A 121,896-nucleotide genomic window follows, 5' to 3' on the forward strand; every position below is an offset into this window, starting at 1 on the left:
GGGGCTGGCTTTGGGAAACGCATCTGGAGGTCATATGGAAGTGCACTGCAGTTGAGTGGATATGCAGGGTGGGAGGGGTACAGGGAGGAAGGAGCTAGACCTGCGCCTCAAAATCAGCCTCCAGGTTGTTGTCCTCAGAAGAGGGGATCTCAGGGGAGACCAGAGTCCTGGACACAAAACAAAAGGGTAATAAGGGAGGAAGCAAATGAAATTGCTTATCTCATTTATTTATTTTTCCTTTCCCATTTCCTCTTATGCTCCTTCAACCCAACTTCCCCCAGCCTCTGGTTTCCCGGCCACTATCTGGCCAACAACCTCCCACATTAGCATTCTCAGACCCTCTCTGCTCCTAGTAATCTCTTCTCCAGGCCCTGCTGAGGGCTGTATTTACCACCACACAGGATTTCCGTAGATGATAACAGTGGCAGGGCCTGGTCGCTCCAGAGCTATCCCTCCTCTCTCTGTGGGTGTCTATTTACAGAGAGGGAAGAAGCTTAATTTCTCCCAAGAATATGGTATCCCTTCAGTGTCTTCCCTACACCCAACAACTGAGCAAATCTCTTGGAACACAACGCTTCACTCTCTGTCCCTCCCTCCCCGAATGCTGTGGATCTTGATTTTAAATAAAATATATATTTTTAAAAAAAAATTTTTTTTGGTCAGTTTTGTCTTGGTCTTTATGTGTGGGTGACCCAAATGGAGATCCAAGACACATAAGATGCACTGAGGTGAATTGTTTGAGGTCTATTCACTCTGAGCATTATGGGGAAAGGGCCTCCTGGATGGATCTTGCCAATCCATGAGGGGATGCAGTACCTCTTGGTGGCCAATCTCCTGGAACATGTGCCCACCACAGAGTGGTGGCTATATCCTGGGGCTGTTGGCTTTTCACTCAAAAAATAAATAAATAAAAAATATAATATATATATATATCCTCACAGGGTTAGGTGTTCTTTGTTTAACTTCTTATTGATGAGTCACACAGATTCAGAAAAGTACACACTCTACCAGGTCAATATATTTTTCCAAAGCAGATGTGCTCAGGTCAATTGGCACTCAGCTTAATAACAGAATCTTTCCCACACTCAGAATCCCTTTCCTACACTCCAACCCAGTCACTTGCCATCCCTCCCCACCCAGAGTAAGGATCCTGATGCATCAGCTCTGCCTCATGGAGTTTAGTTTTAAGAAGCCGGGTTCCAGAAGTGCACAGAAAGACTGGTTTTCCTTAATCAACAGTGTCCTGGGTGGTAGGGTAGGGGGAGCCTCATGGAGCCTGATGTGGGTTCTACTTATTTTCAACAGTCAACATCACTCACTAACTCCTAAAACCACATGAACTTCGAGGGATTTTAGGAAAAGGATTATCTTAGTGAGAATCACAGCAGTGGGCAGAATGCCAAGCGTGGAGGAACACTGAAATGAGATAAACAAGACAAAGGCATTGTAAAGAGCTAGGAGCTACAAGAAGCCAGGGCCTCCAGGGATGGACTGCAAAGATGGCAGGAAGTGTAGACATATGTTAGTATCTTCCCCAAAGGGAGAGAAAACATTTCCAGTCTTTTCCAGCAGTCTTCATCCCAGCATGGGTCTTCACATTTCCCCCATTTCTGAAGACACTATTTTAAGCAAAACTACCCCTTCCACCTCTTAAATAAGCATTGCACAGAAGTATAATTTTTTTATTGTGGTAAAATAGGTATAACACCAAACTTACTATTAGTACATTAGCATTTTGTACATTCACAATATTATGTGACCAATACCACTATCTAAAACATTTCCATCACTCCAAAAAGAAACCTTGTGCCCATCACATAGTTGATTCCATTCTCAAAACCAGGATTGGAAGCAGGGGGAAGGCTTTAACTAAAGGTGTGTAGTACAGACCTGAGGGTCTCTTCTGTCCTTGTAAGGCAAATGCTAACATTTTCTTATAAAATACCCACATATGTAGCTTAATTTTTTCCTAGTAATCACATTAAAAAAGTAGAAATTAACTCTAATAATTAAAAAGATGAAGTTAATTCTAACAATTCATTTAATCTAATATATCCAAACTATGATCATTTCAATATGTAATTATTATAAAAAAGATGACAGAGATATCTTATACTCTTTCATTCATACGAAAACTTTGAAATCTTTTGTACATTTCATACATTCCCAGTGCCCAATGGACACATGTGCTAATGACCATGTGGCTCTGAACAGTTTGTAGAATGCTGTCAATGTGCTAAGTCATCTTTTTTAAAAGGTGGATTCCAAGGCTATAGTTCTGTTTTTGAACATAAATATATATAGTCTTAATTATAAAAGCAATATATTTGGAAAGTATAGCCACAAAAATTTTGCACAAACATCAATACAAGAAAAGCTATCACCTTTTGCTCTTGGTATGTCGTGCATCTTGGTAGTGTGTTTCCCACATTGTGTGCATCATTTAGTGGTTTTTCCTCCCACTTTGGGGTAAAAAACTGAAGTCCCACATGGCCACTCACCCAGAGACAAAGAGTAACTTTTCAAAGGGACATGATTGTGTGTCAGCACACAGGGCCATGTGGAGTGATCTCTGAGAACAGCTGCAGGGTTGTCCTGTGGCCTGGAAATCCTTCTGCCCCATCAGCAATTTTCTAGCAAAGCTGGAGGTTGCAGAGACCAACACAGACACTGGACTCACAGGGAACCAGGGGAGCAGCTCTGGCAGTTTTAGTGGCCATAGTTAGTCCTTTCTTTGTGACTAGTGGAACCAGAGCCTTGTGGAAAATAAATCCAGAATGGTCAAACATTTGCTTCTCTTTATGGTCACTCCACTGACACAGCTAGCACAGCTTCTCTTGGGCTACCTGGTGCTCAATAAGGCACCATGAAAACTCTCTCTCCCTCAGGGAATCTGTAAAAGGAGGGGAAATGTCCTTTTTCTTGAGGACTCAGATAGGAAGAGGAGAGAAGGAAAGGGATGAATTCACTATTCTTTCAAAATTCTCTCTAGCTTCCAGCTCTGTGTTAGCTCTCCATCAAAATACCTGAGATAGATCAGCTTGAAGAAAGGACAGGATTTTTTTGACTCCCTGTTTGGGAAGTTTCAGTCCATGGTCAGGTGACCTGTTGCTTTTGGGCCTGTGGCCAGGGAGCACATCGTGGTGGGAGTGTTGTTGGAGGAAGCTGTCCACTTCATGGTGGCCAGGAAACAGAGAGAGAGAGAGAGAGAGAGAGAGAGAGAGAGAAGGGCCAAGGTCCCCATATCCTCTTCAACAGCACTACCCCAATGACCCAACTTCCTTCCACTAGGATTACTTCGGAACATTCAAGATCCAAACAGTAGCAAGATGTTTACAACATTCTCTCTCACACACATGGAGCTCAAGTTTGAAAACATGATCCAGATAGCAAAGAGGTTGGTTAACTGGCTTGTGTCTAAGATCTCTTCTAACCCTACTAGTCCTGGGTGCTAGAATACCATTCTTCCCTCAGTAGACACACACACATACACACACACACAAAACACAGAATACACAGACACACACGGCCCAAGTCTCAGTTCTATTCTGCAGAAAGGCAGGCAAAGAATAAGAGCAGCTCTACTCAGCTTTGTGAACTCTATGGGAAAACACAGAGAGCTGAACAGAAGCACTTTTATTTAACATTCATGCTCAGAAAGAAAACCTAGCAGAAACCAGGCTTGGTATCCAGGAATGTAAAAACATTTTTTTTTTTTTTTTTTTTTAAGAAGCTTGATGCCACGGTGCCCCAAGTTGGGGAAAAAAATGTGCCATTATATATGTTTATAACAACATTTGATTTAATATTATACAGGTTTGCTTAGTCACAAACCAGAACAAATACTTTCAGATTTATTACATCCTTCTATTCAGAGACTTAAGTAATCATAGTTGATAATCCCGCCATTCCACAGCCCAAGGAAAAGCTTTATAATTCTTTGGGACCTAAGATTCCTGAGAGGCAGGTTATTTTCAAGAAGGATTAAAGGTTTTCATGCTCTTGATGAAGCTTGAAATTCATCTTTTCCAATTTGCATGAAAAGAGCTTCCTCTGAAGCTTAGGCTGGGAGGTGGAAAGAGGCCGGCAAGCAGGTGGCAGGCAGCCCCTCCCTGAGCTCTCAGGGAAGGTGGCAATTGTTCACCAATGTTCTTAAGCCTTACCTTGTCTTCTAAAAAAAAAAAAAGAAAAAGAAAAAGCAAGACCATGGAACTGTCTCCAATGCTTTCCAAATTGTCAGTGCTGTATTGTGAGCCACCTTCTTATTTATTGATTCATTAAAAGGCACTAAGAGATTTTTTTTAAATATTCTTACAAAATATACTTTCTCGTGCATTACCCCCCACAGATGTGCACACATACAGGCATTTATTACCCAGTTTGTATATAAATGTTAAGCCCCAAGCATTGCCCTGCTGGCTAGGTTAACCAGGGCTAGTTAAAGATGTCATAGCTAACTCCTGTGCAACTAACCAGGTTGTAGGAATGGTGCCTTCAGAGTTTGCCTGTCTTTCTGGATACAGATGGTGTTCAATGGCATCCAAAGGTGGGCACTGTGGTCCCCAGAGGTCTAGGGGAGGTGTGTTCGGACTGGTATGAGCTCATCACCTAAAATGGGCACATCCGTACTTGGCCATGATGGATTTTCAGAAAATGTGGCCCACTGTTCTCAGAAAGCCAGAATCTGTCACTCTGGTGTATTGTTTACACACCATTATGGAGAATGCCTACATTGATGTGGGGTGATTAGGCGGGGAGAGCGGGAACCTGGGATCTAGAAAATAGGGTAAGAGTTTAGAACAATTTGGGTCCTTATAAAAAGGAAAATTCAAAAAAAGATAATTGATAGGTCCCACTGCAGACCCACCAATTGGAGATATTTGGGAGCCAGATAAGGGAATATCTACTTTAAACAAGGTTCTCAGGTGATTCGAATTCAGTTAAAATTTATATCAGTCTGTAGTCCCTTTTATTACATTGAAAAAAAAAAACTTTTCAAAGTAAGATTGTGGGATCCAACCAGTTTCCAGTTGAAGATACCTCCACCCTTCAAACAAATTCATGCCAATTTGTTTTAGCAACTCATTGTCCAAAGACAAAATCTTTGAGCTCTAATTCTAGCTCCTTACCTATTGTACTCACAGATGTGAGTCATGCATTAGGAGAGGTGTGAGTATAATACTGAAGCAGCTACCAAAGACTGACCTCCCACCTCACTCACTGGACTGCCAGGAAGATCAAATGGCACATGGTGGGTGACAGGGCTCTGCAGACTTCAGGGTACTTTACAAATGCAAGGGATAATTAGAATGTAGTCATATTGGATTTTGCTTGGGGTTTTCAGTGGTGATGGTGGTGTTTTGGTTTTGAGATTGAAATATCTTCTTTATTATTAATAAAAAGCTAAGGTTTTATTAGGATATGATTGAGAAGTACAAAAACAATGAATTTTTAATACCAATTTCAGTATCAACTTTATCCACCAACCTTAGGCAACACTGGACAATGGCAGTCCTCTCCCAGTCAGGATGGGGTCTTTGCAGTCAAAATCACCACTTGGACCAAAGGGACCAGAATCCCAGCACCCTGAAGTCAAGCAGAGCCAAAGGAGAAAGGGGAATAGAAAGCACAGCTTAAATTTGCTGCTCCCACATTTACCAATCTGACCTCCCATGAAGAGGAGAATGTGAGGAGCCCAAGACTAAGTAATGTCCCTTCATTCAGATACATGAGGGATAATGTGATGATAATACTGAGGCAGCTCATAGGGAGGTTATCAGCTTTGCTCCAGAATTCCTCAATCTTTAATGCTGTGAATCCACTGTGCTTAGCCATTATGCCCACAGTGAGGCCAAAATGGTGGTGGCTCCTCAGAAAGGGTGTTCAGCTCCCACCCCAACAGCAGGTACTTCTCCGCTGTTGACCATCCTGGACAGACAGAGTGGGTTTGGGCCCCCTGTTTCTGAAATGAGTACCCTACAGTTCAATATATTCTTTAAGGCCTTTCTGTAGTTATGGCAGAAAACAGAGAACCTCTTCTGTTTTCCACCCCAAGTTACTTCCCACCACGTTGACCAAAGTAACCTACCAGAGGTTATCCAGTAAAATCAAAGGATATCACAAAGGCACTCCAGCAGCCCAGTGCCAAACAATAACACAAACCCCCCATCAACATCCATTACCAAGGGAGTCTGAGACCCCTCCTTACTAATTAAAATAAGTTCAGAAAAGTTAATACAAGAAATTAAAATCTGAAGTGAAACATCTCCACTCTCAATCCAGGTACAGTTTCAAAGACACTCAATTTCAATTTCTATTCTCTTTAATCTCAGCAAAATTTCTTAACAGCCTGGGTAAGGGAGGGGCTGGGGCTCTTTCTGTGGTAACCACGTAGGATGTCTTTCCTGGAATCGGCCTTAGGGTTCAGAGTAATTCAGCTCCAAGTCTCTCATGTGTTTCATTTTCTTCTCCTTTATTATTATTTTTAAAATTGTGGTAAGATACACTTAAAAATTTACCACCATAACCGTTTTCGAGTACACAGTTCATAATGTTAAGTACGTTCACATCATTGTGCAACCAATCTCTAGAACTCTTTTCATCTTGTAAAACTGAAACTCTGTCCCCATGAAACAATGACACCCCACTCCCTATTCCCCTAACCTCTGAAAACTACCCTTGTACTCTCTGTTTCCATGAGTTTGACTACCCTAATTATCCCACATAAGTGTGATGGTGAGCTATTTATCTTTGAGTGTCTGGTTTATTTTACTTAGCATAATCTTCAGTATTCATCCATGTGCCAGAATTCTCTTCTTTTTTAAAGCTGAATGATATTCCCTTGTGTGCAAAGGCCACACTTTGTTTAATCCTTCATCTGTCAATGGACATGGGTGGGTCTGTCTTCTCACCACTGTGAATAATGCTGCTATGAACACGGGACTCTGTGACTCACTTTTAATTTAAACTATCAAAAGTTTGAACAGCATAGGAGATCATCAAAGCACAATTTAGAGAATAATCTAATTCCCATTCCCAGAGAAGTAATTTAGGAAAAATCATGTTCCTAAAGACCAGTGTTATTCCCAAAAGCTATAACAGGTTCAGAATTGGAAGATCTCCCTTGGAGGACTCTTCTAAAGGCAAATGGTTTTAACTGGAGAGCTGATCATTTATAACCAAGTGACCTAATCCCTGGAGAAATTAATTAAGGCATCTTGTTTACCATGTGTGGAGAGATGAACTCACCGTTGTGAGCACTCTACTTTCTCAGAAACCAACACTTAAGACACGACTGCCTTAAATATATTTTGGCAGTTCAAAATAAAAACACAATTAAAAAGTTTTTCAAACAGGATTTATTTTCTGCCTAAGAAATTTAAAATTGTGGACACCACTAATAAAGACCATCACTTCTCAGTGTGGTGTAACAAAGAGGAAAATAAAATATCCACCCTGTCCTGCGGATGATCAGGCCTGAAACACTGCCTGCTGCCATGTGGCTCGCCAACTGGATCGACACAAAAGGTCAGACGCACATGCACAGAACACAGAAAAGGGACTCAATCCACAGGAAGCAAGATATTGGGGGTGGGAGGATAATATAATTAAAATTTTAAGGCACAGTGTCATTTAGAAAAATGTGGGTTGGGCTGCACACTGCTAAGCCTGGAAATCTGTTTTCTTTTCAAAACCCCGTGAGCATGATGAGAAGAATATAGCTTTAAGAACTAAGATTCACCCCATCAGGCATTAATGGTGTCCAGAAAACTATGTGAACAATCTACTCAACATCCTTGAGACGTTTATATCTGTCGAGCTCAAAACCCGAGAGAGGAACATTTTAATTTTCTCTTGTCTTTTGATAGCACATATACAAGATCTCTTAGCCCCCACAAAAAGCTCCAAATATCTTCTCTAGGACTTCAACTGCCTTAAAATATAGACTTGCATTTATCTTGGCCACATTAACGAGATCTGTTTGACCAATACATTTATATTTATGATGACTAAGGGCAGATTATGGTTGTTAAAACTTGTCCTTGGGACATGAAAACACTCCTCTGTCATTAATACATTTTGTAATATAAACTATGATGTCAGGTCAACGTAAAGGGTAAAAACGTTCCTAAAGTATGCACACATCATTTTTTAAAGCAATTGAGTCTGATGGAATAACAAAGGTCATCATAACAAACCATTACAGCCTTGGTCTTGGCAACTCTGGCCACAGAAGAACCTCCAAGAAACTATCATCATTCCTCCAATGTTATGGCATCCAGACGACAGGAATGGCTCGCAAATGAGTCATACGGGTTCAGATCCGCGGTAGCTATGTGAGCACTAGACGATCAATTATTCATGTGTTTACAAAGAGCTTTCCCAGTTGATGTTAACCAGAGCTGCTTGCAAAGAAGAGCTCTCCATCTGTCCTCAGCCATCCCAGGCCTCCGACTAATAAGCCGCTTTAATTGCTGGACGAGTCATCTGGAAGGTGCCCCTCCCCTAGCCCCCATAGACTCAATCTCTTTATTAGGTGTAAAAATATTAAGTGGAAATAATTATGACAATACTTTATTTGTAGTACTCTCAGGAAACCTGAAAGAGGGAGATCAATCGATGTGAGATTTGATGTAGATCGAACTGGACTTCATCTGGACTGGACTATGATAGACACAAGTCAGGAACTGGTGAAGAGCATAAAAGAATGAAGGGAAAGAACCAGGGGCTGTGAGTTTCATGAGGGAGATAGATAGGAGAACAGTCTAGAGTGTTCTGAGAAGGTAAGAGAGTGTGACTGAGGACCACCAAAAATGAATGCATTAAATTAGTCAGGAGCCGAACATGAGTGAACTTGATCCACCCATCAAATATGGCCTTGGGAGAAGGTGAATGGGAAGACACTTCTCAGCCGCTGTTGTTACTTAACATATACCTACAGGCTGTCCAGGAAGACAAATAATGTGATTAGGGCAGCTTCTGTCTCTGAACATGGCCACAGAGCATGAGAGCCACATTGGGCCCCCGTCAGCTGTGTTTTGAGGGACCGTAAGGTTATAGTCAAAGCTATGGCCTGGATTTCTTCCTCTGAAGAAAGTGCAGTCAGAGCAGACAATTCCAAGAACATTGTGGTACCAAGACAGATTCTTCCTCTTACTTAAAATTGTGTAATTTAAGATGCTATCACAACTTACTGGTCCAGGTCTGGGAAAAGTGGTAGGAACAAACAATGTTGGTTTTTGCTGATATGAGAGCACACTTTAAAGAGCATATATGTGAATGGTTCAAACCCAAGGACCCTTGAGGTAATTTTGCTTTGGAGAGTGAGAAGTAACTCTAGCTGAGAGGCATTACAACAGAAAAGTAAAGCTAGCAGGCAGCTCTCTGGTGCATGAAGCATCCAGGAGCATGCTCCTCACCGAGCATTGTTGTTAGGCCAGGACTGCTGAGAACCTGGGTTCCTCTCTCACCCTGTCAGCCATGCATGCTGGCTTGGAAAATGAGCCCAAGCAAAGGGAATGATTTTTCCTAAAGCCCACAATTGGAGAGCTGATCTAAAATACTTCCCATCCTTGTGCCCTGGTCAGGGAAGACAAGAGGGAGCATTCCAAAACTGCCCTCCTCCAACTCCTCCAATCTTCCCATGAAGGCACTGGGATTCCTGGCTCCTGGCTGGTGCTCCTTCTAGAGTCAGAGAAGCCTTTCTCAGAAGATAGTCAAAAAGAGATTCGAGGGTAGGGAAGAATTATACACAAACAGTCGTCTTTGTGCAGGTCTCTTTAGAGCCTTCAACAGGCTGTTCTGTCTTTAAGAGGAGTGAGTCATGCTGAACTTCCCAAACTTATTGGCCCATGGAATTATTTGTTAGGAACATCCCTCCAGGCAAATAGTCAGAATTCCACAGACCAACACAACTTTGGGAAATGCAGTGTTCAGCTGTGGTACTGACAACACTCTTATCAGAGCTGGAATCAAGGTCGAGAGCCAATCTGGTCACTTTCAACAGACTGTAGCACAGATGGCCTCTGACTTAACAATGTCTCCATTTATGATTTTTTTTGACTTGTTGATGATGACAAAATGATGGGCATTCAGTAGACACTGTTGAATTTTGATCTTATCCTGGGCTGGCAACACGTGGTCTGATCCTGCCTCCGCCCACAACTCCCAGTCCTCCATGACAACCAATGTCACAGTGCTCTGTGCTGCTAAGCCAGGATGTTCAGTAGGTGAGCTGTATTAAATGCACTTTTTACTTACAGTATTTTCTACTTACAGTGTGGTCTTATCTGGTTGTAACCCTCTCGTAAGTTGAAGAGCATCTCTGTATCTATTTTCTGCCATCTTGGATTACTTTAATTTGTCACACTCTTGACTTGAAATTCTGGGGGCACCTGCCTGAAGCAGCAGCCTGCCATCCCTGTTGATGGCAGCCTCACAGATGGTTTCCTAAAGTCACATTTGGCTAGTCTAGCTCACCTGACCACCCACACAGACTTTCACCAAATTGGCAGCCTTCCCACAAGCTCATCTTCTCACTCTGCCCAGTTATCAGTAGGAGAGGAGGGAAAGGGTGTTTCTCTGCCTGATTTCCATCAGGCACACCTTGCTTTTTCTTGTTTTTGGTTTGGGTTTTTTTTTGTTTGTTTGTTTTGTTTTGTTTTGCCTATCCTGTGCCTAAGTTGCTACTAGGGGGCTGGAGGTGCAGCTCAGCGGTAGAGCACTTGCCTAGCATGTGTGAGGCTCTGAATTCAGTCCCCAGCATAAAAAAAAAAAAAAAAAAAAAAAAAAAAAAACTACTTTGATCTCCTGGTTGCAAGTTTCTAACTTTTTCTAAGGAATGGCATGAAAGTGAGCCTCTAAAGCATCCCACCCAGTGTCTTTCCCACATGTTCTTTTTAAGATCTCCAGCTTGTGGGGCGGGGGTTGTGACTCTCTGCAGTGATTGCCCCATAAAGTTGCCTCACAGGATGCAAAGTCCATCCATCGAGGGTGGATATTTTGACCTGACCTCAAATGTCCATCACCTGCTATTGTAAGCTCTTTCTCAGGGTTTGTGATGGCCTACATTCCTGATCCTGTATTTTAAGTGGAATTGTGTGCAAATGTTCAGTATCCAAAATAAATGGGACATCAGTTTTGCCTTTGGCATTAACCAACTCATTAAATATAAAATAAACACAAGTAAATGGCTTTTAAATCTCACTGACAGAAAGCTTGGCAACTGCTCCGAGATCCTGGAGGTCATTGGAACCTCTCTCTTCAAACAGGCATTTTCCTCTTCTCTGGGGACTCCAAGGAGACTCTCACTAAGTGAGAGGAGAGAGTCTGGGTACCACCTTCATTTGAGGGTTGCCCTGCAATGCCAGCTACTCACCCAAGGCCCTGACCTGCCTAAAGTAGTTAGGCATGGAGAAGTGGATGTTAATCCTTCCAAGGTGGTAGAAATTCAAGTCTACTGCATTCAGCTGACCAAGCTTAGAAATACCTAGAAATACCACCGAACCAAGCTTAGGTTTCTGATTGGTCCCCTCACTCTCAGCTACTCTCAGAGAGCCAGTATCCACATAGCTTCCTAAATCCTGCGTACATTCTGCCATGAGATGTCAAGTCCCCTTCTCTTTGTCTCAGCCTACCTGTAGTTTCAGCATAAAAAGGATTTATTAGGGAAGGTGATGATACAGGTTATGTGGGAAATTGTTTTAATTCTCTACTTCAAGCCAAAGTGTGCAAAAAACAAATTGCAACATTTTGCCCATCAGAAAATACACATTCATAACTTCACCTAAGAGTTCAGCTAGACCTCGGTGATTACTGACCTTGTTTATAAAACCAAAGTAAAAAAAAAATGCATAGCTTTTGGTAAAAAGCATGTTTACTCAACAGCCCTTCCAAGATGGATGTTCACCTTGGGTGCAGATTTTGAGCAAGTTCATTCTGGAGGAGACCCAGCTCTGGCCAAGTATCAGAATCATTGGCTTTGCTGGTTCATGTCAGTCAGCTTTCAAAGTCTGACTTTGAGCCAGGAAGTTAGCAAGATCTGACTGAATCCAGTCAAAGTAGCTTCCATTCATTTACAGTTTATGGAACATTTCTCACGATTTAGTCAACTCCCTAATACAATCAAAGGACTCAATGACAATGACAGATATTCTCCATCAGATCTTAGAATTATATAATTCCATCAGTAGAAAAATTGGATTTTAAACAGAACACATAAATATGTTTTCTTTTTCTCCATTTGAAGGTTTTCAGTGATTTATTTCAAAACACACAATCATTTTTCTTTCTCTTCACTGACTTCAGAACTTTCTCACCCTGGATTTGAGGAGGAGAATCCAGTTAGGATTTGAGATACCAGAGATCTCGAGAACCCTCCGGCATGCTTCTGAGTGCTTTCAGGAAGTCAAATTCCTACAGCAGAGAACTAAGGGGTACTTGGAATCTACCCTATTTCCTTTACAAAGAAATATTTCTAGATAGAAAACTAAATGAAATTCACTATCTTTCCAACATGGCCCGAGCTCTTACTGAACACCACTAGGTGATACCATCTTGTTTTAGGGTCATTTATTTTTTCAATTACATTAAGAAGGGCATCATTACTTCCCTGGTCAAGGTCAAACCACATCTTAGATAGCATGAAGCCAGATGTCCTTCTTTCTGGTGACACTATTCACTTGTTTATGTTGGGAAAGATTTTGAATCATTAACGGGATGAATTTAATGTGTTGTTTAATGGCAAAACAATTTTTTTGTTCATGTTGCTTTTCACATGATTTAGACCACAGTTTGGTGGCTCTAGTGAATTAGTTTTCCACCCTGACATTTTTGCTATCCTGCAGCCAAAGTCACTGCACATGTTGAAGGACTCATCAAATCATCATAGACACTGTCTTAGAAGCAGTAGTTCCATATCCAAGAAGATCCATGGAAAACCATTGTCCTGTGTGCTTACTGCAGTAGGGCTCTTTACATCCTTCAAAACCTAGCCTGAGAAGAAAAGATCCGAGAAGGGCTCAAGAAGAAAAGTGAAGTTACATTTCAGGCCTTATTTGAGGAACTATTCAATTTCTACTGCATGCCCCATATATGGGGTGAACAAAACATTCCAGAACATTCTTCTGGCTCACCCACCCTTCCTCTTTCTCTTCTCTTTTCCTAAAGACTGAAGGTGAGATAATGGAGGTTAGCACCCTTGGTAGGTGAGTAAAGAAGAAGAAGGAACTATTCAATAATCAAGGTTAAACAGGGAATTTTCGGAATCCCATCATTTAAGTGACTTACTGAATCCTACTAAATTAACAAGACCATATTTCTTTGCTTTGTGCACTGGGTCCTGTAAGCATTAAGATATAAGTAAAAAAAAAAAAAAAAAAAAAAGAATAAAAAAGAAAGAAAGAAAATCTTAGAAATCACAGATCAGAGAAAATGCTGCTGAGGTGTCATTTCTGAAGCACGATATAAGTCAAGAGTTGTCATTTTTCAGGCCATTTCTTTTAAAGACATCAGATATTCCAAAACACATGATTCCCATTACTCTCCCAGCAGGTATACAGGATCTCCCACTTTGACTGTCCCTGCATTGTCCAGAGCAAAATACTGTCCAAAGAGGGGTGATTTTCCATACAGCTTTTGTTCCGAAGGGTCACACTGGCGGTAACTGCAATAAAAGAAAAATCATGATGAGTCACAGCCAAACAGAATCATGTGCCCAAGCAGCATGTACTTCTGGATTGAAGTATTCACCCACACAGACCGGCCACGTTGCATGGGGAACAGAGCACCATTCTCATCAGGTCTAACAGAACAGCGCCTCCTGGTGTTGGGCAGTGGGCAGCCAGCCCAGTGCACAATTGCAGGAGCAGTCTCCCCACAGCTCTCCTCTGCATTAATGTTTCCTTTTTCAGCATTAAGAGATTAAATATTCCATATGCCTAAACATACTATATCACCTTTCATTTCCCTTGGCTTCTTTCCTCCCGACTCAATGTCTATAACTTGAACTATGATCCTGACAGTTCCTTGAACTTGGAGCTCTGAAGTCATTCTTTCTCCTCCTTTCTATGACTGTAGTTGTCTAATCCTAGGGTTCTTCCTACACAACATCCGATCTTGCTTCCAGCAAACTCAGATTACACTAGAAGGGCAAACTTTTTTTTTTTTTTTTTTGATGCCAGGGATTGAACAAAGCAGGACTTAATCACTGAGACGCATCCCCAGCCATTTTTTAATTTTTATTTTGAGTTAGGGTCTCACTAAGTTGCTTAGGGCCTCACTAAGTTGCTGAGGCTGGCTTTGAACTTGCAAATCTCCTGCTTTAGATTCCCAAGCCATAGGGGGCAATAGCTTCTTGTCAACCTCTCTTTTTCATCCCCCAGCTTTAATCTATAGTTAGCACTACACTATATAACTGTCTTAATTTTACTCTGGTCTTATCACTCCTAGCCTCCAAAACTTTCAAGACTTCTCTGTGCCCAAAGAATAACATTCCAACTCTTTAGCCTGGTAGGCAGGACCCTCTACCTGGCACCAGGGAGTTTTTTCAAACCCAGTGCCCATTGCTCCTTATCTGCACTTAGTAGCAATCTGCTAGCAGATTCCTCAGTGCACTTTGACTTTGCTTTGTGTTTTACAACTCAGTGTCCCTCAGTGATTTCTATGGGATTTCCCTCCTTCACTTCTCCACACATTAGAATAGTACCTTTTCCTCCAGGCCCAACTTAAATGCCACATCTCATAGTCAGGAATCCCACAAAACCCCAAGACAAGAATAATTTCACCCTCCTGATTTCTCCGCCCCTTGAGCCCTCTTGATTCCAAGGCTCAAATGTCAGGGCACCAGTCTGTCTCTTCTGCAGAGTCTCTGGGGAGCAAGAATTATGTCCCACTCCCTGATCCTGCTCATACCCAATGCTGGGCTTCGTAAGTCACCCACAATTATTTGTTGAAATGATAAGTGTATTGGTGATCATCTCTATTAAAGACACTATAAACATCTTTGTCAGGCAAAAAACTCAAGCAGCCCAGGCAGAATGCACATGAGCAGATGTGTAGGAAAAAAATACATCCAGGCTTTCCCACATCCCTCTACCAGGAGGAAGATTTCCTTCACTTTCTTATTTACATCATTTTTATATTTAAAACATTATTATTGCAACCACAAACTTTATTCTGCCTTGCTTTAAAAAAGAATCTACTGCAACAATTTGGGGTATTTTCTTTTCTTTCTTTCTTTCTCCCCACCCCCACCCCCAAGCAGAAATGGCTAGTGAGAACCCAGAGTTAAAACTAGAAGCTCCTCTGGAGCTCCTCAGCTCCTCCCCCAGGCTGTAAACAACATGCCAGTGGGCACCATGTCTGTTTTGGAGTCCTGGCCCAGTGCCTGGTACATTGTAACCACTCAGAAAATTGTTGGCTGTACAAATGAATGAATGAATAAATAAATAAATGAATTATTACAGAGAGTTGCTGGTCCAAGCTGCCTTGCCTTGCCAAGAGTATTCCCTCACCCCATAACCTGCCATGGCCTAAGACCTGGAAACTCTAGGCATCTCTCCTGGCCTGCCTCTCTTTGGTCAGCAGACAACCCCAGGGACATTTTGGGATCTGTGCCTGTCTGAGAGTGGCATCTTTAGGATCAGGGCTGAGCAGTCACTTTTATGGCTTGGAAATTCTCATTTCCAATCTCTATAGTCTGTGATCCTGGGCTCTGATTATCAGCCTTCCGTGAGCCACACATTCTTTACATGTATGTGTGAAGCACTCCACACATATTATCTCTTTGCTTTCTCTTTGTGTACATAGAAATTTGTGTCCCTGTTTTATAAATGTGTCTCAGAGAAGTAACTGACTTGCCCAAGATCCCAGATCTAAGTGACAGGCTGGGGCCACAGCTCAGGTCTGACTGACACCACAGTGAGGACTCTAGCCACCCAGATATAATCCCTGGTCACCATATTCCTCCTGAGTACCCCCACAGGCCTGAGAAGAACTAAGGGGTCTAATAAGTTGTTCATCTACCAAAGGTTTAGCCACTCATGCGTTTCACCTGCCCCTCCCCATCAACCACACAGGCGCACACTCACTCTCTCTCCAGGAAACTGAGGAGTGGAAATCCAAAAATAGCCACTGATGCTCCCAGCCCAGTCCCTTAAACTGTGAAGGGTGGGATGAAGGGCAAGGGTGTACAAGTGAAGCTCTGTTCATCTAGTTGACAGGTGGCAATCCATTCTTCTATGTGGGAATAGAAACAGGAAGAGCTACAGGAATGGAAAGCTGGTTCTTGGCTGGTGCAGCCTGTCAGGACTTCCCCACACCTCAGTGGCAGGCATGGTGCTGGGCTGCTGCGTTGCTGACTCTCATCTCCTCCTGTACCAGCCTCAGCGGCTGCTGCTGAGGCTACCCCTGGATGTGGGGAGACTAACTGAGGTCACTAGCGACCCCTTGTGTGGATGATGAAGTACTGCAGTGGAAACATTGTTCAACAGACTTGAAAAAGGTCCTGTCTCATACATGGATCTTCTATGACTTTTATTTAAAAATAAATAAAGAAACACACACACACACACACACACACACACACACACACACACATGCTTTATCTTTCAATAAATGTAAAACATAAAATTACACTAATAAGCAGAAAGCCTAAGACATGTTATTTAAACAGATATCTTCAAGGCTAGATATATAGCTCAGTGGTGGAGCTCTTGCCTAGCATGTATGAGATGCTGGGTTCCAGCTCCAGCACTGAAAAAAAAGTCTTCATATTCACAGGGAGTAGTGTGAATGGAAACACCTTGTTACCTGTAAGAGCCAGTGAGAGCTGCTCATTGTTCACACACCTGGTTTCCTCATTACTAGTCAATGACCAGACTACAACCACAGGCAGGGTCTCTAATCATTGCTTAGTACCTTTCCTGGAGATCAGGAGGCCACAAGACACTCTGGGCACAGACCACTTCTGAGGACTCAAGACCTAACTATGACCAGTTCGAAATGAAGCAGTGTTATAAAGGCCCTTGGAGAGGTGCTGCATCAACACTGCCACCCAGAGGCTGGTGGTGGAACAGGATTAGGTTAAGTTTCATTTAAAGCAGCCTCCAAGATGTAGAGAAGTGTCTTCTGTGGTTTTTTTTTTTTTTTCTTTTCTCTCAGTAGGTATCAATTTTACAAATTAAGACTATCAGTGATCCTAGTATGCATAATCATTTTGCATGGTATTTTATTATCTATTTTAAAATTATATTCATTGCATTATTTCAGTTACCAGAATAAATATAAGTCCAATTGTTGCAAATAAACCAACTGAACCCTCAAGAACCTAATCAATTTGTCAATATCACAAATTAGCAGATGACAGAGGGACCTGGAAGTATCACCTTCTGCCTTTAGCTCAGCACAGCACAGCCCAACACTAATGGCTAGTGGCACACGTCACTACTGTCAGCAGACTCATGCATGCAGCAAAACTTTTTTGAGCACTTTTGCAGTAAATGTTCTATATTTTTTTTAATATTTTTTTTATTGGTTGTTCAAAACATTACAAAGCTCATGGCATATCATCTTCCATACATTTGATTCAAATGGGTTATCAGCTCCCATTTTTACCCCAAATACAAGTTGCAGAATCACATCGGTCCACTAGGAGCAAGATGTTGTAGAAGCAATAATGACAGGCTCTAGCTACTCCCTAAGTCCTGGGGATCAGTGTGTATATCACTCTCCCTTAAGAAAGAAAAGCATAAAATCCATTCTTATATTTTCCTGTGATCAGACAAGCTTCCCTGTGCCTCTAACCTATGTTCATTCAGCAATGCAAAGTATATTTCATTCTCTTGCCCTGCTTTGTCCAGCTGGGCTGACTGTGGGGATGAACATCAGTAGGTCAGGCCAGGCAGGAGACAGACAGCTCTCTCTGCTGAGCATTGGTAATCTAGCAGCACGCAGCACCCATCCCTGTGCAGCAGCAACACGCAGAGACCGAGGCCAACAGCAGTGTGGCCAAGAGGCTGCTGTGGACACCACTGTGTGTGCTTCCCTTCTCAAGATTTATGCGACGTGGCAGGGCCTTTTTCTTCCCAATTTATGACCACCTGTCCTGAGAAGGACATAAATTACTACAGCCATGGCAATTTAAATCTCAGTAAGAGATAGGAGAAGACACCTAGGCTGGCTGCACTGTCTCCTGGGGTATTAGAAGCAATTAGGGCTGGATTGCTGGACTGTATATAGAGCCTGCAAACGATCAGGGGGTGTATGGGCTCCTCGTGACCCCTGTCTTCCTGCTTTCACTCTGTGTTTAGGGTCAATTATTCTCCTTCTATAAACACAGCCTCCCTATAGAGGGAGGGGCACTAAAGATTCAGAGATGCAGCCCAAATACATGGAGTGCTTTGAGAAGGCCATTTCTGCAAACACATAAACTCTCTAAATCCAAAGGGAAAGGATGTCTGATGCCAAGCAACATGTTAGAGAGGGAGAGAGAACAAGATGTATAAAACAGGCTGACAACCAATTCCCCAAGTCCACTTGGCTGATTCACACACAGAATCATTCAGTTCCACCCTGTCTCCCTTATTTTATAAAGAACGGCCAGGGCCTGGCTGAAGGGGACGTGCTGCTGACAACCATAGCCTGCTCTCCTCACTCCCCTGCCAGGGCTCGTTCCATTGCCCTACCCTGTCTTTTTTCTCTCTGGAGCTCCTCTGTGGCCACAGGGAATAGGAAGACTCAATTCTGGTCTGTTCTGACACTGAGTGAGCACATTTCTAAGAATAGCTATAGTCCATCATCATGGCTTTCCAAAATCCTGCTCCTCCTCCCACAAATGTTTTATAATTGTCCCCTCATTATCCTCTGGAGATACATTCCAAGACCCCCAGTGGATTTCTGTAAATGTGCATAGTATTGAATCCCACATGCACTGTTTTTTTCTCATACATACATATCTAAGATAAAGTTAATTTACAAATTAGGCACAATAAGAGAATATCAACAATAATAGAACAATTAAAACAATATACCATAATAAGGGTTACTTAAACTTATGAATTCCTTATTTCTGGAATTTTCCACTTAATATTTTCATGCCACAGTTGACCACGGATAACTAAAACCATAGAAACAAAACTGCAGATAAGGGTGGACTACTTTATCAGAAGAATTCTCAAACAGGTAAACAAGTTGATGTTTACAATGAACACCATTTACTAACAGTGTGTATTTTACACTTAACATTTTATTATATTTCCTCTGTCACATGTTTATCCATCAATCCACTGGATTTTTTTTTTGTATTTCCAAATATGTTGCAAAAATCAATACACTTAACTTCTAAATAATTCATTTATTTACTTTTTTGTTTTGTTGGCAAAATGTACATGGAGTGAAATGTATCAATCTTAAATGTTACATAGTATTAACTTTTTGTGTAAAAGTTAATTAATGTTGCTTAAGTGTTGAAAAATATATAACATCAATCAACATGATGGTATTTGCCAACATGATGGTCTATATGCTCCTCTTTGAATGTTCCTGAAAACTCAAGGCCCATACACCCCCTGATCTTTTGCAGGCTCTATATACATAATTCTATCACTAAAAGAACACCCCATGTCATGTTGGTTTTACACCCTGTCCACCTTGTATCTACTCACATACATTGATATATTTTTGAAAAGTAAAATCAAATAAGCAAAAACAAAGAAGTAAATGCTATGTATGTATGCAATTAAAAGAACAAGGTAAAAGCAGCCATTTGGATGCCAAAGGTATAGATTAGTTATAAAGTGCTTGTACAACATGTTTAAGACCCTGGGTTTCATCCCTAGCACTGCAAATTAAAAAAAAAAAAAAAAACTCAAAATAAAATTTTTTTAAAAATCTATGTTATTCACCCAAGACTTCCTCTAGTCCCACAAACCCCCTTTCTCCTTATACTCCTTAACTTCCCTAAATCTACCTTGTTTGACTCACTCCTGACCTTACTCATTGTGCTAGGTAGCTTAGGCCCTTGCCTACCATCTCTCTACCTTGCTTCAGCCTGGCCCTCACACTAGAACACATCTCAAGGACACAGGTGCTGACCAGAGAAGGCAGGCCCAGCGCTTTATATTTAGGGGCAATACTCAAGCTGGAACAACAACATTCCAGCACAGAGCTTCAGCTTGCTCAGGGATGGATAAGATAGTAGCTTGTGGACAGTAGAATGGCAGAGAGCAATGGGTACTGATCAAGAAAACTAAATCATTGGCCCACAAGGGGCCAAGAGTTTGGTATAAGATGGAAGAAAGGGGAGGCAATAGACTCATCCCAGGACTCATTCCAGGTAATGAGTCTACAAATGCCAAGCATAAGCTCTCCTTCATTCCTCTCTCATGATGGATCTCACACACAATGGCTATGTCAATGGTATGCCTTCCTCAAGTCTTCCAGGCCTTCACCTAAAGCAGTCCCTTCCTTCCCCCAGCCTGCCATCTACAGGTGACACCTGGGGTCACTTGGCCCAAAGTCAAGAGTGTTGGGGCTGTAGAGAAACCTGACACCCTGCTCATGACTACATATAAAATGGAAAGGACCAACAAAAATGAGCATAATTAGTTCACTTTCAGAGTTTCAGCAATTTCCTGGTTCCCAGAGTTGGCAGATAACAGAATGGAAGTGTGTGGATCCTAAACTGTTATTGTTGTTGTTGTTGTTGCAGAAGTAGATTTAAAGACTTCATAGAAGAATAATTTTTCCATAATTCTATTACTAAAAGAATACCCCCACTGCCATGTTGGTTTTACCTCCTTTCCACCTTGTATCTACTCACGTACACTGTTATATTTTTGAAAAGTAATATCAAATAAGCAAAGACAAAGAAGTAAATGCTACATATGCAATTTTATAATTAGCTTTGCAAAATTAATGTTATCTTGGTCTTTGTATACAATTTAAAATTATTCTCTGTATTTGTGTCTTTCACTTAAAAATTTTTTCTTATGAAATACTAAAATAATCATTAAAGTAGAAAGGATAATGCAATGAACCCCCACATAATTCACCCGAATTTTATTTATCAAAATTTTGAGATTTTTTTCATATCTTCATATATCTTTTTTTTTTTTTTTTTTTGCTAAAATAAAGTAGAACAGATCCCAGACATCACTCTACTTCACTTCGTAAAGTACTTCATATACACTTCCACAGACTTTTCTAAATCATATTAACATTTGGATTGGAGGTGTTGCTCAGTGGTAGAGCACTTGCCTAGCATGCACAAGGCCCTGGGTTCCAACCCCAGCACCACAAACAAAGAAACAAACAAATATATTAACATTTCTTACATAAGCACTCTGCCTTTATGACACCTAACACACTGATGTTATCTAATAATTGGTCCATAATAAAGATTGCCAAAATGTTCAACTGAATCATGAATTTCTAAACAAAAAAAAATAAGATGATTCCTACCAGCATACATCCTGTAACCAAAGCACCAGCTTCCCATGTGCCAAGCCATCAGGACCCTGTAGCCTCAAGGTGTGGTGTTCTCACTGATTCCTCTTGTAAATATTTAGCAATAAATATCACTTCTGCCCCAGGCACCCAAACCCACGGATGAAACCCCATCTGCCTAGTTCTACCTCTTGAGCGTTTCCAGTGGCTCCTTCCTGCTCATGATGCCAGTGTCCGGGTCCACTGTGGTTAGCATGCACCTGGACACAGACACACACAGAATCACACAGGAGACAAAGCAAAACAGACCTTCACCTAAAGCAATCCCTCCCTATCCCCACAGGACAGGAAAGAGCCTTACCTGGAACAAGCCATCACCCTTTTCAGTTCCACATCCCCAATAAGAAGTTCATTCCAAGAATCCTAGGAGAAAAAGCACAATTTCTATAAGCCCTCACCCAGACAGACTGCGTGGAGACTTCCCGGTGTTGACCCCTAATAACAACACTTACATAAAAAAATGGCTGACTTATCTCAGTCCTGAGATAAGATAACTGCTACCCACGCATTTTTATGTTCCTTCTCCCTCTGCCTTTGATGTCAGTTCACTCACCTGAGAAGAAATGTTTCTCTCAACTCACTTGTAAAACTGACATGGAAACTCACCTCCTTCAGACTTCTCTGACCAATCTCACTTGACTCTTGGGGGTTGGGGGATGGAGATCTGTTGAGGGGGAACCACCGATTACTCTGAGTTGTACCAAATCCTTTATGCATGCTTAAGGCTGTGTGAATTAAGCCCCTTAAGTCACAGCATATATGTATCCCGTATTTCTCCTGAGTAGATAGGAAGATATCAAAGGCAGGACCGTATTTCTCATTGATCTCCACTGGCACATTCACACAGTGCTCCAGCTACTCCTGCCAGCGGAGACAGCTTCTCAGACACTGGCCTGTGAGCTGGGCAAGTGAAGTCCAGTTTTCAAGACAAATCAAGTCAATGGACTGAGATCTTCAAATCCATCAAGGATACAGGACATACATGGATGAAAAGTTAAAGATCAATAAGTACTCTTTTCAAAATTTCCAGGAAACTCAAGGAAAAGCATGACAAGGCAGTATGCTGTGTGTTGATTTCACTGTGCAGGCAACAATCGTTCTGGGGGTTCAGAGGAATACACTCCAGGCTGATCTGGCGAGGGAAAAGTTTTATGAACTAGGTGAAATGGGATCTGAGTTTTATTTTATTTTATTTTTTTGAACCCATCAGAACTACCCCTAGAGTTGGCCAGGGAGGCTAATGGTGGCTCTGGAGAAAATAGGAAATGCACAGGGGAAGGGTGTGATTACAAGGGATCCTCCTCTCCTCTCAACTCACCCCAGAGACACAGTTACTCCATTCAGTCTCTTGACATTGTCATACTGGAAATTCACTTTTCTCAGCTGACTCAGTAGAAGTTAGCTCTAGTTCCTCTGAGCCAGGATATTTCTGCTTTGAGTAGCACTTCTTTTTATTTGTCCACTTTGCCTTTTGGAAAGTACCTACAAACTCTAGAGTACTCAAGGCTCTGGCCAAACATCTTATAATAGAGATGTGGCCTCCTGGCAGATAGGGTCAGTGACTCTGCAGACATGGGAGCAGCAGGTAGGTACGGTACCACAGGCCTGGCTAGTGCATCCTGATGGGTACTGGTGTCTCCTGGGAGAGGGACTCAAAGAATCCCCCATAAAAAAGAGTTGGCCTTTGCCCTGAAGAACTGGATCTCCCTAGATCAGTCATATGTACATTCCTAGTCTTTTGTGCCTAAAGTAGGAAAGGTCTAAATTTTCTGGCTTAAAGGCGGGATTTGAAATGTATATGCCATTTATTTTATAGATTGTCTGATATTTCCTCATGATTAAATTTAGACCATGTGTTTTTGTTTGTTTGTTACTATTTTATTTTGTTGTTTTTTTCAATGCTGGGGATTGAACCCAGGGCTTTGTACGTGCTAGGAAGGTGCTTGATCTGAGTTCTAGAGGGAGGAAAGGTGAGGGGACTCCAGCCAGCGAGAGCAGTAGCAGAAAGAAGAACACTGAGGAGCCCAAGGGCATGGGATTATAGTCCTGACCTTCTTACCCTTGGAGAGAAGTGTTCGCCTCCTGAGGGCTGGGGACAAAGATATAAAACAGACTCCCTGGTGCTTTGTTGATGACCGGAGAGGCAGAGTTCGGAACACAGAATTTTATTTCTGATAGTGTGTATTATTCATAATATGTGTATTGTAGGCTTTTGTTTTTCTTTGCTTTAAATTATAAAATGGGTTTCTTAACTATGCTTTGAACAGACTAGAAAATGGCAGAGGCTACCAGCAGCCACGGCCTGTGATTATTTATCCACCAGGGGGCACTGTGGCCATAAAAACATCTTTTTTTTTTTTTTTTTTTTTTTAAGGAAAGAAATGAGGAGTGCTTTTAGAGACAATTATAAATTAGAGAAATATTTCCAGGGCACCCTCTACATGAAATAAAAAACATCAGGGATTGAGACACCAGAAAAATAAGGTAAAAATTCCACTGTAAGCAAATTATCTACTTACCCAATGTGAGGAAAAGAAGAAAATTAGTCTGTTGAACTCACACTATAGCCCATGAGAGTAAAACAGGTCACACTACTGGAAGTGACCAGTTCAAACAGGAAAGCCCCAGGATGGGAGAGGTGGAGACACAGCAGAGCATGGCCTGGGCCTGACCACTGGTGAGATTTTCACAGGGCAGGTAGCTTCACTGGACTAGGAGGTCAGGAGTTTCAAAGGGGACTGGGGCAAGAGTCTAGGTGACCAGAAGTCAGGAGAATACATATTAAGGTTCTAGATCCAGTGTGTATATTGGAGCTTTTTTATTGGAAATAAAGTCAGGAAAGCAAATTGTGGTGAAATGATCAAAGAACAATGGGAAGTCTGGACCTTTTGAGAAATGGGGAGCCACTGAAGGCTCTTGAGCAATGAAGGCTTTTGTGATGATTTGTCACAAACTATAGAGGGGAAGAGCTCATACTGGTGCTATCGGAGGCCTGGCTGTGGCAACAGGAGCTGAGGAGCAACAGTACAGAGGGAGCCTCCAAGGGCAACGCTTAAGCTCCAAATCTGAGTCAAAGAAAGAATGTGGCACCCTTGACAGAAATTACAAGGTCAAGAAGAAGAGCGTGGGTGGGTGCTGGGGATCTGGGAACGCATAAGCCGCCTGCTAAGTCAACAGAGCCCAACACTGCCGAGGAGCTGAGGGTTGGTCCTGCAGGGTGATAGTGTTCTTCATATCTAATGCAGACACCTACAGGCCAACTAGAGGTGGCACTGGAAGGGTTTTATGGCAATGCCATCAAGTTCAAGGGCAACAATCCCTCCAGCTCCCCATCTAGCAGCCATGCTATAAATACCCATCATCCCCAAGGGAGTGATAATTCTCAAAGGCCTCAGACATTGAATTCCTTCCTTTCGAATAGTGCTTCTGTCTCACCCACACTCATAGCTTCCATAAGAGTCTGCTCTTATTAGGTGCTCAATAAATCTAAATGCTGAATTATTGTATAGTCAACAAATAATGCACCTTTTGGAATAATCTAATACAATGCCAAAGACTCTCATATTTTGGAAAAAAAAAAAAAAGTTAAATCCAAGAAAAGAGACAAGGCAAAGCATTACCTCTGCATAGACACCACATCCTGAAATTACAATATTGGGCCTGAAGTTAGATGCTTTAACTTTCTTCTCCAGCCTGGAGTTGAGATCCTCCAGGGATGCCTCAGAGAGGACCAAGAAAGGGCTGGCATCTGAGTAGGCAACCTGAAAGGAAACAGGCATCCTTATAATGAGTGTCACAGAAGCATCTCAGAAGTTACTACTGTCTAGTGCCTGGAAACCCCTTTCCCTACACATGTACATACACACACTATCACACTAATGCACAATCTTTCCAAGTGTTTTTCTAGTTCTTTTCATAGAAAGTCACAGCAATGCAAAACCTCAACTAGCCTTGCAGAATTGCGTGGTGGCCTGAAGAAAACATGGAATCCTAGAACTGCCACTAAGCATATGCCATTAGGGACATCACTTCACCTTCCAAGCCTCCAATATTCCAGTGTTTATTAAGGTAGGCCATAAGGTTTGATGGCCTCGTTAAGTTTGACAAAATGTTCACTGATTGATTGCATAGATAACTGTGTTTCATACAACCTGAAAATTAATGTTAAATATATATATTTTTTAATGTTGAGAATAGGATGTGATGCTACCAACCCTACTTTCATAATGAATCCCTACAGCCTTATTCCCTTGAGGATCTGTCTAATCATTTCAAGTCTGCAGATCCTCATACCCACACCAACTTGCATGACTGTAACATGACATACGGTTGCAAACAAACTTTAAAATTTTGGACTCTGAGAAGTTACAGAATGAATGAAGAAGATACTGATGGAGAATGTTTTGAACCACTACTGGCATCAGATGCTTACACAAACAGGAAAGTAGATGCTCATGGGCAAAATGCAAGAGTCCTCCAAAGCAAGAAACAGAATACTGTTCTCACGGGAAGGGCTACCTTTCTGCCTTTTGCTTGGGATCTGAGCAGCCTAGATTCTGCCTGGTAAAATGACAGTGCTTAGTCCATCAAAGATGCCACTGGTGTCTCAAAGGCTGAGCAGCTGCTCTCTACCCACAGAGCAAGCTTTGCCTTTCACCTGGTCTGTGGGTCGGAATGGGTCCTCGATTTGGTGAGAATTTCTTGGTTGCATGCGGGGCTCGAAGTGCACCAGGCGGTAGGACTGTGTCTTCAGGAAGCTGGTTATCCATTGAGCTGCGGCATCCCCACAGTCCCTACCCTGGATCTCCAGGCCATGCACTCTGCACAGGGGACAGGGCAAAGGGCGGGCATAGATTTGAAGATTTGAGCACCCTGACACACTATGTCCAAGATATATCAGAAGAGCTGCAGTATCCCAGCTGCTGTATTGCTATGGTTCTTTCATTGTCAGAGAACCTCCTTTTAGCCCAGCCCTGCCTCACCATTGTGAAAGCCTAAATGAAAAAGAAAGCACATTGTAAACCTTGCTTTTCCTGATTGTAAAACTGACTGACGCATACTTGTATCTTCCTACCTGGATGGAATGCAAGGAAGATGAAATGAGGTAGTATTTAAAATGTACCCAGCTGAGCGCAGCGTATACACTGTAATCCCAGTGACTCAGGAAGCTGAGGCAAGGGGATTGCAAATTTGAGGCCAGCTTATGCAATTTAGCAAGACATTGTCTCAAATAAATAAATAAATAAATAAACAAGGCTGGGGACGTGATTCAGTGGTAGAGCATCCCTGGGTTTAATCCCCAGTACTACCAAAAAAAAAAAAAAAAGTATACTGAGTCCCCAGAAGAAAACTAGGGAATCAGTCTAAAGTAAATTTATAATAGCTGTAAAATCTGGTTCACCCAGCTGAAGAGCAACCAAAAATATTTATTGACATTCATGACTAATACTTGGCCAGTACATGAAAATAAAACTAGATGTAGTAACATATATGAAAAGTTATTGATAACATTAAAAATCAACTTGGATTTGTTGCCAGCAATAACTTTGAAGGATTTGAAGTATTTCCTTTCTAATGCATAGCTGTGTGCAGGACTGTGTGGAGCTATGAATTTCTCAGCTGCCAGAGGAAATAAATGCTATAGTATAGGCCAGGTTTCCCAAAGTGAGGCACCATTAATAACTATTGTAGGAGTTCAAGATAACTGTAGGTGCCACATGGGAAGATCCTCAAGTTAATGGTGAACTGCACAGAGAGAAAGCAATTCTCTTCAGCTTAGTGATGTCTGTAACTTTTAGTAACAATTGATAACCATCTCATTTAATGAAGAAAGAACAAACTGCAGAGTCTTCTATAAGCAATGGTTTCTAGCTAGATTTAGTAATATTTGCTTATTCCATATTAGCTGTAGTAACTTAATCTTTGCTTCCAGCCAGGTGCAGTGGCACATGCCTGTAATCCCAGTGGCTTGGGAGTCTAAGGCAGCAGGACTGCAAGTTCAAATACAGCCTCAGCAACTTAGTGAGACCCTAAGCAACTTAGCAAAACCCTGTTCTTAAATAAAATATAAAAAGAGCTGGTGATGTGGCTCAGTGGTTAAGGACCCCTAAGTTCAATTGTTGGTACCAAAAAAAAATTGCTTCTATATCTAAAAAATTATATAGGTAGCTATTTTCTTCCTTTTGAAATAAATATGTCTAATTTGTTTTTGTTTTGTTGTTGTTGTTGTTGGTTTTCTTTTGTTTCTGGGGAACTGGAGATTGAATCCAAGGGTACTCTACCACTGAATCACATCTCTTTTATTTTTATTTTTTATTTTGAGATAGGGTCTTGCTAAGCCTTGACATAGAAATTGCAATCTTCCTGCCCAGATGAATAATTTTTTAAAAAGATGAATCAATGTAAAGAGAACTATTAAGGAAATAAAGGTAGAGATATTTTGTTGTCTGGCCTAAATCATGATCATATTCTACAAATGCTTAAATTTTGGGAAAGCATAGTCAAGTAGGTTTAATTAGGTATCCTCTTTCCACAAATGACTTGCTCCAGGACCTTGGTGATATTTACTTATCCTGAGACTCAATTTCTTCATCTATAAAATGGGGATTAAAAAAAAAACTTAGTTGTGAAGATTAACGACAATCTAAAAGAAGTCCCAAAACAATTCTTAGGTTTGGAACATGTTCAGTAGATAGTAACATTTATTCTAGTACTCCCTCTCAGTTATTTTAAGTTATCTTATGTATTCTTTATTTATTTATTTCATGAAGTAAATATTTACTATTTATTTATTTATTTATTACTTATTTATTTCATGAAATAAATATTTAATCAAATAAAAGCATCTATTCTCTAATAATAATATAGAAATAAATTTCTATATTGTAAAACAAATTGAGTACAGTATCCTATGTTTTTATATAATTTTATATAATTGCTCTGTATATAAAGTGGGGAATGATTATTTACACTGCCTTGGATCACTACAACGAACAGTGAGATCAGCTGCATTTAGAGTTTGCATGAATTTTTTAAGACTTTTTAATGGAAGTGTGATATTCATATAGAGATAGGTACTGCTATTCCATGTGACTTGATGCCTTTTCACACACTCCTATTACACCTGTCCTTAGAGGGCTGAGTACACACTCAGGCCCTATGAAGAATGAGACTGTTTTATCAGCAAAGACCAGGAGTGTCTGCCTGACTCTTTTCTGGATCAAGATAAAGAATAAATATAATGAATAAAAGAAACATACCAAAACTCATTTATCCAAATGGTCATTACCTTTTTAAAGTAATCACCTTCGGAAGTAGCATAGTCATTCCAACCTAAAATTAATCATATCTACTTACTACTTCTTTTAAGTCTACTTCATTGTTTAAACTGAGCAATAATCTTACCTGGGTTGACGACCTTCTTATTCATAGGACTCAGCTCTGAACGACTTTTCTGCTTTTTCCATAAATTGAATTCACAGTAAGAGGGTGAAGATTTTCACTACTGAGTGTGTGTGTATGTATGTGGTTTAATGTCTAATATGTGAATTTTGGAAGCATCTCGAATAATAGCAGTTCTACCCAAATCTGTATATACAGACAGCCTTGAAGGTCACTTCCTTATTGGATGCCTCTTTGTTGGTGTCTGTGAAAAAAATGTCAGTCTCCTTCCCCAAAGTCAAACCTTACCAGACCTCCCCACTACTACCACCGAGGCTCCCTCTTGGTCCTGCCCTTCAGAAGCCAAACCCCGGGCTCTCCTCTGTTGCATTTATGGGATTTATGGGTGGGTAGAGGAGCAGGGAGCAGAAGATGCAGTTATAGTTTGGTTGTGAGGCATCCTGTGTTTATGCAGGAATGTTCAGAGGTAAAGTGATTGGACTGTGAGGGTTGTAACCTAATGGGTCCATTCTAGTTTGAATGACTAAGTGGTAACTGTAGACACATGTGGTGTAGCTAGAGGAGGTGGTCACTGGGGACATGCTCTGGATGGGCTCATCATCTTCCCTCTGGCCCCTTCCCCACTCCCTTTCTGCTTCCTGACCCCACCAACAAGAGATAAGCAGCTTTCCTCCACTGGACCCTTCCCTGTGATGTACTGCTTTACCTTGGGCCCAGAGCAAGGGAGTCAACCATCTATGGGCTGAAACCATGAGCCCCAAATGAACTTTTCCTCTTCTAAGTTGTTCTTGTGGAGTATTTTGGTCACAGCAGATGCAAAAGCTGATTAAAACAGCTGCTTAGACTCCTCAGGCAATTGTTATATTTTTACTGAGTTAGAGCATTTGCATCCATTTTGGGTCATTTTGTAAACACTTCACCTCATGACTTATTACATGGCAACTTCTATGTATAGGTCCCGAGTTCTGGTTCATAATCACTCAAAACTTGGGGAAAATTTGTTGTCTTCTTCCTGCTTATCACATTTATCCTCAGTTGTAAGCAGCCACAATTGTGCTATTAGATTCAGCGTTCCCATTCACACGTTCTCTCAGAGAATCCAAAAAGAGAGAGAAAAGTTCCAAATGTTCCTAAAATCTCTAGCCACCAAGAATATAGGCGTGCACCACCGTGCCCAGCCTCTAACTGCATTCTAATCGATATGTTTAGAAACATTGTAACTTTTTTTAAAAAAAGTTATTTGTTCTTTTTAGTTATACATGATATATCATACATACGTGGAGTATAATTTCTCATTCTTGTGGTTGTACATGATGTGGAGTTACACTGGTCGTGTATTCATATAAAAGGAAGACCCCAAGTTCAAAGACAGCCTCAGCAACTTAGCGAGGCCCTCCGTAACTTAGCAAGACACTGTCTCTAAATAAAATACAATAAAAAGGGCTGGGGATGTGGCTGGTTGAGCGCCCCTGGGTTCAATCCCCAATACCAAAAAAAAATGCAATTAGATATGCTGATAAATTAAAGCTTTAAAAAGTTGGTAAAACCTTTCTGCAAACCAACTGCAACATGTATCAAAAATCTGTAGGATCCATACTCTTATTCCAAACAAAACTACTGCTAGTAGTTTTTCCCTAAGTAAATAATAAAAGATTATTATTTACAAAGTCTTATGTCAAGGTATTCCTCACATTCTTCTTTATACCTGAAAAAAAGTGGTAAATCATTCAAATGTTTAAACATGGGGACATGTTAAAATGCATTAGCGAACACCCATAGAATAAAATAGTATGCCAACATGAAAAATGGCATCTTTTTGAAGATTTTTTAATGACATGAAAAAATACTCACTATGTCAACTTACGTATATAAGCAGAATTCAAGACTGGTTTTATAATATTATGTAAATATGATTGTAAAAGTAGTAGCCAAGGGGACCATAAAGAAAATATGCTAAAATATTAATTATGGTTATCTCACATCGTTTTTGTTCTCTTCCTCTTTTTTTTTTTTGGCATTTTCCAATTTGTCAACAACAGATATGTATTTTATAATCAGAAAAGCCATACAGTAAAAACATATTGCTATGTTTAAGACTAAGATATTATAGGAGCTATATCAGAATTGCATTTTATGAACTTTTCAGAGTCCTTAAGACATTTTTCAGCTCTGTTTTTTGATGTAGTATTACATCTTCTGATAGACTAGGGTCTACATTTAACATTCACATTACATTTGAATTTGAAATGCAGAAACTATAACAGGAATATAATTGAAGTAAACTTAATTTTCCCATATGGGATAAAAAACTCTAGATATGATATCTTAGAGACAAATCCAGTTTTCGCAGGATGATTGCTTCCCTCCAGCCCTTTGATGTTGAGAACAGAACATCTCTACAGAGCATGCTCCTGGACTGAATGTCCACACTGACTACTGGGAAATTAATGCCAGATCACTCTTCTGGTTGCAGCTGTTCCTTTCTATTTTAGAACTCCCTTTCATTAGAACTAAACATCATAGTTCTAATATGATAGTGTATTTTCGTGGTCTTTTGCAACTTCTTTCTGAACTCAGTTTTACGATATATCCAGATTTTCCAAACCATGTAAGGAGAGTCTTAAGACAATATATAGCTATATCTCAACCTCACTTTTTCCAGGACCCTCTCTCCACCTGCCACCACCCCATTCCTGTCCATCTTTTATTCTTCTCTTGGAGACACTTTAATACATGTTTGCTCCCACTGTTTCCTTCAGGGAACTTTCACATCTCTCAACCCAACACAAGCTTCTGATTCTGTCTCCAGCTTCTTCTGTTAGATTTACATGGTGCTGAGGACTTAGCCCTGCATATATTACATCAGCAATCAATGGTTAATTATAAATAACATTTTTTTAAACATTAAAATTATTTTTAAAAATGTTTAAAAATTAAACAAAAGAGGATTCCCTCTCTAGTTTACATTTTCCCAAAATAGCATGAATATTTATTTATTAAGGCAAAGGGCTAAGACCTGCCCTGCCCTTACCTGCACTTGCGCACAGCATTTGTGGTGGATATTTTGATGGGCAGCAGCAGATCCTTCATGCAGGCTGCACTCAGAGTCAGGGTCTCACGGTCACAGGTCAGGGAAATCAGGACCAAGCGAGGTTCCTGTCGAGCAGTAACCATGTTCCCATCTTCATTGATCACAAGCCAAAATCTGACATTTTCAAAATACAGGATATGTGTGGATCACCATGACAGGAAGCCAGTCTCTATAAGAGCTGCAATTATATGCAGTCATTGTTGATTTCCTCCCTGTAAACCTGGGATGTGTGAATTTGCATGTGTCTATCTGTCTGTAACCAACTCGGCAGCAAGCAAGACTGAGCCTATCAGCTAATTTTGAAGGGATGAATAATTACTCAAGCACCCAGTACAGTGTGCAGAACATTTTGAGCTCCTTGATGGCACAAAAATCAAAGATGCTAATTGTATTTTCATCTCAATTGTCATCTCAGTTGCTGATCACTTTCATTAAACATGCCCCAAGGAGATGATGGGAATCTATTTCTCTAGAAGATTGGAAGGGAACAAGAAAGTACTGTGCTGGCACCTAGTAGGAAATGGGCTTTCAGCAACAGAAAGACTGTTCCTAATATTGTTCACAGCGCATAGAGTTCAGCTGAGCACTTGCAATTTGCCTTGCCAATTCCACCCCCAATCTTTTTTTTAAACTTAATGTCAATATTCAGTGCTGTGAATTCTGCAATTTGCTAAAAGGTTTATTGTCAATCTGGTATATATTTTTCCTGGCTCAGTACTCCTGGTTTTTAAATACTTCCTGGAAAAAAGATAAATGGAGAAATACAGAGTACTATTTCCAGAAAAAGAACAGCACATTTGTGTAGGTTCACTCCTAAAGAAACAAAACCTATTGGTATTTTGGTCATTTCAACAGGCACTGATCAAGTGATTACAATTACAGAAGTAAGCTTGTGCTTTCACGGTCCCCAGACATGAGGAAAGAATAGCAAATATTTTAGATCATTGAAAATATTTCTTGTATCACCTCCAGCAGGCTATCATGGTTGAACTATTCAACTACACTAGAAAATATGGTCAGCATAAGCCCTTTCCCTTACTGCTTTTTAATCAGCCCTTCATTCTGCACAGTCTGAACCCTGCCCTGTCTCAAATCCTTGGGATAACACACGAGTATTCTCTCTAGTAATCCTTCCTGGTAGTAACAACAGTTTAATCATTCTAAAGTACAAGTCTGATCTTTGTATCCTCTCATCCAAAATCCCTCCATGGTTCCTACTTTCAGGATAAAATTCTAACTTCTAAGTAAAACATGCAAGTCCTTATAATCCAACTGCTTTCCTGCTGTTCTTACCTCCCCATGCATTTACAGACATTGGCATTTTTAAAATATGCTTTCAATAGCAGTGAAACACATATGGCATAAATACCCATCATACTCCTATGTACAGACCCAAAAGAACTGAAAACAAGGCGTCACACAGACATTTGCTCATAGATGTACATCATAGCAGTATTCCAATGTTATAAGGTATTAATAACTCCAGTCTCCATCAATAGGAAAAAAATTTTTAATGTGATTCTAACCATTTTGATCATCCTAATCATTTTGAAGTGCATTTAGTGGCATTAAGTACATTCACAATGTTGTGTGACCATTACAGCTCTTTCCAAAACTTTTTCATCATCCCAAACAGAAATTCTGTACCCACTAATGCAATAGTTCTCCATGCTTGCCCTCCCTCATTTTCCAGTAACCCCTAATTCCCTTTCTGCCTCTATGATTATTATAGATATTTCATATAGCTGGAATCATGCAACATTTGTGCTTTCATGTCATGCTTATCTGAATTAGCATTATGTTTTCAATATCTATCCATGTTATGGCGTGTAACAGAACACTCCTTGTCATGGCTTATTGATATTCTACTGGATGTATAAGCCACATACCATTTTTCCATCCATCCACCAACAGACACTTGGGTTGCTTCTACTTTTTAGCTATTGTGAATAATGCTACCATGGACATTCGACATTCAATGTTCTAGAGAATATTTGTCATGTTCTAGTCTCTATTTTCAGTTCCTTTGGGCAAATATCTCAGAGTATGCCAGTCTTACCCCAGCATGTCCTCTCAAGTCAAGAATTTTTTTTTTTTTTAATTTCCTCCCTGTAAAGTATTCCTCTCCCAACTTACTTGCATGGAAAGTTCCTAATCATTTTCCAATTTTCAGCTTAAGACATTCCTTACTCTGTGAAGTCCCTAGGGTGCACCCCCAACAGCTCCTTCCTGTGTGTTCCCGGATGTGGTGAAAAGGCTATCTTTTCTCCCTGACACTTGTCACAACCCCCACTGAGTTGGTTGTCATATAGGACTGTAAGCTTTTGTTGGTTTTTCTTGATCTCACTTTCTAGGAGTATATGATAGCAAACATAAAGAATTTACCATAGTGTCTGGTATAAATGCCAGCTCTGATTATCTTCTATTATAATATGAGCTTAAATGTTTTCTGAATTGATATGGTAGTAAAATTACAATGCCCTTTGACTCTGGGGTCTATAAAAACAAATTAATTATTGCCTGTATTCTAAATGATTGCCATTCTGAGTGGAGTAAGATGAAATCTTAGTAGTTTTGATTTGCAGTTCTCTAATTGCTAGAGATGTTAAACATTTTTTTCATATATTTTTTAAATTAATTGATTGTATTTTTTAAATACATGTATTTCTTCTTCTGTGAAATGTCTGTTCAGTTCCCTAGCCCATTTGTTGACTGAGTTATTTGGTTTTTTGGTGTTAACTTTTTTGAGTTCTTTATATATCCTAGAGATGCATGTGGTAAAGATTTTTTTCCCATTCCGTAGGCTCTCTCTTCATGATATTCATTGTTTCTCTTGCTGAGAAGAAGGTTTTTTAGTTCAAATTCACCCCTTTTATTGATTCTACTTCTTGCACTTTAGGGGTCTTGTTAAGGAAGTCAGATCCTAGGCCGATGGGGTGAAGATTTGGGCCTACTTTTTCTTCTAGTAAGTGCAGGGTCTCTGTTCTAGTGCCTAAGTTTTGATCCACTTTGAGTTGAGTTTAGTGCAGGATGAAGGATAGAGGTTTAATTTCATTTTGTAACACGTGTCTTTCCATTTTTTCCAGCACCATTTGTTGAATAGACTATCTTTTCTCCAGTGAATGTATTTGTGTAGGTTTGTCTCTATGTCTTCTATTCTGTACCTTTGGTCTATATGTCTGTTTCAGTGCCAATGCCATGCAGTTTCATATAGGCAACAATAAATGTTGGCAAGGATGTGGGGGGAAAAAGATACACTCATACATTGCTGGTTGGACTGCAAATTGGTGCAACCACTATGGAATGCATTATAGAGATTCCTCAGAAAACTCAGAATGGAACTACCATTTACAGAGCTAGCCCATTCTTCAGTTTATATACAACAGACTTAAAATCAGCACACTACAGTGACAGGGCCATGTCAGTGTTTATAGCAGCTCAATTCACAATAGCTAAACTATGGAACCAACCTAGGTGTCCTTCAACAGATGAATGGATTAAAAAATATGGTACATATATTTGATGTACTATTTCTCGGCTTTAAAGAAGAATGAAATTATGGCGTTTGCTGGTAAATGGACAGAATTGGAAAATATCATGCTAAGCGAAATAAGCCAATCTCCAAAACACGAAGGCCAAATGTTTTCTCTGATATGTAGATACTAATTCACAATGAGGTGGGGGGTGCTAGGGAAGAATAGGGTTACTTTAGATTAGGTAGAGGAAGTGAAGGGAGGAGAGAGGATATGTTGATAGAAAGGATAGTAGAATGAAACAAACACTATTACCTTATGTACATATTTGACTGCATGACCTATATGATTCTACAGCATGTACAATCAGAAAAATGAGAAACTATACCCCATTTATGTGGTACATATATTTATGATAGGTCAAAGTGCATAAATACATTCTACTGTCATGTATAACTAATTAAAACAAATTAAATTTTTTAAAAAATCTATTTCAAAAAATAAATAAATAAATTCTATAATTTTTCAGAGTCCACTGTACAAATCATGGAACATTTAAGATTCTGGGCCTTCTTCCTGAATCAAAGGGGCATAGGTTACAGCCCATGTCAGTCCTGTGTTACTTACTGAAGTTTTGAGGCTGATCTGGGAAGAAGTTTGAAGTGCAGCCTTCCAAAAGGGCCCAGAGTGGGATTGAGGCCAGACCCCAAAGAGGACAAAGCTGTTGGCTCAGAAGTTTTGAAACCTTCTTTGAACTCCAGCTGTCATCATGCAGAGAGGGGATTAATAAAGCCACTGTTAACAAAGCCCCAATGTGCTAATAAAAACAGGAAGGAGTCCTGCTTTGGCTGCTGTGTAACTACGAATCTTACTTTCTTTATCTACAAAAAAAAAAAAAAAAAAAAAAAAAAAAAAAAAATTTGAGAAAATCAGGAAAAATAAAATGCAGCAGCATTTTTTAGGCTGCCAGAAGGTATTCAATTGCTGCCATAATTATGTGCTTGGCCTTGCTGGGATCTTGGAGGACTGGGCTTTACAGCTACAAGTTCCCCACCACCACCACCATCAAATTTGAAGGTAGTTACTAAAATTTAAGAGACCTGAACCAATCCTTTGAAGATGCTAGATGGAGATTTAAAAATTTGCTCATAAAGGAGCACAAAAAGCAGGAAATCCGGAAAACGCAGAGGCTCAAGGTCCCAAACCCTCAGGGTCTGCTGTTGTGGGTGAGACTATTTATTTATTTATTTATTCATGCATTCATTCATTCATTCATTCATTCATTCATTCTCCCTCTTTTTCCTTGTCTCACTCCTCCCCCAGTTTCTTTGTAAGGGAAGAAGGACCTATCAGAGGCCTCTGCAGACCTTCCCAGGGGCGCTCAGTGTCCCAACCCGCGTCAGCCGCGCCGGGGCTCTGCTTACCTGTCCCGCAGGAGACCGCATCGCAGCCCCATGGCTGTGCATTCCGCCTCGCTCACCGACATCCCTTTGCAGGACTTGATCGGGTAGATCCACAGCTGCGCCACGGTGCCCACCTGCCGCAGCGGCCGGCGCTTCCTGGGCCGCACTCGGCGCCAGGCGACAGCCCCCAGGGCCACCATGGCCAGACCTAGGGCAGCGACGCTGAGCCAAGGTCGAGGCTGCGCCGGGAGGCCGAGGCGGGCCAGCGCCGAGGAACCGGCGGTACCCATGGCCCGAGATGCCCGGGGCGGCGGGAAAGCCTGCGTGGATGGACACTAGGCAGCGGTGGGGCCGGGGCGCGGCGGAAACCCCAGGCCACAGGGATCGTGCGGTCCTAGGCCCGGAGCCCAAAGGGCGTGCAGCTCCTGAGCCCTAACCCGCCAATCAGAGCTCCGCATCCTTCTTCTGGGAGCTGGTGTGGGAGGTGGTAGCTCAGCTTCCAGTTTTTGCCCTGCCTTCCCCATTTCCCACGGCCTATGGCTTCAAGGCAATAGGCCCCTCTCCCATGTTCCTGCCAGTGTCTAGTTAATTAACGTATTTGTGGCGTTGTTTGCTTGAACCAAAAAGAAAAAAACTGCGTGATTTTGAAATTAGAAATCAGGTAGCGAAGCCTCAGAACTGGAAGGGCCTTCGCTGGGACCCTGCAAGCCTGGGGCTCTGGCTGGGAAGGTTGGTATAAGACCTCCAGGCTTCTTCCACCCTGAGGACAGTGACCTCAGTCACTTGCCACTTACAAACGAGGTCATTATTTTAACCCATTTTGTCCCATCCTTCTTTATATGGAGCATCTACACAAACTTAAATTGAGCAATAAATAAACCACTTGTGGCAATTTTGAAATAATTATTATGTTTTTATAGGTCTAGTCTTTTGAAAATAAAAATAGGTGAATGATTACAATCCTTCTAGAGGGATTATAATAATTATATAAAAGGTATGCAAGGATATGTGATATACAAGCTCTTGATTATTATTTCCGACCTATTTTGATGCACCTGTGTCAATTTTGTTCAAAAAGAGTTGAAAACTTGGGACTTAAAGAGATAACCAACAAAGCCACCACTATCAGAGTGACTTAGGAGGCTGATTGTGTTACAGAAAAAAATTATTCCCACACTTATTAAATTTTTAAAGAAGACTATTCAAATTATTGGGTGTATAAGCTCAGTGGTAGAGCACTTGTGTAGCATGCATGAATGATGTCATAAGTTCCATCCCCAGCATGGGTGAAAAATAAGTATTCTTACAGGGGTATTACAATAGGAGATGGAGATTGAGCTCAATTCTTCATTACAGCAAAGATATCCGGGGACTTATAGGCAAGGGGCATAGGGGTCAGTAGATAGAAAATCACTACCAGGAGACATCAAGGGGAATGAGACTCTTGCTAAAGGAGTTCAAGGTGCAGTTTCCTGTCAGGGCAAGGTGAGAGTTGAGGAACTTGAGCCAATAACCAGAGTGGTGAGCTATCAAGGGTGGGGAATTCTATCTAAACTGACTTAGCAAGATTCTTACTAAGAACTTGGATTCCACAGGCCTGGGAGGGGTGGGGGATTGGGGAGTGGAACCAAGGTTGAGGCCTAGTCAAGAAAAGGACCTAAAGTGAAGTTTGGTCAGGTAAACCACCAGTCCCTCCGTCTAGAACTGTCCATGCAGAGGGAACATGTCTGGGATTAGAGAAGGGAGAATTCTCAAAGGGGAGCGGACCTTTTTCCTTTAGCAGGTAATTCATTTCAGGGCCCTTCAGTACTCAAGAAGGATCCTTCTAGAATGTTGGTCCTCATCATAGATGTACAGGCCCAAACAGATGCTATCCTCTCTTCCAATCCTGGATCACCCTCACCCTCACTCCTATGAAATCCAGAAATTGTGTTCAAAGTACAGAGGTCACTGTTTCTCCAGCTGTTGGGATGCATTAATGATCTAGACTCTTCCAGGGTTGGCTGGAGGGAGAAGAAGGTTGGGTAAATCTTTCCTCCGTGAAAGAAGTGTTGATTGATTGTGGTGTGCCACTGAGTATGTGGGTGAAGTGTGACTCAGCAGTATGGCACAGGACTTGAGTTCCGTATTCTTCACAGAAAGACAGCTCCGAGACACTGGCGCCTCTGTGTTTCTGTCTGTCTCCCTCCTTAATCTCTTTGGAAAGTTAAAAGGGAAAATATGGCTTTTTTATTTTAGTGGTTAGCATGACTTTCTCATTTTATCACTTCCCAAAATGTATCAGCGGATGGCTTGATTACTACTCTCACCTCACAGGGTGCCAGGGATGAAGGTTAACTTCAGTCCCAGAAACTTGTGAAAGAAAATGAAGAAAAAAAATGGAGAAGGAAGAAATACCTGCTCCTTATTATTTACCACTAGGAAGTGTCCTCATCTCAGACCAGCCATCTGTGTACCTGCAGTTCCTGACACCCACACCCACCAGTGACAGGAGGTAATGTCTGTGGAGTCAGAGTGTGTTCAGAAAGGGTCAAGGAAAATGAATGACAGTGACTGATGTTCTAAGATACAATCAGCAAAGCCCTGAAAGACTCAGAAACACCAAAGACAAAGTAGGACTGAGATTTACATTTATTAATCATAAAGAAATCAGAAGATTATAAGTGGGTTAATCATTTATATATTACTTCAGTGAGCATTTTTTGTTGCTTAGTCATCAAAACAGTTCATTTTTCTTTGTCATAAAAAATACACATATATTTTTAAAAAATGGGTTCATGCTTTCTTTCCGTTCCTTGTCTCAAAATTCCATTTTCTTCTAAATTCCATTTTCCTCTTTATCTTCCTGGGAATTCCATGGGGTGTATTGTCAGACATAAACAAATTATTTTTATAGAGCTTAACAGAGGCATAGTCAAATGTAAAAACAAGATCTAGAAAATAATTTCTATAATTTCTATACTCAAATATGACCCTGATTCCACAATGATAGGGTTAAAAAAAAAAAAAACACCAAATAGATGAGTGAAACATCAATAGGGCTCAAGACACAGCTCAAGAACAACTGTTAGGCATTTGTGAGCATGTTAACATGTAAAGGAGCATCAGGAAACAATTTTGTTGCTTGCATTTCTCCTAAAATGAAGAATGATAGGTAAAAAGTATATACATTTAAAATATTTTCTTGCAGTTTTTTTTTGTTGTTGTTGTTTGTTTATTTGTTTTTAACTGACTTTAAACTTTCTTTAAACTCATCAATATTAGAGTCAGGGATTAGAAAATATGACAGTTATAGTAACATTCAAAATAATTTTATAGATAATTTTGTTCATTTAAAATCCTTTCATTACCTAAATTTTATATACCATCGTATTCCCAAATGACTTCCAAATACTTTTTCTTGCATTAACTTTGAGCATACATAACTCTGAAAAGTCAAAAAATAGAGAGTCAATCAATTCCAGGAGAAGAATGGTTCCAGGCTGGGTGATAGGGATTTGCTGAGGTATTGTTGATGCTGTTGATAAAATCCTGATGGATGCCTCCTGGATGATAAAAGCTGGATAAATAACAAGAAATTCTGGTTATTTGGTTATTTAGTCTACTGATCATAAATAATCAAAGTTCCCACAAAACACTTATTGAGGTTTCAATGCAGGCAATATAAACTATGTTGTGCCCAAGTGCCAACATGGAATAAAGCAGCCTGTTCAGATTGAGTTCTATGTATATACACACTTTCTTTATCCATTCATTTATTGAAGGGCACCTAGGTTGGTTCCATAGCTTAGTTATTGTGAATTGAGCTGCTATAAACACTGATGTGGCTGCATTACTGTAGTAGGCTGATTTTAAGTCCTTTGAGTATAAATCAAGGAGTGGGATAAAATATACTCTACTGTCATATATATCTAAAAACAACAAATAAAAAAAATTTGAGTTCTGGCAAGGGCCCAGAGCAACAGGTCTTTCTTACATGATGCTATGGTTTGAGAGTGTTTGCTAAGGGTTCTCATGTTGGAGGTGTGATCCCCAATGTAGAAAAGGGATCTTTAAGAAGTAGGGCTTCTTAAAGGAAAGTGGTTGGGTCATTAAAGGGTGTGTCCTTGAAGAACCTTGAGGTAGTTCTTATGGAATCCCAGTTATCTCAAAAGTAAGTTGTTAATAAGCAAGTGAGATGGGCCCCTCCCTATTCTCTGGCTTCTTGTTTCACCAGGTGATCTCTCTCCACATGCTCCTGCCCTGATGTCATCCACATGCTGTGACACAGCCAAGGAGACCCTTATCAGAAGCCAAACTGCAGGGAATCACCCACTCTTGGACTTTTAGCCTTCCAAACTAAGATAAATAAACTTCTCTTTATTATAAAGTATCCAGGATATTTTGTTGTAGCAACAGAAAATGTACTAATCACACAACATGTGGGGAATGTAGAATGGAAACAACCCTGGAAAACAATTGGTAAGATGCTAAATAATATGCCTACACCCCACGGGCCAATAATTCTACTTTCAGGAATCCAACTTACAGAACAATCCTTTAATTTTTAAATGTTCTTATCCAGTATAATATTATTTATAATAAAAGGTGATATAATCCAAGTGTCAAATACTGAAAAATTGTTTTTAAAAAGTGTCAGTCGTTTATATAATTCAGTGTTATAAAACCATCAAAGATGAATTTGAATAGATTGGAGAGTTCCACACCAACCTATGCTTACAAATCATACACACACACATACACACACACACACACACACACATACACACACACATATATTGGCTACATTACAAAAACAAAAATTCCTACCATATTGAAGTTTATAAACAGTGATCAAAGGTGATTTCTTTTTTTTACTTTTCTGGCATTTTATAAATTTGCCATGGTGAACATATGCTGCCATTATAATAAAACACATAAAATTTAGTATATTTAAATTTGAAGTAGATAGACAACTCGAATCACATGCATTAACCCAGTGCATGTATTAACTGATTTTTTTTTTTTTTTTAAAGAAAGAGTGAGAGAGAGTGAGAAAGAGGGAGAGAATTTTAATATTTATTTTTTAGTATTTGGCGGACACAACATCTTTGTCTGTATGTGGTGCTGAGGATCGAACCCGGGCCGCACGCATGCCAAGCGAGCGCGCTACCACTTGAGCCACATCTCCAGCCCCTGATTTTTCTTTTTAAGGCTTTAGATGGTCTTTCAATTTATCCCATAAAGCTGGTTCTCCGGTATGTAGAAACTATGGTAGGCTTGTACTTAAAATAAATAAGCAACACTGTGTTATTTTTAAAACCCCCAAGCAAGGGCCATAACCAGCAAAGAAACCTCTCAGTATCTGTGGGGGTGGGCAGCAGGAAGACCTCCCCCAGACTTCTCCTCTTCTGTGAGGTACCCGAGGAAACAATGTTCAGAGCCAGGAAGCACAAGGGCACATTTGGAAATGCCCAGGATTTGTGTGAGGAGTGAAGGGAGCTTAGGGCCCCATGGCAAACAGTATCTGGGACACACTAAGGACCTATCTGGGCATTCTGCACCTCCCTCCTTGTCCACAACTTCCTCCCTCCTTCAATCACATGCCATCACCCCTGCCTGGCCTTCCACCTCTCCTCTCACCTCCCTCCACACCATCCCACCCATGGCTCTCAGGACCATCTGCCAAAAGCGTAGCTTTGATTATGTTTGGCTTTAAATATGTTCTACACCAACCTTTATTGCAAACTTTCTTTCAAGAACCTACCATATCTGGCTTCATCCCTCCTCTCCATCCTCATCTCCCTTAGTCCCTGCCCCAGTGTCCTCCTTGGTCCCCACCAAGGTAAGAACTTGTAGGAGCTTCCATCCTAATAGACCCCTAGAGCACTCTGTGTTCTTCTTTCCTCAGCACGTTCAGGCTGTATATCTCTATCCTTAAGCTTTCCTTCAACATCCCACCAGAAAGACTGTCTAACTCCTCTGAACCCAGAGAGAACCCTGTCTGTGCCTAAGTTACTGCTATTTCTTTATACATACAAATGTATGCCTCTGTGTCGGGTGAAGAGCGTGCCTCCTGCCTCTACTTCTGATAGCCTCTATGGCACTAGGTTAGTTGACTATCTGAGCCTTTGTTTCTTGCCTATTATTATTTCTAAGTCATAGAGACTCTATAAGGATGATAAAAGATGACACATTATCTTAGGATCTTTAATATAAAAGGCATTCTGGGAGCTGAGAAATTGGAGGTCACTTTAATTAACCTTAGATGATTCTTGCCTCCCCTCCATTGCAAGAGAGCATCGGATTGGGTCACTTGGAATACCCTTCACTGTTAAGGGGACTGGGTGAGTTTGTGACCAAGTGACCTGGAGGACCTCTAATTGTTAAGGTCTCACAGAGACCACTTGACTCAGGCTTTGATCCAGGTCCAGTCAATCATCACTGGAATAGCAGGACAATGGATCAGTTCCATTTATGTTAGATGGCTCAGATTTGGATTCACTCTTCCTGCAAATGGGGGACTTTAGAAATGGCAGGGACTTAGAAATTTCAATTTCCTTTCTAGTATTCACTGCATTTCATCAAACTCAAGATACACCAAATGTAAGATATACCATTATTTTATACATCATGAAGAATTTTTTTAAAAGGTATTCAGAATGCTATAAGAAGCTGTGTAATTTTAAAGATGTTAAAACAGACATCTTAGAGCTGATGAAATATGGTTAGAGATATGGTCACTTGAATACCTACTTATAATAGGTAGCCAATGAACAGTTTTTTTCCTTTTTGCCTACCTCGAGGGTAAAACCCATCTCACCTTCATACCCCTTACAGCACCTCAGACTGAAATATAATGCAATGATGACAAAAAAAAAAAATCATAGCTATTGTTTACTGAGCACTTTCTATATGCCTGCTATAATGCTGTAATTTTATATGGATTAATACTCAAAATAACTTTTATTGGTTGTTTTGGTAAGAACTAGCATCATTCTCACTGTGCAGAAAAGGGTACTGATACTTAGCTTAAATAACTCAACCAAGTAAGGAAAATGTTAGAACTACTTCAAGGCTGTCTAATGCTCAATCTAGGCCTGTCTGGACCACCTTTGCACATCATCAGTCAGACGGGTGGACATCATCACATCACTAGTAAAAAGTTCAGGCCAGAATAAGAAAGAAGGATGGTCAAGGTTTTTAGAGATAAAGATATTTTAAGAGGGTCATAGATTTTACAGAGAAGTTAACTCAAAACTTCAATGTGAGGTCTTCCAACTGACTTTCTTATTCCTATAATATGAGGGTCAGGCATACACCTCCAGGATTCAGGGTTTTTCTGGTCCAGTGAAATCAATGTGAGCACATTATTTTCTACCTCATGCTTCTGGATGCAGTCACCCTGAGGCACTGATTTTTTTTTTCAAACTCAAACTACATTTTAAAAAACATGTTTGATTTTAAAAAAAGCATTTGATTTAAATATTTTTCCCAAGTTGATTTTGAATAATTTACACACTTCCCCTTCACTTTTCTATCTAAGACAGAAAAAATAAACATATAACTCTGGAGAATGGCTCACTTTCACCTCCTTATTCCTTATGGATATTCCTTAATGAACTGGGAACATATACCTGTCTCTGCCAGGGTTCTCCATCTGCATTGTATAATTGAATGGGAAGGAAGAATGGAGAAAGCTAGGTGGAAATACATAATTACAGAGGGGAATAGAAATGAAGGGCATTTTCCAATTCCAAAGACCAGAATATAAAACATTCACTCAAAAATTAAAGCAGCACAATAAAAAAAAAAATTATATTAACACAAGAAAATCCAGCTTTGAGAACCTGAGTTCTTGAAGCAAAACTAACCTTTCACATGTCACCCCAGCAGATCCTTTACTGTACCATCTGATACACAGGGTCGCCAACTTTCAGGTTTCCAATTTTCTCCACTGAATAATAAATTCCAAAAAGTGGGGATGACTTGTATATTTTTTTCTCAGATGGATCACACAGACGGTAGCTGAAAGAAGCAGGCACAAAAAGGAAATAACAATCTAGGTGCTCTCCATAGAGCCCAAGGTTTCAGTCTGGTTATTTATACATCAATAGCAAGCCCTTTTTTAAAATGGTAGCAGAGAAATCTGTGGATAATTAGTCCAACTGTAATTAATCCTGGTTTTTCTAGAAGTAATAACCTGAAAGTATGAACAATTTTTTTCATGCCTTCAGTTTGAAGCTAAAAAGAAAAAAAACACTTGCACATGTAATCAGAATATAAATATTTTGCTTATATGAGTACTTTCAACTTTATAACTCCCTGAAAAAAATGCTCATGAAATCACAAAATGGAACTGCCCTGATCTCTAAACCTTCTGTTTAATGCACCTGAGCACTTTGCTTTCCACCCCCTCCAAGTTTACAAGCTACAGTTGGAGTTCGTTGGTGAACAAAAATTAAGGCACAGATGCAGTGGGCAGGCAGTCTGGCTTATGGTTGAAATTAATTTTTTTTCCCCAAAGGTCCATCTAAAGAAAAGAAAATTAACTTCACTGAATCTTAAACAGCAAAGGACAAAAACAAAACAGAAGAGTACATCCAAAGACTTCATCAAATAACCTTTTCTCAAATATCCATTGGAAACAAACAACAAAATAAAGTAGAAAAAAATAGAATACAACACTAAAAAATGTTAACTTTGTTTTTTTTTTTCTTTTTCTTTTTTTTTTTTTGTTTTGGTTTTGGGTTTTGTGTGTGTGTGTGTGTGTGTGTGTGTGTGTGTGTGTGTGTGCAGGGAATCAAACTCAGGGCCTTGTACATGCTTAGCCAAGTGCTCTACCACTGAACTAGACTCTCAGCTCTTGACTTAGGTCTAAAAACACATTCTACTGAGGACTAAATTAGTGAAACTTCTTTAAATAATAAAATAATAATAATAATCCTGACATTTAAAAAGCTCCTCTGGGCATCGTAGGGCGTGCCTACATCCCAGCAGCTCAGGAGGCTGAGGCAGGAAGATCATGAGTTCAAAGCCAGCCTCAGCAACAGCGAGGTATTAAGCAACTTAAAGTCTGTCTCTAAATAAAATACAAAATAAGGCTGGAGGTGTGGCTCGGTGGTCAAATGCCCCTGAGTTCAATCATGGTAACCACCCCCCACCCAAAAAAAGAATCTCCCAGGTATACAAACTGACAACCCATTCCATTCCATTTTTTCTAATATTTCATTATGCAATTCAAATTATTCTCATATATCTTGCTGTTGATTCTAATAAAGGAATTTGACTTGAAATAAACATAATTAAATAAGTACTTAGGCCTCCATTTGGAAGTGCAAATATAAATATTATTAAAAATTGATAAGAAGTTGGGCTTGGAATTGGGATACAATGGACAGATTCCCCATGAGCATGGTGAAGACTTCCAATTACCCTGTGGTGAACATGACGTGGCCGGACAGACTGTGACGTGTGGCAGAGGCCAGGTGCCATAATGCTGGTGGAATCGGCAAGCCCAGTCAGTGGTAATGCAGAAAATGAAACAGCCACTGATGGCCCCAATGGGCAGCCACCAGCAAGGCCAGCCAGGGACCAAGTTCCCCATATTCCATTGGTCAAGTGGAGTTGGCAAACTTGGGAAAATAATTTGGGACAGAAGTAAGCAGGGGCCAAGAGAATCCAGATGTGTTAGGAGCTGGCAGGAGCCATGAGAGCTTAGATGTGCTGGGATCTGGCAGGGGGCAAGAGACTTCAGGAAGTGCTAGGGCCTGTTACTGATGTCGGTGAACCAGAAACAAGCCCATACCTTGGATGTAAGGCACCTATACTGTCCAGTGCTTGTTACAATAATGGCTCTAGCCATGGACAACTGACTGTGCAGATGGCAGTCACTGTGGAGCCAGAAACCAGACTCTGTCTGGTTTGATACCAGTGCAGGACAAAGTAGCCAGTGAGCTGAGCTACACACTATCTGGATGATGATAGCAAATGAAGCATCCCCCATAGCAATATGTACCAAAAGCTGTGCTATATATTGGATGCAAGTTCTGTGGCAAGAACTCTTGGAGTTAAGCCACCAGGAACAGGTGACTATAGGGCATGTTACTGGCCATCCCCTGTGACTAGCCCAGGGACTCATGAAGCAGATGTTTTCACTAAGGCGTGGTGGTTAGATTGGCCCCTCCCACCAACCTGGCAGTACAGGTGTGAAAATGGTATGTCAAACAATGGGCCCTGGCTTTAATGTGGGATGCCCTGGTAGAGGCCTGCCAGGCCTGTGTGGTTCATGCTCAGAAATATCCACACCCCTGACACCTGGGAGCCACAGATGGTCAAGTAATGTGTGGATGTGTCCCCCTGACAGGATGGCAGGTTGACTACATTGGCCTTTGACTGAGGCTGAAGTGGCCCATGTTTGCCTTGATGGCAGTTGATACAGCTACAGGCTTGGTGTTTGCCTGGCCCAAAGGTCAAGCAAACTAGCGCACTGTGATTCACACCCTGACAGTGTTGACAGCCTGTACAGCTGGCCCATCACAATAGTGAGTGACCCAGGTACTCATTTCACAGGTCAGGATGTACAGTGATGGGACCTCAGTTACAGATTCAATGGAAGCTGCACGTCCCATATCACCCACAGGCTGCAGGCCTAATAGGGATAAAACAACCTGCTTAAGCAAGGACTTAGGACTGCAGTCAACACCCGCTCCATGGTAGGCACAGCACCTGTGGGCAACTGTGGGAGCTCTGAACAAGTGTGAATGGTCCCATGAGAGGCACCAGCTCCTGTGGAGGCTTTGCTGCACCACATAGCAGCACCAGCGCAGGTCCAAGTGACAACAAAGGATGTCGTACTTAAGCCTGTGTTTGAGCAGCCAGGGAATGTTCATTTGCCCACTCCCATTGGATTGAATCAGGGGAAAACTGTGGAGTGAACCTGGCCCTGGGCAATAAAGGACCCCACATTGGTTGGGTATCCCTGTTAGCCCCATGGGGAAAAGGTTTGGAGGGTGACCTCCTTGTAATACCATAGGTGACTAGTGAATCCCCTTCCCATTGACCCCCCCCAACCCCCCGCAGCCCATACATGTGACTTGGCCAGGTTCTGTGGCTGGGACACAGATTTTAAAAGGCATATTTATGGAGCTGGAGTTGTGGCTCAGTGATAGAGCGCTTGCCTAGCATGTGTGAGGCAGTGGGTTCGATCCTCATAAAAAAATAAATAAAATAAAATAAAATAAAAGTATATAAAAATAAATAAAATAAAAGTATAAAATTTTTTAAAATAAATAAATAATGTTTATTATTTTCCTCCAGCCAATTCTGAGTTCCCGAGTGCTAGTGTCAGGATCAAGCCATGAGTGTGGGAGCACCCAGGAGAGCTGCCACAGGCAGCCACCGTGCTTTCCAGGACTCGAAGCTGACAGGCATTCTCCCAGATGGACGTGATTTACCTGTACTTGTGCCTATAAGTACTTTGTCCTTTCATCTGTAGGTGTGTCCTTGACAACACCATTGTGGGCTGGACACACACCTACACCAGAGTAGCAAACACACCCGCCTGCTGAGTATGCACGGAAGTACCTGAGTTCTACTGCCAGACTACCCAGGTGGATCCAGACTATATCCCTGAACAAGTGGACGTGACTGGGAAAGTCTTTTGTTGCCACCTCAATATGGGATGGAACTGGAAGTGGTTTTTAGTAACCCCAGAGGCTGGGACTTGTTTTCTGATTCTATGTTTTTGTAGTTTGCATTGTTGTTATGGCCTATGGACGCAGGATCTGCCCTCCTCACTAAAGGATCATTGTGGAAGACCTCCAACACAGAGATTGTGTGGTGAGGAATCCCTATAGAGCGGGTTCAAGATGGCTATAGTTAGGCTTCCTCGCCAGGGCTTCTGGCAGGCTATGTTGTTAGTATGTAACCAAAGTCATGAACACCCTGATTCAGCATATGTACCAAAGGTCATAAACATGTGCTTGTGAGCATGCGCTCAGTTATGTAACCTGTTGGCAGTGTGCCATCTTTTTCTGGCCTGCACACATTAAAAAAAAAAAAAGGCCTATGGAAAGACTCAAGGTGCAAAATGGGGCTGCAGCTGGCAGCTGGGGGCTACTGCCACCTCTGAATAAAGAATGTCTACTACTTAAGCTGTGCATGGTGGCACAGACCTATATAATCCCAGCAAGTCAGGAGGCTGAGCCAGAAGCATGGCAAGTTAATCTTGGCAACTTAGCAAGGCCCTGTCTAAAAATAAAAAAAATAAAAAGGGCTGAGAATGTGGCTCAGTGGGCAAGCTCCCCTGGGTTCAACCCCAGTGATAAATAAATAAATTAATTAATTAATAAAAAGAATGTCTACTATCCCCCCATGCAGGAAAGAATCTGGGCACATGCTCAGAAACTCCCGAGTTGCTGTAATCTCAGCAACTCAGGAGGCTGAAGTAGGAGGATCACAAACTCAAGGCCAGCCTTAGTAATTTAGTCTGTGTCTCAAAATAAAAATTTTAAAAGGGCTGGGGATATAGCTCAGTGGCAGAACATCCCTGGGTTCAATCACCAGAACTACAAAAATAAAACAAAAAAAAAAATGATATGAGAGACATTTAAACTTCAGAATGGAATATTATATAACTAAAAACTTATCAAAAGCACCAAAGGTTAAATCATTTATAATAACTGATAGGCATGCAGAGTGGCAGGGGCTCTGGAATGAAAGGTCACATGCACCCCGTGGCTGACAGCACCCAACCCTCAGGTCCATATGGTATTTACTGGACTTGTTGTTCTACCTCTTCAGGGTTTCCAGCGGCTCCTTCCTGTCTATGATTCCAGTATCTGGGTCCACCGTGGTCAGAATGCACCTGTCACACAATAACCATGGGTTAGGTGACATTCAAGAACCAATGGGCACTGTGCACATATTATTCAATTATGCTTTGTGTATATATATTTACATGTACAGAAAAAATGCTGGTTGGAAATATTGAAAATTAAAGGTTATTGTTTTGAAATTAAAAAAAAAAAAAGAACCAATAGGCATTCCGTACCCCAAAGGTGAAATTTAGTGAGAATCCTTACCTGGGGCAAGCCAAGACCTTCTTCATTTCTACATCACCAATGAGGAGTTCATCCCAGCAATCCTAGAAGGAAAGAAAAGGTATATTTTAAGAGGAAGGCTTCTTGGATCTTGTTGTTCATTTTTTTTGGCTGGTACCAATTATGAATCAAGCAGAAGAAAACAGCACAAGAAGACATCAAGAACTGTCACATGTGGATGGGTCCAGGGTTCACTTCTTCCCCGAACTAGGGATTGAACCCAGGGCCTCATGCATGCTAGGCAAATGCTCTACCACTGAGCCATGACCCCAGCCTCAGGGGTCTACCTCTTGAGTCAGACTCAAAACCCTGATTCTGTCAGCACAGCAAGAACAGACTTCCTACAGAGTGGCAGTTTGCCATAACCATCAGAATTAACGAAAAGACTAATTTACTGGTATACAACGAGATCTACAGCTTGCAAGATAAGCCCACTCTTTCCTCATGGCTAAGCTATGATGGAAGGGAAGCTAAAACTGAGGTTCTCTGATGAGTGGGACATCACCCAAGGGGAGTCAGTCATGATTCACTATCCAACACTGCTACCTCCTGACCTCGGCACTGACATTCCACGGCCACTGGCTGTGCCTTGCTTGAACAGCCGGCACCACCAACATTTGCCTAGGGTCTTTAACTAATCTTCACACCTCCACGGGAGCTGCTATCATGATCCCTATTTTATCCCAAGAGACAGAAGCCTAGAGTGATTACAAAATTTTTCTTAGCGTCACACAAAGGGATGTAGGGCAGCTAAATCAGAAAATCTTTCTCATTATGAAAGCAGGACTTTTAACTACCCAGCTCCTAATTCCCCCACACATACTCATACACATGCACATACACACAGATACATACACACGAACATGCACACATATACACAAACACATACACAGAAACATATACACATATATAAACATGCATACAGGCACATATACAGAAACATATGAACAGCTATACATACACATATGAGAAAGATGGACTAATTATATGTACACATATAATTTTTTTATTTTCATACACAGACACTCATTTACATATAGTAGTCCTTTGGCATCCAGTGAAATTGCTTTCAGGACTCCCTTTGGATACCAAAATCTGCAATGCTTAAGTCCCTATAAAAAGGCCTAGTATTTTCTCATAATCTATGCACATCTTCCCATATACTTTAAATAATCTCTGGATTACGTATATAACCTAATATAATGTAAATGCTATGTAAATAGTTGTTTAGGAAATAATGACAAAAAAGGACTGTACACATTGCGATTTTTTCTGAATATCTTTGATCTGCAGTTGGCTAAATTTTCAGACATAGAGGGCTGACTGTGTACATACATACAACGAGATACATGAACCTATATATGGAGGTTATATGGACAATATTGTAGGGGAGGCAAAATTTACCTCTGTTCTTTTAGGGATTTTCAGCTCAGCCTGAGGATTAAGTTGACATAAAACAGATCAATAGAAGAAAGGCATACAAATTTATTTAATACAATTCACTTTATACAGGAGCCTTCATAATGAAATTAAGACCCAAAGACAGAGAGTTGAACACGTAAACTGAGTTGGACAAAGAGTAGTAAAATTATGAAAACATGACAGGTCAGAGGGTCTGGGCAAGGGCAGCCAATGGGGTAGAGAAGTGACTCGGAAGAGTTACTCCCCAAGGCTGGTTTGTACAGACTCCCCCAGTCTCAGCTTCCCCTCCCTATGATAAGAAGGATATTTTCTTCATATCCTCTTAGGGAATGCTTCTTTCTCATGGGAACTTCACCTCCTGCTTTTAAGGAACAGGACAAAGATCAGTGTGATCCCCCTGCACCTGCTGTTTTCAAGGACCTTTACTTCAAAATAATTAATATGCGAGAGCAACATGTTTTGGGGTGGCATGTTCTTAACTCCTTTAATAGCTTTTATGACATTACATCCATGTGGGAGGGGGCATGTAGAGCTATATAAAGACCAAGGCCTCTCTTGCTAACTGGGAAACCATCGGGGTTCTTCATATTTATAAGGCACCCATGCCATCTCTGCTGAGACCTATTGATTTAAAGTTTGAACATCACATGACAATCTGTTGTCCTGTTCTCCAGGTGTCAAGCAGGAGGCATGAGGGATGGGGCTCACGACAGGCTTCTTGACCAACACCACCATCTATAATAGCAAATAATGTTCTTGAAGCTGTTTCGTATCACCTGGCTTTTTTTTTCTTTCTATAAATTATGACTGCTTTTGTGGGACCAGGTGACAAGCAATCAAGCTATTTCTCTCCACTTTGATCAAACAGCATAAAATTCACTTTTTCTTTTTCCTGTTTCTTAATGTAAGTAGTCAGCTAAATCCAGCCAGTCAGGATCCAGACAGGGTCCCTGGGCTCAGCTGCCATTAGTAGTATCAACTCAGGTGAGTTTCTGAAGACCCTGAGTCTAAGGGATTTAATGAGAAATCAATCTAAGGAAATTAAATCTATCCCTGAGCATCTGCAGCTTTGCTCCCCCTCAGAGGGCATGAGAGAAGGCTGAAGCCTCCCCCTGCAGGAGGCAGAGTAGAGCATAGGGTAGGCGTTAACACCACTCCATTTCTCCCTGGGCTGCTGATGACCACATTCTGCCCTGGTCCTCTTTCAGAGGCAAACTCCCCCCTGACCCCTAATACACTGAAAGTTCTCTGATACCTACTTGTGTCTTCAAAACTCAGAAGTTTCTCACCTGATATGACCACAGCCACAGACTGAGGGAAATAGCTCTAAGGATGCCCTGGGTTCCCAGCCATACTTCAGGAAACTGTTTCTGGGTGGAAACGAGTTTCACCTTCCAAACAACCAGTTGGCAGATGAACTATGTAACCTTTGTAAAATTCAAGGACACAGCATGTACCGAATGGAATCTCCATATTCAAGTCAAGACTTTTACACTCAGGGTTGAAAACAGCAAACCTACTGGTGGACCGTGCTCTCTCCCATGGGGTATGACAGAGTGCTACAGCTCCAGTCCAGGGAAGGGAAGGGCTGGACGCCCTTCACCACACGGGGGCGCTGCGGCCACAGGAAAGGGAGCAACAGCACAACCAAGCAGGGCTGAAGGAATCCCATGCCCCCAAGCGCCTTACGTTCAGTCGCCTTTTCCAAGCGAGGACGAATTTAATATTCAAAGTCACATATCTGTGGATATTCTACCTCGTGACTATGCAAGTCTGTAAAGTGTAGTTAGATTTCCTAGCTCAACAAGAGATTCAGGTCATCTGCTCTTACGCTGTTACCAGGGTTGACTGCTTAGAACAACAGCACTTGGTCCGGATTCCTAAGAACTTTCTGTCTGCAGCACCCCCAGTAATCAGCCAGCTCTTATTACTTTCTGCAGTATTAATCACTAAAGTCATTCCTCCTAATCTGATCATTTTTTTCACATCTTGGTGTAAAACATTATCTACAGTGGAAAAAAAAAACTAATTACGTTTAAATGTAATTAATTCAGTTCTTAAAGGAAAATAAATTTTAAATGACTGAAAAAATATCTGAGCTTTACCTTTCTATTGTGTTCGATTAGACCACATAATTTACTAAGTTATACTATCCAGCAAGGTCCCAAGGTCATCTCCGAACATAAAAACGCTGGAGGAAGGCAGTGCGCCCCCTGCTGGTTAACAGCCTATCTGCAGTCTGACAAAATCCAGGCCTCTGGGAACATTTAGAGTCAAGAGAGAAAACCATGGAAATTTTTAAATGAAAGAAGAGAAACTTCCAGGTAAATGGAGAATCGTTACACATCAGGGCCTCAGCTTTGTGGAATTCATCCTGTGGAATTCATCCTTACAAAAGACATCTGAGAGAAGATGGAAAGACAGCACAAGCTAGAATGAGTGGCCTTCTTTGGCAATGGGCTATGAAAGGGATTATCCTTTAGAGTCCAGATCAGATAATCCATTCAAATCAGATGGACAGCCTTTGGGAGGCCATCTACTGCCACCATCTTGGCCCTCTCTTCCCTCCTAATCTCAGTCCCAGGTTTAGTGTGTCTTTTTTCCAGCTCCTGACTTTCTAACAGCTACTCAAAAGTTGCTCTATTGTATATGGGATGTGATAACACACGCCTATGATCTCAGTGGCTGGGGAGGCTAAGGACGGAAGATCACAAGTTCAAGACCAGCCTCAGCAACTTACAGAGACCCTATTTTAAAATAATAAATAAAAAGGCTAGGGATATAGCCCAGTTGATAGTGTGCTTGTCTCACATACACAAGACCCAGTACCACAAATAATAATAACAAATAAATAAAGGGCTAGGGATATGGCTCAATGGTAAAGTGCCCCTGGGTTCAATCCTCAGTACCAACAAAAACAAAAACTTCTCTACTGTATTGTGTATAAAATTGTTAGAAGCAATTTTAAACCATTGTGGCATAAATTGAGGGAATGAAGAAGCAAATAAACAAGCAAAACTTTTTGATTTGTTGAAATCCATAGCAATTTTCCTTATTTGTTATTGATGATCCCACATGATTACAGTAAGTTCAGAAAGTCACCAACTAGCGACTGGCTAAATACACATGGGATGTATAGACAACAATACGACTAGGACAATAAAAAGAAGGATGAAAACCTATATTAACACTGAATAATGTTAGATGTTGCTGAGTGAAAATAGTACAGTATACACATGCACACACTCACAGAGACATGTATTTCTTAACAGGGATACATTCTGAGAAAGTGTCATTAGGCAATATTGTCATTGTACAAACATCTAACACAGATGGAATGGCCTACTCCACCACTAGGCTGTATGGCCTCTTAATGGCAACAAGAGCAGTGCATCTTGTACACTTCTAGGGTCATTTAATTGTATCCAATGTAATCAAGATATGTGGTAAACAGGGATGTATGAGGCTGCTGCTACTGTAATACAGCATCTGGTTTTCCAGTAAACTTTTTAAATAAGTGAAAGGAAGACACTTAAAATAACAATAAAAATCACAGTACAATGCATAAACCAGAAGCACAGTCTTTTAATTGTACGTGCCATCTTTTTCTACAACTGTCAGCCTAGTAGATTTCTTTATACCAGCATCACCCAGAGCAGGTGAATAATGCCTTGCCCTACAACATTATGATGACTATACTGTCACTACGCAACAGGAACTTTTCAGCTCCTTTCTAATCTATGGGACCATGGTTGTACCTGCATAAGCCATCCATTGTTGACCAAATGTCAAATCTGTATAAAAAACTGTGTATCATTTATAGAAATATTTCTGCAAAGCTTCCGCCTAAGATTTTTAAGTTATTTGGCTTTTTAGGACAATTCTTAATTTTCTTCTTTTTTTATTTAAAAGAAGCACTATAATCCCAACCATGCATTAAAAAAAAAAAAAAAATCATCCTAGTCTAGCTAGTCTAGTCTCAGATTCCTCTGACACCAAATACACACTCTTTTCCAACACTTTCTGCAACTTTGTGACATCAATTGGGCATCCCCCAATTCAGTTCAATTCTAACACTAGCTACCAGAAGTGAGCACAGACCCCACAGGTTGAGGGGTCAATCCCACAAGAGTGTCCCCACTTCAGATGCCACTGTCAAGTCCAGGCTGCCCTTGCTTCTTACCAAATGCTTAGCTGTTCCCACATCCCCTCTTCAGGTTATTTTGTTTAATTTTTGTACTGAGGGTTTAACCCAGGGATGCTTTACCACTGAGCTATAGCTCCAGTTCTTTTTATTATTTTGAGACAGGGCCTCACTAAGTTGCTGAGGGGCTTGCTAAATCACTGAGGTTGGCCTCAAAAATATAATCCTCCTACTTCAGCCTCCCAAGTCACTGGGATTACAGGCGTGCACCACCATACCTGACCCCTCTAAAGGTCCGACACTTGGTCAGGATGACTCCCAGAATTCAGGAAAGCACTTTACTGTTATCAGCCTATTAATAAGGAATTTAACTCAGAAATAGCCAAATGGAAGAGCTGCATAGGGCAAGGGGTAGGGTCAAGTCCCTAGACCCTCTCAGGTGCACCACCTTCTCAGCACCTCTATTTTTGCCAGCTCAGAAGCTCTCTGAACCCCTTCTTTCAGTGGTTTTACAGAGGTTTCATTTTTTTGCACAGCAAGGCCATCAAAGGGCCAAAGTGACCACAGATGTCCTCGATCACTGGTTCTTGTGATTATGCCAGAAAGATTTCAGATATGTCGTTCAGGGTAGCAGGCATGAGTTTATTAAAAAGGATAGAAAAAAGGGACATTCTCAAGGGAGACAGTGGGTTATATCAGAGAAGAGAGGGACCATGCACCCCTCCTGCCCTCCAGTTTCATTGGGGTCCCAGGGAAGTTTCCAGAAAGTCCAGTCAGGTCCTTCTCTTGACTTCTGACTGATGGCAGGGTTGCATTAGGCTTCCAAATACCCAGTGTGCATGATCTTACCCCATAGAGGGTAAGATCATTATAATGACATGCTAAAGATCCAAGCAATGCTGGATCACTTTGGCCATGCAAATTGAACTTGTTATTGCAGATTTTATGGTTAGAGGGTTTTGCTTTTAATTATTCTGTCTCCCTGAGTTCTGGAATCTGGTCTGTTTTAAAGGTTACAAAAATCCTCCCCTTCAGGGTGTGTTCTTCTTATGGGCAAGGAGGAGCCTTTGGGGTCTGCATTTCTCTGGCAAGTAGCAGACTGTTCACTGAGGAATGTACCTTGCCCTGTTGACTTATGCCAGGCAGAACTACAGGTAAATTGCTTTAAAAACAAGCCAAAAAAAAAAAAAAAACACCGGGGCTGGGGCTATGGCTTAGTGGTAGCGCACTTGCGTGGCATGTGTGAGGCACTGGATTCAATTCTCAGCACCACATATAAATAAATAAAATAAAGGTCTATCAACAACTAAAAAAAATAAAAAGTAACAACAAAAAGCATGTGTGGGATCAGTATAGTGGGCCTTGTTTATAGAATTACCTCTTCACCTCATGTTCCCACCACTCGCATCTGTTATGAATCTCATAAACATGATCGATGACATCATCGGCCACTGATGACTGAACTCAACCTCTAGACCCTCTCCCTTTCATCAAGTTCAAAGCAGCACCTGAAAGTCCCATCCCTTTAATCATGGTTTGGCTTTTCAGGTGACCAACCCCATCCTAAAGCTATCTAGACACCTTCCACTCCCCTCAAGAGCTGCTTCCTTACCATAAACTCAGGTACGATTGGGAGGGGCTCATTGGGAATAACAAAAGATGTTCATCTCACTCCTCTCACTCAACAAATTCCAAGAATCAGGAGCTCTGTGCCAGCAACCAGATACAAAGACCAAATATATATTTCCCATTGTACCATATAGCTGAAATGACTCAAAGATTGTTTCTCCACTTCTAAGGCATACAAGCAAACGAGTGTTCTTTAATGTCCTAATCCAAAATTTGATCACTCTCCCTACAAAAAACCCACTGGCATTTTTTCCTGCACTTGGATCCAGTTCCTAGCAAATCTTCAGTATGCCCTACACAACATAGCGTACCCTGAGGGCTTCTTTCTTCTGAGCTCTGGGAAGAGTGATGTCTCATCTCAGATGTCATCAGTACTGCAATGCCTCAGTCCCCCTTGATGCAGAGACACTGGCAGACAGAAACACTGAGTTCATTTCTATAATCTTAATATCTATCTCAGAGCTCAGCACCCAGGAAGTTCTTTCTGCAAACATAAATGTTTCAGAACTTCGACATTGATAGTGTGAACTGGCAGGAAATGAGTTTTCTCAGCTGAAGTAAAACTAGCATATTACATGGCTAGATTCCCTTCAGTGACTGAATAAGGCAGGAGGCCACACACCAAGCTTTACCAACTTAACTGAGACATTACTTTCCAGTTATCAAATTATAATCTTTTAAAGATTATAGATTGGGGCTGGGGATGTGGCTCAAGCGGTAGTGCACTCGCCTGGCATGCGTGCAGCCCGGGTTCGATCCTCAGCACCACATACAAACAGATGTTGTGCCTGCCGAAAACTAAAAAATAAATATTAAAATTCTCTCTCTCTCCCTCTCTCTTTAAAAAAAAAAAAGATTATAGATTGCTGGCAATGGTATAATGAAGAGGCTCAGTTTGTGGGAAGGCAAACTGGTAGAAGATTTCTGGAAAGAAATCTGGTGATACACATGCAGAATCTTTAAAACGCTGATTTAGTATTTTTTAAGAATAAATTTAGAAATGGAGAAGAAGACTATTTTACAAAACATTAATTATGTAAGAGAAAATGGAATACTGTCTACAGGCTCAATAACAAGGGAATAGTTAAGTAAGTTATTGCAGAATCATATGATGCACTAATAGGAAGCTCTAAAGCCATTGCTAGTGACAAATTTGCAAAGCAGGATGTTTGCCATATACCATTAAGTGAAATGATGTGGGGTTGGGGATGAAGCTCTCTGGTGGAGTACTTGCCTAGAATGTGCAAGGTCCTGGTTTCAACCCCAGCACCACAATAAATAAATAAATAAATAAATAAATAAATAAATAAATAAATGGTGGAGTTTAAGATTCTCTACACGATATTACATCCATGACATTGGAAACACAACACAATGTGATAGTAAAATGTGATGGATTTTTTTTTTTTACTTTCATTAAACTTCACTTAATTTTTCAAATTACATACAGAAAATACAGAGGTTGTATTACTAGTTTCTTTTTGTTTCTTTTTTGTTTTTTTTGCAGTACTAGGGATAGAACCCAGGGCCTTGTGCATGCTAGGCAAGGGCTCTCCCATTGAATTTTACCCCCATCCAGGATGTGTTACTTTAAAAATTACTTTTATACTAAAAACAAAGACAAAACAAAACCAAAAATAACCCTAACTTTATCCAAAAAAGTTTCTTGAATTGAATCATTAAAAATCTTTCCAGAGCCCTGATTCCCTGAGGCTTTCTTGAGACCCCATGTGTGAACAGCACTGTGTAGAGAAGCAGTATATTTTATCCTTAAATTACAAGTATCCTCATGTTACACAATAGCAGGCATATGCACCTACAGAAACACAAGAGGCACATTTCTAATTTTGCACTTGACTTGCAATATCCTAATTTTATAATATTGCCCTGAAGTGCATAACAAATTGCCAGGAGAAGTTTGTTGTTTGGGATACTCGGACCTGAAAAATCTTGGGGAAAGGACAGGATAACAGACTAAGACTTTCTTTAAAGCTAGCTGACTTCTGTTCCTGGAACACCACCTGCTTTTAGGAACACCAGTAGCAGTAGGCTACACAAAGGAAGGAAGAGATCTTGAGACATGGCTGCTGATGTCTGATGTGTCTGCACTGATTTGGACACTTTGTGAAGCCGATGTGGTTGTACATGTACCACTCACATACCAAGGGAAGTTAAAGCCATGAGAATTATGGTGCCCAAATGGACAAAAGACATCCTAGTCCCCCCTTGGGGCTTGGGTCCTAATTGTCAGAGATGCTAAGGGACCCCACTCTGCAACAGCAGGGTCAGTGGGGGCCAGGGGACTACCAACCCAGTTCACAAACAGCAGCAACCTGGGATGCACTGGCTGCTCTTTCACACCTTTGGTCCAGGCCATGAGTCACAGCACACCAGAGGGCAGGGATGGAAAGATGTGGTGGTAAGGTTGCCACCAGATGACTCCTACCCACTTCTACTCTTCCATCTCTATGTCAACATCTGTATTTGATGGGCTTGTCTCTTGAGTAACATGGTAAAGCAAGTGACTATTCCTCAATTGTGATTTATGAACATGTGTTCATGTATGATACTGTTCAAAAGGAATACCCATGTACGATTGTCATCAAAGACTTAGGGTCTCCTCAATCAGAGATAACAACATTTAGAGATGGGTGAGCTATGATCTTCAAAAAGCAGATCCTTGCCTCTGATTCAGTTCAACAGGTCTCACATAAAATCCCTGTTCGCACAGGGTCAAGGGTAAACTAGAAAAGGTATTGTGAAAGAAATTCTGAGAAATGGTTCTTAAGCAATTTGAGGATTAAATGAGTTCATTTACAAAAAAGCTGGAACATAGCTCGGTCAGCCCTTGGGTATTTTCCGGTTCACTCAACTGCAGATCAAAAGTATCTGGGAAAAAGATTGTACCTGTACTGAACACAAATAGATTTTTTTGTCATTATTCCTGAAGCAATATAGTATAATAACTATTTGCAGAGCACATACATTGCATTAGGTATAGTAAGTAATCTATAAATGATTTAAAGTGTTCAGGAAGATGTACACACACATGCACATACTAACAGAGAGAAGAAAATGCCCAAGGAATTATACAATTCCAGGACTGCAAAGAACCTTTAAAATCTTTTGGAGGAACCTGCTAACTTTTAAGATCAAAAAGTATTGCTCAGGGAAGTTAAAAACAAACTCACCCAGGGAAGAACCACCCTGGTTTCAGGCACAAATGAAGCTCCTGCTGATTGCAGTCTTGTTCCAAGTGTGACTGAATCAAAGTCCCTTTACTCACCACTCAAAAAAGAGCCCCATGAATGGAGGACACTTTTTGGAACAAATGAAAAGATTTATTCAGTAAGTCAGCAAGTCTGGGGAGATGGTGGATCAGCTTGCAGAAAGATCATCTTAGCCCAGGTTAAACTCCTTGTATCTTTAGGAGGAAATGACTAAGGAAATCTTGTGGCTGGTAATCTGTTGATCTGAATCAGTCTTGAGTGGGGAGGGGAGAAGTGTAGAAGTTTTGGGTAAATCAACCTTGTGCTGCTAGTTTAAATGATTAGCCAGGGTTGCATGCTCAGGGTGGCATGGACTTTTTCTAGCAAATGACAACCATCAGTGTGGCTACGCCAAGAAAATTCAAGGAATGCAGTTTTCATGCTAGAATCACCTGGGGAGTTTTAAAAGCTCCTTCTGCCCAGGCTACACCTCAGACAGAAGTATCAGCCTTGCTTGAGGCTCCCAGGTCCAGTGCACAGCCAGCATGAGATCCGCTGGCCAGGGGCCTCTGTGCATCTCTTCTGACTTTATCTTTCACTCAGTATCCTGGCCACGAGCTTCCCAGGGGGTGCCTCCTTCACTCAGGGAGTGCAGTGGGAAACACTGAAGGAGGTGGAGGAGAGCCCCCAGAGACAGCCTCTTCTCTTCTTGATAGAAAAGGGGCTTGACATGCCTCAACTCCTTCTTTCCCAGCATCTAAGAGGCACTCTGGCAAATATTTCAAGTTACTGAGATGTAAACCAAAAAGAAAACATAGGAGATCTTCTAAAGTAAAGGAATTTTGTCAACAAATTCTTAAGGAATCCCTGATCCTTGTCCCCTTTTTTAATCATTTTGGCTTCTAACAGTATGGAGATTCCTCAGAAAACTAGGAATGGAACCACCATTTCACCCAGTTATTCCACTCCTTGGCATATACTCAAAAGACTTAAAATCAGCATAGTTTAGTGATACAGTCATATCAATGTTTACAGCAGCCCAATTCACAATAGCTAAATTATGGAACCAACCTAGGTACCCTTCAACAGATGAATGAATCAAAAAAATGTGGTATATATACATAATGGAATATTACTTAGCCATAAAGAAGAATGAAGATTATGGCATTTGCTGGTAAATGGATGGAACTGGAGACTATCATGCTAAGTAAAATTAGTCAGTCCCAAAAACCAAAGGCCAAATGTTCTCTCCAACATGCGGATGCTGACTCATAATAGATAGGATGGGGGGAGGGAGAAAGTGAGTTTTACCAGATTGGACAGGGCAGAGTCAGGGGAAGGGAAGGGGAATTGAAATGGGAAGGACAATAGAATGAATCAGACATGATTTTCCTATGTTAATATATGAATACGTAATGAGTATAAATCTACATCATGTACAACCCTAAAAATGGGAAGTTATACTCCATGTATATATGACATGTCAAAATACATTTTACTGTCATGTATAACTAAAAAAGAACAAATAAAAAAATTAAAAGAAAAAAAAAAGATATTGTGTTTTGGTGACCTCGGGAAAAACAAACAAACAAACAAAATGCTAACCTGCCTAATTAACTATGGAGCATCTTCCAATGTGACCTATAGTGAAAATTACATTTTACATTGTTTCCTAATCCTCTCTCTCATTCACACACAGCATATAACAAACAAAAGTTGTGCTAAACAGCTCCTAATCCTTCTACATATTGTTTACTCTAATACCTTCTAATACTTTTACTATATTCTATTCCTTTTTTTTTTTTTTAAATATTGGTTTGGACCCACTAAAGTGGTACTATAACCCAACAATGAGTTGTGATTCAATCTGGAAAGGGTATCAAGAAGAATTAAATGAAATAATGCATATAAAGGGTTTGGCCCAGTGACTGCTATCTTGTTCAATAATGTGAGCCACAGTGTTACGAAGGGTGCAATGGGGCTAGCCTGTAATCCCAGCAACTCCAGAGGCTGAGGCAGGAGGATCACAAGTTCAAGGTTGGCCTAAACAACTTAGTGAGACTGTCTCAAAATAAAAAGGACTGGGAATGTAGTTCAATGATAAAGTGCTCCTGAGTTTAATCCCTAGTACCAAAAAAACTCAAAAAGTATTTATATATATACATATTATATATTACATATAGTTATTATTATTATTATTAATACCTCAAATCCCTGAAGCCAGGTGGAAATAACTCTTCTTTTACCAGGAAAAAAGTGTCATCCAAGCAGCCAAATAAAACCTCAATTAGTCCCATCTCAGGTCATCAGGAACTAAAAAAATCTGGTTAATGATGATTTGCCAAAATTCTGTATCTCACCAGTTAGAAAGGATAGGGCTGGGAAGAGCCAATTCACACAGCCAGTGAGTGGTGGAGCTGGGATTCAAACCAAACCCGCCTGACTTCAAAAGCAGTTGTAGAACAGAAGCAGATTTTTCTCTAGAAGTTTCTTTTTAAAAAATATTTATTTATTTATTTACTTTTTGGTACTGGGGGTTGAACTCAGGGGCACTTAACCACTGAGCCACGTCCCCAGCCCTTTTTAATATTTTATTTAAAGACAAGGCCTTGCTGAGTTGCTTGGGGCCTCACTAAGTTGCTGATCTTCCTGCCTCAGCCTCCCAAATCTCTGGATTACAGGCGTTGGCCACAGTGCCTGGCTCTAGTTCTTTCCTGATGTGGAGCAAGGACTGACACAAACAAGGCATCCCATAGAAAATGTCAAGTCCAGCTCAGGAGGACAGTGAACAAAGTTCAAGAAACAGTGACCCCCACAATGGTCAACCACAGAGATAAGAAGTACTGGTCAATGTCTTTATTTCTAAACTTCATTGCTCTGCATTCCCAGAACTCAAACACACCACATTGGCCCAAGCCTTTTGAAATCTGCTGAATATTTTGAGTTACATGAAAAAAAAAAAAAGTACTTTGGGCCACATAGAGTAAATATTGCACAATACATTCTCCTATTGCTCTATATTTTTGCAATAATAATAATAAGAAGAAGAAGAATAAAATAACAATAGCCTGAATTTTTGCACCATGCTTAGGTTTGCTATTTTTTGTTATAAGTTGGTCTATTAAGTATTTATGTGCATTATCATTTTCCATTAATATTTAACAGAGTACCACTCATTGAAAAGGTTATAGTTTTGTAATGGCACCAAAAAGACAGGTTAATGCATCAGGCTCTTAACTACAGGACTTTCTAATTTAAGGCAGAATTAATCAGCAATACAAGCATCATTTCATACTAAGGAGTTTTTTTTTTCTTTCTTTAATGTGCATAGCCAGAGGACTTTCCAGAAAATTAAGAGCATCTGACCTTATTTACCATTTCTGTTAGCCAATCCCAATGCAGGAATAAAAGAAGTGAACTTGAGAGCACATTTTGTCATTTTTAAAAAAGACTCTACTCATTCAGATTGCCTGAGAACAGGATTAGGGTTTCATTAGCCTTAAGTTAAGTTTAAGGTACAGTACAACAAAAATTTTTCAGCCAGAGTGAGAGCGACTCTCTAATTTTCTTGACTCAAGATCTTAACCCAAAATTAATACCAAACCAATTTACCATTCAGTGGAGACAAATCAAGAAAAAGCATGCTCCCTAAAAGAATGTTTCTCAAAAAATATTGGACAAACTTAAAGAGCTCTAAGAAGGAACTTTTGCTTCATGAACTAATTTCTAATCCAATCTTTATGACTCCTTTCTTTATTTTCTTTCTTTCTTTCTTTCTTTCTTTTTTGGTACCAGGGATTGAACCCTGGGGTGCTTAACCACTGAGACATATCCCCAGTCCTTTTAAATCTTTTTAATCTTTTATTTAAAGACAGGGTCTCGCTGAGTTGCTTGGAGCATCATTAAGTTGCTAAGGCTGGCTTTGAACTTGTGATCCTCCTGCCTCAGCCTCCAGAGCCTCGGGGATTACAGGTGTGCGCCAGGCGCCCAGCTTCTATTCTTAGATACACTCCACTAGTCATTTTCCCAGAATTAAATGAGGCTTGATGTTCCTTTTGTTCTTAAAGCGACCCTCAGATTGTATTCAGCTCAGGTTTCATCTAACCTGGAATACTATTGGGAGAGAAAGAAAGAGAGCTGAATGGCCGAGTCCCTTGGGGCCTCTTCCCCTCCAACATCCTCCACAGCCTCCTCATTTCTTACCTTCACTATTCCTACATCTCCTCACTCAGTGCCTCTCCAGGTACCCTCAGCAGGAAATTCATCTGGCCTGGTACTGCCAATGAAGAATCACAGACCTAACCTGGATGCTGCTATAGGTTTCAGGTAAGGCCTGCTAAGATGCATTTTAGAAAAGAGACCATCTGGTGATTGACCATGGGTTGGCCTATCTGCCTCAGGCTTTCCTCCTTTCAATGCACTTGCCAGAGTAATTGCGCCTGGCACACTGTAGGCAATCAGCAGATATTTGTTGGAGGAATACCAGTCATAACTTCCTTGTTCAGAATCATTACCAGCTCCTCTATAGTCACAGTTTAAAATCCATGTTCCTTAGTGTGGTAGCCTCCAGTCCCCCACCCAGCCTCCTCCTGCTGCTTCTCTTTCCCTCCGGTACTCCAGTGATTCTGAGATACTCCATGGCACCTCTTTGATCACGGCCTCTCCTGCGTAGGCCTTCCAACTGGGCGCTTCCTTTACCCACAAAGACCTTCCAACTTCTCAGGCCTAAACCACAGAAGACCCAAATACACAGATGCATAGCACTGCTCCTGGTGGCTTGATCTGTCACCTCTGCACTCCCATACCTCCCTTCCTCAGGCAGATTTAAGTATTTTCCACTTCTAGGCATCCCTGGTTCATTGTAAGTGTGTACATTAAGACATTTCTCATGCTGGGCTGTCATTTCTCATGGCTGTGTCTATCATACTGGAACATCCTGAAGGGCAAGAGCCCCATCTTTTCATCTCTATATTCAGGGATCCTAGACACCATGCCTGGTCCATAATAGAGCATGAATTTGTTAAAATTTAACAATGTTGGGGTATAGTTCAGTGGTAGAGCACAAGCTTAGCACATACAAGGCCCTAGTTCAGTTCCAAACCAGCACTGCAAAATAAATAAATAACTAGAGAGCAAATGACAAAATCAATAAGCAGACAACTTCCGTATGCACTGATATTTTTAAATTATCAAATAATAGAATAATGAGCAAATATCCCTTGCACATACCTAAAGATTTGAACTAGGTTCTGTGAAAAGGTTTAACTAAAGGACAATATTTGCCAACAAATGAGAGGACATTGTATTCACACTAAAGGAAGTGCAGTCATCCACAGGAGCAAAGAATTGGGGTATTGGAGAGCTTTTCTTCTCAGAGTTAACAACTTGGGTCTCTACAATGGAATCACCGCCCCCACTCTGCAGAGTCTGATGCTGCAAGTCTTGGTTCTAATACCACTTACCTGTTGTACAAAGTTATATAACATTTCAGAGCCTCTGTTTCCTTATAAAAAGGGGATAATAATACAGACGCCCTGCACAGGGTCAACCTGAGGATCCAATAATTACATGAAGTGATTAATTCGTTCAGTTAATGATATCTGTCATTGTTACTTCCCATACTCAAAATGTCTAGTCTCCCCCTCCCATGCTTAATGTCTGACTGCTGATGTTTCCTAGGACCAAGCAACACCCAACTAGGTAGATGTCCTGTATGTCCTGTGCAGATTACAGGATCATGATTGGCTTCTGATGCAGTGTTCCTTTAAGGCCACAATGGGGTGTGCTTGAAGAGGGTGGAAATTTTGGCTGCCAGTTACATTATGAGAGCATGTGGGTGTTCTGGGAGAGAACTCAGACCACAGCAAACAGTGTCTCCAGGGGCACTGTTCAAAGGCAGATTCCCTCTATCCTTCACTTTGGGGCCCAGGACTCAAATCTTTGAGAGCATTTCTGGGTGGTGCCAGAAAGTAGGAAATGGCTGGTTTCTTTATCTTTATTTCCCTTTAGTTCTCCCTGAGCTGTGATTATATATTCCAGTTTCAAAATTGCTATGATTTGGAGTCTTCTATGCCCTGGAGCCAACGTATTAAAGGGTGAGCAGCGCCCCCTTGAGGCCAGGGAGCTGAGGGCAGTAGAAATAAGTGAGCAACTCCACAAAGTTGGTGAACTGGAAGGAAGGAAAGTCCCCCCCCCCCCCCCCCCGCCCCCGCCCCACCAGCCGTGGAGGACCTGAGTCAATGCCGATCCCTAAGCATATCCAAGCACAAGTTAGCAGGTCACTTACCTCCTCAAAAGCATCACAGCCTGTCACCACGATATTTGGCCTGAAGTATTCCATTTTCACTTTCTTCTCCAGTCTGGTATTCAAATCTTCCAGGGAGGCTTGTGAGAGGATCAGGACTGGGCTGCAGTCTGGATAAGCCACCTGTCCAAGAACACAACACAATCAGACCATGAAGTTGCTTAGACCGACCACAAAGCTAAGCCAAGTCCAGAATCAAAACCATTCAAGTGTAGAAAAGAGGAGTGGTATTCAGGAGGCAGAGGTGACTGTGGGCTTAGAAACTAGCCAGGTTCAGCCCTGAAACATGGTTCCTATCCACACACAGTGACAGGGCAGCAGCGTGGACTGGCTCCTGGCTAAAATTACTTTTCAGACTTCCTCTCCCATGTTTCTTACCCTTGTCCCCAGCAGCAGCCCTTCCCACTTCCTCATCAAACAGAGAAACATCTGCTGCCAATCAGCTACCCTCTAGTAAGAATTAGTTCAACAACACCCATTCACTCAAGATGCGTTTATTAAGCACCTATGGGGAGCAGGCACTCTTCTAGATGGGGAACAAAGCAGTGAACAAAGCAGATAAAATTCCCTACCCTCAAAGAACGTGTAGTTCCATGGCTACAGGGAGCAACTTCCCAGGGTACTTGCATCTTAATCACTGGTTCACTGGCCTTGGTCAAAGGCCTTGGTCTTTGGACCATGGCTGATACAGAGGTAGTTTTCCTTGGGAGGAAGTCCCTTCCCAGCCCTTGAAATAACCATGCTGAACAACGGGAAGCCTGCAGAAAGCCTGCTTCTGCTATTTCAGGAAACTTGGATTTAGTCCCAACCTTCTCACTTTTGCTTCTCTGGTTTTCTCCTAAGTCTCCATCTACCTGGAAGTCACCTCCGGCTCTGCCCCTAGCAACATCTCCCGTGTTCTGTCCTCTGTGCATGTTGACACAGCTCTCATTCCACTTTCCTCTCTATCCTTGGTATCTACCCAGGTTGTACCTTTAGGACCACCCTCCTGACCACTGCCATGGTGTTCTAACTGGGGCCACCAGAGAGATTCTTGTGGGCTAGGAAGAGAGCTAGAAAGAGAAGTGTGGTTGGTGGACATGAAGAGGATCTGTGAGCTCACCTGGTAATTCTGTACAAAAGGGAAAATTTTCTTTGATGCTCTTCCCTTCATGCTTGTTTCAAATTGAACCAACCTGTAGGATTCCGTTTTCAAGTAGTTGGTGAACCACTGAGCGACCTCATCACCACAGTCTCTGCCTTGAATGTCAAGGCCAAATAGCCTAGAAAGGTCACAAGAACACAGGATGATTTTCTTTAGTGTGTGTGTGTGTGTGTGTGTGTGTGGTGCTGGGGATTGAACCCAGGGCCTTGTACATGCGAGGCAAGCACTCTACCAACTGAGCTATATCCCCAGCCCCACAGGGTGACTTTTTTACGTGAATGCATGTACCATGCAGAGTAGTGATGGCTATCGAATGGACCTTAGGGCAAATCTAGGCAGCAGCAGAGCCCAGTGGGGGAGGGTGTAGAATGTGCTCTGGGAAGAGCTTCCCAAATCCTAATGTGTATACAAAACATCCCTGATCTCTTTTCCACCCAGGGTTTGTGCTTCCCTAGAGTGCTGCCTGTGCAATGAAGTGGAGATCCTTGAAGAAAAAAGTTGCTCACTGTCAGTGACAGAGTAAGTCTGCCAGGTCACCAACAGATCCATCACTCAACCCATTAAACATTGACCCACAAACTTTTAACCCTGAGTTGCAATGGCTTTTCTCCTCCATGAATTTATTTGGCTCAAAACATGTCATTTGTGGAAGTGTTTCCCCTGCCTGCACATAAACACTAAAAGCAAAAGCCTGGGCAGCAGGTGGGCTCATATCCCAGCTCCTGTCTTTGTGTGACAGTGATAGAAGTGTTAGTTTCCTAATTTGTAAAGCGGAATGGATGATATTACCCTCAAAAATTTGCTTAAGATAATTAAGTGAAATACTGTGTTCAGCAAACTAGTGCCTCAGACTTTTTGAAACATTGGGGAAATACAAGGGATGGATTTCAGCTCAGAAGTTCTGTTTGAAAATCATAAGATTAGGGCCCAGGGAATAACCTGAGTCTCTCCCCTGAGCCCTGGCACCTTTGCACAACACCCATTCCCACACACTTAAAAAGCTCGGTTTAGGGGCTGGAGGTGTAGCTCAGTAATAGAGCTTGGATTCCCCTCCTAAAGGAAGGAAGGGAGGGAGGGAGGGGAGAGGAAGAAAGGAAGAAAAGAGAGAGGGAGGGAAGGAGGAAGGAAGGAGAGCAGGCAGGAAGATATGCTCAGCTGGTTACCAAGGTGTCCACGACATATCATGACAAACATTTAAGTCTCCATAACTTCACATCAAAGGGCAAGACCAGGGAACTTGACAGTCCATCTGAGGTCCCCAGACCAAATGGAAGCCAAGGCCTAAGGTCTCTGGCCAGAGATGAAAATCCCCACCACCACCTCCTGCCAAAGGTACCTCAGTGTGGACTGCAGACCCAGAGGCTACACTCACCTTGGAAAGCTCCACATCTCTATCATCCAGCTCCAACATACAGTTGGTAAAGCCTCCAGTAACCCCTTGTCTGCCTGGCTGGGGGGCCTGACAATTCTAAATAAAGATGCATCCAACTTGAATGAAAGGAGACAAGCTCTGCACACGAGCACCTGTATCCTTTGTATTTGAATTAATAATGCTTTCTATTTTCTGTATTCTTGATGCTTTGACATGTGGGGGCCTTGCTGATGTTAAAGGGACTATCCCTCCCTGGGCCAGCCAATTAGTAGGCTAATTACCTATGTTATGGTCTGGATATGAGACACCCCCACCAAAAAGCTCACGTCAGTCCAAGCAGAAATGTCTAAAGGTAAAATGATTGGATGAGAGCTGTATCAATGGATTAATCCATTTGATGTCCTAATAATTTGAATGGACTACTAAGCAGGTGGGGTATGGCTGGAGGAAGTAGGTCACTAGGAAAGTATCTTTGGGAATCATGTCTTGCCCCCTGGCTGTGTGTGTGATATCTCTCTCTCTCTCTCTCTCTCTCTCTCTCTCTCTCTCTCTCTCTCTCCTGCCATGATCTAACAGCATGATGTTCTGCCTCACCTCAGGGTCCAAATCAATGGAATCAGTCAGGAATCGACCTAGACCTCTGAAACCATGAGCCCAAAATAAACTTTTCCTCCTCTAAGTTGTCCTTGTCAGGTATTTTGGCCACAACTACAAAAACATAGCCTGCAAATATGACTTTTATATGAATGCCAAACCTACCCAGGGCTTGTACCTCAACCACCACCACCTCCTGTATTGAGTTCCACTACTGCCCTGCCCTAATTGCCCCAGGGGCAAGTACCAGATACTCTAGAAACAACTTCTGTATCCCAGAGCCTGCTGAAACTGTTCAAACCGGCAAATCCTAAGCCTGCAAACCCTGTCTTGCAGAAACTACAATAAAGGCTCTTGTTAGTAATTACCCCTTGCTCCATCTGCCCCCTGATCAACTTTGGTGGTTTTGTATATGGCCCTTGTGGTAGTCTGTACCTTCTCTACAGATCCATTAGCATAAGCAGTTTCTTTCTTTGTGATGATCATTTTCGTGTCTGTGTATCTGGATACGCCCAATTAAAACTAGTCCTGGGTACCCTTAAAATAATACCCTGTAGTGCCTACTTGCACTTGAGCACTTTCTGATCCCAAGCCAGAATACGCTTCTCTTAATCATTTCCTTTTCTAATTCCATCATCTACTGTACAAACTGGCAAACACAAGCAGGAGACTCAAGAAAAATCAGGTCTGTTGCAATACCCAGATGTCCCCAAGGAGTCACCTGCAGTCGTGGAGTGGGTTTGAAGAAGGCTGCTTGACAGGCAAAACCAGCTGTTCCATGTCGGGAGCCTTGAGGATCAGGCTGTTGTTCTCATAAGTGATGGAGACCAGCACAAGACGAGGCTCCTGCCGGGCAGTGACCATGTGTCCATCTTCCTTAATCACCAGCCAAAATCTTCAGAGGAGCAAATGAGAACACACTCAGAAAACTCCCCTCCACCCTCTCAAGAGTTTGCCTTTAGCTTTTTAGTCCCTCAAAACCCTCCATCTTTCCTGACTGGGGATCCAACAATATTTCCTAGACAATTATTAGCTAGGTCCAAATTCTTTGGATCTAAACATTGCTGTCCCCAAAAGGAGCTGGTTGCTTATCTGGGGGAGAGCCCGAGCCGCCCAGTCAGGGATACCTTTATCTACAGGATAGCTAGATTTGGATTGCACCCCCATGAATGATCCCAGGGGAAAAAAGTTTCAAAAATCACTATCTGCAGAGAAGTGGTGTAGGTGAGGAACTCTGTGGGCATGGATGAGTGGGAAGCAAATGAAAGCAAGAGGCAATCCAGGTGTGAGCAGGATGGAAGGACAGCTCCTTTATTCCAGTATGAGGGGCATCTCCCTCCCCCAGAATATTCCAGAATATGACTGGAGCCAAATGGGACTGTCTGAGGTTACTCTATGGGGACTCCCACGTCAGCACACACGGGGGGCTCTGTCCCTGCCCTTTCCAGTCTTACATCAGGAACCTCCCTATCAGCACAGTCCTTCCAGGTTTCAACTAAACTGTCCCTGTAATGAAGCCACCCCCACCACCACCAACTGGCATGCGTGATGGTGTAAGAGTATGGCAGTGGAAAGGCACGCTAGAAATTGGCTTGACTGCTCTCTTCTCAAGATCTGGTGATATTGGGCAGTAAGTCCCACCCTTCTGAGGAGGTCACCTTTCTTTCTAGATATCTTTGGTTTCCAGGGTTCTCTGATCTGCTCAGACCTGGAGTGGGTTCTGTAACTCAGGGAATCCCTGCCTAACTCACAGTCCTTCCCTTGGGGCTGACCCCATTCCCTATTTCCAGTCTTATCCATAGGTGCAGAGACCTGGATCACCCTGTGCTGTGGTTTAAATGTGTTTCTCAGATTTCATGTGTTGGAAACTTAATCCTCAAATTCCTGTGGTAATGGTATTCGGAGGTGAGACCTTTGGGAAATAATTGAATGAATCCATTCATAGACTAATGGGTTATCAAGGGAGTAGTTTTGCTATAAAAGTGAGCTCTTTCTGGCATGCATGTGATACCCTCTGTCATGTTATGATGCCACAAGAAGCCCTCACCAGATGCCAGCACCATGCTCCTGGATTTCCCAGCCTCTAGGACCAAAATAAACCTTTATTATCTATAAACTTCCCAATCTCAGATATTTTGTTTTAGCAATAGAAAATGGACTAAGACACTCTGCTTTGGTTAAACTCCCCAAAGCCTATACCATGACTTCCAACATGCCCCATACCCAGACAAGACTACCTCTGAGATCTGCACACAACCAGACAGGTATCTAAACAGGAATGACACTCTGTTTACACATCATTTCTGACAGTCAGTTCCTCCCTGGGTCTTTTCATCTCCCATCTAACCCTTACAACCTCAAACCTTCACAGAGGCTCACGACCCCACCCTTAGCTCCAGCCCGTTGTATAATAACATGGGAGTCAATTTCTGGAATTAACAGTGGGAAGTGGTAGCTCAAGGTTTTTAACTACAGTTACAAAGGCAAATGGCAACTTGCAGTGAGTTCAATATTGGGACAGGACAAAGACAAAGATAAAAGGTAAAAGCTTGCCATCTGTAAAATTCTCCAACCACCTCATCACCCTGTCACCTAAGTAATGATATCCTTCACTTCCTACAGACAAATGATACTCAGTGAATGAATAATTAGCTCTGTTCCGGCCAGATCTGAAAGAAAGGGTAAGACTGGAGAGTGGGTTTTATGACCGAGTTATTCAAACCTCATTGGTAATACTAAAAGTCAGCACCTTAATTTTAAGGGTAAACCAACAACACGTGGTAGGGGGATGAGTGTAAAAGCCCAGAGCTCAGATTTCCCAAAAGAGCAACAGTATCTTGAGTAACCAAGGTTTCCCAACCTACAAACTGGTCTGGACAGCTGGAAGGACAGAGAGGAGGAAAACAGGAACAGAGATAAGTGATCAATTCACACCTGAGTGGGGATTTACAAGGTCAGGGAACGGGGCCATGCCCTCCCAGCATCACAAAGCCAGCATTCAGCTGGGTAGCTTTAAACACCTCAAAGCTCAGGGTGGCTGCCAGGTTCAAGCACAATATTCCAAGAGCTTTGAACAAAATTCTTCTAGCAGTTTGAAGCAGAGAGCACTCAGAGGAAAATCTTAGCTTCAAACAGTTCCTAAAACACAGGTGCAGACTGGAATTAAATAAAGGAGCCTGCATTCTAGGTATGTCTGTAGTTGTGTTACCTTATTCTCAAGTCCAGAGAACAGCAGCCATTGAGCAGAGTTCTTTCTGGCAAGCCTGCTTTGAATATCAATTGCCCTTTGATAAATAAACAGCACGGTCAGCACGGTCAGCACGGTCAGACCAACAAGTTCAACTTTTTAATTTTTTTTTTTTTCCAAATGAGAAAACTGAAGCTCAGAGGTTAAACAACTTTGTCCAAGGTTTTCTGATCCTCTGTGAAATCCTGACACTTCTACCTACCACACTGGTTTCATAGAAAGAGCATGAATGCTGTACTCACACTAATCTGAGTTCAAATCCCTCTAGCACATATTGGGTTTATGATCTGGGGTGAGATACTCATCCTTCAGACACTGGTTCCTTCTTTGCAGGATGGGGATAGTGATATCTAGCCCACAAGAATGTTGACGTTTAAATCAGCTAACCTACGGGACTGAATTTAGCTCAGCATCTATTGCGTTATATATCATGGCCCTGCTCTCCACCTCAATCTTCACCGCACCCCTGCTCAAGGATGCATTGCTCAAAACAAAAATTAACCCAGTTCTACTTCTTTAAGGATGCCCACAGAAGCAGAAGCCAAGGATAGAAGCATGAGCAAAGCACACATACTTTCTTCTCATGGTAGCAACAGCACTGCAAAGCAGTGTCAATAGGAAAATGACAGGAATTCTGATGGTCAGAGGAAGCACAAACAAGAACTGGAAATCTCTGAAATAACCTCAGTGTCTCAAGTGGGGAAGAAAGCAGCACATGCCCATTTTTTTCTGGATGTGCATTACGAGATTCTACTTCTCGCAGTTTGATGGAGGATGCCCAGTACCACTGTGCCTGAAGTCTCTCTAGCAATAGGCAGACCTTTCTAATCCTTCATACTTGAATTAGCTTTAAGCATTCTCTCGCTCTTACTGGCCCCAGATAAGATCCTTCACAGTGTCAGAATCACCTGGTAGAAACTCTGCACATAAACTGACATCACCCTTGGCAACTCTCATTCATTTAGACTGGGATGGGAACCTCTGGAAAAGGGTAGTTTGAAAAAAAATATCTCCGGTATTAGAAATCTGGGATGGGAGTAGGGAACAGAATATTGCCCTTGAGTTAGGTGGTGTGTACACACAACACTTCTCTAAGAAAGTTGAAGTTTTCCAATACAGTAGCAGCCCACATTCCTTTAAGAGAATAGCAGTCCTCAAAGAACAGTACATACATGTCTCCTGGCACGAACCTAGGGCAACAGATGGCCCTCTGCTAGAAAGTTCCTTGAATTATCTATTTGCAACCCTCCCCACCTCCACAGACACAGGGCCATGGCTAAACCAACCCAGTTATCTTCATCCTAAAAATTAAATTTCTATGCATCACGCATTCCCTAGGTAGGTAGGGAATTTGTCCAAAGTTTTTCACTGAGGACCACTCTGTCTCTGCCTATGGGAGAAGAGGACACAATGCTATTCCCTTTGGTAACATAAAAATCAAAATGGCTGCAGATTGGGCAAAAGGAAAGCAAAAGTCCTTTTCTAAGTCTCAGACATTTACTAACAGGGGTAAATTGCTACATGGATATCATGTCAGGAAATATCCTGGCCACCAATTTTGCCTCTTTACCTGGACCTTTCAGTGAACTTACCAAACTTACAACCACTCTTATCTGCCTCAGCTTTTAATCAGCTTTTAATCAACCAAGCCCACTTTCCTTCAGTGGAACACGGGTCTAGTCTCACTAAGCCTGTTTTCCAATGTGCACATCTACTCTACATGCCCATAAAACTGTTTTTATTTTAACCTCATTTATGATTTCTTGGTTTATACATTAGCAGCAAGTATACACCTGAGGCTAACTTCATACCTGCCACTCACAGTACTACCAGCTACCTCCTCTCCCCAGCAGAAGACTCCATTCTACTCATTACTCATTAAAACCTCAAGCCTCCCAAACATGATCCAGAGAACAGAAGTGGGAGTAACAAGCCCCCAAAAGGCCCACACCAGTGTCCCGGATCCACACACAGTTCTGTTTTATTCCTATTTAGTGCCAACAGCATTTTGTTTTTCTGCTATGGTCCTATAGATAGAATCACAAACTTTGTGGGGCAACGTGACACCATCTATAATCCCAGCTACTCAGAAGGCTGAGTGGGGAGAACCACAAGTTCAAGGTCAACCTGGGCAACTCAGAATAAAAAATATAAAGGTCTGGGTTTAATCTTCAATGGGGGAGGGGGGCAGTCACAAACTTTACAGCTAGCAAAAAAAAATCACCAGGTCAGAGTCCTACTGCTCCAGAGGAAAGGTGCAACCTCTCATTCTCTCCTCACAAGAGGCAGGAACTTGCCCTATCGACTTTACCAAAACTGAATCAGGCAAAAGTTTACAGCTAAAGATCAAAGGTTCAACAGACAGGGAAATTCCGGTGGTAGCTCTCTATTCTTAAATCAAGTGGCACACCCCTGTTCTCCTTCTATTAGCCCCTAGGCAGGTACTTTAATAGCAATCATAGAGTCACTCTGACTCAGTCTTTTTAGAATAAAAAGTTTACTTTTAAACTTTGCTCACTGTAACACTAAATTCTCCACCCCGGAGGCGTTCCCCACTGCTGTTGCAAAGCTTGCTGTTGCAAAGCATGATCTACTATTAAGCTTGCTTGGGACCCTGCCCGCCAGTACACGTGATGAGTTCTTCCTACACCAATATGTATGCCTTTCCCCCAATAAAAGGCCCTTGCTTTCTATGTCCTGCAGAGAACACGTGCTCCTTTTACCTTCAGCAAGTGATAAGCCTTTCTTCATTCTGCCAGCTGTTCCTATCAGCTTTGCACTTGACCAAGGGGCAAAGCCATGACATTCGTTATGCTTCTGGACAGCACAAGGCCCCACCTCCCTCCACCTTCCCGGGGTCCGGATAAGGTGCAGCGCAGGGGCTGGGGGGGTAGGGGGGATACCTGTCTCGCAGGTTGCCACAGCGCAGCCCCATGGCGGTGCACTCCGCCTCGTTCACCTGCACCCCCTTGCAGGACTTGATCGGGTAGATCGTGATCTGGGCCACGGTGCCCACCTGCTGCAGCCGCCGGCGCCGCCTGGGTCGTGCGTGTCGCCAAGCGACGGTCCCCAGCGCCACCGCGGCCAGACTCAGGGCTGCGACCCCGAGCCACGAGGGCCGGGTCTGCGCGGGGAGGCCGAGACGGGCCAGCGCCGAGCCTGCGGCGCCCATGATCTGCGGTGGCGGGCACAGGCCTGGGTGATTGGGCCTGGAAGGGCGAGGAGGGGTTTAAGACTCAGGGAGGGTGGGGAGGAGCCAAAGATGGCTCAACCACGGGCCAGTCAAACTCCTGGACGCGACGCGGAGGACGACGCGGCAACCGGGCAGCGTGGCAGAGCCTGGGGTCCCCTGGGCGTCTCTGGGTGGCGCGGCTCCCAGAGCAAGCGATGGATCCGCCCAGTTTCTCTGGATTGGTCACTTTCTCTTCACTTCCCACTTTTTGTCCGCTACAAGACGTCAGTCACGCAACGTCACCTTTCAGCCGATGGCCTCTAATGGGAGCGCGCTGTAGTTGATCCAAAAGGCGGGTTGAAGAATGGAAGATTTTAAAACATTTGGGAAAAAACCTTTCCTGCCCGGTCGCTGTGAGAACTGCAGAACTTTCAGCAAATAACCACTGCTTGTCGACTGGAGCAAACTCTGGCAAGACTTCTAGCAGCGCGCGCGCACACCCCAATTAAAATGTCTGCCTAAGAAAGCTCAAGGCTGCAAAAATTTACTTTGATCTGGACAACACCTAACTGTGGGTCCCTGACCCTCTTTCTTAGAACATTTGCTAAAAGGGACTTGCAATTGTAAATCCTTCCCTTGGTGCTTTGAGTTCGTGTGTTCTTCTATTCTCTCTGATGATTATGTAATGACTTCCAGACAGGACAAGGCCCCACCTCCTCACCCTTCCTGGGTACAGCTTAAAGGAATGGCTTTAAAAATTTAATCACCAGGGAGGATAGGGCCTGGTTGTCCTAATCTCTGTGGGGAGGACAGAACCTAAACCTCACTAACTGCCAGCTAAAAGACACGGCTGGGCCACTACAATTATACTGACCATCCCTTGACAGTTTTCTATTTGTACTTCCACTGGCCACCCAACCCCCACACTCACTCCCTCATTTTCCCTTCATTCATCCAGTCACCTCTGCCCAAATCAGAATGGGGCTCAGCTCTTTCCTAGGGTCATAGATGAGTAAAGTCTGTTTTCATGCTTTAAGGAATACCCAGCTTTGTTTATCTTTAAAAGCTCCATTTGAGCAAGCTGCTGGGCTAATGGTGGATTTTCTTGCATAATTTAAGGTTTGAGGTCCCTGGTTTATTTTTCAAAAAATGGTCCCTTAAGGTGTGGCCCAGTTCTAGGTGAACTTAAAGAAGCCAGCCTATGGGCCCATCACAAGTCCAGACACATCACCCTCTGGAGAAGAGCCCAGAGGGTGTGGGAGAAGATTCAGGGAGGGAGTCAGAAACAGAGGAGTTACCATCTCTTAGGCTAGGTTTTTTTTTTTTTTTTTTTGAAAAGTGAACAAAACTGGGCCTGTGTTTCCCTTACTCGCACCCCCCCCCAAAAAAAAAATAGAAACCAAAACAAAACAAAAAAGCCACCCTGTTTGAAATCCCAGGCCAGAGAATTCAGCTCTTTAGTCCCCACACATTCTCATCATGCTCCACAGCTAAGACTTCCAGATTTGTTTTTAAGAATGGTGTTATAAATAAGGTATATGTGCACTTATATCTGATCTTCTCTGCCCCTCTAGACTTGAGGAAAGCTAGAGACACCCTTGTCCACAAGTTGTCTGTCAGAGCTGTGTGCCTGTAAAGTCATTGTCTCATTAGCAATCAGTATCCTAAGACTTAAACTGACTTTCCACCCAGGAGTTCACAGAGCCCCCAAAAGACTGATGGCACGTCTAGAGGATAATGTTGGAGACAATGCATGGTCAAGACATAGGGGAAGTGAGACAAAGAGAAGCTAAATCTTTGGACAGCACTGTTTTCAGAGGATGAAGCTTTTAAGTTGAGACTTGAACATGAAGGACTGGGGGGACACAGGAGGAAACTCTGTATAGTAGGAGGAGCACATGTGATGACTTAAAGAAATTGAAGGAATGAGAGAGAGTGTGGAAAACTACCAGCAATTCAGCTTTATCAGAATGTTCCAGTTCATGGGCCTGTGGCAGGAATTGAGGCAGGATGGGTGAGTGGGGGACACCTAGGGATTTGGACAGCAGTAAATATGTTCAGATGGATGTTAGAACAGGAACTCTGACTGATCCAGGAAGCAAGGAATGAGACCAAAGAAGGAATGACTGACTAGATGAGGCACAAATGCCCTAATTTCTGCTGAAGTAGATAACAAGAAGGACGGAGATGGATTTGTGGCTAGGGAAGATAGCAGACAGAATAAGCAAGAGGTGGTGAGGAAGGAACACTGAGACGAAGGGAGGGAAGGAGCCCCGGGTAACTCCAGCTCTCCGACATCTAAGTCTGTATTTGGGGGTGGGGGGTGCCATACATTCTCTGAGATAAAAAACTCAAGAGGATAATATGGTCTGGAGAGAAAGATAATGGTTCCTTGTCATTGATATCAGGCATTTATGAAACATCCAGGAGAAAAAGGCTATCTGGACTGGAACTTTCTGGGCTTCTACCTCCCTTTGTCTGTAACATGATGGGGATATATCTCTAAGATATTCACTCTAATACTGTATTTCCTAAATCCTTGCTGGTATTGGGTTCCACAGCCAACCAAGTGAGGGACTTTGCCATGGTAGTACAAAGTTTCACCTATTCTCACCCACTAATACCCATCACCTAGCCAGCTCTGGTCTCATTCTACAATGTTGGGCTAGGGATGATTTCAGGGAGTAAGGAAATTCCTTATCATAACGTGTACAATTTAGAGACCTAGCCTCATCACTTGAAAAGATTGAGGATCCATTGACTAGTCACCTATTCACTTGTTTGCATTTATGTATTTATTTCTTTGTTTGTTTGTTTCAGCACTGGGGATCAAATCAGGGGCCCACACATGTTAAGCAAGGGCTCTCCCATGAGCTACATCTCTAGCACTTTTGTAAAATATATTTTATTTTGAGACAGGATCTTACTAAGTTGCTCATGCTCGCCTTAAATTTGCAATCCTCTTGCCTCAACCTATCCAGTAGCTGGGATTACAGGTTTGTGCCACTGTGCCCAGCTTTCCTTTTGTTTTCAATGATTAACTTATCTTTTTCTTGTTGATTATATCTTTATAGCCCTCTGTAAAAGAAAAGAATTATCCTTTTAAGCTAAACAATAGTGGTGCTCGCCTGTGATCACAACTACTTGACAGGCTTAGGCAGAAAGATCACAATTTCAAAGCCAGCCTCAGCAACTTAGCAAGTTCCTATCTGAAAATGAAAAATAAAAATAATTGGAAATGTAGCTCAGAGATAAAGTGTCCCTGAATTCAATTCTCAACACCAAAAGATAAAGCAAAAAAAAAAGAAAAGAAAATTACCTTTTTATTATATGTATTTCAAAGTCTTCTAATGTTTTTCCTTTATTTTGTAACATTTTGGGGGCAGCCTTTGCTTAAAAAGAAAGACTCTTTCTAGTGAATAAATAAGCCATTGTTGTATGCCTAGAACCACTACTGTATCCAAATAAAACTTTATTATTAGAATACCATCCAAAAAAAAAAAAAAAGTAAGAAAGAATCCTAAAAAGCAAATATTATCCTTGCCCATCCAGAAGAGACCTCATCAGGTGTATTAGTTAAGGCCACTCAGTAGTCTATCTGTCCTGCGGGAGATAAACAAATAGATTATCAGCTGTGATGATAATCAACCTTAAACTCATATAGAAAGGTTTGCATCAGGGGCTGGGGTTGTGGCTCAGTGGCAGAGTGCTTGCCTCACACATGAGAGGCACTGAGTTTGATCCGAAGCACTACTACATAAAAAAAATAAAATAAAATAAAATAAAAATAAACAGGGGCTGGGGTTGTGGCTTAAAGGTAGAGCGCTTGCCTACCATGTGTGAGGCCCTAGGTTCAATTCTCAGCACCATATAAAAATAAATACATAAAATAAAGGTATTGTGTCCAACGAAACTAAAAAGTAAATAAAAACAAATAAGCAAAATAAAAATATTAAACAACAACAAAAAAAAAGATTTTCATCAGGGTAGGCTAAAATGTTACGATCTTAACCATTACCACAGGGATCAAGCCCTCACCTATCTATAAACTTTTAAACACATGGTCCAGACATGTTAGCTACTTAGTGTTCATAGTCAGAAATAGACAAACCAGCTTTACCCTTTCAAGGAAATGGTTACAGTTTTTCCTGGTTAACTGAATTAAATTCAGGATCAGAAGCACTTAAATATTTATCAAGCATATGTTCTGGCTCCCAGGTTCCCACAAAGGTGGGTGTCTGACTCCACTCCTGAGAGGATCGCCAATGGCCCAGCAAGTGTTGAAACTGGGTAGAGCTGGGTACCCAGTGATGACCACTGTGAACACCTGCTGGATCCTCACAGCATACCATTTGCAGTAAACCTATACTCTTAGCATTTAATGCTTCAGAGTGAGAAAGTGGGCATTCTCTGACTACCGTGGTTGAAAGGCTAGTTTATCTTATCAATTAATAGTAGAGGTAGAACCCTTGTTTTCCAAGTCTTAACTACTGGCGAGAAATCAATGGTAGATTACACGTTACCATTTTATTTGGCCTATGCCCTGGAACATATTACCTGGTTCATGCAAGCTTTAACCCTTGACATCTCCCAGACTATTCCTAGGAAATGGAACATTAGAAGACTCCTCCTCACCCTGCATCTAGGTACTATTACAGCATAACATTACATAAATGTCATTACAACATGATCTCTTGTCCCCAAACCCCACCACTGTAATATTATCACACCTCAATTCCCAACTTCCACAACTTTTTTCTCTGATAGTTGAAACCTTTCCTGCTACCAAAGGCTTCAGACTTACCCTTCCTCAGCTAAGATTGTAGAATAAACCTTCCAAGCTGGGTCTAGAAGTTCTTTGGAGAAATACCTATTCTGTTTATAAATACTGACCAAGTGGCAGAGCTGAGCTCTCCGAACCTCTTCTGGTTCTGAGTGTTGCCTGGTTCATGAATGGTTCCTTGCTCAAAAAAGCTCTTATTCAATTTAGTTTATCTAAAATTTTTCTTATAGCAAGTGCAATCAATGGGATAGTAGTTGGTTTCAATCTTAATGGAATTAAAAAGCAGTATTATCAGCCTTGCAGAAGAACATTGCAATTTCTAATATATTTGCAAACAGACATGTAGGTATAAAATGTACTTTATTTCATTTAATTCTGAGACTTCTTCATTGATCAGATATTCACAGTGTTTTTTCCTCTAGACAGTTGGCAGGAAGGAGGGGGGTCTTGCTTGCTCCCTCATGATGACTCTGTTCTAATGCTCATCTCAGGTGAGTTTCCAGACTTAGGTAACACCACTCCCAGAAACCAATTTCATCCCTTTTTCTTTGAGTTTGGAGCAGGAGTGTTGTGCTCAATTTGGATCTTTGTTGTCGTAGAATGACTTTAAGACAGTAACATTGAGTGAGACATATGCATAGATTACATAGATAAAGAAGAGTGCATTTAAATATCTGTAAGAGTTGTGATTCTGCTGGTGAGGAAGAATTTGGAAAGAATGCAGAATAACATCAAGCAGTGGATTGTTTTGGACTCAGTCAAGTACTAAAGCAGCCTGGCTATGGTTACATATTCCTTAATAGAGAAAATCAACTTTTATGAACCATGAACCAGGAAGGAAGATCTAAAGTGGGCTAAAAGTGGTAGACCATGTGCTTAGCATGCACAAGGCCTGGGTTCAATCCCAAGTAACCAAAAAAAAAAAAAAAAAAAATAGTTGAAGGAGATTTTTGAACTTGAAATTTTAGTAAAAAAGTACAGATTTCTAAAAGTAGCCTCTTTAGGGCCTTATAATATAGTGGACATTCCACAATCACCTCAGTATATGTATATTATGATGTCAGTAAGAATCTGAGTTAATATAATTCTGATAATGATAATAACACTCTCCATTTATAGGACTTTACATTTCCAAAGTAATTTGACATTCAGTGAGGTCGGGATTGAGGTTTGAAAGAAAGCTGGAAGTTGCCCTGTGGGGGAGGGGTTGTGCATGGACCACCTGGGGGAGCTGGATGTCAGTCTGTAAAGTCCCCATTTAGGACTGGTCAAGGAAAATTCATCACAGTTCAGAGTCTGTTTTTAGCCTTTTAAGGCAGAAAGGCTAATTTTGCTGTGTCAACAGTTGCTTGGGCTTAGAAGCAGATGATTAAAACATCCATGCCATTTTATTCTTCCAGTGAGAAACATCTTTACATGCTCACAATATTCTCATTTCCTCCCAGTGGGAATTTGAACAGGGAGCCTAAGCCAGCTTAAGGGGCATTCCTTGTGTGTTAGTTGGGGGACTCCCTCCTGTTACAAGGAGATTGTGTTAGAGTTGGGAGTTTGGGGTCTGTTTATCCAGGGAGGTAATGACTTGGTCATCAAAAGTGAGTCCCAGATTTCACTCAGAAGGACTCCAGGGGAACAAGTATGAGGGCTGATGTTCATGGAGTTAGCAGTGTTCATTCAAACCTGCCATGTGCTAGACACTAGTGTGTAGTCTATAATATGACTGAGGGAGACAGAATCTCTGACTTCAAGAAGTCAGTAGACTGCTAAGGCTGTCCATCAGCAAACAAGCAATTAGGTCACTACATGAGAAGAGTTGGAGGGGAAGAGCAGAGGGCCTTAGAAGCCCACCAGGCACAGGGGCGAAGAAGAGGAGGCCTGATTGATGAGAAACATTGTCAAAGGAAGAAGGGGCAGGCTAGGGTGACAGTATTTTGAGAAGCTAAACTCAATCCTGGCAAGAAAGTAGAGGGAAAGCTAAAAGAAAAGAGAGGATAGAGAAGGTAAACAAGCACAGAGGGTGGAAAGAATTACACTGTGTAAAGGAATGTGGACTTCATCCAGAGGGTATTAAAAAAAAAAAAATGAGTAACGTTATTTGCTGATAAGAAGAGAAACTGGGTGGCTGGAAACATGGAAGAGATGGAAACTTTTCATTTGGACACATTTACACTTTTTAATCTTGAATTATGAAAACTATTACTTATTCAAAAAGTTGAAAAATTTATTTTAAAAGACTTTTAAATTATGTTAACTATAATGAGTCTTGCAGTCACTAGGCTCCAGGTTAGCGAAACAGCAAATATACCTCACCAGCTTCCAATCTACCAGATGTTTTCAAAGTTTTATAGCTAACACTTTTGCGTAGATTCCCAATGTCAAAAGATGAGTAAACAAATACTTATACAGAAGCGATTTAATAACTGTTTTATTAGAGCTCTGGGCTTGGGACTTTGAAAGCACAGATTGGGAGCTGGGCGACTTTCTCAGCCTGAAGACTGGAGGTAGGTAATATGTAAATGAGGTTTTGAAGAATGTATAGAAGCTTCAAAAATGGAAAAGAGGGAGAGCAATTCATCAAAGAAATATACAACTTTCTGAAAAGACCTGTAATGTTTTGGAGGAAAACAGAGTGGGCGGATGATCAGGGAAGCCCAGAGAATGAATGGTAGAAGAGTCTAACAGTCCTGATGAAGGCAAGTGTGCAGACTTTGAATGCTGTTTCCAGGAGTGTGAATTTCTATCATGTTCAGAAACGCCATCTTAGACATTGGTATTCTGGAAGTTAGCAAATATATATCTCTAACAAAATTTTTTTTTTTTTCCCAAGTAGAAGAAAAATATTAACTTAATGGAAATCGTGTTTTCTATATCTTGAGTTTCCCTTCCCATACTTTTTACTGAAGCCTTCTAATTTCTGCTGGCTAATATAAGAAGTAAAAAATAAATAGATAAATCAGTATCTAGGGAGAAAACATAAATGAGAAAATTCAAGTGCAAGCGAATAGGCTTGGTATCTTTTTTTTCTTGTCAAATAGGTTCATGGCTGTGCTTTTTATAATGTTGTATTTGATATTTTTCTGTTACCAAGGTTGTTCCTCCTTTCTGTGTAGGGATGAACTGTTATCAGCCTTTCCTAATGGTTTGCAACAACAAAAAAAAAAAAAAAAAAAAAAAAAAAATCAATGCTTCCTGAGGGTTTGCAACACAAACTCTGTCCCATGGCTTGTTTTATTTGGCTTAAATACCATTGTTTCAACTGGGAAATGTCTAGCTTGTCTTGAGAAATCAAAATATCTGGCAATATGGAGTCTATATTCTGCAATGACAATAATCCAGTGGACGTGACTGGAGCCTGCAGGACTTAGGCTTCATCTCCCATGTGGTGGGCCCAGCCCCACCTCCCGGGGTTGGTCCTGACCCCACTGGCTCTCGGATTCCCCCCTCCCCCCCCCCCCCCGCTGGCATGGGGTTTCCCAGACAGTTGCTCCATGCTCCCACCAGGGGTCGCTGTGACCAGGGTTTTGGAGGGAAGAGCCGGGAGGAGGTTCTTGGAGCTGCTTCCACCAGCAAAGGGAGAGGAAACCCTCCTTTCCTTCCTGGCGAATAAGTCCTAAGGAACAACTTCACGTGACCCAACCCTACGATGGGTCGGGACTAAAAGCCATTTATAGGCCAAATATTTTGAAAGAGACTGAGGAGAAACAAAGCCACACCTCAGTCACACTGGACGCGTGAATGATGCTTTGCAGTCTGCAAAGCTGGGTCAGACCGCGTGTCACTGGGGCCTCACAGCAATCCTGCGTCAGAAGTAGGGTATGGCGTCTCACCCACGTCCCCCCAGGCACTCGGAGTTCCTGTCTCTCCTGAGCGCCCTCACCCAGCAAAAAAGAGGCAGGTTCCCTGCGCTGATGGCTTCCTTACACTGTCCTTTTTGGAGGAGGGGGACAAGAAGGAACAAAGACCCTGAAGAGAAAGAGCCAGGAATCTGTGCTAGAGGAAGGGAGCAAGGAATGAACAGGCCATTAATAAGGTGACCTTTGTAAGGTGCTCGTCCATGGGCTGGGGCTACCCCAGGCACAGAAAAAAAAAAAAAAAAAGTCTGTTTATATTTGTTATATAAATGGCCCAAGGAATTCGCTGTGTCTTTCCCTGTATATGGGTAGGGCGTTGGTATTCCTTTCATATCAGGCCCAAAGTTGCAGAGACTTGGACTGAAAACACTGAGGCTGGGGACTTTCTCACCTCTGGCCAACCTGTCCTGGTTGCCCCCTGAACTCCTTCAGTGGCCGTGACCCCTCGCGTGCTTTGCGACTTTGATTTTGAAGATGTTATCAGCCAGGATGCAGAATCCTGCTTCCTTGCCCAGCCTTCAGTTGCTTTTTCGCTGTTTGTTTTCTTTGGCGGCTCTGGGGAGATTGGCTTTTCATCTGAGCAGCACGTGCCTGCTCAGAGTGAAGGAAGGAGGTTTTGGCAGGATATGGTTGTCTGGGAAGGGAAGAGAATCCTTGCTTGGGGTCATCCTTTCCAAAACATGCCCTATAAGTTAAATGCTTATTGATATTTTTCCCTCCAGCCCACCCTTTTCCAACTCCTTCCCAAGAAGAAAATATACAGTGTCCCTTAAATCAAAACAACCTGTTCCCTCCAGTTTCCTTTCATTTTATTTACTCATTCATTTCTTCATTCATTCAATCTGATCTTTTAACATCATTAGTGAATATAACCAGAAAATAATGACATAGAAATGACTAACTCTAACACTTGTATTATAAGCACTGTCCTGTTATTTCTTAAATTGAGATACAATTCATGAAACATAAAATTCATCATTTTAAAGAGCACAATACAGTGTTTTTTAGTACATTCACTATATTGTGTATCCGTCACTTTGTATTGTTCCAGAGTATTTCCATTACTACAAATAGAAACCCCATACCTATTGGTACTGTGTCCCATGCAGTCCTACTCATCCCTACCCTTATTCCCTAGCAACTACTTTTTGTCACTATGGATTTGCCTCTTCTGGACATTTCATATCAATGAATCATGCAATGTGTGACTTTTTGTTTTTCATATTTTTCACTTAACGTTATCAGGTGCAAACATGTTGTAGCATGTAACTGTTCATTCCCTTTTATGTCAAAATAATTGGTCGTTGTATTCGAATAGCACTGTTGTTTATCCAGTTCAACAGAAGACAGTCATTGAAACCAGACACAGTGGCATACACCTATAATCTCAGTGGCTCAAGAGGCTGAGGCAGGAGAATCTCAAGTTCAAAGCCAGCCTCAGAAAAATGAGGCACTAAAGCAACTCAGGGAGGCCCTGTCTCTAAATAAAATACAAAATAAGGCTGGGGATGTGGTTCAGTGGCCTAATGCCCTTGAGTTCAATCTCTGGTAATCCCCACAAAAAAAAAAAAAAAAGTCATTGAAATTGTTTTGAGGGCTATTATAATAATGTTATATTTGTGTAGAAGTTTTGTGACAATGTATGTTTCCAATTTTCTTGGGTATACACTAGCATAGACTTATAGGGTCATATTTTTTTTTCTTGACTCAATTTAATAGACATTAAATTTAATAGTAGACCAAATTTAATAGACTATGTAGGTGAACATACATTCACAGAGGACTTATTCCATGGATATTTGCACATGCTGATGAGGAGATTCCTGGCAGTAACCTTCAGTATGCTGGCTAGTTCGTCCCTAGCCATGGAAATGAAAATGGAGCTGGGTAGGACAGTGGGCAGCATGGAGCAGATATGCATATCTCTTACCCTTACCAATTTAGGGACTATATTTGGGTTTTCAGAAGATGGGGAAGAGGTCTGAGAACATTCAATTGATGTCCACTGTTGAATGGGCAAGAAGAGGGTAGGCCTCCGTTTCTTCTCTTCCCTGGAAGATTTCTGGGGTCTCTTGGGACATAGACCTCAGAGGACAGCTGTGGTTGAGATAATGCCTTTACAAGTGTGTAAAGAATTGAGGAATTGTGGAGTGGGACTTTTCTCTAGATTTGCCCCTGTTTCATGTTAGCTTCCAAGTACACAGTGAAGCAGAACATTGTCCTTATCAACTGATTTTATTTTTAAAAATAGATTCAAGGCATTATGATAGGAATTCCATCAGCTGATTAGGAAGGTCATATTCAACACAGCTCTTCTATTGAATGATAGCTAGAGTTGATTGTTTTCATAGATGTGGAGTGGAAATACAGAACTTCACTCTTTTTAAGCACAGAGCAGGAACGCCAAATGTGGAATGTCAATACGAGACCATCCCAGTCCATCCTTGATCCGCCTGTGAAACATAACAGGAAATGAATTCATTCGAATGATGTGCTGAAGCATTTGTTGACATTAACAGAAAAAATTTGGCTGATTTTAGATTAAAACTCCTAACAAAAGAGAATGTTCATGGGGTGGAGAATACTTTAAAACCAAACTTTACAATTGTTACCATATAAAGAGTTTTGTGTGTGTGTGTGTGGCAAATATTACATGTCAAATCAACTCTTTTGCTTCAGATAAGTCACTTGAACCTTTGAAAGTGTGAAAATCAATTTCTCTCTACCTTTTTCAGTGATCAGAAGAGGAAACCAGCCAATTTAGTAATGCCTGCCCCATCCTTTCTCTTCCCTGCAATTCTCTCTTTTAGTGCTGTTTATATGGACACATATGAAATATAACTTTGCATTTATTTATGCAAGATTCCCTAGGCCAACTGTTATGACTCATGTATTGACCACCTCATCCCTAATGCAGCAATGTTCAGAGGTGAGATTTTTCAGGAAGTGATTGGCTCATGAGGGCTCTGACCTTATTGGTGGATGTATTAATAATTTTATGGCATTATGGGGAGGTGGTGGAAATTTTAGGAGGTGGGGGTTAGTTGAAGGATGTTTTAGTCAGATTTTTCTTTGCTGTGACCAAAAGACCCAACAAGAACAACATAGGGGAGAAAAAATGTATTTGGGGCTCATGATTTCAGAGCTCTCAGTCCATAGATAGCTGATTCTACTGCTTTGGGCCCATGATGAGTCAGACCATCACAGTGGAAGAGTGTGATAGAAGGAAAGCAACTCAGAACACAGTAACAAAGAAGCAGAGAGAACTCTGCAGACCAGGGACAAAACACATACCCCAAAGGCACACCCCCAATGACCTATCTCCTCCAATCACACCATACTCACCTACAGTTGCTGCCCAGTTAATCAATATCAGGGAATTAATGCACGGATTAGGTTAAGACTCTCATAGCCCAATCATTCCACTTCTGAAGTTTCTTGTACTGTCTCACACATGAGCTTTTGGGGCCACCTCCTATCACAGTAGAGGATGTAGGTTGCTGAGGACATGCCCTGGAATAGTATTTTTTTTGTGTTCTATGTCCACTCTTCCCGGCTGCCCTGAGCTGAGCAGCTTTCCTGCCCCACACTCTTCCAGTGTGATGTTTCTGTCTTGGAGCCCGTCAACCATGGACTGAAACCTCTGAATTCATGAGCCAAAATAAATCTTTTTTCCTCTAAGTTTTTTTCTCAGGTATCTGTCACAGTGATAAAAAGTTGATTAACACAGCTACAAAATTAATCTGGGGGCATTTTTTTCTCACTAGAAATTTACAATCAAATGTATAAAAATATATGTATAGGTAAATAAATATACAAAGTGGGAAGTATGAAAGTCATGTGGGTTAGAGAAGATTATAGTAAGAAAATACAGGTCTTACCTATAGAAACCTTGGGAAAAGTTTACTACTTAAGCTTGGTTTAACATCATACAGATTCTACTTCTAGAATCCATTCATAGGATAACCAAATGTACCTGGTAGGAACTAGGAATCGAATGGTAAACAAGGCAGAAACAATCCTGCCTTCCAGGTGGCCCAAATCAATAGTTTTCTAAGTTTCTTTGGGCTAAACTTTTTGTGATATCTCCAGACCCCAAAGAAAAAGTGACTAGAAAGAAGAGTTTGGGGCACTATAATAATCATTGCTATAAAAGCATATTAAGTTTCCAGGAACCGTGGACTAGATAATTGAGGTACTTACAAGAATGTTTTTGGCAACATTATTGGTGACCGCCAAAAACAACCCAAATATCCATTCGTAGAGGAATGGATAAATTGTGGTGTGTTCACACAGCACATTAATGTACAGCGATAAAAATGAAAAACTATGATTGTACCACTCCAAAGTGAATGACCCTTAAAAACAGTGAGCTAAAGAATCCAGACATTAAGATAACATACACTGTATGATTCCATCCCTGTAAAGTTCAAAAGCAAGAAACACTAAAGCATAATGTTAAGGTATACACAAGATGGTGGTAAAACTCTAGGGAGAAGCAAGCAAGTGTCCCCTGAACCATCAGGCCATGGTTTCCTTTAGAGAGGAGAACAGGTGATGGGACTGGAAGGAGCTTGAGGGACTTCTAGGGCTTAGCATGATCTTTTCTAAGTTGGTGACAGAAATATTTACTTTGTAATGATTTGCCCACTATGCCATTATGTTTTCTGCAGTCTGTGTATGTGTTGAGAAAAACTAAAACGAGGAACTCATACCAGTACCAGCCTAGAGACAGGACAGCAGAAGGGTGTCTAACACCCATCATGTTCTGGAGCATTGCACAAGCGTTTAACAGGGCTGAACAACAGAAACCAAGGGGACCATGATCCTTGGGTTGGGGCTTTGAGGCTACAAGAATGAGGGAAGAACCAGCTTCTCCTACTATGATAGAGGTTAAGATCCAATTCTCAATTGAATTGAAGAGACCCCCCACCAACAACAACACACACACCGGCTCCCAGCCCAATTCCAGCATTTGTGGCTGGGGGAGAACCAGTCCTTCACCTGACATAACCAAGAACTGAGTTTCACTCTTTGCAAGAGCAGCAACAGGATCTATATCATCACTGGTGAATTCAGCCACCTCAGTGTTTTACCAGGATCAATGGCCTTCAGCCTGTCCTGCAGCCAGTCCATGAAAATCTGCAGAAGACTATCTCCTTCTCTGGCAGGGCTGTCTACAAGGAATCAGCCTCAGCTCTCATGTGTTATAGTTCACAATTAAAGAAAAAGAAAAATGGAAAGGAAGACACGGTAGGCAGAAGAAACCCCCATCCTAATTCCTAGCACCTGTGAATGTTACTTAGGTGTCAAAAGAGATTTATCAAATGTGATTCAGTTAAAGATCTTGAGATGGGGAGATTATTCTGGATTATCCAAGTGAGCCCAATGTAAGAGTAGAATCTTGTAAGGGAACGAGGGAGGTAAAATAATCAGAGGAGATGGAATGGTGGCAGGAGAGACTGGACTGATGTGACTGCTAGATTTGAAAAAATAGAAGAGGGCTACGAGGAAAGGAATATGGGCAGCCTCTAGAGGCTAGAAAAATAATACCAGAAGGGAATTTTAGGAAATTCCCAAATACATGAAAGTTGAGTAACACATTTCTAAAATAACAATGGGCCAAGGAAGAAATCATAAGGGAAATTAGAAAATACGTTTAGATGAAGGGTAATGAAAACACAACATACCAAAAAATTATTTGACCAAATTAAAGCAGCATTTAGGGGGAAAATGCTGAGAGATGTAAATGTCTGAAGCATCTCAAATCAATATCCTAATACTGTCCCTTAAGACATGAGAAAAAGAGGAACAAACTAAAACTAAAGGAAGCAGAAGGGAGGGAAAGATCAAGGTTAGAGCAGAAATAAATGAAATTGAGACAAGAGAAACAACAGAGAAAAGAAATGAAGACAAACGTTTGTTTTTTGAGATCAATAAAATTGACAAACCTTTAGCCAGACTGACAAGAAAAAAATACTCATTTATAAAATCAGTCATGAAAGAGCATGAGAAGAAGATCACCATTAAACAGGGTCGAGAGTGGGGAGGGAAAGAGAGAGAGAAGGGAAATTGCATGGTAAAGGAAGGAGACCCTCATTGTTATACAAAATTACATATAAGAGGATGTGAGGGGAAAGGGGAAAAAAAACAAGAAAGAGAAATGAATTACAGCAGATGGGGTAGAGAGAGAAGATGGGAGGGGAGGGGAGGGGAGAGGAGGGGGGATAGTAGAGGATAGGAAGGGCAGCAGAATACAACAGACACTAGTATGGCAGTATGTAAAAAAGTGGATGTGGAACCCATGTGAATCTGCAATATGCATACGGGGTAAAAATGGGAGTTCATAATCTGCTTGAATCAAATATATGAAATATGATATGTCAAGAGCTTTGTAATGTTTTGAACAACTAATAATAAAAAAAGAAAAAAAAATTTTTTTAAATAAAATCAGTTATGAAAGAGGAGACATCACTACTAATCTTACAGAAATGAAAGACTTACAAGAGAGTTCTATGAAAACTGTATGCCAAGAAGTTAGATAAATTTAAGTGAAACTGGCAGATTCCTAGACAGACAAAAACTGACTCAAGGAGAATTTTTAAAAATCTAAGTAGACCTATAAGACTTTAAATTTAGCAATTACTTCCCACAGAGAAAAAAAACTTCACTGATAAATTCTCCAAAATACATTGTCCTACAGCCAATTTTTAGAAACTCCTCAAAAAAAACAGAAGAGAAGGGAATACTTCATAACTCATTCTATGAGGTTAATGTTACCCTGATACCCAAACCAGAGGAATACGCCACTATCACTTATGAAAATAGATATGAAAATCTTCAATAAAATACTAGCAAACTATGTTGAACAACATATGGCCATGTGGAATTATCCCAGGAGTATAGTTGTTTTAACATCCAAAAATCAGTTAATGTAATAATAGATAATACTGATAAATCCTCATCAGGGGCTGGGGTTGTGGCTCAGTGGTAGAGCACTTGCCTAGCACATGTGAGGCACGGTCCTCAGCACCACATACAAATAAAATAAATAAGATAAAGGTATTGTGTCCATCTACAAGTAAAAAAAAAATTAAAAATCCTCATCAAACTAGGAATGGAAGAAAATTTCCTAAATCTGAATAACACCATCTATGAAAAAAAAAATGTACTCACTGGTGAAAGACTGAATTCTTTCCTCCTTAAATAAGAATTAAGATAGAATGTCTGTTTTTATTCTTTTAATCCAACATTGTACTGAATGCTCTTGTTAGGACAACTAGGCAAGAAAAAGAAATAAACAGCATTCATATTGAAAGAAAAGAAGTAAAACTTTTTACAGATAACAAGATCTTCTCTATCAAAAATCCTGAGTAATCCCTAAAAAACTACTAAACATAGTAAGTGAATTTAGAAAGGTAGCAGAATACAAAATCAATATACAAAAACAAATATACTTATTTTTATACATTACCAAATGAATAGTCTATAATGAAATTAAGAAAACAACTCCACTTACAAGAACATCAAAAAGAATAAAATATCTAGGAATAAAATTAACAAAAAAGTGCAAAGCTTATAATTTGAAAATTACAAAACAACCACTGAGCCACTTCCCCAGCTGTTTTTATTTTTTATATTGAGACAGGGTCTCTTAAGTTGCTTAGGTCCTTGATAAGTTGCTGAAGCTGACTTTGAACATGCAATCCTCCTCCCTCAGCCTCCTGATCTGCTGGGATTACAGGCATATGCCACTGTACCAGGCTCAATTGATTTGTGACATGAGTCCCAAAACAATTTAATTTGGGTAAAAGACAACAAATATTCTCAATAAATGATGTTGTAATAAATAGATATGACATTTAAAGTGCATCACACAGGACTGGGGATGTGGCTCAGCAATAGAGCACTTGCCTAGCATGCATGAGGCCCTGGGTTTTATTCTCAGTACTACAAAAAAAGAAAAAAGAAAAAAGAAAAAGAAAAAAGAAAGAAAGGATAAAATGCACCATACAGAAATAATTTAACTCCAATGGATTATAGACCTACTGTAAGAGATAAAACTACAAAAACTCTTAGAGGAAAAGAGAATCATTTCAATAAAAATAGAAATCATGGCTTTGTTAAAATTAAAAACTCCTCCACTTCAAAGGATACCATCAGGAGATTGAAAGGACAACCCACAGAATGAAAGATAATATTTTAAAAATACATATCTGATAAAGGATTTATGTCTGCAATAAATAAAGAACTATCACAATTCAACAAGAAAAAGAAAAATAACTCAATTTAAAAGCAAAGGATGTGAATAGATTTTACTTCAGAGAAGATACACAGATAAACAATATGCATAAGAATAAATGTACAACATTGTTAGTTAGCTATTGGAGAAATGCAAATACAAACCATACTAAGGTATTCCTTTATGCTGGGGAATAGCTATCAAAAAAAAAAAAAAGATAGATAATAAGTGTTGATGAAGAGGTAAGAGAAACTGGAACCCTGATGAGACCATAAAATGGTTCAGTCACTGTGGGAAGCAGCTGGACAATTCCCTGAAATGTGAAATTTATGAATGTGAAAATTCATTAATCGAAAGTTGAGAGGAGCTGGGAGTGTGGTCTTGCAGCTGGGTCATGCACAGAGACAGAAGGCATTGAAGTGAGAAAGAAGGACGAGCTTACAAAGTTTGGCTTTTGCCAAGGGGTTGTGTAAGAAAGCAATTGAAATTTAAGAACATATCAATTTTATAGGTTAAAATGGTGTCTTTTGTGCTAATATGCATTTCTGTTATTAATGAGAATTAATATTTGCAACCCTCTTTTTCCTTTCTAATGTATGAGTTCTATGTAAATCATTTATTACGTGACCCGTAATACACAAATGAGCATCTAGACATGTTAATATTTAACTCACAATTCTATGGGGATTTGAGGCAAGGATATGACATAATACAGGAATCTATTTACATCATGACTTTTTTTTTTTTTTTTTTAACAGAGATAGCACATTGTCCCAGCATCATTTGTCAAGTAAACCACTCTTTTCTGCACAGATTTCAAGTGTCTCTTTTATCACATAAGCAGCAGCTCCAAGTCGAGGGCCTCTGTCCTCTGGCTTCTCCAGCAACATAGCGCAACACAGTTTGGGAAGCATCTTGCAAAGACCTATCCAGAAAGAACACTATCGCTTCAAAACAAGCGATAAGAGAAGACCACGGCACATGCCACACAATATAAGACTTTGCAGAAAACATCGAACGATGTGTTTGCCCCCCCAGTATCTCTAGGTGGTAGAATCACCATTATTTTTCATTTTCCTGTTTTCTTCTGTTCAAATCTTCTGTGAAAAATATTCAGAAGACAAACAATAAGCCATTAGAAAATGAAAAACACTTCCTGGACTTTTATTTTATTTATGTTTGTTTTTTGTGGTACTAGGGATTGATCCAACCCAGAGCCTTCCTTTCAGGACATTTAAATCCTTCAAACTTCAAAGGAAGTCACAGGTATGTCTGGGTTCACCACGTAGCATTATTCTGGGTTCAGGGGCAGCTAGAGATGTGCAAAGTAGATCTGGGCTGGATTCAAGAGCAACTCACTAGAATGTGACCTTCACATCCCCACTCCATCCTGATCTACCTAAACTTTATTTCTATGGGTGTGGCATGTCCTTGTCTCTTCCCTTGTTGGGGGATTCCCCAGGAGAATCACCCTTTCATTGAATAACAATGTGTGGGGTGCAGGGAGTTTGGTAGAAGGTGCTGCAGGTATTTCCTCAGGGAGAAAGGAAGCCCACAGACCTCCTGATGGTTCACGCCAATCTCTCTTTGGAAGACATACAAAGTAGCTTTTTTCTGAGTTTTATAGAAATCAAGTGGGGGACCTTTAAAAAGGAAGAGGGGTGCTGGTAGCAGGGAGCCGTCTGTGTAAAGCCCATCTGGACAACCAGTGTAAGGTATATGTGTGGGAATTGAAGCAGAAAATGCACTTGGGTTTCACTTGGAGGGAAGGCATGACCTAGAAGGTGGGTGTGGAATCTGTTGGACCTAAGCAGTATTGGAGGGCCGTGTGCACTTGTGAGGTTTCTCTGCCTCAATTCTTCATTTAAACAATAAGGCTAATACATCTATGTCCCTGGGATGTTACAAGGATTAAATGACAACCTTCCAAAATCTAACAGGGGCTGGATTTTTTTCCCCTTTTTTTTTTTTGTTTGATTGGTTGGTTGTTTTAGTTATTCTTGACAGTAGAATCCATTTTGATATATTTCTATAAGCATGAAACATACCTTATTACCAGTATTGTGAATGTACATGATGGTGAGATTCATTGTGGTATATTCATACATGTACATAGGAAAGTTAGGTAAGATTCATTCCACTTTCTTATTCCTATCTCCCCTCCCATCTCTTTACTCTCCTTTGACTAATCTACTGAACTTCCTTCTTCCCCTCCTTCCCCCTTATTGTGGGTTAACATGCACATATCAGACAAAATATTTGACCTTTGTTTTTTGGGGATTGGCTTATTTCACTTAGCGTGATAGTCTCCAGATCCATCCATTTACTGGTGATTGTCATAAAGCCATTCTTTTTTATAGCTGAGTAATATTCCATTGTGTATAGCACAATTTCATTATCCATTCATCTATTGATGGGTTGGTTCCATAGCTTAGCCATTGTGCATGGAGCTGCTATAAACATTGATGTGGCTACATCACTATAGTGTGTTTATTTTAACTCCTTTGGATATATACTGAGGAGTGAGATAACTGGATCAAATGGTGGTTCCTTTCCTAGTTTTTGAAGGAATCTCCATATTGTTTTCCAGAGTGGTTACACTAATTTGCAGTCCCACCAACGAAGTATGAGTATACCTTTATCCCCATATCCTTGCTAATATTTATTGTTACTTATATTGATAATTGTCATTCTGGTTATAGTGAAGTGAAATCTCAGTGTAGTTTTTTGTTCTGTTTTTTTGTACTCGGGATTGAACCCAGGGGTGCTTAACTACTAAGCCACATCTCCAGCCCTTTGTAATATTTTATTTAGAGACGGGGTCTCCCTAAGTTGCTAAACTAAGCTTGAACTCATGATCTTCCTGCCTCAGCCTCCTGAGCTTCTGGGATTACAGGCATGCGCTACACCTCCTGGCTCAGTGTAGTTTTAATTTACATTTTTCTAATTACTAGAGATGTTGAACCTATTTTGTATATTTGTTGACCAATCATAGTTCTTCTTTTGAGAAGTTTAGTTCCTTTATCCATTTATTATTTGGTGAGTTTTTTTTTTTTTTTTTTTTTTTTGAGTTCTTTGTATATCCTGAGAATTAATGCCTTATCTGAGGTGCAGGTGGCAAAGATTTTTCTCCCATTCTATAGGCTCTCTCTTCATGCTCTTGACTGCTTCCTTTTCGGTGAAGGGGCTAGATTTTATGGAGCATGGACGGTGCTTTGCTGCACATTGCCCTGACTCATGTGCACATAAGACAAGACCCCTGTCCCCCTCAGGGCCCTGGAATGTGCCATTAAGCAGACCCCAGTGCAGGAAGTTGAGTACAGTAAGTCTCTGCCTCCCTCATGGAAACCAAGGTCAGGCCAGCTTTGTGGCTGCCCAGGCTCCAGGGTAAAAATGACAGCACAGGAAACCCTGGGACTTCTGCAGAAAACCCCTGGCGTTGGCCCTGCCCCTTGTTTTCCTGGCCCGGCATGGAGGCATTGTGCACATTAAACAAACAAACAGCAGTCTTTTGGCCTTAAGCTCAAAAGGCTTTTCAGCCCCCTCTGTTTCTCCCCCAGCTGGCGCCATCCCTGTGGCCCAGGTACACCCTGAGCAAGTTCTTGGGTGACTTTCTCGCCCGCAGCCTCATGCCCACATCAGCAAATCCTGGCTTTTCCGTTCTATCCGTAGGACTCCAGCAGACCCTCTGTTTCCCATCAGCCCTGGCCACCAGCGGTCCCTCTGGGAGAACCTAATGGCCTTGTCCACTCTTCCCACTTCAGCAGTGCCCACCCCAGGCCTGTCCTGTCCCCACAGCAGCGAGGTGGGCCTCGTCCAACCTTGGCATGGATCCCATTGCCTCCCCCCGCCTGTCTAATGTCTGCCCTTCACGTCCCCTCAATGCCCAGCCTCAGGGGGCCTTTTTCTGCCAGGCTAGCTTCCCTGCTGGACTTGTCCCCATCCTCTCTCAACTGTGCTGGGCCCCGGCCACCCTGGCTTCCTTTTTCCAATGATGCAGCCCTTCTGCCCTCCTGGAGGCCTCCTCACTCCTGACAGCCCTGAGCAGCTCTGCCCTGACTGGAGGCCTTCACCCCGGCCACCATGTCCTCTGACAGGCCTCCCTGCCCACCACTGGAGGCCAGAGTCCCATCGTTTGCTTCCTCCAAAGGTTGTCTGTTCATTTGCCTTTTATCCTTGGGGTGTCCCTCACTATGAGGGCAAGGGGCAGGCACCATGACCTTGGTGACTGTGCAGTGCCAGGGTTGGGTGCAGAGTAGATGCTCATTAACACTTGCTGAATAACCCAGGGATGAACGAAATAAGTCAAAAATGGAAAGAATTGATAAAGGAATGATGTAGCATAGAGCCAGGCGCTCTTCTTTGAAGATACAAAGGCAGGGGATAGGACACCCATATCGGACTTCAGGCCAGCTTAGAGCCCCAGAAATGCTCCTGGAAACCTTGAGTGCTGACCTATGATAACCTTGAGTGCTGACCTTGGCAGAGAACTCCGCATCAAATCCGGATGCCAGCACCTCCTCCCTGGGCTATCTGCATTTTGTCTGTCCTTGTTCACTGGAGGAGATAGGAAAACCCAAACAATAAAAAGAGAAGTACTTTCCCTAGGGTCACACACTCACCACAGAACCCTTCTGATACTGCTCCTGTCTCCCACAGAGCAGCTCTCAGTGGACACTGCTCTCAACCTGGAGTTAGAGTCAGATCCCTCAGGATCTGACAAGACTGCCCCCTACTTCAGACACCCATTCCAAGTAAGAGGTTGTCACCCTGACTTCTGACTGACCCGCTGTAAATGGGGGTTCCTGTGGCTGCTCTCACACAGGTTTGGGTAACTTGCCAGGATGGCTCGAGGAATTCTGGGAAACACTTCACTGACGTTTGCCAGTTTGTTACCTCAATAAAAGAAATGGAAAGGATACGAATAAATAGCCAAGTGGAGAAAGAGATACAGAGGACAGGGCCCGAGCCCAGGAGTGTGTCCTCATGAGTCGGGGTTCACCATCTCCCAGCAGGTGGATGGGCCTGTCAATCTTGAGGTTTTCCAGACCCCGGGGTTTGGGATTTTTTTAATGGAAGCTTCATGATTCAGATATATTCAATTATTAACTCAATCTTCAGCCCTTCTCCCCTTCCCAGAGAATGGGGGCAGGGAGGATTTGAAAAGTCCAAACTTCTGATTGTGGCTTAGTCCTTCTGGTGACCAGTCCCCACCTAGGAGTCCACCAAGAGTCGCTTCATTTGAACAAAGATGTTCCTATCACCTAGGAAACTCTAAGAGATTTTGGAACCCTGTGTCATTTGAACAAAAAGGATACTACTATCGCTTAGAAATCACAAAGGTCATGGAGCTCTGTGCCAGGAACTGAGAGCAGAGATCAAATATATACCCACTATTATGTCAGTGCTGTGGCTTGAATATGTCATCTCCAAATTCAGGTGTTGCCAGTGTGATAATATGAAAAGGTAGAATGTCCAGGAGGAGATGAGGCCTTGAGGACTGCTTCTGTGTGAATGGGATTAGGTGCCCTGAGAAAGGGCCTTGACAGGCAGGGTGCATCTCTCTTTGCCTTCTGCCTTCTGCTGTGGAAGACATAGCATTTTTCCCTCCGGAGGACACACCACAAGGCGCCATCTTGTCAGCAGAGACCTGACTCCTCAGACGAGCAAATGTAGCAGTACCTGGATCTAGAGAATTCCCAGCCTCTAGAACTGTGAAAAAAAATAAATAAATTTGTGTTGAAAGATTACCTAAGGGCTGAGTATGTGGCTCATTGATAGAGTACCAGCCTAGCACACATGAGGCCCTGAGTTCCATCTCCAGTTCCATAAAATAAAACAGTAAAAATGACCTAGTTTGGGGAATTCTCTTACAGCAAGCAGTAATAAACGAAGACACAATATCATTGTCAGTCATCAGCAAATGTTCGTTGAGCTCCAGCTTTGCCCAGGCAATCTCGAAGGCACTGAAGATTCAGGAATTATTCCTGTTCTCACAGAGACTGCATTGCCAGGTAGGGAGTGGCTTCCAAACCAGTGAGCAAAACACCTACCGACTGGACAGCAGTGAGTAGGGTTGTGGTGACATCACACCCTCAGAGGATGGTGGCCTGGGGCCAGGCAAGTTCCTCACTTTGCCTTGGTGTCCTATTCTGTGAAATAGGCTAATGAGAGTCCCTCTTTTAGGGCCAGGCCCTGTTCTCCTCTGTCTTTACCGCAGCCAACAAAGCCTGAAGAGTGGCCCCTTGCTAATCCATGACACTCAAGTCCTGCTCCCTAAACTTGCTTCCTCCCACTGTCCCCCCAACCCCCACTGGGCATCATGCTCTACTGCTCCTTGGTCAGGCCAGACAACACACAGGAAAAACACCATCCACCTCTGAGTGATACCTAGGCAAGCCCAAACCCTGAGCTGTAGCTGGGGGTTCTGCCCTCCCTGCCACCCACACACTTTCTAGACATTCTAGAAAGGGGTTTCTAAGTGCAGCTGCAAGATCACTAAGAATGACTTTTCTGTGGTATCAGCAAGGGCCCAAGGACTTTACTGAGAGCCTACTTCCTTGTTCCTGAGCCAGAGCTGTCAACGGAAGTGCCCAGTGCCCACACTGTCTACAGATTTGTGTTTATGTTGTGGTTTTATCTTGGACATAAACAATAAGTGGGCAAATTTAGCACTAGATGTACCACCAAGCTTCCTTTAGAGATTCATGCCATTTCATTTCTTCCTCTTTTCTCTTCTACTCTTTGCTCACCAAACATCCAGCACCTGCTGCATGCAAACCCCAGGCTGGGAATAGGGAACAACAGTTGTGAACAGCAAATGTTAATATGCATCAGAGTAAAATAGGAGCTGAGAATTGGGACATGCACGATGCTGCTCTGCTGGAGTAAGGCTTCATCCCAACCCCTGGGGTCAGGAAAAATTTCATTCCTGCAGAGTTCTTGAGCTTTGCCAGGGAAGCTGAGGTTGGAGAGAGGAATGGAATTCCAAGTACAGCAGGTATGAGGCAGACAGCAGGGCTGGGGCGAAGGCTCTCCTGGGCAGCCCTCCTGCCCTGGGAACCTTGGTCTTGGAGGAAGCACAGGATGGAGGGTGTGGTGGGTTGGGGAAAACAACAGCAGTGCCAGAAAAACAACTCTGGATGCCTACCCTTGGCGGGACAGAGGCTGCCCGGGAAGCGATTCCTATTGTTTCTGTTTCCTCCATGGGGGCCTGTTTGAGAGGAGGCCATGGGCCTGCTAATTGTCAAAGTGGCCCTGAGAGCTCCTTAAGAAGTCAAGAGGGAGGCCGAATAGGAAATGGCCACCTTCAAAGATACAAAAGATAAGCGATGATCAAGTGAAACAAGCCACAATTTCGGGAGAACAATAGATTCAGAATAACAAGGCTGGAAGGGGCTAACGTACCATGTACTTGAACCTCGCCATTTTTGCAGAATAAGATGCCCAGCTCCAGAGAGGTTTGAAGTCCACACAGCCAATAGTTCTCCTGACTCACATTAGAGTGCTCAGATTACTTCCTGGGGCTGAGAGCAACCGGAAAAGAAAGTTCTACATGCCTTCTCCTTCCAAATGCAATTCCCAACAAGTCAGGACAACCTGCCCTCATGCTTTTGATGAGCTCATAGCCCAGGAGTTCAGCAGGGCCTCCGGGTGACTGCTGCTGCACCACTCGTGACCTTGGAGATGAAGGTCAGGGTGAGACACTTAACTGCTCACCTGCATGGCTTTAAGCCCCGGATATCTGGGAGACCTGTTTCCAGCCCCAGCTATCAGGAGAGCACACAGGTGAGGCAGTGCTCACAGCAGATGGGTCTCCTCCCTTTACTCCCCATTTACCCAGATCAACCATGACTCAGGCTGGACCACGGGCCTCTCTCTGCTGGCCCTGGCTGCCCCAGTACAGCCACTGTCTCTGGCTTTCTCATGCTTTGAGGCCTTTTTACACATTATAACCATCATCTGAAATCTTCCTGTCCCCAGCTCCTCCTCTGCCTGCGCAGGTCCTGCTTATCCCAGAGGCCCCAGCTGGGACATCCCTTACTTGTGGTAGGCCTTCCCGAGATGGGGTGAGGTGTCTCTCCTAAGGAACCCTCTCTCCTGGCTGTACACAGTCATCACACTGGATGGTAACCGTCTGCAACTATGTGCAACAACACACCCAGTTCTTCCATGGTCTGCACTGTTGTGAGAAGTAGCTCACTCTATCCTTGTGGCAGATGCAGAGTGTTACTTTGCCCATTTCCAGACGAACAAACTGATTCAGAGGGGTTGAGTCTCTTGCCCAAGGTCACACAGTGAGTCATAGAGTCAGATTACATGAAGCCAGTTGGGAGGACAGGACAATGGGCCCTCCAGATTTCTCCTTCAAGGAGAGACTATGCTGGCAGGGCCATCAGGAGACTCATCTTCACTCTGAGCCTTTTCACGTACAGCTTCAGCAACTTAGAGGCATGCCCTTCCCAGGGTATCTCTCCATGCACCAATCAATGTGGGGTACAAAAGCTTGGTCATCTCATTTCATGGGGCCATTTTATCTGCAGAACTCCCCAGGGGAGGGCAGAGGCCTTTGCTGGACCCACCTTATAGCTCACCTTCTCCCTGGCTCAGTCCTGCTTCCTTCTTGCGGGGTTGATTCCAAGGCTCCCCAACAGTCACCCTATGAATCAGCTGCCACCCACAGCCACAGTTGCTTGGTTCCAGCAGTGCCTGGTGGTACAGGCCTGGCCTCTAGCATGGGGTCAGCACACAGCAGTGCTCAACACTGATCTGTTGGATAAAGGAGTAAATGCACAAATAAAGAGACTGTGTGGTTAAGGAACGTGCATATTCACCTTCCAGGTCCCCAGTAGCTGTTACTAAGTAAGTAGGTGGCCATCATGTTTGCCAAGGGCCTGCTCCCCCGCTGACATCCTTGGGCTGCCCCTTTGTCCTCTGAACACTTGGTACAATGGGGAGGTGGCCCTTCTGCCTGCCCATGTGTTTTAGTAAGCTCTTTTGTTGCTGTGACAAAAGACCTGACAAGAACAATTTTAGAGGAGGAAAAGTTTATTTGGTGCTCATGGTTTTGCTCCAGAGCTGGGGCCTTCTGGAAAACTGAGGCAGTGTGAAGACCTCCCCGCTTCAAACCCCAATTCTTATGACCAAGTCAACGATTTCAGACATGGTGCTCAGAGGAATAGGAGTGAGTTCATTGAAGGGATAGGAAAAGGGGAAGAGGACACTTTCAAGGGAGAGGGTGGGTCCTCTCAAAGAGGAGAGGGACAGCCAGTCTCTCCAGTTTTATTGGGGCTCCCAGAGAAGTTTCCAGAGTCCTGCCCAAGCCCACTTACTGACTTTAGACTGACGACAGGATAACCTCAGACCTTCAAGTCCCCACGGCCATGACAACTCTGGGCTACCTGGGCCCATGTTGACCAGTTCTAATAGGATACCTCACAGGATTTTATGGTTAGGAGGAAGCATCCTTATCGCACTCAGTTTGGGGATCTGGTCTATGAAGAGTCACAAAAGTTTCTTCCTTCAGGGTGACTTGGGTTTCTCTTATCTACCTTGTTTCAGGCCTGCATTTCTCCTGCAGATAACAGATAGTTTGCTGTGGAATGTGACATAACCTGTCCACTTAAGCCAGGACTAGTTGCAGGAAAATTGCTTCTTGGAGAAGAAAGCATGTGCAGGTCAGTACAGTGAGCTCATTTCATAGAATTATTCCCTTAACCTGGCATTCCCACCATTGACACCTGTCTGCTCCCTAACAGTTTCAGGGATCTCAGTTGATGGTTGGCCGACTCCATGGCTCTGGACCGAAAGTGAGGCAGAACATCATGGCGAAGGGTGTGGAGGACAGAAGCAGCTCAGGACTTGCCAATCAGGAAGGTGGGGAGAGAGAGCATGAGCACTCCATTCACCAGGGGCAAATAAAAAGCCCAAAGACACACTGCCAGTGACCTATCTCCTCCGGCCACAGCCTACCTGCCTGTAGTTACCACCCAGTTAATCCATTCAAGTGGATTAATGCACTGATTAGGTTAAGGCTCTCATAACCCAATCCTTTCACCCCTAAACTTTCTTGCATTATCTCACACATGAGCTTTTGGGGAACAGGGTTTTGTTGTTGTTGTTTTGGTACTGGGGATTGGACCCAAGGGTATTTTCCACTGTGCTACATCCCCAACCCTTTTTATTTTTTATTTTGAAACGGCGTCTAAGTTGCTTAGGTTCTCCCTGAGTTGCCCAGGCTGGCCTTGAACTTGAGATCCTCTTGCCTCAGCCTCTAGAGTCACTGGGATTATAGGCTAGTACCCCCATACCTGGCTGGGGGACAGCTTATGACCTAAACCATAACACCGTGTTATAGATAAGGCAGTTTGGGTGTACAGAAACAAGGCTAAGGGCAAACTGGAATGAGTTCAGGGTGGAGTCCTTCTTGGGGCAGCTAGCAGAAACCAAAACCCACAGACAAACTCTCTCCTGCTCCTCAAGTAAGTCATTCATCTCCAACCTTCACCCCAGCCCTTGATCCTGCTCCTAATGCTCCCGAGTCCTCAGCCCCACACCCCTGCAGCTCCAACCAGCAATGGGAAAGCAGCCTCTAATCCGGATCGTGAACCTGGAGAGAGGAAAACCGCTGGTGGATGGACAGGCAGGTTGTCTCTTTCCTCCTCTCCTTTCCTTCCCACCCCGGTGGGGTCTCTCCAGTCTGGCTCACCCCTGAGCTCTCAGGCCTCCTTCCTTTTCCCACCAGTCAGGGACAAATGAAGAGGGGGCTGTGGGAGAAGAGCAGCTGCAGAAGCAGGACACTTAGTATCCTACCTACCAGGGTCTTAGTAAACTTCATATTTAACCTTAACAGATAAGGCTCTGGAGTAGATACCATTTGCTCTACTTCACAAAGGAATCAAAAACAAACCCTGAAATTTGAAGAAGCTGAGGAATTTGTCCAAGGTCACATAATTAGAAGATCAGAAGCCAGGTTTTTTTCTGATGCCAATACTGTTCCTATTATGCGGGGGTGTGGGGGGGTGGCTTTTGCAGCCCCTGGGGCTTTGGCATGTGGCCCCAGGATCCTGGGGTGGACAATGGAAGCCTGGTTCAATGGAAACAAAATGACTAGTCAGTGGGAACAGTAACTGCAGCTCTAGAAATAGGCCAGGCATGGAGACATTGCAAAATAAATGCAACACCGCGGATTCAGGGCCACACATCCCCTCCCTGGCCAGCCCTGTGTCCTCCCTTATGTGCCTTGACTGTTAAGCCACCCCAGCATCTCCAAAATCCAGAAGGTGGTGGGCTGGACAGCACCTCCGCTCTTTCTTGGAGCCCTCTAAGAATATGGATTAGCTATAATTCCAGTGGCTGGTGAGGCTGAGGCAGGAGGCTCACAAGTTCAAAGCCAGCCTCAGCAAAAGCAAGGTGCTAAGCAACTTAATGAGACCCTGTCTCTAAATGAAATACAAAATAGGGCTGGGGATGTGGCTCAGTAGTCAAGTGCCCCTGAGCTCAATCCCCAGTACCAAAAGAAAAAGAATATGTGTTGGATGGGAGTACATGTAAACCTTCTCTTTTCCTTGTGGTCACTGGAGGTATGAGGAGCCTGAGAAGGAGTAGAAATAAGAGGCAGCTGAAGCTGACAGAAAGAGCACAGCCTTCGGTCTGGTTTCAGCATCCCCTGACCATGGCCTTGCAGTTGACTACCCTGCAACTTCCCTAAGTTCAGTTTTCCCGTCTTTAAAACCTGGGTAATCAATGATGTTAATGAGAATGAGAGGAGAATTAAATAAAATATTCTAACACACTGCCTCCCATACCTACTAGATATTGAATGCAAGTTAGTTTCTCACCTCCAATCCCACAAGCCCCAGTTCTGAGACCAGGGGAGGTAGATGGGATAAAGAGCTCTTGGGATTCTATAAATGACTAACTGATTTATGAATACAGAAAGATGGAGAGAAAAATTCAAGTCTAGTTTTGGATGGAAGAATGAGAGCTACGAAGAAAGTTCACAATTGATATATGTTTACTTTTTAATTTTTCTCTAATTTTTTTTGTTTGTTTCTGCTTTATTGCTGTAGTTTTTATTGTTTCACAGTACTCACTAAGTTGCCCAGGTTGGCTTCAAATGTTCTCTTTACTCTTAAAACAATTCAAAAAGATAAACTTGTAAACATGTTTCTCCCTTAGATATGCCTTCACCAAAAAAAAAAAAAAAAGGTCATTTCACCACTCTTTATCTTTTGTAAGCAATTCCAAATATTTCTCATAGCAAGCTAAAAACAAAACCACTCTTGATTATGAGTGAAGAAAGCAAGTGCAGGTTAGAGGTGATTTACCCTGGATTTGCAGGGACAGGGAAGGAAACATGAACCCTTCAGTCCTATTTCTTTCCAGTTCTTTGGCTCTGATTTTTATGTCTGGTTTGAACCAGATGCATTTGTTTAGAGCCTTCTCACCAGGTTACACAAAAGGAATCACCTGAGAAACACCTTTTTAAAAAGCAAAGCCAGTCCTCAAGGTGCTGAATTCTGATCTCATTTGTGTCTCTAGACACAGCTGAAGTTTGGAAAGCATGAAGCACCCCAGGGGTGCAGATGTGGCCCAGGCATCTAGCCATCAAGCCTTTGTTCTCCTGTGCCCTGCTCCTCCCAGCCCCACCCCAGGTGCCCCTGCAGGGCTGGGCACCCACCAGGCTCTGGCACTGAGCCACTTAGAAGATCTGAAGAGATCTCCTTTTCCCCTCGGCTATGATGTTCAGCGGAGTGCTTTTGGCTCAAAAACAACCTTGCTTCTGGAAGAAAAAAAAAAAAGTATTATTTTCCCACATTTCCCTATGAATGGTCAAGGGAGTTAGAATTTTATTTTATTTTATTTTTTAATTCAGGAACCATCTGGCCTTTTGGCAAAACTATGGAGCCCCTCAAATGCAGCCTTAAAGGGATGCTGAGTATGCCCCTCCACTCTCCCCCTTATTTGCCAGTGCCGGGTACTGGGGATTGAACTCAGGGTTAACTTATATGTTCCCAATACTCTGAATTAACTTCATTTCTCTGTGCTTTTGCAGAATCAGGAGTCCAAAAAAGACATGACGAGTACAAACCCCCTAACATCAGTTACTAAGTCAAACACTGTGATCACCTGTCCCAGGGACTTCTGGATGGCATAGAGGAGGTCTGAGTTCAAGTCCTGATTCTGAGAGCTTCTTGGTCACAAATGCTGAGGGGCTCTCTGAGCAGACACAGGGCTGGTCAGGGGCATCAGGGTGACTCCATGGTAGCTGAAGATACTGGTACCTTGCCTCTGTTTTTGCACTAAGCCTATAGCAGGTGGGGACCCCATTACTCCAAACCTGTTAGCCTAGGGTCTGTTCTGCTAGACTTCAAGGGAATTGATCCTTTTGATACCTGGTGATTCAGAACCTCTCCTTCCACTGGCCTCTTGGAGAACAGCTGTAGATTCCTACTGAGTTCCCCAAGGATATCTCTGCCACTGACCATCACCTGCTGTACCAATTCTCAGGCTTGGCAGGAGCTCCAAGAATCTCCCTCCGGCAAGGCAAAAATCGAGGGAGAAACCAACCTTCACACACACAGACAATAAACAAGCTGGGATTTTTATTTTCATCACAGGGCAAGAAAGGGATACAAAAGAAGCCTCTTGGTTGAGCCAGTAAAGGGAAAGCTCTAAAATTTAATTCTCAGTAGGGTGTGGCCCCAGATACTAAAAAACAAACAAACAAACAAACCAAAAAAAAATGAGAAAGAAAAAAGAGTAATTTGCAACAAGATGCAAATTCTTAAATTCAAAGAACTGATTATGAGAACATCCCGGAGCCCTGCCCACACAGGGGAAATGACCACACAGGCTGGGAGAGGGTTTGAAGTCCATCTCTGCATACTTGAACCTGACTCCCAGGACAATCCCTGTGAGCTTTGACTTTTGACATTCCTGAGTTAATTCTTAACTAGGGCCAGATACGCTTGAGCTTGCAGTTTTTCCAATTTGGGGGTTGAGGAGGAGCTCTTCCTTGGACAGACTTGTCAGGCAAGAAAAGGCCCCAGCAGCCCTGGTCCCTTCTTTGAAGCACACTTCCCATTCTCCAGCCTTCACTTCCTGTGACCAGAAACCCTCACAGGTCCTGCCTGTCTTTCCTTCAGCCACAGCGTTTTCCTCTACCTGGGTCTGTCTCTCCTTTTCTCCCATGCCAGTGTTAGCCAGACAAGCTATCATAATCTCACATGTGAAAATATGCCATTATCAACTTTCACCATTTGGGCTAAAACAAGACTGTTTACTCTTTTCCTCACAAATGTTCATTGGGCCCTTGTGAATCTTCTTTTTTTTTTTTTAATATTTATTTATTTTTTAGTTTTCGGCGGACACAACATCTTTGTTTGTATGTGGTGCTGAGGATCGAACCCGGGCCCCACGCATGCCAGGCGAGCGCGCTACAACTTGAGCCACATCCCCAGCCCCCCTTGTGAATCTTCAACATGAGCCTCCAGAAAGAGAAGCTGAGTCCAGCCTTATAGCGACCACTTTCTCTTCCACCCATTTCTTTTTCTGTCCTGTCTGTCTTCCTGTGTTCTCCACCTCTCAGTGCCTCCTGGTTGGGCTGGATGCATGCGGGAGGCAAGAGTGCAAAGGTTTCCCTGTTATGCCCTGGGAAACCTCCTGGGGTAATGGGTTGCCACTGATCTTACAGACACAGCAGAACAGTTCTGGACATTTCTACAAGCAAACCCACATCATTGTCCCCAGACGGGTTTTAAACATCACCATGGCACCCTTCGCCATCCAGCTTTCCTTTGTTCCTACATAGGGCCAAAGGCTCTGCCCTTTTGAGATTCCCCACCACTGAGCACCCAGTCCTGACTCCTGACTTCCAGCCTTCTCTTCCAATATCCTTCTTACCCTGTTTCTACTTCCTTCACCCCTGTCTCCTACTTAGTGGTTTCTTCGCTAAATCTACACTTTCATTCCCAGGTTTTGTGTCTCCCTCTCTCTTTTCCTCCTCCCCTGTGTTCAGGACAAAGCCTGAACACTGAACATTGGCCTGGCATAGAGGAGCAGCTGAGTAGCTGTCAGGAGGGATCTGACGCAGCTAGGAGGCTTATGATGAGCCAGCCACACATTTGCAGGGGGGATCTGGCCAGCTCCAAACATGTGGCTAAGCTGGTCTGGGATGAACCAGGTACAGTCCCTCAAATCAGCTGTCCCGGCCACCCAGCCTGTGTCCAAACTGCCCTTCCTCCTTTCCTCAATGCCAGTTGCTCATCTGTGCAGAGACAGGTAAAAGTGACCTGCTTTTATCTACTTTAAACAGTCGTGACACAACTGTGAACACGGTTTTCAAAGCATCATAGAATTTAAAGAGACTCCCCCCCGCCCCTTTCTTCCTTCTTCAAGACTGTAATTAAACTCCTGGTGACAGAGTGGTAGAGGAAAGAGATGGGGGAGAATGACTTTGGAAATAAACAGTTCCTTTGCTGCCAGCAGAAATGAGGCAGCCTAAGGCTTTAAAAGCAGCCCTGTCAGCCAGAACCTCTGCAGGAGAATCTAGAAAACCCTCTGATCCCAGGTCAACATATGTTTTTCCTGCTCAAAATTATCATCTGCTCATATCTGTCAAGTGTCTGTCTCCATCCTTGTCCCTGTCACCTTCACATGAAGCTCTCACCTTTATAAGATGCAAACTAACTCTAATTCCCAAACTCAACCTGGCCTAATTCTCTGCAGGATTGACTACCGGATCCACCCGTGTCCAAGAGATGTGAGAAGCTCAGCAGTTGGCCGGGGATGGCACCATTAGAACATTCTTCCAATTCAACAAAGAAAGACATTTTTTTTTCTCTTCTAAGTTTTTCTGTGAGTTCAAGTCTGAAATGCTCCTGGGTTTGCACTGTTCCCGGAGCAGAGGCTTCTATTCCTTCTTGTGGTGCCTGCGCCGGTGGCTCTTGTTAACGCACAAAGGATACCACACTGGTGGCTACTCCAAAAGGGGCAGAGTAGGCCGCTGCAAATCCTTGCAGGCCGATGACTATGTAGCGACATCCTTTGGTGATGACCTTTCCGACATTCTGTTTTAAGGAACAAAAGAGAAAAGCAAAGGGTTAGGTTAGGCCACTTTTTAATTCCATCACAAGCCATGGTGACATACAGAAAGAATGCTTCTGTATTGCTGGTGTCCAGTGCCCAACCCAACATTGGAACATGTAGGGCCTCAGAACAAGCACCATCTTTGCAAGCACAACAAACTAAAACCCCACTCCTCTTCTCTGTTCCAGCTAAAATTTACTGGAGCATCTGTAGACTGGGTCAAGTTCTCCTTCATGAGCCTTGTCTGAAAGCCCAGCCTCTCTGCCCCACATATTTGTCCCTTTTGTGACATTATCCAAATACTACACACATATAAGTCTTGTGTTTCCAAAACAATCCTATGCTTCTTGAGGGTAAAAACTGGAAAAATGCTTTCTTGGAATCTTCTCTCTCCCTTTCTGCTGGGGCTGTCTCTCCCAGGGGACACCCAAGGGATTCAAATGGAATTGCAACAGAAAAATTAACAACTCAAGGGCTAACATTTATTGCACTGTTGTCCTTAGTCATTCTCTCCCCACCATTATTCTTGGTGACGTCAGGGTCCATGAAGCTGACCTGGACCTTATCTCACACACCTTGTCTCTCAGCCCTTTGACTTTCCCAACTACAATAACCCCACTGACTGGTTTCACTTAAAATTCCTAATCCTGGATCACGAAGTTTGCTCTGACTTCCAAAGCTGACTGGTCAACCCCACCATACCAGTCTGGTAGGCTGTCTTTCCCCTTCTTCCACACACAGACTCCTACATCTTCCTGTCAAGTCTCCTTACCCTCAGCAACCTCCATACATTAGATGAGCCCACTTCTTTCACTGCAAAGATGAGACATTGTCAGGGAACTTGTTCACCTTCCCACCACTCTCTATAAACCTATTTGTACCTGCCCGTGGTTTCCCACCCCTACCTCTCTAGCCTGTGTGACACAGAGACAATAGCTCTCTTCTGGCAGCGTCATTCCCTTGACACTTGCTGTCGTCTTCTCTCCCATCATGCCTTTGGCTTTTCCTTATCCAGCATCACCCTTCCTTTCTGCGTTGGGTCATTCCCAGTAGCTTACACTAATGCTCAGGTGCTACACAGCCTGCCCCAGGTCTTTGTTGTCCTTCATGCCAAACCAACTGAAAGAAACATCCACATAAGGTCACTGCCTGCACTCTCTATTCCCTCTTACTCTGGCTCCTGCCCCCTCCTATTCGGGGGGCTGCTTGGCCATCTCCAACCTCCCTGTTACCTGATCCAATAGATAACTTTCTGCCTTTCCCTTCCCTGACCTCTCAGCAGCTTCTGACATGCTAGACCATAATCTGCTCTAATGCTTTGTAAATTAATCATTTGGCCCCATTGACTCCATGTTCTCTCAGTTGTCCTCTGATTCTCAGGGAGCTACTTATCCCTCTTACCAAAGATTAAAATGTTGAAGGACTCCTTTCCCCCTCTCTGCCCCCCATGCCTACAATCATTACTTAGGTTGTGTCATCCATTTCTAGGACTTGAAGTATCTCCAGGATGCTGATAAATCTTTAGCTCAGATATTCAACTCTACTGGAGATCCCCACTTGTTGAGATCCTACAATCCCTTTGGCATATACTCTCCTTCCTTGCACTAAACAAATAAACCTAACTTGGGCTACTGGCATGTCCCTGATGGCCTTTGGCTATTGGGCTTCAAGAAGAAGAAAGTACAGCAGAGTTAAATTTATCCGGATGGTAAGAGGCAGACTAGAAGTTTGATGCCAAAGAAATAATACCTCAGAACCCATTCCCTTAACCACTCCCTAACATACTTCCCCTCTGTAATGGAGGCAGTATGTATAGTTAACTGTTCACTGCCTGGCAGTGAATGGCAGCCCCATTGTTTACTTAACCTTCCTTGTGCTCAGCTTCCTCGTTTTTTTTTTTTTTTTTTTTTACAATGGAAATATATAGCAACTACCTCATTAACTTCTTTTATTTTATTTATTTGTTTTAATTAGTTACACATGACAGTTCAATGACCTTGACATATCATACATTTGAATCAGATGGGATATAATATCTCATTTTTCTGAGTGTACAGGTTGCAGAATCACATTGGTCATGCAGTCACATATATACACACAGTAATAATAATGTCTGTTTCATTCTACTATCCTTCCTATCTCCCCAACCCCTCCCCTCCCCTCCCATCACATTTCTCTACCTAATCTGACACTATTCTCCCCCCCCATCTTCATACATGTATTTTGTATAATGATGAGGGTCTCCTTCCACCATCCATGCATTTCCCCTTCTCCCTTGTTTTCCCTCCCACCTTTCTTCCCTATGTAGCCGTAATCTTCTTCCCATGCTCTTCCTCCCTACCCCATTTTGAGTCGCCCTCCCCACTTATATCAGAGAAGACATTCAGCATTTGTTTTTTTTGAGTAACTTCACTTAGCATAATCTGCTCTAATGCCATCTATTTCCCTGCAAATGCCATGATCATTAGTTTCTTAAGAAGATTAAATGAGCTTATTCAAAGAAAGTATGTAGTTTCTGGTTTTTTTGTTTGTTTGCTTGTTTGTTATGTTTTGGTGGTGCTGGGGATGGGACCCAGCGCCTAGAGCACGCTGGGCAAATGCTCTACCCCTGAGCTGTGCCTATAAAGGAGAGCACTTAGAATTGTGCCTGACATAAGCTCCAGCAGCCTGGGTACCCACAATGTCAGCTAGTATTCCTGTAAAATAACATTTACTTCTTATTGTTACATAGGAATTTAGATGTGTGTCAGTGACACGATATGTCCATCTAAGATATTTTGCTCTTTTCGGGAAAGTCTCTTAAGAGTATAATTTCCTAGGATTTCTGGCTTACTTGAGCTTTCTGCTAATTAAATGTCAAATTCCCCCACAATAACAGAGTGAGGGCAAGAATTCTCTTACACCCATCAAGGCATCCCCAGCATGCAGAAAGATCCCAGGTGTTTCCTTTGGTACCTCTCTGGTTACAAGAGGAGCTTTGGGAAAACTGGGTGCATCTCTGTCCTCTCTAGACACTGCTTGCTGGGTCACTGCCTCATTAATTTCCCAGTGAGACACTGCTGTGCACATGAGCACGTGTATGCACTTGTGTGTGTGTGTGTGTGTGTGTGTGTGTGTGTGTGTGAGATGTTGCTAAACGATACATTTCTATAATTGTATGATGATGAGAATTAGAGAATTTTACTTATATGTTTGAAACAACAACCAAAACCATGTTTTCTGGGAGAAAGTGTAATAATTGAGAAATCCTTTATATACAATGCCACAGTATCACAATTGCCTGCCTTAAACTTGACATTTTTTGGTATTTGTACATTCATTTTAACCTGATATATTTTTAAATTGCTTTATAGCTTCATCTTTGCAATATAGGAGGGAATTCTACTAAATTACTTCATTAACTGGAACACTGTCAAAACAAAGAATTGAGAAATACAATGCAAAAAAAAAATATGAAGTATCAAAACTTCCATTTTAATGTATTCAGGGAACAGGCTTGGGATTACTTTTTTATTTTTTAATTTTTTTTTTTTGTACTGGGGATTGAACTCAAAGGCACTTAACCAATGAGCCACAGCTCTTTTCTGTATTTTATTTAGAGACAAGGTCTCACTGAGTGCTTAGGGCCTTGTTAATTTGCTGAGGCTGGCTTTAAACTCATGATCCTCCTGCCTCAGCCTCCTAAACTGCTAGGATTACAGGCATGCCCAACTGTGCCCAGCTGGGAGTCTTTGATTTTGATTTGAGAAAAATTAATCTCTCAGAGGGGCACTGAGGGAGCATTTGTGTGCCAGGCTGAATGATGGCCCCCAAGATGCCCATGTCTTAATTCTCAGAACAAGTATATATGACTCTATTAACTTACATGGCAAAAGAGATTTTTTTTTTTTTTTTCAGAAATGATCTTGAGATGGGGAGGTTATCCTAGATTATCCAGGTGAATCTCATTTTTGTGCTGGATATGGAAACCAGAGCCTCATACATGCTAGGCAAGTCTATCACCACTGAGCCACATTCCCAGCCCAGGTGAGTGTCCTTATCAAGAGAGACGTAGGAGGACTCCGACAGAAGGAAACGTAATGATGGAAGCAGAGAGACAGACAGAGATTTGAAGAGTGTACACTACCCACTTGGCAGATGGAAGAAGGGGGCTTCTGGAAGCTGCAAAGGGCAAACAAATGAATTCTCTCCTGGAGCCTCCAGAAGGAAGCAGCCCTGATGATTTTAGTTCTGCAAGACTAAGTTGAGATTCTAGCCTAAATTCTAAAACAAATTTATTGCAGAAGAATAAATTTGTTTGGTATTAAGTCATGAAGTATGGGGCAATTTGTTACAGCAGCCATAGGAAACTAATACAGATAGGAGGGCTTTCTGCAGGCTCATTCATATTCAATTCGTATTCAATCGATCCCTAGTGAGGCCCATTTCAAAAAGGAAACCATCTATCCTCAAAGATCACTTTCTCTGAACACAAAGGTCAAGTGTTCAGTTGTGAAATGCAGTCAGGACCTGAGCACCAGCCTCTAGTGGGTAGTCAGTGATTTTATTCTGAGTTAGAACTCACTTAAAAACCCATAAGGAGCTGGGTCCACATCCCAGCAACTCAGGAGGCTGAGGCAGGAGAATCACAAGCTCAAGGCCAAGATCAGCAATTTAGGAACTAAGCAACTTAGTGAAACCCTGTCTCAAAATAAAAAATAAAAAAGCCTGGGGATGTGGCTCAGTGATAAAGCATCCCTGGGTTCAAGCCCTGGTAACAACATCAACAAAAATAAAAAAAGAAAGAAAGAAGAAGAAGAAAACAAAACAAAGAAAAACAATCATGAGAAACAGCCACCTCTCCTCTACCCTCCTAGATGATAATAGTCAAGAATTACAGAACCCTTGCTAGGAGCCTGGTAGAGTCTCCGACTTCTTCGTGGATTAACGAATTTATTCTCACTACTACCCTATTATTATCTCATACTGCAGATGTGGATACCAAGGCAGAGAGGGAAGCATACATAGCCTAACCCAGTAGGTAACCAGGTACACCTTTTCTGCTTGCTTTCTTTTCTTCTTTTTCCTTTTTTCTTTTTGTGGTGATGGGGATTGAACCCAGGATTTAACACACACTAGGCAAGTACTCTACCGCTGAGTTAAGTCATCAGCCTAAAACAAGGGGCTACTTCTAATGGCTTCTATTTCCCTTCTCCAACACCCTCCTACCTACATGATTAACAAAATAGAATTACTTTTCTTACCTACACCTCCCCCTTGTTGTTCCCAAGGGCATCTGAGAAAGGCAACCTGTATTATTTTTGTTTGTTTGTTTTTTTAAGTTTACGGTTCTAGGGATCAAACCCTGGACCCCACACATATTAGGCAAGTGCTCTACCCCTAAGCTATACCCTTAGGCCCAAAGTGTTACCTTAAGCTAAGTTCTGAGGAGTTTTCCTTCTTTCTTTATGCCCACTGATCCTGCACAAGAAGAGGCCAGGCCAGACTCAAGTCCTAGCTCTCTCTGTGCTCTCTGGCTATGGTGGACTTGAACAAATAGCTTAACTTCCTTAAACTCCAGCCTCCTTCGCTGCAAAACAGGGATAATCATAGCTTTCCAAGGTTGCTGAGAGGATTCAGAGGTCCTGCATATAAAGTACAAAGCAGGGCACAGGCACCCTGGAGGAACACAACAAATGTATGTTCCTACCTTTCTAATGCCCAGCAAATAGCATTTGAACAACAATAAATGCACCATATGCATGTTATTATCGTTACTTAAAAATCTACTGGGAACATTAATCTCCAGAAGAGTCCCAGGAACACAGGCTTCCAGAAGGCTGGACCAGCTCAGCATTAGGGTCTAGCCCTAGGAGGGACTAGGTGGGCAGCCTGGGAGTGTGAGCCACCCTTTCATGTTCCACAAAGGCAAACACATTTCTTTAAATAGAAGCAGGAAGGGGCTAGGGTGAGGGATCTGAGAAGTTAACAGAATAGGAATTGAAAGAAAATGTGTTTGTTAATAATATGGAGCTATTTGTACATCATTCCTTATTCTACTGGACCGAAGTAAGAAAATGTCACCTAGTGACCAAAGCAGCTAAAAATTACCTCCTATATTCCTAGCTGAGCCTTAGTTGTTCTCATGGCTTTTCAGCAAAAAGAGACTGCTGTTCTCTTCCTCTTTGTTGGAGACTGGAACCTTCTCAGTGGGCTCTGAGAAAGTGGAAGACAAAGTCTCTCTTTTGAATCCCGACATGGGAATGTTATCTCCTTTGGCCTCCTGGGTCTACTGAACTAACATGTAACCTTCTAGAGCTTTCGCATATATACTTCTCTGTTCCTTCCACCATGGGTAACATTCCTTTTCTGTCAAAATCTTTTTTTTTTTTTTTTTTAAATTCAGGGAAAATTCACATAACATAAAACTAACCACTTGTAGTACAATTTAATGGCACTTAATACATTTACTTCTGTTTAATTTCAAAACATTGTCATCATCCCCAAAGGAAAGCACACACTCCGTTAAGCAGTTATCTCTACTCCTTCCCCCAGTTCCTGGCAACCATCAATCTGGGTTCTCTTTCTCTGGATTTACCTATTCTGGATATTTTTTTTATAAATGGAATCCAAGAAACGTTGTGTAACCTTGAGGTCTGGCTTATTTCATTTAGTACCATGTTGTTTGAGCATCATCCATGTGGCAGCATACATTAGCACTTCATTTCTTTTAATGGTTGAATGATATTTCATTGAATATACATACCACACTTCATTCATTCATCCATGATGGACATTTGGTTGTCTTTACCTTTTGGCTATTCAGAAATAATGCTTCTATGAACATTTGTGCGTAAATATTTGAGTAGCTGTTTTCAATTTTTGTTGTTGTTGTGTTATATACCTAGAAGTGGAACTGCTGGATCACAGAATAATTCCATGTTTAGCTTTCTGAGGAGCCTCCAAATTGTTTTCCACGGTGGCTGCACCATTTTACATTGCCACCAGCTGTGTACAAGGGTCCCAATTTCTCTGCATTCTCACAAACATTTGTCATTTTACATTTAAAAAAAATAGCCATGCTAGTGGGTATGACTGGTACTTTGTTGCTATTTGGTGAAAACTTAACTAATCCTTCTATGTCCAGTGTTTAATTCACCATGATTGGAAGACTTGCCTGGATTTTACTCATTCTCATTAGGAACCGCTGAGCTCCATGAAGCTCCACAGTAGTGCTCCAGTTATATCAAGTCTCCCTTGGAGGCTGTGGGTGCTCTAGGGCAGGGCTCCATTGTTTTCAATTTTGCATTTCTAGTGCAGGCACAAAGCCTGGAACAGAGTAAGTATCCCCAAAACATCAAGTGCTAGCCCCTGAGCTGAGGATTCCATATCCTCAGCCTACCAGCTAAGAGGCAAATGCTGGATTCTTTGGGCTCAAGATTAACCCTGGCATAACCTCCAGACTCAAAGTCCCAACTTTTTAGTTTTAATTAATATATATTTAGCCACTGTCTGCTTGTGTACTGCTTCCAAAGCTGATGACATACCTTTCAGAAAATGATAAACCTAAGCTCCCTGTGTGGAGACTGGAATACTTCAGGTTTGATAAGAGATCACTAAAGGACACATATATCTGGACAATAAATCAGGTGGAGCACATGGCCTTTGGCCAGGACACATTGAGTTAGTTCGTGATTCTTTTCTGGTGACCTTGTCAGATCAAGGGAGCTTGATCAAGATCAAGCTTCCGATGCTTCCAGGTAAGGGGACCTGGTAACTGACTTTGGGCTTTGATCTTTGGGAAGGATACTGTCATTCAGGGCCATCTCCATGTTTCCCTTCCTCCTCCTGAACCTCTCCCTCTCCTCCAAGGCAAATGGCAGAAGGCCTCGGAGTACAGACACAGTTGGTCTCAAAAGTAGACTTAACAGGTGCATATGAGCATCCAGGACCCGGAAATAACCCTGGAGTTTCAGGAGAATAATCCAAACATTTCTCAGCTAGTGGGATATCATGGTGAGGAGGTTTCCAGAAAACATAAACTTGGCTGGAGCTCTCTACTTCACAACTGGGTCACCTCCTCCAAGTCATCTAACTGCGCCAAAGCTTCAGTATGTGCATCTGTAACACAGAACTGATTCTTGTCCTGCGCAAGTAAAATACGAACCCTCTTGGGCAAAGCCCTTTGAGAAGGTTATTCACCACCCACCCGTAGAGGATAGTGGGCACCACGCAACCCCGCGCCAGCCGGGATTGTGTATGTAACACCACGCGCCTCTGGGGAGGGAGTGGGGCTGAACCGAGTTGCAGGACACCCCAGATAAACTGAGCCGCGACGGACCATCGCGACCGACTCCCGCTCTCAGCTGGTCCCTGCAGAGCCCCGAGTGAGAGAAGCGCCAGAGCCCATCCGGGCTGTGCTTGTGCGGGGGTGGGGGGCGCAGGTAGGGGCGCCGCGGCCCGGATCCCGCGGACAGTGGCAGTCCCAGGTCCCTACCTTGCCGTACTTCTTCAGCTTCTGCCGGTACTTTTTCTTGGGCTTCTCGCCCGGTGCCGGCTCCTCCAGCGGCTCGTAGCGCTCGGGCAGGACGGCGAGGTGCACCCTCCTGGCGCTGCGGTTCCCCGCGCGCCGCCCGCCCGCCTCGCTCTCTGCGGCTTCGTCCCCGCACTCGAGGTGCTCCAGGATGGCGTCCGTGTCCTCCTCCCTCTGGGTCCGCGCTCGTCCCAGGGGCCCGCGGAGAGGGAAGCTGTTCGCCGCCTTATTTCGGAGCCTGGCTCCCACCGTCATGATGTCGCTTGCCCCTCCGACGACAGTCTAAGAGCGAAGACGCCAACCTTTGCTCCCAGTCCGCTCCTTCACACCCGCCTCCCGCCCCAACCGGGTCCCCGCGGGGGACTTGGGTCACAGCGCCCCCTGGCGATGGGATTCGGGATTACGGCGACTTCGCCCGGGATTGACCCGTCCAGGTGGCGAGAGCGCGAGCCCGACCGCCTGCATCCTACCTGTTGCGCAAAGAGGTGCAGAATAAACAAAAGCTCAGTGACAATGCAGGTAGAGAACACGCTCAACCGTACTTACAACGCAATGAATGAACCCCAAACAACGAGACTCTATTTGCCTACATTCAAGATTGTGATAGAGCTGATGCACCACAGCTCTATCAAGGGTGTGAGGAGAGGGTCGTGATAATAATACGATATTAATGGGAATGCATCTTGATGGCAAATCTTTGGGATAAGAAAATGTTTATCAAGTACCAGAAAAGTCCATATTTTTCTAAGACGTATTCAGAAACACCAAACAGTGGGTCCACAGTGTTCATCACAGTGACACACAATGAAAAATTGAAGCAAGCCATCAGGGATGGGAAAGCTCAATTCCAGTGCGTATGACAGGGTATGTAATGAGCTTAAAATCATGATTTGCAGGATATCACTCTAGGAGATATGCATTGTCAGTGTACTAGGAATCTCAGCCCCCTTGGAAAGCCTGGTGGTGATGGTGGTGGGTTGTGTTTTTTTGTTTGTTTGTTTGTTTTTGGTATTGAGGATGAGCCCAGGGGTGCTTCGCTTTACCACTAAGCCACATCCGCAGCCCTTTTTATTTTTTATTTTAAGACAGGATTTTCCTGAATTACTGAGGCTGGCTTCGAACTTGTGATTGCCCTCCCTCAGCCTCTCCAGTCTCTTAAGATTACCAGTAACATCCCCCACTATTTTGTTTATGAGACCAGTTTCTCCCCTGTTGCCCAGGCTCAAACTGCCCTCCTACCTCCGCCTCTGGAATAGCTGGCACTACAGGTGCTGGCCACCTGTAGAACAGTTGAAAACCAATCTCCAATAGACTCTTGTTACCAGCTTTTACCTTTCTTTTTATGTGGTCCAACATCTCTGAATTGTGAGGAATATGGAAATAAACATAACATTAACTTAATAAATATTTTAACATTAAAGTTGGAATAAATTTAAAAATAATTTGGATATCTTGGTATAAGTATGTGAAATGTTTATGTAATTTAGCAGATTAGAATATAAAATTAGTTTGGGGATTCCTATTTAAAATGTGTAATCAAGTACTTAATTTAGATTTTCTTAATTGACAAGTAATAAATGATTTAAATTATATTTAATATTTTAAATATACATAAGCTCTGTAAAATACTATTCCACATATATAGTTCAATTTAAGGTAAAAGATAAAATACATATAATTTTATGTATTTAGAAAAATTACATACTCTTGTTACATAATTGAAGTGCTTGAAGACAAAATCAGATATTAAGTTTGTAAAAGTTGCTTAAAATGTTTAACAGAATTAAATTAAGTAAATGGTACCTTCAAACACACATACACACACACACACACACACACAGGGATTGTGAAATTATTAATTTGTAAATAGTTTAAAACAATATGGTATTGAATTTTAAAAATCAAGGGAAAGTAGATTTGTGGATCTTTAAGTTTACCTAAAGCAACTACTAATTTTTAAACAAATAGATACCCTCATAGTCCTTTTTCTTTGTATAAAATGAACCTCAGAGATGCCCAGACTGCTTATCAAATGAAGACAGAGGTAGAGAAACGGCAGGGTCTAACATGTGTTTTGTCTATACAAAATACTGTTTAACTATCACAAGGCAAAACCCTAGAACAAGTGAAAACCAATCTCCAGATTAAAACTCTCCCACTGGAATCATCAGTGATTGAGCAGGATTCAAGATGTAATTGGAATCCATCCTTATGTTGTTTTCTGTTGTATTTTTAGAAGTTACTCCTGCCCAGTGTTTCCCTTGCTCCTGAGTGGAAATTTAGACAGTCATATAGTGTTTCTGCTCCCATTGAAGTAATAAAAATTCCCAATGTTGTTAACATAGCCTCACTTTATATAATCTTAAACCTTTTTTTTTTTGGTGCATTCTTCTTTTTTTTTAAATACAGGACAGCAGTGGAATGCGTTACAATTCTTATTACACATATAGGGCACAATTTTTTGTATCTCTGTATATAAAGTATGTTCACACCAATTTATGCCTTTTTTACATGTACTTTTTTTGCATTACAAATCTTTTTTTTTTTTTTTTGAATTTTTAAATATTTATTTTATTTTTCAGCAGACACAACATCTTTGTTTGTATGTGGTGCTGAGGATCGAACCAGGGCCGCACGCATGCCAGGTGAGCGCGCTACCACTTGAGCCACATCCCCAGCCCGCATTACAATTCTTAATACACATATATACCACAATTTTTCATATCTCTGTTTGTATATAAAGTATGTTGGCACCCAATTCAAGTCTTCATACAGGTACTTTGTATAATGATGTCCATCACATTCCATCATCCTTGCTAATCCCCTACCTCCTCCCTTTCCCTTTCACCCCTCTTTCCTATTTAGAATTAATTTAATCCTCCCATGCTCTCCCTCCCTACCCCACTATGAGTCAACCTCCTTATATCTGAGAAAACATTCAGCATTTGTTTTTTGGGGATTGGCTAACTTCACTTAGCATTATCTTCTCCAATGCCATCCATTTACCTGCAAATGCCATGATTTTGTTCTTTTTTAATGCTGAATAAAATTCCATTGTGTATATATGCCACATTTTTTATCCATTCATCCACTGAAGAACATCTAGGTTGGCTCCACAGTTTGACTATTGTGAATTGTGCTGATATGAACATTGATGTGGCTGTGTCCCTGTGGTATGGTGTTTTTAAGTCCTTTGGGTAGAGTCCGAGGAGAGGCATAGCTGGGTCAAATCTTATAATGTTTGATTCCATGTAATACTCAGGAACTTGGACTTGATTTAAAGTAAACCCTCTCTCCTTCCTCAGGCAGCACCTTTAGTGAGCTGTCCATTTTGTATGTGGTGAAAGTTATGGGACAGGACAATTTCTTTTCTGGTCTCTCTCACTTATGCTTCTTGGTTTCCCAAACTTGCAAAAGGGTTTCTGAACCCTCCAAAGCCAAAATAGAGAAGAGAGCAGAAAACATTCTTCACTGGTGTTGCCCAAGATGTCCTCCCACCCTTAGGACATGTATTTGAAGCTGACATTTTCCTTTGTTCTTTAAGGGCCCTTGTTGGGAATGCTCTACTCTATTGGTCATGACACTGTAAATGTCCTCTAATCCCCAACTGCCTGTGCCTTCTTCAATCCCCAGGAGTCCCATGTTTCACTAGGGCTATGATCTCATTGTTTTCCACAACAATCTATGTGATGAATTCTAACACCCAAAGTGATGATGTTAGAAAGTGGGGTCTTTGGGAGTGACTTGGTCATGGGGCTGGAGGCCTCATCAATGGGATCAGTGTCCTTTATAATGAAGTCTAAGAGAGACTTCACCCCATCTACTGTAATGCCAGATTCATGGGACCCCAATAGACCTCCAGGAGCCGAATCCAATGCAATCACACAAGAGTCTTTATTGCAAGCTCGAGCCTGGACTCACAACCGGTTCCTACACAGCAGTCCCAGGGAGTGAATCCTGGCCCTATGTTCAGTGAGATTTTATAGGATTTGGGGGATACTCTATGCATCACAACATCACACAGCAAATCATTTCGCATTGAGGGAAAATCAAACAACAACTCTTAACATTGATTAGCACATTCACCGGTGGGAACAAGTTGACAAGTTGGGTAGGGGTGATTGGTTAGTACAAGAGAGGGATTCCTTTGAACTGATTGGTTTAAGCCATGATGGGTGTACATGCTAAACTACATGGTTTCCCAACATGTTATCAACCACCATAAATT

At 42.2% G+C, this 121,896-nt stretch overlaps 3 protein-coding genes and 1 pseudogene across 4 annotated transcripts; all 4 read right to left on the reverse strand.

Annotated features, from left to right (window-relative positions):
• Positions 1 to 1,833: 1,833 nt before the first annotated feature.
• LOC143379743 (U6atac minor spliceosomal RNA) lies at positions 1,834 to 1,945 on the reverse strand (annotated as a pseudogene).
• A 10,112-nt stretch (positions 1,946 to 12,057) lies between these two features.
• LOC143379194 (mitochondrial amidoxime-reducing component 1-like) lies at positions 12,058 to 37,190 on the reverse strand. Of its 2 annotated transcripts, XM_076831625.1 has the most exons (7): positions 36,894 to 37,190; positions 31,937 to 32,110; positions 26,162 to 26,324; positions 25,125 to 25,265; positions 21,806 to 21,867; positions 21,633 to 21,704; positions 12,058 to 13,663 (listed from the first exon to the last, which is right to left on the reverse strand). In XM_076831625.1, the coding sequence occupies exons 1-7, from the start codon at positions 37,160 to 37,162 to the stop codon at positions 13,537 to 13,539; spliced, it is 1,008 nt and encodes a 335-aa protein (XP_076687740.1). In that variant the 5' UTR covers positions 37,163 to 37,190; the 3' UTR covers positions 12,058 to 13,536. The 2 variants fall into 2 exon arrangements, with proteins under 2 accessions (XP_076687740.1, XP_076687741.1); XM_076831626.1 differs by lacking the exons at positions 12,058 to 13,663; positions 21,633 to 21,704; positions 21,806 to 21,867 and adding an exon at positions 22,056 to 22,168.
• Positions 37,191 to 39,485: 2,295 nt separating this feature from the next.
• On the reverse strand, positions 39,486 to 76,368 carry LOC143379167 (mitochondrial amidoxime reducing component 2-like). The gene is made up of 8 exons (XM_076831585.2): positions 75,923 to 76,368; positions 70,494 to 70,667; positions 67,765 to 67,924; positions 66,645 to 66,785; positions 49,937 to 49,998; positions 49,648 to 49,719; positions 44,726 to 44,879; positions 39,486 to 40,431 (listed from the first exon to the last, which is right to left on the reverse strand). Exons 1-7 carry the CDS (start codon positions 76,189 to 76,191, stop codon positions 44,753 to 44,755), a joined length of 1,005 nt encoding a protein of 334 aa, XP_076687700.1. The 5' UTR covers positions 76,192 to 76,368; the 3' UTR covers positions 39,486 to 40,431; positions 44,726 to 44,752.
• A 30,281-nt stretch (positions 76,369 to 106,649) lies between these two features.
• Positions 106,650 to 117,995, reverse strand: C13H1orf115 (chromosome 13 C1orf115 homolog). The gene is made up of 2 exons (XM_076873078.1): positions 117,633 to 117,995; positions 106,650 to 109,137 (listed from the first exon to the last, which is right to left on the reverse strand). The coding sequence occupies exons 1-2, from the start codon at positions 117,921 to 117,923 to the stop codon at positions 109,018 to 109,020; spliced, it is 411 nt and encodes a 136-aa protein (XP_076729193.1). The 5' UTR covers positions 117,924 to 117,995; the 3' UTR covers positions 106,650 to 109,017.
• Positions 117,996 to 121,896: the final 3,901 nt, after the last annotated feature.

Source organism: Callospermophilus lateralis, chromosome 13 (assembly GCF_048772815.1).
Source record: "Callospermophilus lateralis isolate mCalLat2 chromosome 13, mCalLat2.hap1, whole genome shotgun sequence".
Taxonomy (NCBI): Eukaryota; Metazoa; Chordata; class Mammalia; order Rodentia; family Sciuridae; genus Callospermophilus; species Callospermophilus lateralis.

Coding starts and splice junctions, on each gene's coding strand:
- LOC143379194 (XM_076831625.1), bottom strand. CDS start 37,162: ATGGGTACCGCCGGTTCCTCGGCGCTGGCCCGCCTCGGCCTCCCGGCG. Junction 26,325..31,936: donor AATGCTGTGCGCAAGTGCAG/GTAAGGGCAGGG, acceptor TCCCCTGTGCAG/AGTGCATGGCCTGGAGATCC. Junction 25,266..26,161: donor CATTCCGACCCACAGACCAG/GTGAAAGGCAAA, acceptor GTTTCCTTTCAG/GTTGCCTACTCAGATGCCAG.
- LOC143379167 (XM_076831585.2), bottom strand. CDS start 76,191: ATGGGCGCCGCAGGCTCGGCGCTGGCCCGTCTCGGCCTCCCCGCGCAG. Junction 70,668..75,922: donor TGTGGCAACCTGCGAGACAG/GTATCCCCCCTA, acceptor GCTCCTCTGAAG/ATTTTGGCTGGTGATTAAGG. Junction 67,925..70,493: donor AACCCACTCCACGACTGCAG/GTGACTCCTTGG, acceptor TGACCTTTCTAG/GCTATTTGGCCTTGACATTC.
- C13H1orf115 (XM_076873078.1), bottom strand. CDS start 117,923: ATGACGGTGGGAGCCAGGCTCCGAAATAAGGCGGCGAACAGCTTCCCT. Junction 109,138..117,632: donor AGCTGAAGAAGTACGGCAAG/GTAGGGACCTGG, acceptor TCCTTAAAACAG/AATGTCGGAAAGGTCATCAC.